General features: G+C 45.2%; 6 protein-coding genes and 1 long non-coding RNA gene across 8 annotated transcripts; 3 read left to right on the top strand and 4 right to left on the bottom strand.

Annotated features, from left to right (window-relative positions):
- Positions 1 to 5,643: 5,643 nt before the first annotated feature.
- Positions 5,644 to 13,238, top strand: LOC129198820 (scavenger receptor cysteine-rich domain-containing group B protein-like). 2 transcript variants are annotated; one of them, XM_054808442.1, is made up of 7 exons: positions 5,644 to 5,788; positions 8,177 to 8,203; positions 9,319 to 9,645; positions 10,059 to 10,388; positions 10,801 to 11,130; positions 11,710 to 12,039; positions 12,936 to 13,238. In XM_054808442.1, the coding sequence occupies exons 1-7, from the start codon at positions 5,758 to 5,760 to the stop codon at positions 12,968 to 12,970; spliced, it is 1,410 nt and encodes a 469-aa protein (XP_054664417.1). In that variant the 5' UTR covers positions 5,644 to 5,757; the 3' UTR covers positions 12,971 to 13,238. The 2 variants fall into 2 exon arrangements, with proteins under 2 accessions (XP_054664417.1, XP_054664416.1); XM_054808441.1 differs by having other exon boundaries at positions 9,316 to 9,645.
- Positions 13,239 to 14,832: 1,594 nt separating this feature from the next.
- Positions 14,833 to 40,234, bottom strand: LOC129198805 (deleted in malignant brain tumors 1 protein-like). Its single transcript, XM_054808408.1, has 13 exons — positions 39,090 to 40,234; positions 38,358 to 38,670; positions 37,907 to 37,945; positions 26,991 to 27,341; positions 25,238 to 25,546; positions 23,740 to 24,063; positions 22,717 to 23,040; positions 21,553 to 21,876; positions 20,763 to 21,095; positions 18,470 to 18,793; positions 17,350 to 17,688; positions 15,153 to 15,467; positions 14,833 to 14,843 (listed from the first exon to the last, which is right to left on the bottom strand). Exons 1-13 carry the CDS (start codon positions 39,417 to 39,419, stop codon positions 14,833 to 14,835), a joined length of 3,636 nt encoding a protein of 1,211 aa, XP_054664383.1. The 5' UTR covers positions 39,420 to 40,234.
- Positions 40,235 to 48,434: 8,200 nt separating this feature from the next.
- LOC129198804 (butyrophilin subfamily 3 member A1-like) lies at positions 48,435 to 63,994 on the top strand. The gene is given in 12 exon segments (XM_054808407.1): positions 48,435 to 48,507; positions 49,258 to 49,530; positions 51,061 to 51,159; positions 51,845 to 51,871; positions 53,916 to 53,942; positions 55,778 to 55,804; positions 56,239 to 56,265; positions 61,891 to 61,917; positions 62,680 to 62,700; positions 62,819 to 62,845; positions 63,431 to 63,942; positions 63,944 to 63,994. Coding segments are annotated over 12 exon segments (1,191 nt in total).
- A 7,640-nt stretch (positions 63,995 to 71,634) lies between these two features.
- LOC129198831 (uncharacterized) lies at positions 71,635 to 74,240 on the top strand. Its single transcript, XR_008574542.1, has 3 exons — positions 71,635 to 71,673; positions 72,271 to 72,349; positions 74,209 to 74,240. It is a non-coding gene; the product is annotated as an uncharacterized LOC129198831 (long non-coding RNA).
- A 14,388-nt stretch (positions 74,241 to 88,628) lies between these two features.
- On the bottom strand, positions 88,629 to 101,778 carry LOC129198803 (butyrophilin subfamily 1 member A1-like). Its single transcript, XM_054808406.1, is given in 10 exon segments — positions 88,629 to 88,968; positions 88,970 to 89,210; positions 91,080 to 91,218; positions 91,549 to 91,566; positions 93,965 to 94,018; positions 95,752 to 96,012; positions 96,666 to 96,929; positions 98,910 to 99,251; positions 99,911 to 100,064; positions 101,764 to 101,778. Coding segments are annotated over 9 exon segments (1,734 nt in total). The 5' UTR covers positions 100,017 to 100,064; positions 101,764 to 101,778; the 3' UTR covers positions 88,629 to 88,659.
- Positions 101,779 to 103,483: 1,705 nt separating this feature from the next.
- Positions 103,484 to 110,584, bottom strand: LOC129198827 (butyrophilin subfamily 2 member A1-like). The gene is made up of 8 exons (XM_054808452.1): positions 110,497 to 110,584; positions 109,703 to 109,729; positions 108,691 to 108,717; positions 108,183 to 108,209; positions 107,523 to 107,549; positions 107,244 to 107,264; positions 105,634 to 105,660; positions 103,484 to 105,113 (listed from the first exon to the last, which is right to left on the bottom strand). The coding sequence occupies exons 2-8, from the start codon at positions 109,716 to 109,718 to the stop codon at positions 104,572 to 104,574; spliced, it is 687 nt and encodes a 228-aa protein (XP_054664427.1). The 5' UTR covers positions 109,719 to 109,729; positions 110,497 to 110,584; the 3' UTR covers positions 103,484 to 104,571.
- Positions 110,585 to 111,691: 1,107 nt separating this feature from the next.
- LOC129198825 (butyrophilin subfamily 3 member A2-like) lies at positions 111,692 to 117,316 on the bottom strand. The gene is made up of 4 exons (XM_054808449.1): positions 117,012 to 117,316; positions 116,004 to 116,155; positions 113,722 to 114,072; positions 111,692 to 112,541 (listed from the first exon to the last, which is right to left on the bottom strand). Exons 2-4 carry the CDS (start codon positions 116,080 to 116,082, stop codon positions 112,249 to 112,251), a joined length of 723 nt encoding a protein of 240 aa, XP_054664424.1. The 5' UTR covers positions 116,083 to 116,155; positions 117,012 to 117,316; the 3' UTR covers positions 111,692 to 112,248.
- Positions 117,317 to 123,287: the final 5,971 nt, after the last annotated feature.

Below are 123,287 nucleotides of genomic sequence, written 5' to 3'. Positions count from 1 at the left end.
CTTAAGAGGAAGCCTTCTAGCCCTGTTGGCAATGAAGACTGGGCCACTTCTATTACACACCCACTCGTGGCCAACACATTCTGCCCAATGACTACCAGGTCAGAAGTTGAGAAATAATGAGAAAGAGTGTGTAATAGAGCGTTGGAAGGTGCCCCCCAAAACCACAGTCAGAATTGTTTCCTCCTGTATAAAGTACAGTCAAATGACCCCATTCATGTATTATGCTCCAGATGTCCAAGTGCCTTATTGAAATGTTTACCTTCAGGCTACATGTGGCTCATTCTACACCCAGCATGACATTGCTCTCCCCTCCTCATCCTGTTAAAATTTGAGGTTTGGGTCAATGCCTCAGCAAGGCTTTGTAAGAGCAAATACCATGGAGCCTAGGTGCAACAGCCCTCGCCCCAACCCAAGGTATGGGAAGGAGAAAAAGTCAAGGTAAAAGAAGAGTGGGATGTGGGAATGGACATGGAGAGCTGTCAGGTCCCCAAGGACCCTGGCTCAGGACTTTTTGATAAAGGGCTGGGCCGTGTTAAGTTGTCTTTGGGAAACAATGTGCCTTGTACATCCAGAGTTACTCAAACTCCTTTTCAGCAGGAGAAGAGCCCAAAGAAAATACAGCAAGTACAGCTGTTCTAGCAAAAAACAGGTTCAGTTCATGATTATCCTTTCTCCTCCTAACTCGCTCTTAAATGCAGAGCCCTTGTTAAGCCATAGAAAATAATCACTGTGCTCAGGGAACATGTTTTTATGGCCTCCCGAGAGAGAATGCAAACAGAGCATGCTTCAATTCTCTTTGGATGCATCTTCTCAGATACATGGAGAGCATCCTTCCCATCTCTACACACTTACACCTTCTCACCTCAGATCAACCAGCTGCAGTTGTAAATTTTACCTTGGCCACAGGGCACAGACATCAAGTCCCAGACACAATATGTTTTCGTCAACTTGTTTCTTGATCTTTCCTTCTGTGTTTACACGTCACACATGCTAATCCTATCCAACCCTGTCTTCTAGACCAAAGCACGTATTTTCCCCAGAGAAAGCCCAAGCCCAGCTGAGGGACAGTTCACACCAGAGCTCACCCCAGACAAGCTGTGTAGAGAGGTATCAGACTGCTTTTGCCTCTCTCAGCTCTGGCTCTGTTGTAGACAGCTCTGCTCTCCCCGTGCATACACTTCCCTGCCACTCTGCAGTGTACCCAACATGTCTTGTCTTCATTCTGTAGAAAAAACTCTCTGGCAGGCTTAAAAGATGTAATTCCTACTACTTCAACCTTTTTGAGCTGAAAAACAATGCAAATATATCCCCAGGCGTGGAACAAAGAACCCATCCAAACCAAGCACCATGAAGAATGAGCATAGCTAGTCCACTTTGTGTGGTGCTAACCCTCAGCGGTGTGAATGTGAGCTGGTTCATGCCTTGCCTGCATGGAGTGGTGCACAGAGGCACATTCGACACAGCAGGTCCAATGACGAAACTCAACAAATGGTTGAGTTTTCACCCCAAGAATGCAAGGGATATTAAAGCTTGATGAACATAGCAGGTCTGATGATGAAACTCAACAAATGCTTGAATTTTTACCCTCAAAATGCCAGTGATATTAAAGCTTGATCACAGCCTGCTTGAGGAAGTGATGATGTTATTAAAGACACTGCTTCCCTTGGAAGAGATGGAGTGCCTGGTTAAATAAACAGGCAGGTCTTTGCTGCTCCATGTTGCAAACTGGCCGACAGCAATGATGCTATAAAGCAGCCAAAATCACTGCCCTGGTGTGCATGCACAGGACATGGGTGAAGGAAAAGCAGGGAATTCAGGTTATCTTCACAGTGTCCTGAGGGGAGGTATCAGGGCTGGGCAGGACTGTGTTTTCAACAGTTCAGCAGGGAGAAAAGAGGAATTTCTTTTTGAATTTTTGGCTACTCCAAGTAAAAGATACTGGGCAAGTCCAGAACATTTCAGGAAAGCCACGTCAGATGTCAAGACTTGTCATACAGTACAAGGTATAACACTCCACGCAAGGACCCTCATGCAGTCAGTTGCTCCAAGCCTCCCTACATGGTCAAAATTACACTTTGATCCACTTGGATCTTAAGAGAAATGAATGAATGAATAAATGAATGAACGAGGAAAAGAGAAGGAGGGAGAGGAAGAGAAGAATAAAGGAGGGAAGGAAAGAAAAGAGAAAAGAAGAGATGAAGGAAAAGGGAATGAGGGAGGGAGGTAGGGGAGAAGGAAAGAACTCCAGCGAATTTTAGAAGATTCAGTCTAAATACATTTCCTGGAAAAACATTAAACACAAAGCCAGTACTTCTATTTGTAGCCCCCTAAAAGATAACACACAAAATGTTATCAACAAATACAGATTTGTTGGGATTAACTATCAAGTGAGTAATCAACTGTACAAATACGAACCAGGAATTACTGGCCAGACTTCCCACAAGCAGGAAGAACCCAAGAGTCAGTATCAAAGCACAACAGGCTGTGGTGCAACAACCTATGGGTATTGCAAAAAAAGCAAACTTCACCTGAGACTTGTGGAACAGGGGGTCCACCTTATCATGGTTTCTCTGGGCCAGCAGCTAAAACAACTGCACAGCCACTCACTCACCGCCCCCTCCCAGTGGGGTGGGGGAGAGAAGCAAAAATGAAAAAAAAAAGGTAAAACTCATGGGTTGAGATAAAGATGGTTTAATAGGACAGAAGAGGAAGATGATAATAATAATAATATTCTAAATAAGTGATGAACAGCACAATTTCTCACCACCTGAAGTTGATGCTCAGCTAGTTCCTGAGCTGCCCTGCCTCCTGGCCAACCCCCCTGTTATATACGGAGCATGATGTCATATGGTATGGAATATCCCTTTGGCCAGTTTGGGTCAGCTGTCCTGGCTGTGTCCCCTCCAGCTTCTTGGGTGCCCCCCGCCTTCTTGTTGGCATGGCAGGATGAGAAGCTGCAAAGTTCTTGACTGCTTGGCAGCAACTAAAAACATCGGTGCGTTATCAACATTATTCTCATCCTAAATCCAAAACACAACACTAACCAGCTGCTAGGAAGAAAATTAACTCTATCCCTGCTGAAACCCGGACACTTCTGTTTATGAGATGTCTGCGTGACCATCATCTTTCCCAGGAGTGCTGAGAAGGCTCTGGGGAGACCTTATTGCAGCCTTTCAATACTTAAAGGGGGCTTTTAAGAAAGATGGGGACAGACATTTTAGGAGGGCCTGTTGCATTAGGACAAGGGTAGATTGAGACTAGATATAAGGAAGAAATTTTTTGTGAGGAGGGAGATGAAACACTGGCACAGATTGCTCAGATGCCCCATCCCTGGAAACATTCAAGGTCAGGTTGGACAGGGCTTTGAGCAACCTGATCTAGTTGAAGATGTCCCTGCTCATTGCAGGGGGCTTGGACTAGATGACCTTTAAAGGTCCCTTCCAGCCCACACTATTCTATGTTTCCATGATTCATTTGTGCTCAGCTGGATGCAATGGTCTCCACCACACACAGCTTTGATACTGAATTTAATATGCACCTGACTTAAACTTGGACTGATACATGTCTCTGAGAAGGCCATGATCCTCTGTAGCCTGAGATTTGTATTTATTCAGGCCTGCGTTTCTGGCCCATCACCTTCACCTGCTGGACTGTCTTTTGCAAAGAAAAGACTTGCTACCCTGACCCTCATTCACCTTCCCTGTGAGTTGTCACCCACTCCCACCCTCCATTTCTGCCAGGGATGTTGTCTCCTTGTCTGTCATCTCCCGAGGGTATCTTCACACTCTTCCTTGGCATGGGGAAGACAAAGAGGTGGCCTATAGTCTCTGGGTTGTACAGTCTAAGCAGAGGAATACCTCAGAGCTGTACACACTCTTGTCTGTCCAACACACTCCCTGGACAAGAGATTTTCACAGATTGGTAGGGGTTGGAAGGGACCTCTGGAGATCATCTAGTCCAATCCCTCTGCTAGAACAGGATCACCTAGAACATGTTACACAGGATTGTATCCAGGCGGGTTTTGAATATCTCCAGAGAAGGAGACTCCACAGCCTCTCTGGGCAGCCTGTTCCAGTGCTCTGTCACCCTCAAAGTGAAGAAGTTTTTCCTCATATGCAGATGGAACTTCCTGTGTTCCAGGTTGTGCCCATTGCCCCTTGTCCTGTCACTGGGCACCACTGAGTAAAGTCTGGCCCCTTCATCTAGACATCTGCCCTGTAGACATTTATAAGCATTAATAAGATCCTCTCTCAGTCTTCTCTTCTCCAGGCTAAAAACCCCCAGCTCTCTCAGCCTTTCCTCAGAAGAGAGATGCTCAAGTTCCTTAATCACCTTTGTAGCCCTCAGCTGGACTCTCTCCAGTAGTTCCCTGTCTGTCTCGAACTGGGGAGCCCAGAACTGGACACAGAACTCCAGATATGGCCTCACCAGGGCAGAGTAGAGGTGGGGGGAGAACCTCCCTTGACCTGCTGGCCACACTCTTCTTAATCCACCCCAGGACACTATTGGCCTTCTTGGCCACAAGGGCACACTGCTGGCTCATGGAGAGCTTGTTGTCGACCAGGACTCCCTGGTCCTTCTGTGTGTCTTCAGCGGTAAAGCATATTTTCTGTGTGTTCAGCACCTGCCTCTGAGCATCCTAGAGATGATGTTGCACAACGGTCCTGTGGATCCACCTTGCCCAGATAGTTAGTGCAATTGCAAAGATGGGTTCGAGGATTTTGCCGAGTGGTGGAGGGTGTGGTACAATCCTCCTAGCACCACATCACCTTCCCTTCAGGATATCTGCCACCTCAGTCAGCCCTGGGGCATCTTCCTCCTTAGACATCTCCAGTACGGGTGTCTGAGTCTGACACCTGACTCCAGCCCCCTCCTAGGAGTGCTTGATGGTCTCTGCTGAGCATACACAGTATCTAAATGCATTTTCCAGATAGAGAAATTGGCACAAGGTAGATCCCACCCATGATAGCAGCTGCATCGTAACCCTGCTCAGCCGTGTGACTATCTGGGTGTTTCAGTCTCGTAGGGGACCAGGGAGCCTGGCTGTCCTGTCCGTAGACAAAGCACCCTGCCGCTTGAACATGTGGCTTTGTCAAGACTGGGAGGAGGTCTCGCGCCAACTGAAAACATAATTAATTTAATTAAAACTAACTAGAATTTAATTAAAATTATTTAAAATTAAATTAATTAATGCAACCAAATTTCACAAAGACTTTCCACCTCTTGGGACAAACGTGGGAGAAAAACTGGAAAGATCTTCCACTTTTGGAAGACACTGCTTTCAGCAGTGGGAAAAGGTTTCCTACGTCTTCTCACGCTGTGTTAGCCACATGGGATATACCCATTTTCCCAGCTATGCCTGGGCACCAATGCACTATTCCTGCAGCTGCCTGAAGCCAGTCCTGGAAGGCAACTTGCAAAACCCTGTCTCTCCCACTGGACCTACCACTGATGGTCCAGAACTGGCTGTCCTGAGACGACTTGTTTGTTCAGCAGATTCCCGAAACAGGCCAGTTTCGCAATCCTGCAGCTTACGTGATGCTGATGGCCCAAGAGTCGCTTCCTGGCAGAGGCTTGGCTTTCCATACTTTGCTGAGCACCTGCCACGGGGGCACTGAGGGAGGTTTTTGGGGTGGAGGGGAGGAGCCATGACAAGAGAGACTTCTCAAATAGCCGGTCCCTTGGGTGCATGTCCTGCCTCTGCCCTGCCCTGCTCTCCTGTGGAGACAACAAGCGCACAGTATCTTTGCTACCAAGATGAGGCTTGTCCTCCTGGCATGTCTCTGGGGTAAGTGAAGTGGGATTTTTTTTCTCTTTGCTTTTGGCTTGGCATCTCTTTGCCAATGGTTCTCGTCTTCAGCCCACAGCACAAAGCAAACGGGACATTGCAAGGAACTGAAATGCAATCAGTGGTATCCAATCCATATCTGATAACTGAGTGTGGACACTCAGATCCCCTCAGATGTCACTAGACAGCCACAGGTGGACAGCTGGATGCTACCCCGCATTGGCACCAATACAGATTCACAGATTCACAGATTGGTAGGGGTTGGAAGGGACCTCTGGAGATCATCTAGTCCAATCCCTCTGCTAGAACAGGATCACCTAGAACATGTTACACAGGATTGTATCCAGGCAGGTTCTGAATATCTCCAGAGAAGAAGACTCCACAGCCTCTCTGGGCAGCCTGTTCCAGTGCTCTGCCACCCTCAAAGTGAAGAAGTTTTTCCTCATATGCAGATGGAACTTCCTGTGTTCCAGGTTGTGCCCATTGCCCCTTGTCCTGTCACTGGGCACCACTGAGTAAAGTCTGGCCCCTTCATCTAGACATCTGCCCTGTAGACATTTATAAGCATTAATAAGATCCCCTCTCAGTCTTCTCTTCTCCAGGCTAAAAACCCCCAGCTCTCTCAGCCTTTCCTCAGAAGAGAGATGCTCAAGTTCCTTAATCACCTTTGTAGCCCTTGGCTGGACTCTCTCCAGTAGTTCCCTGTCTGTCTTGAACTGGGGAGCCCAGAACTGGACACAGAACTCCAGATGTGGCCTCACCAGGACAGGGTAGAGGTGGGGGGAGAACCTCCCTTGACCTGCTGGCCACACTCTTCTTAATACACCGTAGGATACCTAGACACCTTGAGCAGTGTCTCATTCAGGAACTGAATCCCAGGCCTCGTGAGCAAAGACAGCAGCACACAAGGGTGGGGTTCCCTTCCCCTGCTTCTCTGCTGTGGATTCCTAATCTGTGTGGATTCACAGAATCATGGAATAGTTTGGGTTGACCTTTAAAGGTCATCTAGTCCAAGCCCCCTGCAATGAGCAGGGACATCTTCCACTGGATCAGGTTGCTCAAAGCCCTGTCCAACCTGACCTTGAATGTTTCCAGGGATGGGGCATCTACCACCTCTCTGGGCAACCTGTGCCAGTGTTTCACTGTCCTCATGGTAAAAAATTTACAGAGAAGGGGGATAACCATTAGACATCTCAGTCCATATATGTTAAAAGTAGCTAAAAAAAAAAAAAAGGCGGATGGAAAAAAGACTTATACGGGCAATAATGCTAATGCTTGTCCTGGTGCCAGCAGTGCTGCCCTTGCCCAAAACTGTTGGTCAGTGCTTGGGATCTTGCCAGACTGCTGCATTTAGGAGCAGAAATGATTGTTTGTGTTGAGCTTTTCTTTGCTGTTGACCTTCTACAGTGGGCACAAAGTCCCCTTCTCCTGAGTTTCCAGGAAAAACAGATCCTGGCAAGCTTTTCCTCAGGCTTTCCCTCCCAGGGTTTGCTTCAACCTCTAGTTAATCCTCAGGGAACAAGTCTCTTTGCACAAGCCTCCAGATGCATTCCACCTTGAAGACACCTCTTTGCACAACCCCGTTAGCAGGCCCATAGCTCTTCCAGTTGCATTTCATTGCATTAATGTCTGCAGGACTGACATCAGTCCTGGGGTTAATTTTGTCTGGTGCCTGCCTGAAGTTCAGAGAGGGCAATGCTTCTTCATGGTCTGGCCCTGACAGAGAAAAAAACAACGTCATGCTGCTTGCAACTCATCACATTTTCAGCAGTTTCATTCCACGGTGTACCTCTTGCCTGGCTGTTGATAAGAGCTGGGTGTCACGTCCAGAGTGTCTAGGGAGAGACAAGCACCTCCAGCCCCAATTTGACCCTCTGCTCTGGACACCAACCCTAGGATGAGATTGCTATGCCTCAGCCATGATTCAACTCTTGCCACTGGCTGTCACAGGAGCCTAGATAGTCTAGTCTAGTCTAGTCTAGTCTATTATATAAATAATATAATATAATATAATATAATATAATATAATATAATATAATATGCCTGGACACTGACTTTCAGGTGATTGAATCCGGACAAGAGGAATCCCATCTGCTCTGTTGCAGTATTTTCACATTATCTGCCCAAACAATTTTTTTTTTTTTCAGTAGACTTTTCTTTTTTACATTTTCTCTCCTTGTCTGATCTCTTTATCAAGAAAGTCCCATGGACATGCACTAGGATAAGCAAAGCCCATTGACAGCTGGGTTTGGGAGATGGAGAGCAATGGTGAGCTCTAACAGAGCGCACAGAGTCTTGTCTCTTGCCTGGTGTTTTGCTGTCCTGAATCTCCATGCTTTGCAGAGCTCATGAGACTCAGACTAACATCCTCTATTTCTTCTATTTCAGCTTCCCTTGCAGGAGTCCTGCTGGCAGGTCAGTATTTGCAGTAGAGAGTGGTGCATAAGTCAGCACACACAGCTATCCTAAAATGTCATGCAGAATGATGCTATGTCTGATCCGGAGATTTAAATATGCTGCTCGGGGCCAAGAGACCTTGGTCTGAAACCTGTTTCTGTGGCCAATGATCTTCTCTCTGTAAAACACATTCTCCTGATTAGCTGATGGAGAAGACTTGACTCTACCTCCTGCATGCTCTGTGAGGTGCAGCTGGTACCTGCTGGAGATCTCTATCTGAAAGGAGGAGTAACTGATCCAAACCATTGGTGAAACAGCTGCTCATTTTAGCAACGTTAAACCAGAAGTCAGGATATCCTTGATGCTGGGATCTGATCTCCATGAGGTGGAGGAATGCCCGGTGTCCCCTTGGCTCCATGAGCCAGTGTGGAGGTGCTTCAGGGTTTCAGACCCTGGCACTTTTCAGTCCGTGAGTTTCTTGCACTACAGCACCCCAGATCCCTGCAAAGGGAATACGGTATCCAGAGAGATTTGGTTCTTCGTACTAGGGTGGCAAACAGCGTTGTGATTGGAGGTTTGGCAGCTGGAGCCAAGTTTGGAGAGAGATGGCGTGTCCTGGTGGGTTCAGCAGCAGGAGCAGGACTCAGTAGGTCCCTTCCACTCCCGAGTGCTGACTATCTGTAGGTCCACAACAGCACCCAGCAGTCACCGCCAAGAGCTGAGCAAACCCAGCCCTTCCCTTGGGGAATGGGTAGAAATGTCTCAGTTCTCTCCTCCCTGCTTCCAGGCCTTGTAGCAGCATTTGCTGGGAGACACTGGCCTTAAGTATGGGGAAACTTACCCAGAACATGAATGCTGGGGTAGGTTTTTTTGGGGGGCTACACCTCTCCCTCTCTGTCTGAAAATGAACCCTGTGATTTGTATCTCAAAACAGCCTTCTGGTCCCACGAACACCTATGACTTTTGGCCGTTCCCAGTTCAAAACCCAGCTCCCAACCACCAAAGACTTGGGACGCTAGAATACCCCGGGCTTTTCTTCCTCCTCGTTTGGCAATAAAGAAAGCCTCACTGGGGAAGAAGAGCCCTCTTTCTCATTCCCTGCCTTTACCTGGGGTGTCTGCTCTCTCCAGAAGATGTAGACATGACCAAACTTGAGATTCGCCTGGTGGATGGTTCCAATCCGTGCTCTGGGAGAGTCGAGGTGCTTCACAAGGACGTCTGGGGGACCGTCTGTGATGACCAGTGGGATTTACGGGAGGCGAGGGTTGTGTGCAGACAGCTCGGCTGTGGGACAGCACTATCAGCCCCTCGGGAGTCAAAATATGGAGAAGGGAAAGGCCAAATCTGGCTGAGCGACGTGAACTGCAAAGGGACAGAAGCGTCCCTTGCTGAATGTGAGGCGAAGCCATGGGGAGAGAACATCTGCAACCATGTGGAAGATGCCAGCGTAGAGTGCTCAGGTAACCCCCAGGTGTTTTCTACTTCATGCCACGTTGGCCCTTCTGCCTCAGATAAACCAGGGTGCAATTTCTGTCCCATCCTGTGAGGAGGTCTGGCATGCAGAATGACTTTGTTCAGCTCCAGCTTCCTACCCCACTTGACCCAGAGAAGTTGCATCTTAACTCCTGCACCTGGAACAACCTGCATAGCTGGGAGTGGACACGGATGTTCCCCTCCTCCTCCGGCAGCCTCCATGCTGATATTATTTTCCCTTCAACTTTTCTTCTCGAGCCAGAAGTTAGGAAGGGGCCTTTGACACGTGTTTGTGATGAGCAGAAGCAGTTTTGGTGCATCATGGGAGATTCTGCTTTCTCCAGGTGATCAGGGGCACGGAGCCTTGTCCCAAAACTTCTCCCTTGTTTGTTTTTGGCAGGAACAGACATACCTGAGCCAGGGCCAATCCGGCTGGTGGGAGGCCCAAACCGATGTGCCGGGAGGGTTGAGGTGCTTCATGAAGAACAGTGGGGCAGTGTGTGCCATGATGACTGGGATCTAAATGATGCCCAAGTCGTGTGCAAGCAACTGGACTGTGGAGATGCGGTGCTGGCCCCCATTGCAGCCAAGTTTGGAAGAGGATTGGGCACCATCTGGCTGGATGATGTGAACTGCACAGGGGCGGAAGCTGCTCTCTCTGAGTGCCTAGCGAGGCCATGGGGGGACCACAACTGTTACCATGGGGAAGATGCCAGTGCCATTTGTTCAGGTAATCCTTCTATTCTCCTGCTTTTGCCAGGCATACTTTAGGGTGTCCTCACAGTCAACATGGGCACAACCTTGTACAGGAACAAGGGCTTCCTGCGGAGCACTCTCCTACCAAGTTGGAGCTAAGCTAATAGACCTGCTGGTGGCCTGGGGTCCTTACACCATGGAAGAGGGCTTCAGTCTGACAGATTCTCTCCTCCCTGCTCACTGGGGTGCTCTGCGGTCATTTTTCTCCAGCTCAGGCTTGAGGTTAAGACTGCTGTTGTGCTTCTTGATTGAACAGTTGCATGTTGTACGTGGAGAAAGCTATGAAGGAGAAGCCGTTATGTGCAGGGCGTGAATACTCAGGGAGGTGAGGGACACACACCCCCCAATGCACAGTCTGAGCATGCCCTCTCTGAATGTGTCTGCAGACTCGGGGATCACTGTATCCACTTCGGTCCGCCTGGTGGGTGGCCCCAACCGCTGCTCTGGGAGAGTCGAGGTGCTCCACAAGGACGTCTGGGGGACCGTCTGTGATGACCAGTGGGATTTGCGGGAGGCAAAGGTTGTGTGCAGGCAGCTGGGCTGTGGGACAGCGCTATCAGCTCCTCGGGAGTCAAAATACGGAGAAGGGAAAGGCCAAATCTGGCTGAGCGACGTGAACTGCACAGGGACAGAAGCGTCCCTCACCGAATGCGAAGCGAAGCCATGGGGAGACAACATCTGCAACCATGTGGAAGACGCTAGTGTGGAGTGCTCAGGTAACACCCCCCTCCATCTCCCATCCTGCAGATGCTAGGCAGTAGGAAGGGCAGATCCCACCACACAGATGCCCCCTGCCTAAATCAGGGCTGGTCCTAAGCCCCACTGCGGTTCTATGGATGTCTGCTGGTGGGAAGAGGGGGATGCAGCTGAATAACTCATCCCATTGCCGGGTGCCAGCCCTGTGAAGCAGTGCAGTGGTCACCCATTGTCCCGGGGGGGACACGTGGATGTACCTGACCCAGGGGCAACATTAAATCCTCTCCTACCTGAGACTGCTCTGGTCCCTTGTCCCACCTCTGGCCTGCAGGATGACTATCATCAGCCGACTCCTTGAACGAGGCACACAGTAGAGCCTGCAGCCACCCATGGAGACCAAGATAGCTTCCTCCTGCTCTTTCCCACAGCCCCTCTGCCTGGGTTTTGTGTCTTCCTTCCCACCCCAGAGAAGCCCATCCCTTGCCACATCTCCGATGTGCTCAGAGACCCCAGAGCCTTTACTGAGCAGGCAAGCTTTCCACAGGCAGCGGGGTGTGTAGGATGCTCCCCTAACCTTTATTTTCTGGGCATTGGTGCAGAAGTGGACATTCCTGAGGAAGGACCTGTCCGGCTCGTGGATGGCCCAAACAAGTGTGCTGGGAGAGTTGAGGTGCTCCATGAGAACCGGTGGGGCAGTGTGTGTGACGACAACTGGGACATGAAGGACGCCAAGGTGGTGTGCAAGCAGGTGGGCTGCGGGTCACCGCTGTCAGCTCTGGGAGGCGCCCGCTATGGACGAGGGTCGGACATCATCTGGCTGGATGATGTCGAATGCAATGGGACGGAAGAGAGCATCTTTGACTGTCAGGCCAGGCCATGGGGTGAACACAACTGCTATCACGGAGAAGACGCTGATGTTGTTTGTGCAGGTAACTACCCATCACCGTGGCATCTGAGGTGATGTGGGGACAGGGTCAAACACTTCTAGCAGAGTCAGCAGGCTGGGCTGCAGGGGATGGAAGGGAGGAGGGCTCCCCCCAGCTCAGGATAGTGCTGGTGGAGGCAGGGAAATGGATACAGCAGAGAGCCGTAAGGAATATAGAGCGTCTGGTGAGGATGGATGTGGTGGGACCAGCTGGTGGGAGAGGGGCATCAGAGAGTGGGGGGAAACACACCGGTGACAGTCTGACTATGGGATGGATCCTGCTTGGGGAGATGCTGACAAGGGACTTTTGTGTAGGGCAAGGCTCCTAAAGGGCAGAAAGAGGGAAGGTAGGGCAGCTTCTGGGGCTGGAGGTAATGACGAGCATCTGTGGGGGCAACGGTTTCTGGGGCGAGATGCCTCTGTATCGGTACATCATCAATACTCAGTAAATGTCTGAGCTGGACTCTCTGGAGCTCTTGGGAGCTGACTTCTCGTGCCCTGATTCTTGGGAGAGAAGCTCGGACAAGCCCTGCATGGGTGAAGGGAGGAATCCCTGGGGGTCTTTGGCTGGTGTCATTATGGATGAGCAGGGCTGTAAGGACTTGGATTTCACCTGGGTGCTGCACCGGGTCATGCCTTCAGGACCACGTGCTGCAGTCCTCTGGATGAGGCAGTGCGTCGTGCATCAGGGTCAGAGTCTGCTCTTTATGCAGCCCTGTCCTTGCTGCCACAGGGCCCTGTCCAAAGCTCAGGTGTTGGGTTCCCGACAGCCCCGGGTTCTACAACCCAACCCAGCGACTCCCTTTGGGAGCAGAGTCCTTGTCACTTCTGGGAGGGAATTCTGGTGTCAGGCAGTTCCTGGGAGCAGATTTTGCTTTACCTTGTTCCCTTTCTCTGCAGTTAACAAGAACCTGGAGGAGCCAGAAGCGCCGTGATTGCCAGACTGGCCCCACTGGGTCGTGCTCATCTTGCTGCAGGAAGATGGGCCAGCAAGATTCGGCTGAGAAGGCAAAGGGCAGGGATGTTGCAGAGCCATCAGTGTGCCATAACGGGATCCAGGGTTTGGCAAAACCATTCTCTCTCATCCTTTGAAGGATCTACAAACTTGGTTATAACTGCACTGATGGAAAACCCAGCTCAACACATTATTCCCACTGAAAAGCAAACATCTCAAAGGATCAATAAAGTTCCCCTCAAACCGAACACATGGCTGTCTCATAAATTGCTCATGGACCTCTGCTGCCTGAGCACATATCTGGCAGGGAGCTGTTGCTCCAACACCATGACTATCTATGTGATGAATGAATGCGATGAATATTTATACCAGTGGTATGGCAGCATGCCATTTCTCAGCTCTGCAGAGAAGCATTTGCCTCCGCTGACATTCAGATGGGTAACAAGGGCAGCCATAAGAGCCTTGGGATGTGAACATTGCACAACACAAGCTTATCTACGAAGGTTTGTCTGTCCCTCCTTGGAACGGACCAAGGGGAATTGCCCTCCATGGGGAACAATTCACCTTGTCCTCCTTCAGTTTTCCCACAGACCAAAGCTGGCACTTGACAAGTGGACAGTTTCCCGTTTCAGTGATGTCCAATCAAGACTTAGCCTCCAACAGAGATTTTTTTTTGCGATTCATTGCTTTTCAAAAAGCAACGTGCTTTGTGCCCATCGGCACAGCGCAAATGCTTTACCCCCAGCAAAGAGCAAAGTTCTTCAGCTCAATATCGACACCTCCAAGTTAGTTGACCAACTCAAGCTAGTTTTACGGGAAGGACAGATGACTGGGTCCTCTCCCCCACCTACCCCCAGAGCAGTTCATCCCATTCCAAAGCAGGTCTAAAGCAGCTCATATCATCATGCTTGTGGGAGGTGCCCTAGTTCAGTGTGGCTCTGGGGAGGAGAGAAATGAGGTGAAGCTGATGGTGATCTGACCATGACACTGAGCATCACACAGACTCACAGAACAGGAAGTTCAGGTACATGTCTACTTTTTTTTTTTTTTTTCCCCCCCCCTTAAACAGACGGTGAGAAGAGGCACAGAAATGGTTTAAGGCTTGGAGGGCCACAAGGTTCAGTCGGTCTTATGAGAGGGCAAGCTACGTGAGGACTTCACTGCAGTAACTGAACACTTCAGGGGGGAGGGTACTGGCTACTCAGGGCTGTCCAAACCCATAGAGCAAGAGCCAAATGTTTATATACTGTATCCATAGAATCAGCACAAGACGACTTTTGTGGATTAGAGGCAATATCAGCGGGAGAGGATGAACTGGCATGGGAACTGCATGACCTATTGGGCAGGGAAGGCATGCTAATGTAAGATGCTTTGAGGATTCCGGGTGACTGCAGGTGGTCAACAGCATTCTCCAAATTCTCCACCCCTCTCCATCCCTGAGAGAAGATGCCTGAAAACTTGTCTTGTGGCAGGAACTGTGGCCAGTGGGACCACGTGCAGGCATCCAGAGGGGTACCCAAATTAGATACATCATCACGCAAAGCTCCTTCTACAGCCAGGGGAGTGAGAGTCATCTGAGGTGATTCAGAGGGCAGCTGGGCTGTCTTGCCCCATGCAAATGCCTCTCTCTCCATTAGCTGAATAGGTTCCCAAGGCAAAGATGCCCCTGATTTGGGCACGTCAGTTGGGTGCTTGCATTTCAGTGTGATAGATCTGAGTCTCAGTTGTTTGCTTCTTGCCCTTTGGACTTCAGAAATCACTTTCATTTGGGTTAAATGAACGTTGTACTCGTGTTGGCTGGCAATACCATCTCTCTTCTCCACTCTGGAACATCAGTGAGGTTTAGATCCCACCTGGAAGGAAACGTATGCGATCGAGACCTGTAAAAGCAGCTTGCTTTAGCCTGACAAGCTCCTGAAAGTTACTAGTGTTCATATAATATTTACTGATATTTAAAAAATGCACATAGGGAGAATGTCACGTGGAGGGATGGGAATCATCCCTAAAAACACCAAGCTCTGACTCCACACCTCCAATGTCACCCCAGAGTACTTGTCTAAGTCAAGAAAGGTAGACTGAGAAAGGACAACCAGCCCCAACTTCCATCCTAGGAGCTTAGTATCGACTAATGCCTTGTAGGGAGGGACATGGATGAAGGTTACCTGAGCATACAATGCCTGCATCTTCGCCGTGATTACAGTTATGGACTCCCCAAGGCCTTGCCCCACACTCAGAGAGGGCTGCTTCTTTACCAGAGCATTTCACATCATCCAACCAGATACGGCCAAAACCTTTTCCAAAATAAGCTGAACCTGGGGCGGCCATGGCTGTCCCACAGCCCAGCTGCTTGCACACCACTGCAGCATCACTCAAGTCCCAGCTGTCGTCACAGATTGTCCCCCAGTGCTGGCTATGAAGCACCTCAACTCTCCCGGCACAACGAGTAGGACCATTCACCAGCCGGAGAGGAGGCACTGCTGGAGTATCTGCACAAAAAGCAAGCGAAAAAAGATAAGTGCACACAAATACACTGCACCTGAACCCTGCTGACACACTGTAGGGGACAAGTGCCGAGCAGGGTGTCCCACGGATGAAAATAGATGGCTAAAGAGAATATTCTGGGTGTCCATTCAGGGTTAGCCCAAACTCTGTGTGGCTCTGCACGGCCCACAGACTGGCAGAAATGTCCCAGTTAGAACCAGGACTGGTATTTCAATCTCCCAGGCAGGAAGACATGCTAATGCATCCCTTCCAAGCAGGCATGTTTCAGATGGTTTGTTTGAATTGCTACTGACACTACGATGGCACAGGACCCTGTGCCTGCTCCGTATCACTAGCAATCTGCTGGGCTGAGCTCTGAAATCAAAATCTAATGTTATCTGCAGACAAAGCTTGTGCAAAGGGAGCCATTCAGGAGCCGCCAATTAGGTGTCTTCTCCCATTTGAGATGCACTGGCGCACCCTTGCCATCCTCCAGCAATCATGGGTCTCATAGCTCCAGGGTCGTATCATCTAGCCCCATGTAGATGTCTGCATACTGCTAGGTGTCTTATATAGCATTAGGTACCTATGTCCAGGAACATGATGCATGCTCAAATAAACTGGGTCACATATGTGAAGCTTCGCAATGTCCATCAGCGAACAGACTGTCCAATGCCCACATTTCCTGAAACTTTCTTTTGGCCTTACACATTTTACTTCAGTTACTGCAACATTCACCATATGTGTTCTGGATAATTTGCTAGGAGAAAGCAGATTATGGTAATCTATATTAATAGACACATAATCTTCCTTGAAAACTCTCATGTCTGCTAAAAATGACCATGTCATTGGACAATAAATGGTCTTAAAAAGCACCTGCCAACCCTTTCCTGCACTGAAGCAGTGTGCCAAAGAAAATCAGTCAGAAGAGGAGGTTAAAATTATGTTTTTAACAAAGGGTCTGTCCTGCCCATAGCTGAGAACCCAGCACTGGGTGACAGCATTTCAACCGGCTCTGCTGCAGGCATGTACTTTGCTATGTTCATGGTAGGGGAGATGACTCCTCTTGAAAGAGTGTTGAGTTCTCCTAAAGTTTCCCAAAGCATTTCATGGAAGGAAGGAGGGACTCCAGGAAAGCTCTGCTAGCTTCTCAATCTGACATGCCAGAAATGTCTAAAAGAATGGCTAAAAGTTGAGAAAACAGGATGCCTGATTTTAAAGAAAACATTGGGATTGTTTAGGATTGCTCTGAAAGAGTATTAGATGAGGTTTGTGAGCCTGGAAAAGGTCTGCTGGTCTGATCTCATAGCTGTCCTTGTCTGAGCAGGAGAGAAAACGGAAGAAGTACTTAGATACTGTGTTGTAAAGACAGACACATTCTCAGGTTTCTAAAATTGTCTGTGAATCTTGGGACATTTTATTGCTTCTCATGATGGAACGGAACGGACTTCCCAATCAGCCAGAGACCAAGACTTGCTGACAACACTGCTTAGTTTTACCTGTGATCTTGCTGTAAAAGTGTAGACTCAGAGGTGACTCTGCCTATGTGACACCACAAGCCTGGACCTCAGCAGGAACGGGATATTTTTGGGAACCTGTCCAGCCCTGGAAAAGTCTTAGAGCCTTCAGGAGAAGGGATACAAACCTTGATACTGGTGTCAGAATGGGTCTTGCTGGTGGTAACTCTGCAATTCTGGATCAGTGGTGACTTCTGACAATGGCCCTGGCCATGCATGTTGTATAAATCACACAAGAATGTGTTTATACACCACGGTGATTAATAGCACACAATAGGACCATCATGAGCTCAGAGAAGACGTTCCATTGAGGGTGAAAACCTTTCCCCTGCACATTTCCCAACACCATCAAGATTGAGACACAGAGAGGGGTTACCTGAGCACACCACACCAGCGTCTTCTCCATGCTTGCAGTTATGGGACCCCCAAGGCTGGGCCTTACACTCAGAGAGGGCAGCTTCATTCCCTGAACAATTCACATTGTCCAGCCAGATGGGGTCAGACCCTTGCCCAAAATGAGCCAAACCCAGGGCTGATAGCACTGCCCCGCAGCCCAGCTGCCTGCACACGATGCTGGCTTCAGCTGTACCCCAGCCATCATCACACACGGTTCCCCACTGCTGCTCATGAAACACCTCAACTCTCCCAGCGCAACGATTCGGACCATTCATGAGCCGGACGGGAGCTGGTTCTGCAACACCTGGACCAAAACACAATTGCAAAATGTTCGAGGAGCTTTGCGTGCCTCAGAGCTCTGAGGTCCCCTCTTTGCAGGGGTCTTGTGCCAAAAAAAGTTGTGGACATGGATGTTGATCAGCAGAACACATGAGCTTTGCTATCTGGATGAGATGGCACTGTCTCAGACCTCATTCGTATCCGCAGCAGCTTCCTACTGGAGAGAGCTTCAAGGAGCTGAACTCTTGGCTCAGAGCCGCATGGGTAAGCTGCAGGTGCTGCCAGTGCCATCACTGGATACACAGCACTCCCATTTTCTGCAGAGGTCAAGGATGGCCAGGGCAGCCTGTCCCCCTTGTTTTTCCTCCCCAAATCACCTTCCCAGGAATTTTTCCCAGCCACTGTGGCACAGGTCTCTCTGTCGCAATGTTGTGCTGCTGTGATTTAGAGTGGAGAGTGCCCTTCAGCTGACAACACCCCGCAGCACCTGGGCCTGCCTTCTCCCCACTTGGCCCATACTGCAGATGGGATTTCAGCTACCTAAATACACACGTCCATTTTGGGAGCCAATTTATGCTGCCCGGTTTCCAGCTGCTGCTCCAGAGGAGCACCAGGTCCTCTGTCATATTCCCCAGCACCATGCAGGTGTCTTGGATCCCCTAAGAAATCTAAAATAGCACTGGATTCACTCATTCCATGTCTCATCTGAGAGCAACATCGTGGTAAAACGTGTCCCACAGGGACACAGGCAACTATTCCTGTAACATAGCCCCCATTGCACCCCAAATTTCATGGCATAACAGTACCTGAGCACTCCACACCAGCATCTTCTCTGTGGTTACAGTTGTGGTCTCCCCAAGACCGTGCTCGGCAATTAGAGAGGGCAGTTTCACCCCCCGCGCAGTTCACATCGTCCAGCCAAATTGTGCCAGTTCCTTCTCCAAACCGAGCAGAGCTGGTGGCTGAGACCGCTACCCCACAGCCCAGCTGCCTGCACACCACTTGAGCATCTGTCAAATCCCAGCTGTCGTCGCAGACGGTTCCCCACTTCTGATCATGAAACACCTCGACTCTCCCAGAGCAGCTGCTCGAACCACTCACCAGTTGGATCGGGGTTGGTTCTGGAACACCTGAACCAAAAAGGTAAGACCAGCTAAGTTTTATTCTGGCAAACAAGTTCCTGCTAGACACATCAGCAAATGCAGTGGTAACCCATTGGCTTAGTACAATCTACAGGGACAAGCAGCATGGAGAAAGAAAGGTTCAGCGCTGTTGTTTTCCCTCCTCTTGCCCCAAAGTCAAGGAAAGGTGCTGTCCAAAACTGAAGAAAGGAGATGTATTGATGGCTCTCACCCCCCAAAACCTGAAGTGCTTAAAGCCTGTCTTCGTGCAAAAAACCCCACTGACTATGGGAAAGGACATAAGCAAGAAAGACCTTCATAGAGAACACTGCAAGAAAAGTAGGATATGATTCACCTCAGCTAGACTTGGAGCCCTTAAGCACAAACTTCCAGGGGCTGATTGGCTTTCCTGAGCATTGGCACCTGGTGCCATCTGAGCTGCCTAGGGAATGCCAGACATCCCAACGGAGACAGCAGACTTGATGCAGGATGCAAGGGAGATTGGTGCCCTGCTGGATCTGCAGTAAGAGACTGGGTGGGATATAGTGGGATGTCTCAGATGACACTAGACACCTATTGTTAGGCAGCTGAACCTCACGTTTTCAACTCTGCTGAGGACTCTTGGCACCCTTTATAGTCAGTGGAAGGAAATGAGCACTGCTGGGTTGCAACTTCTTTAATCTGCTTTGGGCATCTGCATCAGGATAGGCCAATTCCTGCCATTGACTGCACCCACTCAGTCCTTGCTGGCTGCCAAGGGACAGCAGGATGTTTAATTCAGCGAGAAGCATCTGTGTTTAGTCAGTGAATCCACAGGGTGTTCTCAAGATGTGGGCAAGTAACCAGAGGAAAGCAGTTTATCTCCTGCAAGGGCAAGGCAAAAGTCCAGCACTTCTGGGGGGTAAAATGGTCATACAGAGGATGAAGAAGGATGAATTAAGCAATGAATCTTGTCAAAGGGATTTAAGGGATATAAAGGACTGAGAGTGACACTCTACCATGTCAAGCTGTTCTGGGAAAGACATGGGCATGTACAAAGGGGAGTGCTGACTACAAGTTATGCAAACCAAGCCTTCAGAGCTACTCAGCACTGGCAAAGCCTCAGCTGGCATAACAAACTAAAAGAAATATGCCCAACGGTTAAGAAGAAACCAGAGAAGAATGACATGAATGAGAAGAAGCTTAAAGATGTGTCTCAAGAGGGAAATGGGAAGAGGCAGAGGAAACGGAAAAAGGACAGTCTTAGCGAAAGTTAGATGCAAATGATGAATGGTAGTAATGTGCATTGCAAAGAGGCACGAGGCTGTCGAATAAATTCCAGGTTATGACAGTGAGCTCAGGGTTTCCATCTAGTGGCAACAAAGTGTAGTGCTGCAACATTTTGAGGAAATTTGTCTCAACTGTGGAGGGTTCAGAGAAGACACTCGAAAAATGCTGGTGAAAAAAGGTCTCGTGAAGGTGGATGTACCAAGTGAGGGAGGAGGAGAGGTAGGTTAAGTTGGTTTCTGCAAGTTTTTTTAATATTCTTGTCTGGAAGAGGAAAGAGAGAGAAAATGGGCAGTGTATCTTGATTTTTCAAGTGTGATACATTCATTGGGGTTGTCACTGGCAGCAGTAGAAGAGTCCAAGTGACTCTACACCCTCTGTAACAGAGCAAATCACACCAGTTTGCAATGCCACCAGGTTTACTGGTAACTCACGAGGGAATGAGACCCAAATTTAAATTCTTCTGCACAGCCAGCAGCAAGGTGGACTGCACCATCACAGAGTCATCATTAGCTTTTGAATGGGAAGGAGAGCACAGATGGATTTACCCACATCCCTGTTTGAAGCAATTTCTGTGTACAGTACTATGGTTTTAGAGTCCTAAGACAGAAAGAGGGTACCCTATGGCATTTCAAGCATCCCGCCTTATGGGTCCCTTCCAACCTGACATATTCTATGATGCCCCAAGAGCTGAGCAGATGGTGACACTGACGAGACTTACCAAAGCACACTACACCAGCGTCTTCTCCATGCTTACAATTATGGACTCCCCATAGAGTGGTCTCACATTTGGAGAGGGCAGTTTCAGTCCCTGTGCAGTTCACATCATCCAGCCAGATAGGGCCAGATCCTTCTCCAAAATAAGCAGAGACCGGAGTGGATAGTGCTCTCCCACAGCCCAGCTGTTGGCAAACAGCTTCAGCATCTCTTATATCCCAGCTGTCATCACATACTGTTCCCCATTGCTGGCCATAAAAAACTTCAACTCTCCCACTGCAACGATTTGGTCCATTCATTAACCTCAGTGGAGCTATTCTTGGTATATCTGAAGAAAAAAACCAAACACAAAAAACAAGGGCAGGGATAGATATTGATTAAGTTCCCATTTGCCTGATTAAAAAATAAGATAAGATTTATGTGAGCCTAATGACACCCAGGATGCATTTTTCCAGTTCCCTGATGTTGGGATATTATCTCTAGTTCTTGTATTCAGAGCTCAGTAGGCAATAGTCCGTGTACTGTATTCTGCAGAATGTAAATTAGAAATCCAGGTCAATGAAAGCACACAGCTTCTGTGTACAGGAACAGCTACACACATGCCAAAAAAAAAAAAAAAAAAAAAAGGCAAAATTTATAACAGATCTCCACTATGGTGAAAGAGAGCTCACAACCCAGATTCAGAACACTTCAAGATAGAGCCTGCTGCTGGAGTGGTACATAATTACCCTTCTTGGTAATAGAAAACCTTCCCCATCATGCAGATGGATACAGAGAGGGGTTACCTGAGCACACCACACCAGCGTCTTCTCCATGCTTGCAGTTATGGGACCCCCAAGGCTGGGCCTTACACTCAGAGAGGGCAGCTTCATTCCCTGAACAATTCACATTGTCCAGCCAGATGGGGTCAGACCCTTGCCCAAAATGAGCCAAACCCAGGGCTGATAGCACTGCCCCGCAGCCCAGCTGCCTGCACACGATGCTGGCTTCAGCTGTACCCCAGCCATCATCACACACGGTTCCCCACTGCTGCTCATGAAACACCTCGACTCTCCCAGCGCAACGATTCGGACCGTTCACGAGCCGGACGGGAGCTGGTTCTGCAACACCTGGACCAAAACACAATTGCAAAATGTTTGAGGAGCTTTGGGTGCCTCAGAGCTCTGTGGAGAGGGCAAACCCCCCTCTTTGCAGGGGTCTGGAATCACAGAATCACAGAATCACAAAACATTAGAGGTTGGAAGGGACCTCTGGAGATCATCTAGTCCATCTCCCCTGCTAAAGCAGGATCACCCAGAGCAGGTTACACGGGATCATGTCCAGGTGGGTTTTGAATCTCTCCAGAGAAGGAGACTCCACAACATCTCTGGGCAGCCTGTCCAGGTGCTCGGTCACCTTCAAAGTGAAAAAGTTGTTCTTCATATGCAGATGGAACTTCCTGTGTTCCAGTTTGTGCCCACTGCCCCTTGTCCTGTCACTGGGCACCATTGAGAGGAGTCTGCCCCTTTCCTCTAGACACCCACCCTTTAGATATTGATAAGCGTTGATAAGAGTCCCTCTCAGTCTTCTCTTCTCCAGGCTAAACAGACCCAGCTCTCTCCGCCTTTCCTCATACGAGAGATGCTCCAGTCCCCTCATCATTTTTGAACCCCCTTTGGAAGCCAACACGGCTTGGGCCCTTGATGTGTAAAGTAGCGCTAGATGCCTATGGCTTCACAGCTTGGTCCCACATCCTTGGCTGGAGCTTTTCAATAAATCCCTCACCTGCAGAGTGATCATAACTGAGCACCCAGGTTACTTTGCTGTCAGCGGAGTGCTGAAAAGGGGAGGAGGGAATAGAGCACTGGTGCATTTGAGAGTGCTGAGACCCCCCTCATGAGCCTCTGCAAATTCCTAAAACTACAGACCATCCCTCGTACCCCACATTTCATGACATGCTTTAGTGGTACCTGAGCACTCCACACCAGCATCCTCTCCATGATTACAGTTGTGGTCTCCCCAAGGCCTGGCCCGACACTCGGTGAGGATGGTTTCATCCCCTGCACAGTTCACATCGTCCAGCCAAATTGTGCCAGTTCCTTCTCCAAACCGAGCAGAGCTGGTGGCTGAGACCGCTACCCCACAGCCCAGCTGCCTGCACACCACTTGAGCATCTGTCAAATCCCAGCTGTCGTCGCAGACGGTTCCCCACTTCTGATCATGAAACACCTCGACTCTCCCAGAGCAGCTGCTCGAACCATTCACCAGCCGGACTGGAAGCAGCTCAGCAAATCCTGTGTGGACAAATAATGAAGACCTCAATTCTGTGTTGTATTTTGAGCTGTGCTGAAGGGTAGACCACTGTGCTGCTCACTCCTGGGTTGCATCAGTCTGGCATATATTAGCTCATCAGACCCTTGCAGCAATTTCAGTCCCTTAGAGCGGTGGTCTCCAGTGGAACTCTCTTGTTGACTAGTCCCTGCTAAACTCAGCCAGCTCTGAGTCTTTATCTCATTAGAAGATGACAGTTATGCCTGCAACCTGTTGTTATGGTGGACCAGACTAGGGGGAGTAGCACTGTGCTGGCTAGCAGAGCTGGGAAGGCACAGGGACCTGTGGACTGACATTGGTCCAGGAGCACCAGGTTGCCTTGTGGTCTTATGGCTGTGTTAAGGCCTCTTAGCATCTGGGATCAGAATTTTGGAAAAGCAGAAAGAATTGATTGAGGACTGCTAATATCAGATGCTGAAGTTGTCTAGCTCTGGTGTTCATGAACATCAGATATCTGGTGCTGGGGACTATGAGACAGGCCAGTCAAATCTCAGTGGAGGTGCCTGTTTCCTTCACAGATGTGAAGACAACCTACTTTTGAAGCATTCTGTGTCACTTTCTGTGGCAGATCTGTTTGTGCTGAAGGACAGGCCCTTCAGGGTGTGTCTGAAAGGGTCACCCACAAACAGCTTCCCCCTTGACATGCCTTGAGTGATGGGTACCTGTGCAAACCACACCAGCATCTTCTCCGTGCCCACAGTTATGGCTTCCCCAAGGAGTGGCTCTGCATTGGGAGAGACCAGCTTCTGTCCCTGTGCAGCTGACATCATCAAGCCAAATGAGGCCAGATCCTTGCCCAAAGTAAGCCCCACGGGTAGCCAACAAGGCCTTCCCACAGCCCAGCTGCCTGCACACCACTTCTGCCTCGACCAAGTCCCAGTCATCATCACACACAGTTCCCCAGCGCTGGCTATAAAACACCTCGACTCTCCCAGAGCAGTGGGTCAATCCATCCACTAATCGAAGTGGGGCAGGTTCTGCAAAGCCTACAGGGGAAAAAAAGAAAAAGAAATCAGGAAAGTATCTGGTGCAGAGTCTGGTGTATCTGTCCTCCACTTGGCAACAAACTTAGCATCTCTCACATTTTTGCATGGGAAAACATTGCATAAAGAGGCAACACAAGCACTTCCTCCACCATCACAGAAGCTCAGCAATGGATTTTACAAACTAAAATATACTTGGGGTGGCAGAGGACAAGCCTCAGACTTCTGTAAATATGGATGCCCAGTGCTTTTAAGATACTCCAGCCTCTGTCTGCCATTGCCAGGGGTTTCAGGTCTGCTGTGTGTCTTGCTGACAGCCCCTTATAGATGACCCAGGTCCCTTAACACACACCAGAAGATGCGAGATACCTAGAGGTGCCAGAATCACTCTCGTATTGTCTATCTCTATCTGCCTCTCAGGCTCACGTTAATGCTGTTTTCTCGACATACTAAGACCCTACAAACTTTGCAAAACTCTGTAGGTGGCTACAGAGGAAAGACACTTATTAGAACCTCATTGCAGGAAATGTAGGTGGAAACCAACTCTTCTTCTTCCAGTGTTGTCCAAGCAACCAGCATTTTGGTAATAACTGCCCACCAGCAAATGCCTAATGGTAAACAAGCTGTGACATATGCTGCCTCTTGCTTGAGCAGACAGCTGGTGAACTGGGAAGGAGTGGGTGCCTCTGGGAATCACGAAAGGAGACTTGGAGGTGTAACCTTGGGGCTCCAGTTACATGGGAGGACCTGACACTAATACACTGGGTGGGACAGTACAGGCAAAGGGAAGAACCTCACTTAAGGCAAGAGGCTTTGGGGAACTTCAGAAGGAACTACGTCTACCAGCATGAGGGTGGGATGGTGGGGCTGCCAAAGCCACTGCTCCCTGCAGTGAGAGAGGATGCTCTACCAAGGCATCTACCGGCCATGTGCTATAACGTGGAGAGCCCTACAAATAATTCCTGCAGCACCACTATCTTTTACCGGTGGCTCATGTGGTGGTGGGGGAAGAGGCAAGACCACTTTATGTCTTAACAGTATGAATCTCTTTTTATCTTACTGTTCTCTTGGTTGTTGGGGTCAGTGCTGCTCTAAAGGGAGCAGGGCCTCCTACAGCACCTCCAGCATGACTCCACACCCCACAAAACCCACTCATGTCATGCAGAGTGGGATTTACCTGAGCACACCACACCAGCATCTTCTCCATGCACACAGTTATGGCTTCCCCAAGGTTTTGCACTGCATTCAGAGAGGGCACCTTCAGCTCCATTGCAAGACACATCATCAAGCCAAATGGGGTCAGGCCCTGCCCCAAAGTAAGCTGAGGAAGGAGCAGATAGAGCCGTCCCGCAGCCCAGCTGCCGGCATACAACTTCAGCATCAATTATATCCCAGTTGTCATCACAGACAGTTCCCCATTGCTGGCCATAAAGCACCTCCACTCTTCCAGCACAGCGACTTGAACCATTCACTAATTGTAGCTTAACTGTTTTTTTCATTTCTGCATTAAAAAAGAAAGAGCAAACAAACAAACACACTCACAACAAAAACAGGATCAGGGATTGCACATGGAAAGATTGCCTAGAGATCAAAGGCAAGGAAAGATGTCCACTAGCACTGCCCAGGACTTGGCAACATGAAGGCTGATGAGTATCAAGTTCTGTATCTTCCTCTGTGGTTTCAGAGCTTAGAATTAGAGAAATAAAGAGCAGAGACTGGCAATCCCTTATGAAACAGGACTCTGCAATTCCCCCTGTGATGTTACTCTAGGGGTGGGGACTGGCTACAGATCAAGACACCCATATGTCTTCTAGGCTTGTTGGTGCCTTCGTGTGAGGTGGGTGTTGAAATTCTAGTTACTCAGTGATGTCTGTGGAGCTGCTCAGCTGGCCAAATACTGGCATTTGATTCAATTGTCCAAATAAGCATTTGGCAGCAAGTGTGACGCCATAGGTATTATCCCAGACTCCTGCCCTGTAGGGTCTAGCTTAGGGCCTGTATCTCATCTGCCAGGTTGTGTCAAATGCCCCAGGGCATCCCTAATTACACTTGGCAACTGTGTAGGGACCTGACTCCTCCCTAGATCTCCATTGCTTGCAACAGGAAGACCGGGAGCCCAAGTGGTGACACCTGCATTTAGGCATATATATGCCCGGGTCTTAACATGGAGCTGAATCCCATTCCAGATCCAACTAGGAGGATGTACGTTTGGAAATGTGGTTCGCTGTTCAGTGCTGAGTGGAGCAGTGTTTGGGAAATACTGACCTGAAGGAGGGCAATGGGCAGTCTGTCAACATCCCAATCCCCTTTCTACTTCCTGGTGTCCATGGCCCACTTCATGAAGATTTACTCCTCAGTTAACCATGATGTAGAGTGGTAGGGCACACCTTCAAGCCTTCCCCAACCAGTTCCTGGAGCTCAGCAGTCATTAGCATAATGCTGTGATGTCCAGGTTAGGGCTGGCTCACAGACAAGTGAGCCACAATTGAATTTCTCATCCCGGTCTCAGTCTAGAGAATAAACATATCCACCAGGAGAGAGTATTGCCACAAAATACAAACGGAAGGAGGCCATGTAAATGCTTCCCTGGCATACTTCAGCCATGAAATATGTACATGGAAAGTACGTGCATCCCGTTGGGGATCCTTCAGTCTCCCTGGCCATTGACTTCATGGTGATGGCACAAGAGGCAAGAACAATGTGGATCAGGGAAAAAAAACCAGTCTCTGTTCTGCCCCAGTATAGAAAGAGCACAAACACCACCACCCCACACACACGCTGTTTAACTGATAGAACTAAGCTGAGTAACTTTGTCCTTGGCATGGTACAGGTCAGTATCCTGAGCCCTAAGACTAGCACTGACAGAGAAATAAAATTTTGCAAAGAGGCTTAAAAACCTCCCTCTACACAGCACAGCCTCTTGGGGTCACACAGGGAGGGGTGTGAACGTGAGTTACCTGAGCACACAACACCTGCATCTTCTCCATGATTGCAGTTATGCTCTCCCCAGGGTCTGGTCCTGCAGGCAGAAAGGTCAGCTTCTGTACCGGTGCAGTTCATGTCATCCAGCCAGATACGACCAGTTCCTTGACCAAAGTGAGCCGAGCCAGGGGCTGACAGTGCTTCCCCACAGTCCAACTGCCTGCATACGACCACGGCATCGGACAGATCCCAGCTATCATCACACACGGTTCCCCAGTGCTGTTTCCAAAGCACCTCAAGCCGCCCAGCACAGCGGTTGGGGCCACTCACAAGTCTGATGGGAGCTGAGTTGGCAACACCTGAATCCCAAAACAAGCCAAAGTGGAAAATGGGCATGAGACAAGTTTTGGCTGATAGTGGAGAACGTAACATCTTGCTCTTGCAGGAATAATGCCATTTGGGGTCTGTCTGGGGAAGGATTGCCAAAATGCTCACCACTTTTTTTCCATCAGGAACATGATAAGAAAAGCTTGTGGGCTAATTAATGGTGTCAATTTCTTGCACAGATGGTGTTAGGACGTCTAACACATCTCTGCATCTTTATAAGCAGCTGCAAGCTCTTAGTCATTTAGTTCTGACCATGGGATTCCTACTAATATGTCCCTCCCAGACACATTCCAGATATTCAAAACCTTGGATGAGAACCAATCATTTCCAGCCATGGAACAGTCCCAAAACATGACATGGTATGTGACAGCTCCACACCACAGAAACCCTAGACTATACCATGCACGCAGTCAGGGAGGTGAGAGGAAAACCTCACATTATGGTCCTTAGAGAGATGGAGGTCCCAGAGTAAGTGCCTCCACACAACTTGGGCTGCTGTAGCACCATGGGTCTCAGATCTTCCTTCCCCATCCTCATTGTGCAGCTCCCTGCTCCATGCACAAGACCGTGGAAGTTTGTCCTGAGGTCTACCACTCTCCCTGTCTTGTGCAAGTCATTGAAGGAAGTTTTCAGGTCACTTCTCTGGGTAGAAATTAGGATTTCCATGTCCTTGTCCAAAAAGTTTGTCAGAACTTTGCTATCCAGAGCTTGCTTACCTGGTGCCATGCGGAGCACAGTTTGTTCGCCTAAGTGTAGGTTTCTAGTGCCATTTGTAGACCTGCAGCCTCCAGAGCAGTAGTTGGAGTCCAGGATCGAGAAACTGGGGCAACTCAAATGGCTCTAGGCACCCACACTCAGGTAACAGCCTGCAGTGCATGGGGTGGGATTCACCTCCCAGCTGCTGATGGTTGCAGTGTTGTCTGTGCTAAACAACTGGACTCCCCATACAATGGGGAAAAGAAAGTATTTCCAATCAATATCCATCTTATAATAAGGGAGGAAGACTTGAGGTACAGAATGGCCTCTTTCTCTTTATGAGTCTAAGGAAAATCTAGGCTACTGTTGGGATCTAAGCCTGGCAGAGGATGCCAAAGATCCCTCCTTATTCAGAAAGGCCCTGTCTGATGCTTAAACTATGTCTACACGTTTGGTCCTGGGTGCTGCTCCCCACAGCCTTTATACACTTATATCAGAGGCTTTAGAGCAAGGGCTGCCACCTAAGACTTGCCAGGTCCGGTCTTCTATGCTGTTGGAAAGCACAGATATTCTTCTAACAAGCTTTAAATTCCCAGATCATCCTCCTTGATCACCTGCAAATCGGGCACAGCCTTTACTTCATTCTACCCCCTGAAACAGCCTTAACTTGTACCAAGTTTTGTTAAAAAACAACAGCACTGTCTCAGGATAATCCTTATCCAATTCTTTTACTACTTTTTGGTTTAAGTTTTTGGATTATGCTGATTTGCAGGCTATAAATGCAGCTGCACTGACTCTGACAGGGAGGCAATGGAGGTCTGCTGTGCTTACTTACTCCAAGGTCCTGGCTCCAACACAGACTGTGACTCGGGTGGAGGAAAAAAAACAGGACTACATTCTGGATTACACAGATCAATCAAAGGAAGATCTGTCATGCTTGCATTTGTTTGTTCCCTGGGTTTGTCTCTGTATGTTTGCATTGTTAATGCCTCTAAATCTCTAGGTGACCTTTGGAAGCCAAATGACCATCTCTACTACTGTCTTCTCTTGTCTCAGAAACATCAAGCCCTTTTCCAGTGCCAGGAGTTAAAACCCAAGCTTCCTGGATCTTCAGTCCTTTATTCCAGCCATGAAGCCCATTTCCTTGCTAAGTCTGGGAATACGAGAGAGGTCAATCCATGACGAGTCCCATTTATCAGGCTGAATCTAGAACCCTCTTCTCCAGGAGCAAAGGAGAAAACTTACCCCAAAGCCATGCCAAGAGGAAGAGCACAGTTTCCATCCTGGTTCCAGTGAAAGCAGCCAGGCTCCCACTGTGGGCATCCCTGGGTAGGAGATTTCCTGGTGGTCCCATGGTAGCAGCAGAGACCTTATACAATCCAGCTCCTGAAGGCTTGGTTGACAGGTAGGGCAGGAAGATAGTCCTTGTAGGAGAGACAAAGAGTCAGTGACTGGCTGGGGTGGCAGTAGAGGAGACAGTAAGGACCAAAAGAGGAGGTAGATGACAAATATTCCTTACCCTGACTCCTCCCCTTAATTGGCCTCTCCCCCTTCACCCTCCAGTGCTGGCCCCCTCCCTCCTGTTCCTTGGATCTCCCCATGCTACTTCCCTCCTCCCATGCTCTTCTGTTCATCAACATATTAAGGGAAAATAACCCATGCGAGAAAGCACCGAATCTTTTCTCCTCTGTTGTTGTCTTGGCAAAAACCAAACTGTTTCTGGCATTTCTAAAGCTGCCATTCTCCTGGCAGGACTAGCTCGTTAACAGAAAATGGCCTAGGAAGACTTCTTGGAGAAGGCGGGAATGATCTCTGTGTCTGCCTGTTCCTCTGACTCTTAAATGCTGTCTAGGAACAGGATGCCTATGGAAAACAAGAAAACACTTTTTTTTTTTTTTTTTGCTATGAGGGTGGTCAAACACAGGAACGGGCTGCCCACAGAGGTTGTAGAGTCTCTATCCTTGGAGATATCCAAACTTGACTTGATATTGTCCTTCACAACCTGCTCTAGCTGACCCTACTTGAGCAGGGGGCTGGACTAGATGAAGAAGAAGTCCCTTCCTACCTCAACGACTCTGTGAATTAACTCCCCCCTGAACTGAGGGACAGTGAAACACAGTCTCCCTATAGTGGTGGTGGGGAAGGATCTCTTAGGAACCAGATGGGGCCACATTAATGAAGTCACTGTAAACCACTTGCAATGAGGAGAACTTCAGAATCAAAGAGTGCAACATGAGACATTGTCCCAGGCAGGGACACAACATGTGCAAGTAAGAGGTTGAAGTAGGGAGCAGAAGATAAACACAGCCTCTGGAGAGATATGGCTTGCAAGGAATCTGTTCAACATCAGCTTCGATAAATAACACTGGTGAACCTACATTTATGGTATTTAATAAGTTAGCCTGCAGTTCATTTATTTTCGGGACTTAGCCTTCCCTTAGAGATGTGTTTTTCACTTGCACACTCCTGGAGAAAAGCAGGCTTTCTGAGACCTACAGGGCCAAACTCACAGTCATCAGTTCAGATTCATTCTGTGGAAGATGCTTTCAATGCCATAGACCAGTTGTTTTCATGGACACTGATTATGGATGAATTTTTGGACATCTGTGATGGTATGATGTCCAAGAGGAGCATTTGGAGGCATGAGAAACAATATGAGGTAAAGGGCCTGTCTGATTGCCTTGTTATCTATCCTGTCCCTGTCCAGAAGCTTTTGGCTTTGTCATCGTTACTGATGACCTGCAAGTGATCTTACCTTTGACTTTTACCTTTGAGCCAAACCATGGCACAGACCAAGGCTGAGTGCAGAAACCCTTTGGATCATAACAGATGTTCAGGTCATTCAATTTATTTGATCTTTCCTATTTTTCTATCTCTGCATTATAGGAGCGTGGAAGATTCCTAGATGGAAGCGGAAGCACATTTTCAGTCATATTTGCACAGAAAAAATGTCAAGAGTCATGAATCACATGCCATGAAGAAAACTGAGCAGACGAGCTGGCAACTGGAAAGAAAGGCTTGGAACAGAGCAGGCTGCAAGAGGGACAGAGACCATAAGCCAAGAGGAGAGATCCCATGAGTTATTGGAGCACAATGAACAAATCTTATCTGCTGTGGACGAAGTATCAGCAATACCTATGTCTCTGAAGGGAGCCACCGAGTCCTCATGCCCAGATCTTTGTGAGAGCTGCCAATTAGTCTTCCTGCTCTGCCTTAGTATTTCACATTTTCAGTCAAGATATGTCTTTGTCAAGTAGCCATTGTTCCTTCAGCTTGAGTTCTGAGCCTACTATTTACTATTTGCTTCAACTTCAATTGGCTTTGTAGTTCCTTGTTTACACTTCAGTCCTATTCCTATTGACCTTTAATATAACCGTATATATCTTTTTGTACCCACTTACTGGAAACAATAGGCCTTTGGCCATGTCACAGAGCAGCTCTGCATTCCTCTGCTCCTACATCTGCCTCTCCTTCTGAAAGCATCCTGCCTTGGCATATCTACCCTCCCCGTATTTGGAGGAGGACAGTCTGCTGCATTTCTCTTTCCTAAATTCTTCTCAGGAGCATGTAACATAATTTGTTTGTGCAAAGCCATGCTGAAGCATTAATGTAAATCTGCAGTGTTAACAGGATGGGAAGTAAAGGAACATTGTGCTAGGCATAGAATGAGCCACATGTGGCTTGAATGCAAGTGTTTGAACAGGGCACAGAGACACTTGGAGCACAGCACGTGAGTGAAGGCATTTGACTATAGGATATAAGGACAGAACTGTTCTCTAAAGGAAGAAAAGACAGGAGCTGAGGGCAGCCACCACACAGGCAAACCAATGACCTCACCCACAGGGAACAATCCCACAGCACCAGAAGAGCAGAGCAGGATAATGATAGCAATGGGACCTACCAACAGTACAATGATCATCAGGTAACAAGCCAGGACCAAGGTCAATCCAGGAAATGCAAGTAACAACTCAGCAACAAGGCTGGGGACAGGCACACGTATATCAGAGCTCCAGTAAGGATTGAATTTCCAACCCTGAGTTTAAATACACCAATATACACACAGAGCAGAAGTATTTTACTGCATATTTGCACAGATGTGGGTGTCTGTCCAAAGACGGCACGCCAAAGGTCCAAATCAGAGGTTATTTATACATACAACATTAATACATCCATCTTTCTAATACATATGCATTGTTATTCTATTAAATGATTGGTTTAGATTTCTTTGTCTAGCATGCAAACTAGAACACATGCTCAGTTCTTTTCTCTGCCTTTCTCTTTTGAGTAGGTGGGATAATTGGGGCAGGTGGTCCATGGGCTGGTGGTCACAATTCCCCGTGACGGAATTACCTTTCCCCTAGTTTCCCGGTACCATTGGCAAGTCCAAATGGTTCTTCAAGGCTTGTTGGTCAAACTAGTAATTTATCAGTTACGCTTCTACTTCTTGACAATCACATCTTCATTAGTACATTGTTTGGATAAACATTAACTAACACAGGGGTAGGACTATACAATGGTCGTCCTTAGCAGCAATAGTCTGGGTTACATTTGATTTTGTTGTAACAGGTGTAGACTCCAGGCTCATCGCAATTAAGGCCTATTAATACACTCAGCATCCTGACAATAAAAGAGGAAAAAAAATTGGTCCTGATTTTGGTGGGTTTACCTTGCAGTTTTATAGCTCTCTTAGCTTCTGACATGGTGGTGATCATCAGGCAGAATGTATTGTCCATGAGTGAGTGTGCAATAAAGGTGACACAACCTTCACAGCTAACAGGGCTAGGAGACTTTCTTTAAGTCAGGTTGTCAGGCTGTGACATTGCTCAAGACTTCAACATGGATGTGTCAACCCCACTGACAATGAGGGAAGGCACTGCTGCCTGCCCCAGGACAACTTTCCTTCTCTGGACAGTGTCTTGCCAAGCCTGGAGCCATCCCTGGTGTCTCTGGCTGCCTGTATCAGGAAGTTAGGCTGTCATTAATTACAAGCAGAACTTTGGCAGCTGCACCACTGCAAGGAGCTGGGCTTCCCTGTGGGGTCTGTGGAGGCTCAGGGGTACACAAACCACAGAGTTGCCTCTTGGCCAAGGTCCACAAAGGTCCTTCCCCTTCTTTGATTCCCCAAAGCCCCTCTGTGGGGATAATCATCTAAATCTTGTAGAAGTCTGATTACCTGGGATGCTTTTGTCTGTGGTCCCCAGGGAGATGCCATCCTGCACCTACACCTCTTTCTGCACAGGGATAAAGCTGTGCTTCTAAATCCCACCGTGTGTTGCACACCTGGCCTTACTTCATTGAAACACATCACCTGGCTCGACCAGGCTGGATCAAGAGAGGTGCGATGGCACATGGTCTTGTCTGCACAGCCTTTCCTAAACTCTTGTACAGCACACCTGGCCCTAGAGCTGACCGTGCATGTCTGTCTTGGACATATCCTATGCATTTGAAGAGTTCCCATTCTTGGCTTGGAAAGTGGAGGGGATATTCTAGTAGAACTAGTAGTCATACCAGTGTGTATTTGTGTTTTGCAGGGTGGAGTCAGGGGGGTTTTTGTAGCTTTCTCTCTCTTTTTTTTTTTTTTTTAAATATAGTATTCTACATCATCAAAGGAGAGAATATCTTTCTTATTTTTATAAAAAATAAAGACACCTAGACAATTGACCTTGGAGATATTGCACCATTAATTTTTATTATCAGAGCATCAGAGCTCTCCTATCTGCTACTTTTCTCTTCTGTGGAATCTGTACAACTGAGAACTGCTGTTCCTACAGGTCCATGTTCTCTTCTGCTTGTTCTGATGGTCTGGGGTCATTTGCTCCCACCTGGGAGTGCTGTCAAGGTTGCCTGAGACCTCTTCTGCCTCTCCTCTAAAGCCCTGTAGCTAGACAAGCTCCTAGACTGTCCCTCCATGCATGGCTACTTGTGGCACAGCTCAGGTTGATCTGAGCATTTAGAAACCATTTAGGGTGGTGAGGCACTGGCACAGGTTGCCCAGAGAAGCTGTGGATACCCCCTCCCTGGAAGTGTTCAAGGTCAGGTTGGATGAGGTTTGGGGCAATCTGGTCTAGTGCAGATTATCCCTGCCCATGGCAGGGGGGTTGGAACTAGATGGACTTTAAGGTCCCTTTACATTCAAATGGTTCTATGATTCTATGATAAACCCTTGCCCAAACCTTCCCATTTTAGCTGTCCCTCCTGGCTCCTTGGAGTCCCAGACTTTCAGTGCAGGTGTTACTTTTCCTCACCTTTTCTGTCTTGGATTCCTGCTTGTGCCTTTTGCTTTCCAACTTTTCGGCCAAAACTTGAGGTGGCTGCTCAGGTTTGGCTTAGCCTGCTTTTCTCTTGCTGAGGCCACCCTGACCTTTCACTGAAATACTTTTTGTTTGCATGAATTCAACCTCTTTGTGACTTTTGCTGTTTTAATGCATAGCTTTATGGCCACAGGGGCGTTTGTCAGTGGGACGCTATGGTAGGCAGGGCTCAGCCTGCCTGGTCTCGCTGGCTCACCCAAGAGCCAGGGCTCTGCAAGAAGCTCAACATCTGCAGCACGGAGACTGGAAACACCCACTGTGTCTATATGGTTCACCCAGCTGTGATATTTGCATGCTGCAGTCTTGTAGATCCGTATATAGAGCCTTGCACTTGCTAGTGAATAACATAGGGTTTGTGTTAATACAACAATGTAGGGCATAGGATTTGCCTTGATACGAGCAGATTTGAGCTGCTTTTAGCTGTGAAAATGATTGTCTAATGCTTACTTAACTTAGAATCACAGAATCATAGAATGGATTGGGTTGGAAGGGACCTCAAAGATCATCTAGTTCCAACCCCCCTGCCATGGGCAGGGACACCCTCCACTAGACCAGGTTGCCCAAAGCCCCATCCAACCTGGCCTTGAACACTTCCAGGGATGGGGCATCCACAGCTTCTCTGCGTAACCTGTGCCAGGGCTTCACCACCCTCACAGTAAATAATTTCTTCCTAATATCTCATCTAAATCTACCCTCTTTTCGGTTAAACCCATTAACCCTTGTCCTGTCACTACATGTAAACAGTCCCTCTCCATATTTCCTGTAGCCGCCCTTTAGGTACTGGAAGGCCGCAATAAAGTCTCCCCAGAGCCTTCTCTTTTCCAAGCTGAACAAGTACTCTGGGGTGACATTGGAGGTGTGGAGTCAGAGCTTGGTGTTTTTAGGGATGATTCCCATCCCTCCACGTGACATTCTCCCTATGTGCATTTTTTAAATATCAGTAAATATTATATGAACACTAGTAACTTTCAGGAGCTTGTCAGGCTAAAGCAAGCTGCTTTTACAGGTCTCGATCGCATACGTTTCCTTCCAGGTGGGATCTAAACCTCACTGATGTTCCAGAGTGGAGAAGAGAGATGGTATTGCCAGCCAACACGAGTACAACGTTCATTTAACCCAAATGAAAGTGATTTCTGAAGTCCAAAGGGCAAGAAGCAAACAACTGAGACTCAGATCTATCACACTGAAATGCAAGCACCCAACTGACGTGCCCAAATCAGGGGCATCTTTGCCTTGGGAACCTATTCAGCTAATGGAGAGAGAGGCATTTGCATGGGGCAAGACAGCCCAGCTGCCCTCTGAATCACCTCAGATGACTCTCACTCCCCTGGCTGTAGAAGGAGCTTTGCGTGATGATGTATCTAATTTGGGTACCCCTCTGGATGCCTGCACGTGGTCCCACTGGCCACAGTTCCTGCCACAAGACAAGTTTTCAGGCATCTTCTCTCAGGGATGGAGAGGGGTGGAGAATTTGGAGAATGCTGTTGACCACCTGCAGTCACCCGGAATCCTCAAAGCATCTTACATTAGCATGCCTTCCCTGCCCAATAGGTCATGCAGTTCCCATGCCAGTTCATCCTCTCCCGCTGATATTGCCTCTAATCCACAAAAGTCGTCTTGTGCTGATTCTATGGATACAGTATATAAACATTTGGCTCTTGCTCTATGGGTTTGGACAGCCCTGAGTAGCCAGTACCCTCCCCCCTGAAGTGTTCAGTTACTGCAGTGAAGTCCTCACGTAGCTTGCCCTCTCATAAGACCGACTGAACCTTGTGGCCCTCCAAGCCTTAAACCATTTCTGTGCCTCTTCTCACCGTCTGTTTAAGGGGGGGGGAAAAAAAAAAAAAAAAGTAGACATGTACCTGAACTTCCTGTTCTGTGAGTCTGTGTGATGCTCAGTGTCATGGTCAGATCACCATCAGCTTCACCTCATTTCTCTCCTCCCCAGAGCCACACTGAACTAGGGCACCTCCCACAAGCATGATGATATGAGCTGCTTTAGACCTGCTTTGGAATGGGATGAACTGCTCTGGGGGTAGGTGGGGGAGAGGACCCAGTCATCTGTCCTTCCCGTAAAACTAGCTTGAGTTGGTCAACTAACTTGGAGGTGTCGATATTGAGCTGAAGAACTTTGCTCTTTGCTGGGGGTAAAGCATTTGCGCTGTGCCGATGGGCACAAAGCACGTTGCTTTTTGAAAAGCAATGAATCGCAAAAAAAAATCTCTGTTGGAGGCTAAGTCTTGATTGGACATCACTGAAACGGGAAACTGTCCACTTGTCAAGTGCCAGCTTTGGTCTGTGGGAAAACTGAAGGAGGACAAGGTGAATTGTTCCCCATGGAGGGCAATTCCCCTTGGTCCGTTCCAAGGAGGGACAGACAAACCTTCGTAGATAAGCTTGTGTTGTGCAATGTTCACATCCCAAGGCTCTTATGGCTGCCCTTGTTACCCATCTGAATGTCAGCGGAGGCAAATGCTTCTCTGCAGAGCTGAGAAATGGCATGCTGCCATACCACTGGTATAAATATTCATCGCATTCATTCATCACATAGATAGTCATGGTGTTGGAGCAACAGCTCCCTGCCAGATATGTGCTCAGGCAGCAGAGGTCCATGAGCAATTTATGAGACAGCCATGTGTTCGGTTTGAGGGGAACTTTATTGATCCTTTGAGATGTTTGCTTTTCAGTGGGAATAATGTGTTGAGCTGGGTTTTCCATCAGTGCAGTTATAACCAAGTTTGTAGATCCTTCAAAGGATGAGAGAGAATGGTTTTGCCAAACCCTGGATCCCGTTATGGCACACTGATGGCTCTGCAACATCCCTGCCCTTTGCCTTCTCAGCCGAATCTTGCTGGCCCATCTTCCTGCAGCAAGATGAGCACGACCCAGTGGGGCCAGTCTGGCAATCACGGCGCTTCTGGCTCCTCCAGGTTCTTGTTAACTGCAGAGAAAGGGAACAAGGTAAAGCAAAATCTGCTCCCAGGAACTGCCTGACACCAGAATTCCCTCCCAGAAGTGACAAGGACTCTGCTCCCAAAGGGAGTCGCTGGGTTGGGTTGTAGAACCCGGGGCTGTCGGGAACCCAACACCTGAGCTTTGGACAGGGCCCTGTGGCAGCAAGGACAGGGCTGCATAAAGAGCAGACTCTGACCCTGATGCACGACGCACTGCCTCATCCAGAGGACTGCAGCACGTGGTCCTGAAGGCATGACCCGGTGCAGCACCCAGGTGAAATCCAAGTCCTTACAGCCCTGCTCATCCATAATGACACCAGCCAAAGACCCCCAGGGATTCCTCCCTTCACCCATGCAGGGCTTGTCCGAGCTTCTCTCCCAAGAATCAGGGCACGAGAAGTCAGCTCCCAAGAGCTCCAGAGAGTCCAGCTCAGACATTTACTGAGTATTGATGATGTACCGATACAGAGGCATCTCGCCCCAGAAACCGTTGCCCCCACAGATGCTCGTCATTATCACCAGCCCCAGAAGCTGCCCTACCTTCCCTCTTTCTGCCTTTTAGGAGCCTTGCCCTACCCACCAGGCGGACCGAAGTGGATACAGTGATCCCCGAGTCTGCAGACACATTCAGAGAGGGCATGCTCAGACTGTGCATTGGGGGGTGTGTGTCCCTCACCTCCCTGAGTATTCACGCCCTGCACATAACGGCTTCTCCTTCATAGCTTTCTCCACGTACAACATGCAACTGTTCAATCAAGAAGCACAACAGCAGTCTTAACCTCAAGCCTGAGCTGGAGAAAAATGACCGCAGAGCACCCCAGTGAGCAGGGAGGAGAGAATCTGTCAGACTGAAGCCCTCTTCCATGGTGTAAGGACCCCAGGCCACCAGCAGGTCTATTAGCTTAGCTCCAACTTGGTAGGAGAGTGCTCCGCAGGAAGCCCTTGTTCCTGTACAAGGTTGTGCCCATGTTGACTGTGAGGACACCCTAAAGTATGCCTGGCAAAAGCAGGAGAATAGAAGGATTACCTGAACAAATGGCACTGGCATCTTCCCCATGGTAACAGTTGTGGTCCCCCCATGGCCTCGCTAGGCACTCAGAGAGAGCAGCTTCCGCCCCTGTGCAGTTCACATCATCCAGCCAGATGGTGCCCAATCCTCTTCCAAACTTGGCTGCAATGGGGGCCAGCACCGCATCTCCACAGTCCAGTTGCTTGCACACGACTTGGGCATCATTTAGATCCCAGTCATCATGGCACACACTGCCCCACTGTTCTTCATGAAGCACCTCAACCCTCCCGGCACATCGGTTTGGGCCTCCCACCAGCCGGATTGGCCCTGGCTCAGGTATGTCTGTTCCTGCCAAAAACAAACAAGGGAGAAGTTTTGGGACAAGGCTCCGTGCCCCTGATCACCTGGAGAAAGCAGAATCTCCCATGATGCACCAAAACTGCTTCTGCTCATCACAAACACGTGTCAAAGGCCCCTTCCTAACTTCTGGCTCGAGAAGAAAAGTTGAAGGGAAAATAATATCAGCATGGAGGCTGCCGGAGGAGGAGGGGAACATCCGTGTCCACTCCCAGCTATGCAGGTTGTTCCAGGTGCAGGAGTTAAGATGCAACTTCTCTGGGTCAAGTGGGGTAGGAAGCTGGAGCTGAACAAAGTCATTCTGCATGCCAGACCTCCTCACAGGATGGGACAGAAATTGCACCCTGGTTTATCTGAGGCAGAAGGGCCAACGTGGCATGAAGTAGAAAACACCTGGGGGTTACCTGAGCACTCTACGCTGGCATCTTCCACATGGTTGCAGATGTTCTCTCCCCATGGCTTCGCCTCACATTCAGCAAGGGACGCTTCTGTCCCTTTGCAGTTCACGTCGCTCAGCCAGATTTGGCCTTTCCCTTCTCCATATTTTGACTCCCGAGGGGCTGATAGTGCTGTCCCACAGCCGAGCTGTCTGCACACAACCCTCGCCTCCCGTAAATCCCACTGGTCATCACAGACGGTCCCCCAGACGTCCTTGTGAAGCACCTCGACTCTCCCAGAGCACGGATTGGAACCATCCACCAGGCGAATCTCAAGTTTGGTCATGTCTACATCTTCTGGAGAGAGCAGACACCCCAGGTAAAGGCAGGGAATGAGAAAGAGGGCTCTTCTTCCCCAGTGAGGCTTTCTTTATTGCCAAACGAGGAGGAAGAAAAGCCCGGGGTATTCTAGCGTCCCAAGTCTTTGGTGGTTGGGAGCTGGGTTTTGAACTGGGAACGGCCAAAAGTCATAGGTGTTCGTGGGACCAGAAGGCTGTTTTGAGATACAAATCACAGGGTTCATTTTCAGACAGAGAGGGAGAGGTGTAGCCCCCCAAAAAACCTACCCCAGCATTCATGTTCTGGGTAAGTTTCCCCATACTTAAGGCCAGTGTCTCCCAGCAAATGCTGCTACAAGGCCTGGAAGCAGGGAGGAGAGAACTGAGACATTTCTACCCATTCCCCAAGGGAAGGGCTGGGTTTGCTCAGCTCTTGGCGGTGACTGCTGGGTGCTGTTGTGGACCTACAGATAGTCAGCACTCGGGAGTGGAAGGGACCTACTGAGTCCTGCTCCTGCTGCTGAACCCACCAGGACACGCCATCTCTCTCCAAACTTGGCTCCAGCTGCCAAACCTCCAATCACAACGCTGTTTGCCACCCTAGTACGAAGAACCAAATCTCTCTGGATACCGTATTCCCTTTGCAGGGATCTGGGGTGCTGTAGTGCAAGAAACTCACGGACTGAAAAGTGCCAGGGTCTGAAACCCTGAAGCACCTCCACACTGGCTCATGGAGCCAAGGGGACACCGGGCATTCCTCCACCTCATGGAGATCAGATCCCAGCATCAAGGATATCCTGACTTCTGGTTTAACGTTGCTAAAATGAGCAGCTGTTTCACCAATGGTTTGGATCAGTTACTCCTCCTTTCAGATAGAGATCTCCAGCAGGTACCAGCTGCACCTCACAGAGCATGCAGGAGGTAGAGCATGCCATGGTCAGAGACACCCTCCACTAGACCAGATTGCCCGAAGACCCATCCAACTCTCTCAGCCTGTCCTCACAGGAGAGGTGCTCCAGCCCCCTGATTAGCTTCGTGGCCTCCTCTGGACTCACTCCAACAGCTCCATGTCCTTCTTGTCCTGGAGACCCCAGAGCTGGATGCAGTACTCCTCCAGGTGGGGTCTCCCCAGAGCACAGTAGAGGGGCAGAATCCCCTCCCTCGACCTGCTGGTCATGCTGCTTTTGATGCAGCCCAGGACACGGTTGGCTTTCTGGGCTGCAGGTGCACATTGCTGGCTCAGGTTGAACTTTTCATCAATCAACAACCCCAAGTCCTTCTTTCTCCTGGGGGCTGCTTTCTGGCTGTAGTTGTGCTTGTGAATTTTGCCTAGTGGTATTTGTACAACTAAGCTAGAAACAAACAGGAAATGCACCCCCCACCCCCCACCCAATCGCCAACCAGACACCAACTATTTAGCATTTGAGAAATATTAACACCGTATGTTCATTGAGGCTGAGGCACCACTGTGTAAGTTATTGGTGCTGCACATGTACATGTGTTGGGAAGTTCATTAGGAACAAATGGCTGTAAATTTGTTTCACTGAAGTCTTTAGCTATCTTAAATTGGGCGTGCCGTGTGATAGTGAAGACTTCTACTTGTTCGGCACCTTTGAGAGTTTGAGGCATCAAACAGTTCATGAAAGAGTTAAGTTCTATAGTGTAATTGCCGAAGTAGCTTTAAGTAGACACTAATTCGTTTACAAAACTTGGCTTTGCACACAGAAAGGGGGTTTGATTAGTGCAGAATGTTTGATCCTTCATATTAAAACATCATGTTCTAACGCATGCACATTTTTGTTTGACATCAGTCATTGCAAACGTTATATCCCTCCGGCAAAGTAGGAAAGGATTTTCTCTATAAACATCAGTTTGTAAGGGTGATGAAAGGCACAGGAACTGACCGTTAAAAGTTATGGCTGTTGGAGGTATGTGCTGTTTGCTGATCACTAGATGAGGCTGTCTGCTGACTGAGATAAGGCAACTGCACAATTTTGCCAAGGGCTAACAATGGCCCAACTCTTATGACTTGTTTAAGTTTGCTATCAAGAGTTATAACTTTCTTTTTTTTTTTTTTTTTTTTTTTTTAGGGCTATAAAGCTCATTTGCTTTTTCAGTTGTAAACATTTGTTGAGTGATATTTTTCAGCCAGATTTTGATGACTGACATCTTCTAAGTTCAGGTGCAGTCATCTTCTTGTGTAAAAAAAAAAAGTGATAGATTACTACGCAGGCAAAAAGTATTGTGTTAATATTTGATCTTCTCTTCCACTTGAGGAAGATACCTATTGAACAAATTACTCATCTTTTTTAAAAAGGTCTCTAGTGTAAGTTGTACATTTCAGTTAAGGAATTTAGTTTTCACTTCAAATACATAACTTTTAATTTCTTCAAATGTTAACTCCATTTCCTGAAGCATTAACATCTCTTAGTGTGTTCTTTCGTTTGAAGCTCATTTTGTCACTGTTTCTGCTACTGAATTTGCTTTAAATGTCTCTACCTCACCTATGTTCCCTTTAAAGAAATGCTCACACATTTACCCACAAGCTCATCATTCTTTTGGATGAGGCGGCCTTTCCTCTTCTTGATGTGCTTGAGGTATCTTCCTGTGGCCTTAAGTTCCTGAGAGTAGAACTGCAATGGAGAGGGTCATTTCAGGTGCTCTCAGAAGTAAATGTTTTCTTTGTCAAGGTAAATAGCATGTAAATTCCTCCCTATTCTCCCAGCATCACTCTGGTGAGGTTCCTCAGGCTTTCTCTGGGACAACAGACCTGTCATTATTCATTACAGCTCTCGGAAAGCTTGCAACTAACCAGTAAAACAAAGCAAATCTTTGTCAAGTACACAACAGCTCTGCAGAAACAAGATGGGTTCCTCATTCTTGAAGCATATCTTGGGAGAAATCAAGTGCCACATCTTTTTCCATAAGCACCTTGCTTTGGCTGAGGTTCTGGCACTCCTCTTGCTTAGGCCTCCAGCAGTGATAGCAAAAACCCTCTCCCATTCTGCTCACAGAAGTTTAATGCTCAAAGGAATAGCTAGTGCACACTTATAGTCAGCCTCTTCCTGAGAGTGTGCTTGGATGACAGCGAATAAGGGCCAAAACTAAATTGGAGCATGAAGCAGAAAGTTGCCAGTAAGGAGCTGCTCAAGGACATAACTGTACCCATGCAATCTGGGTTTGTTTTGTTTTGTTTTGTTTTTTTCCTCTGAGCACCTGGAGGGCCATCCTGACCAGCATGGCGTCACTCCCATCTCTGCTGTCCCTCACTAGACCAGCAATGACATGCTCTGTGTTGTAGCTGCTATGCCATGTTATGCCTCATGGATGACATCTGTGTGTAGATGGAGACAGCGAGGACTCACCTGTGAGATCTGCAAGCTGGAAAAGGGATGGCGGAGGAGAGATCCATTAAACTCTTGCGAAACCTTCAGAAACACTTCTCTGCAAACAACAGCCCATTCTTAATCGGTGATGAGGATGATACCAAGAAGGTACATGGGTACTGGGGTGTGGTGAAACATTTATCAGCTCTGAAGAAAGGCCCTGGACAAACAGCAAGGGCTAATGTTTGGCTGGGGTGTGTCCGGATCATCCATCCCATCAACACTGTGCTTTTGTTACCCACCAACTCATTAATTCCCAGACTCGGTTAGTAGGTCTCTGCCTCTTTTTCTACATCAACTCGTGATCCTTCTCTGAGTGACACAACTGAACTGACATCCAGAAACAGTCATGGAAGGGGGTCACAGCAGGCACACAAGAGGTTAATTTGTAGGATAGTGGAGATGGAGGGCAGGGTTCTCCAACTCTTGGCTGATGCATCACCCGAAGGCAAGGTCTTTGGTATGCATATGCATATCTAGCCTGGTCGTGGATGAGGTGAGCTTTCCTGAAGCTGCAGAGACTTTCTAGGTCTCTGTGTCTTGACTGACCCTTTTCTGTATGAATGGGAGTCTGCTGTTAGGCTGTCTTGTATGCAGAATGGATGGAGTCCTTCACATTGAAGTTTTGCCCGGAAAAGAAGCCAAAGAGTTTCTTCCATCTGAAGAGCAAGAAGCTCCTCGGATGCTCATCCACCCTCTTCCAGAAAAAATCCTGCTTGCAGATAGCCCACCACAGACTAGAAGTACCAGGGCAGAAACCCAGGGATGAGTGGCTACAGACACAATCTCCAAATCCTGCCAGAGCAGAGGTGTGGAGATGTTCAAGCTCTGGACCTTCACTTCACTGCGCATCATCACCACGTATTGACAGGTGTCCAGGTACAACTCATTTTTCCAGGTTGTCTTGTCAGCGTATTTACACATGTATGTGTTTTGTAGCATTCAAATAAAAAAAGAAATTAATGGTGAGACATGTAATAGTGTGAGCATTTTTGGTACTAAGGGGTTTTGGGGGGGCAGGGAACTTAATTCCAAGAGCACATTTCATCACAAAGCAATAGACAATAATACAAAATTCATGCTTTATAGAGAATAGTATCTACTGCCCTGGTCATCAGAGACATGCAGTTGTGGCGACTGGCGGATGAAAATGAACACTTCATAAAGGGAACTGCACATCTCTAGGGAAAGCATGCCATTTGCCAGAGATAATGCAGCTTCCCGTGACCTGCAGAAGAAAGGGGAGGCTCTTCTTGGCTTCCAAATCCGCAAACAGCAGAAGTGTTGACAGAAGCAGAGCTTGCTTTTTGGCTCACACCACGCTCGATGCAGCTCGGCTGAGGTTGCAACTCCCTCTGGTGGGATGACGCTGTCTTTGCATGGAACATTTTGTCAGACACAACAGCAGGAGTTTCCGTTTAACTGCCCTTCCCCATGCCTTTTCCCTTGCTAAAACTTCCCCTCTGCAGTGTGTGCACGTTTTTAATGAAGGGATTTTTTTTTTTTTTTTTTTAGTCCATCGAAATAGCCTCAGAAGAAAGCAATGCTTACCAGAGTGGGGAGGTTTTACACAAAACATTTAACATTGATTTATACACAGACAGAGACTGCTATCAGTTTGGGGAGGATACATATTTTATCTTCTAATATCAAATCAAGTGAGGACATAGATGCCAGAATGTGAGTAGGAAGGCTTTTTTTCTCCCCAAAGAGATCTCCTCCAGCCCATGCAACATCAAGCTCACATTGTCACCTAGCAGAACCACTGTTCCCCTGTCCCCTTTCCCCCTCCTTCCTCACCCTGGTTCTTCCTTTGATTAAAAGGAGTTCAGGATGGGAGACAGTTCACCCCCTTGCTTTACCTCCATGTCTTCTAAACCTGTTCCTGCACAAGGAACCTGGTCGATCGTGCCAGTAGCATATGCTTGTCTCAGAGCTTAAGCCATGCATGTCTAAGTACACACAGGTGGTACAGTGAAACTCCAAATGGCTTATTAAATCAGTTATGGTTCCTTTTGTCCCTCCTCTCCCGCTCTTTGGATAGCTGTGGTAATTCTAGAGCTAATACATGCCGACAAGCATCAGCCTCCAGGGACGTGCATTTATCTCACCTCTGACCTTGGTGCTGGGGAAGGTTATGGAGCAGATCATCATGAGTGCCATCACACAGCACACAGAGGACAACCAGGTGATTAGGCCCAGTCAGCATGGGTTTATGAATCACAGGTCCTGCTTGACTAGCCTGATCTTCTTCTATGACAGGGTGACCCACTTAGTGGATGAGGGAAAGGCTGTGGATGTTGTCTACCTGGACTTCAGTAAAGTCTTTGACACCATTTCTCACAACATTCTCATGGAGATACTGACTGCTTACGGCTTGTTCAGGTGTATTCTTTGCTGGGTAAAAAACTGGCTGCATAGTTAGGCCCAAAGAGATGTGGTGAATGGAGATAAATCCAGTTGGTGGCCACTCACAAGTGGTGTTCCCCAGGGATCAGTACTGGGGCCAGTTCTCTTTAATAACTTTATCAATGATCTGGACGAGGGGATCAAGTGCACCCTCAATAAGTTTTCAGATGACACCAAGTTGTGTGGGAATGTTGATCTGCTTGAGAGTAGGGAGGCTCTACAGAGGGATCTGGACAGGCTGGATAGATGGGCCAAGGTCAGTTGTATGAGGCTGAACAAGACTCAGTGCTGGGTCCTGCACTTGGGTCACAACAACCACAGGCAATGTTTATAGGCTTGGGGCAGAGTGGCTGAAAAGCTGCCTGGCAGAAAAGGACCTGGGGGTGCTCATTGACAGCCAACTGAACATGAGCCAGCAGTGTGCCCAGGTGGCCAAGGAGGCCAACGGCATCCTGGCTTGTATCAGGAACAGTGTGGCCAGAGTAGGGATGTGATTGTGCCCCTGTACTCAGCTCTGGTGAGGTCGCACCTCGAATACTGTGTTCAGTTTTGGGCCCCTCAGTACACACTCCAGGTGCTGGAGCATGTCCAAAGAAGGACAATGCAGCTGGTGAAGGGTCTAGAATACAAGTCTGATGAGGTGCGGCTGAGGGAACCCCGGGGTGTGTAGCTGAGGGGAGACCTTATTGCTCTCTACGACTACCAGAAGGGAAGTTGTAGCCAGGTGGATGTTGGTCTCTTCTCCCAAGTAGTAGGAGATATGACAAGAGGACATAGCCTCAAGTTGTGCCAGGGGAGGTTTCGATTGGATATAAGGAAAAATTTCTTCACTCAAAGGATTATCAATCGCTGGAACAGGCTGCCCAGGGATGTGGTGGAGTGACCATCCACGAAGGTATTTAAAAGTCCTGTAGATGTGGTGCTTAGGGATATGGTTTAGTGATTGGACGTGGCAGTACTGGGTTAATGGTTGGACTTGATAATCTTCAAGGTCTTTTCCAACCAAAATGATTCTATGATTCTAAGACTTTTGGAGCATGGCTAAGGCAAACATCAGATAACTACTAGGATGGTAAACCAATGCATTTTTTACAGCACAGTTAATAACAGTCATTACTTGTTCCAGTGATTATTCTGCTTTTAGATTAACTGCAATTAATCACCTGGACATGATCTTGTGCAACATGCTCTAGGTGATCCTGCTTTAGCAGGGGGGTTAGAGTAGATGATCTCCAGAGGTCCCTTACAACCCCTACCATTTTGCAATTCTGCAATTCTGTAATTTATTGGCCAGCCCTACTAGTTTCTTGGGATCCATTTTCCACAGCATTATAGAAAGCTTCCACTGTCTGAAGTTTTCTAAGGGCTCTTTATACTCCTTTTTACTTATTATAGAGTATTTCACCAGAAATATTAAAAATCCCCAGCCTCACCCATTTTTATTTTCTTTCACTCTCACTGTACTGCATTGCAAAGGTTAATAGATAACCTTTGGAAATAAGAGAGTTAGTTTTATGGTCAGGATTGCAGAAGCTGACAGGGTCCAAAGGTACCAGCAGCCTTCTGAGCATCACCGGCAGATGCAAGGACCTGCATGTGGATTTCTTTAAGGTGCAGCTGCGTTTCTGGAAATCCAGGTTTGTGGTTTTATCTCTTGAAGCAATGATTTATTTGGCTGCTTCTGCAGGGAAGAGCTCTGAATGTTCTCTTAGCCCTCTGTTTACTGGGAGGCATTGTGTTGTGTCGTGATGGTTGACAGACATTTGGGGTGTTATTCTGAAAGATCTGGGAATTATCTTTGCTGAGCTCTGCTTTGTGTGTATTTTTGCATGGTGAACTGCTGCTTGGGAGAGAGAGAAAAACACCACACATACCTTTATATCGATCTACCCTAAAGCCATGCTTACTGTTAGATTTGGCTTTGGGGTCAAACTGGGTCAGATTTGGTGGAGTGACATCCATGCTCTGACAGTGAGATGTGGATGTACAGACCCTTTGGAAAGCCTCAGACAAGCATTAATACCATGTAATGGGCACAGATCCCTTACTGCACTTTTTTTTTTTCTTTTTTGCTTGTGGTTTTGTGGGTTTTTTTCCCCCTATGGCATTACTTTCATTTGTTTTGCTCATCCTTCTTTTTGCCCCTGCTTGTAGCTGCTGTGCTCAGTGTGTAGTGTTATTCTTCCTATTCACAGTGTTCGTTGCAGTCTTTGCATTTGCTACGGTGCTGGCATTGCAGTCTCAACAGAGCACCCGGCAGCCACTTTAAGCCTTTTTTGTTAGTTTTCATGGCTTTTTTTTTCCCCCCCCCTACATGTTTTGCAATATGTTGCACTTTTCCTTGCCTTGCCTTGCCTTGCCTTGCCTTGCCTTGCCTTCCCTTCCCGATTCCATTTTGTATTACAAAAAAGACTGTGTTGGGGAGGAGAGAAGTAAATCCATGACCTACCTGCACATCTGGTGCTCTTAAAAGCAGAGCTTATTATGTTGTGCTAGGTCGAAGTCAAATGAAGATCTTCTTTTTGTTGTTGTTTTTGTTTTTTTTCTCTTTGAGTTATATTTATTAGAGTATAATATATATATTTATACATGAGTTGATATCTATACATGTAGAGACAGAGACAAAGAGTGGGTTTAGTTATATGAATCTTGAAAACTTCTGCTTGAAACTCCTGGTTAATTTAGAAACTTTTATTTCTGCTTTCATTAAAAATATTTGAGGAAAAAAATTTGTTATAGTATTACCAAAGTGAAACATTTAATTTAGAAAATATCAGTGTGTCCTTATTTTAGGGTTTTTGGTTTTGTTTTTTGTTTATTTGGTTGGTTTAGTTTGTGGGTTTTGGTGTTTTTTTAAGGCAGAATTTGTGTTCTGGGCTTTTGTATCCTCATTGTCTTTGCCTTTAACTCCAAGGAGCCATCCCAACTCCTGTTACTAGTATTACTATCGAGACATATGTCTGCCCAGCTCAGGAACTGCTCACTTCATAACCATTGACTGTTATCAGTGTTGGAGTGTCTCCATACAGACCATAAGAAAAATCATAGGACTTCTCTGGCTACTGAATCACTCCCCAGGTTCATCTGGGTGCAGCTAAGCATTTGGGTATTGCACATAAGCAGACAACAAGATGTTGGAATTAATCTGGGAATGATGTAACTCAACTGTGCAGCACCCCACATCACTTATTTTGCATTCAAACACAGACTGTTGTCTTTCTTATAGGTATGCGGCTCTCAGTCCAGCTGACAGCAGTCATCTTCGTCTTGATACTGGTATCTACACACCACCCCGCTGCAGGTAATTTTGCTCTGTAATGGATTAATTTCCCTCTCTACTAAATCCATTTCAGAGACTATGAATGGATTTGAACTGACGCGCCCTATGACTTTCTTCTCTACTGAAGGAGGACCAGATTTAGATGATTTCTTTGCATTTCATGTGAACACAGATGTATGTTCTGGGATTCAGTCTGCTCAACTGTAGGCATTAAAGTTAACATCTGTGAGCTATTTGTCTAAAGTATGTGTACAGTCAGTAGGAGAAGATGGGCCCTCCCAGAGCGTAACATAACTCATCTCACAGTCCCATCTTCCCAGGGAATGAATCACTCTCTAGGGAATGCAGTTTCTCCATGCTTTCTCTACAAGATGATTGCCTCAGTGAGATACTTATCTTTCAGGTGGCTAAAATTTGATGAGATGAACATACCTAGATAACCTAATGTTGTCAACATTACAAAGGGAGGTGATAGGTAATTTTGACTTGCGTGATGTGTTTGATGCTGGTCATTTGAAATGGGGATGGCTTTTAGTGACTTGTGTTTCAAATGCGTCTATATGGTTTTCTTCATCCTCAAATTTGCAGCTGCTGCTCCTGGTCAGAGCTGTGAGAGGATGTGCTAATGCCACAGGATAAGGGCTGCAACATCACTGGAGAAAGCACTTATAGGGCATCATAAATGCAAAACTTCTCACAGACTTCTTCCCCTTTATTGTTTAAAACCACTGTGATTGCTAAGCACAGCTCATCCATTTGTCTCTCCTGTAGGTGGTGGCCATGATCCATTGCTTGTCTTGGATGGTTATGAGGATGATGGTATTCGAGTCAAATGCTTCTCTGAGAGGTTATTTTCTGAAGTTCAGGTATGGTGGACAGATGGTAGAGGAGATAATGTCACTGGGACTCCTCTCACCACTGGCACCACCACTGCAAATGCCAGCAGCTCCATCATTGTAAAACCAGGATCTGGAAACTCTGTGTCCTGCAAAATAATTGATAAATTGCTGAAAACATCAACAGAATCTTCAGTTGTCATTGCGGGTAAGTACGAGCTTGTGTCCTTGTGGCCTGGGAGGAAAAATAGTGAGCTGATGCATACAGATCAGATTGCCCCAGAACCTTAGATTTCTAGACAAATAGAATAAACAGTTTTCAAAAAAGTTTTCTTCTGTAATACTTCCTGGTCTTTGCACTGAACCACCATGGGCAACTCCCAAACATTGTCAAAATATTAATAATAAAAATAACTCTCCATGGGTGTGAAGCCATCTGCGGGAAATGAAATCTTCAATGTCCAGATGGAGATCAGTGACGAGTGGTGACCCTCAGGGGTCCCTATTGGAACCAGTACTGTTTAATATCTCCATCAGTGACATAGACAGTGGGATTGAGTTCACTCTCAGCAAGTTTGCAGACAACACCAATCTGAGTGGTGCAGGGGACAGGATGCTGTCCAGAGGGGCCTGGATGAAACTCACGTGGGCCCATGTGAACCTCATGAGTTTCAACAAGGCCAACTGCAGGATCGTGCACCTGGGTTGGGGCAAACTGTGGTATCAATACAGGATGGGGGATGAAAGGATTGAGAGCAGCCCTGCGGAGAAGGACTTGAGGGGGTACTGGTGGATGAAAAGCTGGACATGAGCTGACAATTTGTGCTCGCAGCCCAGAAAGTCAACTGTGTTCTGCATCAAAAGCAGTGTGACCAGCAGGTCAAGGGAGGGGATTCTTCCTCTCTACTCCGTTCTTGTGATACCCCACCTGGAGTACTGCATCCAGCTCTGGGGTCCCCAGGACAAGAAAGACACGGAGCTGTTGAGCGAGTGCGGAGGAGGCCATGAAGATGCTCAGAGGGCTGGAGCACCTTTGCTATGAAGACAGGCTGAGAGTGTTGGGATCGTTCAGCCTGGAAAAGAGAAGGCTTTGGGGTGATCTTATTGCATCCTTTCAATACTTAAAGGGGGCTTTTAAGAAAGATGGGGACAGACTTCTTAGTAGGGCCTGTAGTGATAGAACGAGGGGTAATGGGTTTAAACTAAAAGAGGGAAGATTCAGACTAGATATAAGGAAGACATTTTTTATGCTTGGGGTGGTGAAACACTGGCACAGGTTGCCTAGAGTGGTGGTAGATGCTCCATCCCTGGAAAGATTCAAGGTCAGGTTGGAGAGAGCTTTGAGCAACCTGATCTAGCTGAAGTCGTCCCTGCTCATTGCAGGGGGGTTAGACTAGATGATCTTTAAAGGTCCCTTCCAACCCAAACTATTCTATGATTCTATGAAATCTTATTATTGGGTCGTGCCTATTCTCACTCGCAAGGATGGAGGATGCTGTCCATTTTCTTCCACTTCTGTTTCTATTGCTATGACATCCAATGCAGTGGTTTACACAAATCACTGATGGTGCTTTGTAAAATAGTCTAGGGATGCAAAAGTCCCAGTGAACTTCTCCCACAGGTGTGTAGGAATGAAATTTAGATCCAAACTTGTTTTGTTTCACTTTAGGCATGTGATCAAAATATAAAGTTGATAGTTCAAGGAAAGTTATAACTGATCACCTGAAATAATTTGTAGATGTCTTCTTTCCTGCCACCTCCCCTTGGCTGGCGGCTTTTGTCGTAATCCTGCTCTTGAGTGTCTTCCTGGTTATCGCTGCAGCCTATAAACTCAGAAGTAAGTTCCACTAAGTTCATGCTAAAGTGATGAATGCTTCATACAACCCAGTTGAAAGACATCATCACCATGTCTGGAATTTTCTGGGGAGGAGGGTACAGGATTATGAACAATCACCCTCATGATTCTTCAGCCGTGGCTTTTTACTGTATTTTTGCTTTCCTTGCATATTTACTTTTTAGCATCTCTTAACTACTCCAACATCTTGGGGTATAAACCTGTACAATCACATTTGCTGATATGAATTGACATATCACTATAGTGAAATTATTGTTGCAACTTAATCTCATTGTTGAAATAAGCATTTCTTGCAAATAACTGAAATACGTTCATGTACCCAAATATATCCACTAGCTCAATTAATTTGCAAGTCATTTTATTGCTTTATAAGCTATGTTCTAAGACAGTTCTACATCACAACTCTGTTGCCAAGACAGCATGCCAAATCTGCATTTTTTCTGCTTTCAACATCACTAGTTTTATTCATTAAGTTCTGTATGATTTCTCATTATTTTAATGGAAGATATAAGTATATGCAAATCAAGATATTTTGAAAATAAATTGCTTTTGTACCAAGCATAACAACAAAATATGAAAAGTTTCATTTGAAAACCTACAAGCAAGAAGAAAATGAGATAACGTTTTCATTCTCCCTGCCTCTCTCTTCTCTCTCTCTCTCTCTCAGAGAACAATAAGACAACTACTCGTGAAAGTAAGTCATATTAATACCATATTTAAAAGTCATATTTGTACTATATTTCATCAAAAACATCTCAAAAGATATGTGCAACAGTAGAAATGATGGCCAGTGGTATAAACTATTGGGCTAATTAGTTGTATTCCTAAAGTTGTTTCATGACAGACACTTCAAAAGATTGGGACTTTGGTTGACCCTATCTACCTCCAGCTAGGGTGTCTCTGAGCAGTAAGTCACCTTACATTCAGCCAACAAAGACTGTCCCACTGCTGATTCCTGCTCCTGACAAGGAAATTCTTGCATCCCATTTACTTTGGCTTTTCTGCCTGCAGGTGTCGAAAGAAGTGGTAAAAAACTTTTGCTAAGGGTCACCTTTTGTGCAAAAATTTTCACAGGTTTTCTTCCCCCTGACCCAACTTCTATCTAAAAGTTTACCATTTCCAGAAAAATGACTTTTTGACAGTTCCCCAAGCTGTCATGTCTAGACTTTTTAAAGCAGTAGAACATTTTCTAGTGTCATTATGCAAAACTGTGATAGAAAGACCCCTCAAATACCCCAAATAACATACTGGAGTGAGGTTAAAGCTGCCACATTGATGTGATTGAGCAGGGCATAGAAGTGGCAGCATGTTCTGGCCAGAAGGTGTATCCACAGACCAGTTTTTCCCTGCCAAGACCCACTCCACCTTTCAATAGATGCAATATTTTCAATACAAAATTTTGCCTCATTTGAAAAGTGGAGATACTTATAAAACATTTTTTCTAGAAATATTTTTGTATTAAAAAAAAAAAAGTTCTAGGAAAAAGAGAAAACTATATAGATTCTTTTAGACAGCTTGCATCTGTCCCCAGCAATGAAGGAAATCAGGATGCAGTTCAGAGGAGGAACCCAACTTATTCCTCTGAATTGTAACTGGAGTTTTTTGACTCTCTACCGACTGCATAAACAATTTTAAAAAACCAAGCTTCCTGGCCTTTGTAAACTTCAGGAGAATCCAACATATTCTACTTGAAAAATACAACATACTAGGAAGTTATTTTCATTTTTTAAAATGAAAAACTAATTGTCTGAATATTTACTTCAATTTCTGAACAGTTTAATCTTCAGGATGAGTTTTGTTGGGTTTTTTGTTGTTGTTGTTGTTTGGGGGTTTTTTTAGAAGAAAAGCAGAATATATTTAGTGGCTATTTTATACTGATGGTAACTCTAAAGGAAAGAAAATATCTCTCTGCCATAATTGAGGGAGTGAACTGCTGCCCAGGAACTAATCTCAGAAATTTAGATACAAACAAAAATATTTTGGAATAAAAAAAAAAAAAGGGTATATGGGAACAAATCTATGGAGACTTTTTTTAAAATTCACACCCTGTCATCCTTGAAACACTTCTCATCCATTTTGCACAATTTTGCCACCTGTCAGATCATGAGTCAATATGAAATAAAACTGAGTATATATTAAATTACCAGAGAACAGAAAAAAATCTTTTTACTGTTAAGATTTCTGAATACTGGCACAGGTTGCCCTGGAGAGGTTGCAGGGTGTCCGTTCTTGGAGGCATTCAAAATCCAACTGGACACAGCCCTGGGCCAACTTGAGCAGGGTGGGTGGACTAGATGGATCTCCAGAGGACCTCTTCCAACCCCAACTCTCCTGTGACTCTGTAAAACGTGGCCTTAGCTGCAGATTCCTGAATGGCTGCAAGTCTGAAACAGCAGAGAAAACAAGGCTAGATGTCACAAATGTGTTTTGTGCTTGATCTCTAGTATTTGTTTCAAATATTGCAACAAACTGGCTTAACCTGAGGAAACAGTTTTTATTTTTGTTTCAGTCAATGCCTGTACTGTTCGTGTTTAAACTGAGTCTATTAAAAATTTACTTTTGAAGTCTAGTCACCTAGCATTCAGTAATTTATGTGTATGTATATATACACATGCAAATATATACGTGTAACTATACATGCAAAGCGTTATGGATTAATCACTTCTGTACAGTCTTTAAAACTGAATAAGTGCTTGAAGAATTATTCTCAGGATACAAAAATATTTCTCTGTTCACAGAAAATGCAGAAAAGGAAATTCAAAAAGGTAAGCATAACAGCTTTTTCCAGTGATTTCTATGTATTAATCTCTCTGGGTTTTTTTAGAACCAGATAAAAGCTGAGCTCAGGAAATATTAGTGACTGTTTTGCTTTTGCATAATAAAATTTAAAAAAATTGTTGCAATACCTTTTATATTGACTATTTAAAGATAATTGGTGCCTACTGCAAAGAAAAGGACTAATTCCATGGGGATGTTTGATCTATGGCTGGTATTTTTTGCTCAGTATTTGAGCTTGCAAATTCTTCTGTTGATTAATTCGGGTAAGTTAATGTGTTCTTAATTTGGGAACACAGAATCATAGAATCATAGAATGGTTTGGGTTGGAAGGGACCTTAAAGATCATCTAGTTCCAACCCCCCTGCTGCAGACAGGGACACCCTCCACTAGACCAGGTTGCCCAAAGCCTCATCCAGTGTGGCCTTAAACACTTCCAGGGATGGGGCATCCACAACCTCTCTGGGCAACCTGTTCCAGTACCTCACCACTCTCACAGTAAAAAATTTCTTTCTAACATCTAATCTAAATTGACCCTCCTTCAGCTTAAACCCATTACCCCTTGTCCTGTCACTACACTCCCTAATAAACAGGCCCTCACCATCTTTCCTGTAGGCCCCTTCAGGTACTGGTAAGCCACAATTAGATCTCGCCAGAGCCTTCTCTTCTCCAGGCTGAACAATCCCAACTCTCTCAGCCTGTCCTCATAGCAGAGGTGCTCCAGCCCTCTGATCAGCTTCGTCGCCCTCCTCTGTAATCTCTCCAACAGCTCCATGTCTCTCCTGTACTGGGGACCCCAGAGCTGGATGCAGTACTCCAGGTGGGGTCTCACCAGAGCAGAGTAGAGGGACAGAATCATCTCCCTCGACCTGCTGGTCACACCTCTTTTGATGCAACCCAGGACACGATTGGCTTTCTTGGCTGCTAGTGCACACTGCCGGCTCATGTTGAGCTTCTCATCAATCAACACCCCCAAGTCCCTCTCCTCAGGGCTGCTTTCAATCCATTCCTCACCCAACCTATAGTGGTGCTTGGGATTGCACCGACCCATATGCAGGACCTTGCCCTTGGCCTTGTTGAACTTCATGCCGTTCGTACGGGCCCACCTCTCCATCAAACATGGTTCATGCTGACTTTCAGTCTGTAAGAAAAGAAAACTTTGAGGTCTAGAGTTTGAAAAATTAAAAAAAAAAATTTTTTTTTCTCATCTTTGTATAAAGACTGGTTAGGACTGCATTGTACAAAAGTAGAACAAGAAGATTGCTTTTACTGTGAAGACCAAGTGAGCTGGGTATGCAAAGTATGCCAGAGATGTAGTAAATCCAGTAAACCTTTTTAAAACTTTTTAGAAGTCCTTATGGTACCATGGAGAAACATCAACTATAGCTTTTATAAAGCCATGTTAAAGATTATCTGTACACAGTACAGTTGTTTCAACATAAGTACTAAGAACTATCTGCAGATGAGTGTGCTAACGCCGTTCAACCCCAAGCTAATGCCATTCAGTCACACCTTCATTAAAATATTAGTCTTGGGGTTTCCCCTTATTTCAGTCATCTGAAGTACTTCATTTTACCAAGGTGAATTTCTTGACCAGTCTTTTTGTTCCCACCTTAAGGGAAGGTACCAGCATAATGAAGACAATAACTCTGGTTGCCTTATAGCAGGGCAACATCTGGTCATTTTTATGAAGCTCGGATTATTTCATTTTGTCTTAGCTCTTGCTATACAGAACACAGTGGAACAGATAGAAATTTAAATGCATTTGTGATTAAGGAAAAAAAAAGGGAATGGTGTTTTAATATTTAAACATAATCTCTTTCAGAAATAGATGAACTCCAAGTTGAACTAGGTAAGAAAGTATTTTAACTTCTTTGCTATGTTGGGTTTGAGTATCCCTTGGTTAAAAGAGTCCTCTCTATTTAAAAAGGTTATAAAATCATGAAAGAAGGCCCATATTGAAAATACCTTTCTATTCTAAAACTAGGGGTTTCAATTAAATTAATGATAGCTGGTATTATTATCATCAATATCACCTGGTTTTAGCCAGTCAATTTTATGTATCCAGTCTAAGCTAATAATCCAGACTCCTGGAGGATGGGTATCTTCAGAGGACAATTTATCCCCCACCTACTTTGAAATTATATTCTGAGCTTCATGCCGAGCCTCGGTTCCCTAAATGAGAACATTCTTTAACACTGAAATTCTTATTCACATTTTGTGTGCTTTTGTCTTGAAAAATGTGGCATTCTCTGCTATTTCTGGGTTTGTTTCTTTGTTTTTCAGATGAGGAAAACGCCAGATTTAAGAACGGTAAAATAACATTTTTCTTCCTATTTGGCATTTAGTATGACACGCTACTCTTTTAACCATATCCTGAAAGATGCTTTGTAGGCAACCATTCTAATAAAATAGTGGTGATTTATGCAATTTTGAATATTATAGTTGGGAAACGCTCTCGTAACTTCACATTTGCAAAGATAACTCCCCTGTTCCAACCAAAAAGATAATTGAAAAGTTGTGTTATGTGTATAGAATCATAGAATCATAGAATGGTTTGGGTTGGAAGGGACCTCAAAGATCATCTGGTTCCAACCCCCCTGCCATGGGCAGGGACACCCTCCACTAGACCACATTGCCCAAAGCCCCATCCAACCTCGCCTTGAACACTTCCAGGGATGGGGCAGCCACAACCTCTCTGGGCAACCTGTTCCAGTGCCTCACCACTCTCACAGTAATGAATTCCTTCCTAACATCTAATCTAAATCGACCCTCCTTCAGCTTAAACCCATTACCCCTTGTCCTGTCACTACACTCCCTCATAAACAGGCCCTCACCATCTTTCCTGTAGGCCCCTTTCAGAAACTGGAAGGCCACAATTAGATCTCGCCAGAGCCTTCTCTTCTCCAGGCTGAACAATCCCAACTCTCTCAGCCTGTCCTCATAGCAGAGGTGCTCCAGCCCTCTGATCAGCTTCGTCGCCCTCCTCTGGAATCGCTCCAACAGCTCCATGTCTCCCCTGTACTGGGGCCCCCAGAGCTGGATGCAGTACACCAGCTGGGGTCTCACCAGAGCAGAGTAGAGGGACAGAATCACCTCCCTCGACCTGCTGGTCACACCTCTTTTGATGCAGCCCAGGACACGGTTGGCTTTCTTGGCTGCTAGCGCACATTGATGGCTCATGTTGAGCTTTTCATCAATCAACACCCCCAAGTCCCTCTCCTCAGGGCTGCTTTCAATCCATTCCTCACCCAGCCTATAGTGGTGCTTGGGATTGCACCGACCCATATGCAGGACCTTGCCCTTGGCCTTGTTGAACTTCATGCGGTTCGCACGGGCCCACCTCTCCAGCCTGTCAAGGTCCCTCTGGATGGCATCCCTTCTCTCTAGCGTGTCGACCACACCACACAGCTTGGTGTCGTTGACAAACTTGCTGAGGGTGCACTCCATCCCACTGGCCATGTCGCCGACAAAGATGTTGAACAGTGCCAGTCCCAGTACCGACCCCTGAGGAACACCACTTGTCACTGTTCTCCACTTGGACATTGAGCTGTTGACCACAACTCTTTGAGTGCGACCATCCAGCCAATTCCTTATCCACTGTGTGGTCCATCCATCGAATCCATGTCTCTCCAATTTAGAGACAAGGATGTCATGTGGGACAGTGTCAAATGCCTTGCACAAGTCCAGGTAGATGATATCAGTTGCCCTTCCCTTATCCACGGACTCTGTAACCCCATCATAGAAGGCCACCAAATTTGTCAGGCACGATTTGCCCCTAGTGAAGCCGTGTTGGCTGTCACCAATCAACTCCTTATTTTCCATGTGCCTGAGCATAGTCTCCAGGAAAGTCTGCTCCATAATCTTGCCAGGCACAGAGGTGAGACTGACCGGCCTGTAGTTCCCTGGGTCTTCCTTTTTACCCTTCTTAAAAATGGGGGTTATATTCCCCCTCTTCCAGTCGGCAGGAACTTCACTGGACTGCCAGGACTTCTCAAATATGATGGAGAGTGGCCTGGCCACATCATCCGCCAGCTCCCTCAAGACCCGCGGATGCAACTCATCAGGTCCCATGGACTTGTGCACCTCCAGGTTCCTTAGATATTCTCAAACCTGATTTTCTCCTACAGTGGGCGGTTCTGCATTCTCCCAGTCCCTGCCTTCTGTGACCTGGGCAGTGCGGCTCAAGGATTTGCCAGTGAAGACTGAGGCAAAGATGTCATTGAGTACCTCAGCCTTCTCCATATCCTGGGTAACCAGGTCACCTGTTTCATTCCGGAAGGGACCCGCATTTTTCCTCGTCCTCCTCTTATCGCTGACATACCTGTAGAAGCTTTTCTTGTTGTCCTTGACATCCCTGGCCAGACTAATCTCTATCAGGGCTTTGGCTTTCCTAACCTGATCCCTGGCTGCTTGGACAGTTTCTCTGTATTCTTCCGAGGCTACCTGCCCTTGCTTCCACCCTCTGTAGGCTTCCTTTTTGTGTTTGGCTTTGCCCAGGAGCTCCTTGTTCATCCACGGGGGCCTCTTGGTGTTTTTGCCTGACTTCCTCTTTGTTGGGATGCATCGCTCCTGAGCTTGGAGGAGGTGACCCTTGAATAGTAGCCAGCTGTCTTGGGCCCCTTTTCCTTCCAGGGCTTTGTCCCATGGTATTCTACCAAGCAGATCCCTGAAGAGGCCAAAGTCTGCTCTCCTGAAGTCCAGGGTAGTGAGCTTGCTGTGTGCCCTCCTCACTGCCCTGAGGATCCTGAATTCCACCATTTCGTGGTCACTGCAGCCAAGGCTGCCCTTGAGCTTCACATCCCCTACCAGGCCCTCCTTGTTGGTGAGAATAAGGTCCAGCATGGCACCTCTTCTCGTGGGCTCCTCTATCACTTGGAGGAGAAAGTTGTCATCAGCACATTCCAGGAACTTCCTGGATTGCTTGTGCTCTGCTGCGTTGTCCCTCCAACAGATGTCGGGGTGGTTGAAGTCCCCCATAAGGACCAGGGCTTGTGAATGTGAGGCTGCTTCTATCTGCCTATAGAGGGCTTCATCTGCTCGGTGTCCCTGGTCAGGTGGCCTGTAGCAGACCTCCGCTATGATGTCCCCTGCCACAGCCCTGCCTTTAATCCTGACCCATAGGCTCTCGGTGGGCTCCTCATCCATCCCCAGGTGGAGCTCCATGCACTACAGCTGGTCATTGACATAGAGGGCGACGCCCCCTCCTCGTCTGCCCAGCCTGTCCTTCCTAAAGAGCCTCTATCCTTCCATCCCAACACTCCAGTCATAGGAGCCATCCCACCACGTCTCTGTAATGCCAATAATGTCATAGCCTTGCAGGCACACACACGTCTCCAGCTCCTCTTGTTTGTTCCCCATGCTCCGTGCATTCGCGTAGAGGCATTTCAGTTGTGCCCCCAATGAGGCTGACTTATTGGCTGGGGTGGCTGGGATTCTTTTGATGTATCTTCCCAGTGTTATCCTGTTGGCATCCGGAGCCCCTGGCTCGTCTCCTCTAGGCTTCGAGCGTGCTGTAGTGCATCCAGCACGTCTCTGAGCAGTAGGCCGAGGGCCCTCGCCAGCACTCCGTCCCTCCAACCTGGGCACATCGTCCCACAGCATGTCGCTGGCAAGCCTGATGTTATCCCATTCCCCCTTCGAGCCTAGTTTAAAGCTCTATTGATGAGCCCTGCTAGTTCCTGGGCAAAGATCCTCTTCCCCCTTTGAGAGAGATGAATCCCATCAGGGTTCATCAGGCCCGGTGTCGTGTAGGCCGCCCCATTGTCAAAGAACCCAACGTTGTGGTGCTGACACCAGCCACGGAGCCATGCATTTATAGACTGCATCCGCCTGTTCTACCCGCCATTGCTGCCCTCAACTGGAAGGAGGGAGGAGAATGTTACCTGTGCTCCTGAATCCTTCAGTGACTGCCCTAAGAGCCTGAAGTCCCTTTTGATTGCTTGCATAGTGCGTGTCTCTGCTTCATCCCCACTCACATGGAGGAGCAGCAGTGGGTAATAGTCAGAAGGCTGTACCAGGCTGGGGAGTTTCCTAGCGATGTCCTTGACACGGGCCCTGGGGAGGCAGCACACTTCTCTGAGAGGAGGGTCTGCCCTGCATATCAGGCCCTCTGTACCCTTCAGAAGGAAGCCCCCTACGACTATAAGTCTCCTATTCTTCTTTGTTGGGGTGGTCACGACCCGAGGCATGGGCCTTTTGGGCCTAGGTGCTACCGCTGGAGTAGCTTGACTGTCATCCATATCCTCGCTCACGTGGCCTTCCACAGCCAGAACCTCGTACCTATTGCACAGGGGTACGTGGGATGGCGAGGTGGGTGAGGAACAGAAGGTTCACTGCCTGCCACGCCGCGCATGGACTTGTTTCCACTCGTTCCCCTCTTTGAGGCTGCTGCCTTCTGCCTGGCGAGGGGAGGATACAGGGTCCCCTTCACTTTGGCTTTGGTCCGTTGGCTGTCCCTGTTTCTGCTTCAGGGAGGGCAGAGCTTGGCTCCACCAGTCTCTCTCTCTCTCATCCTCTCTTCTGCTCCTTAACCTCTCTACTGCCTCACGGAGTTCTGCCACCAGGCTGAGCAGGTCATCCACCTTGTCACACCTCAGGCAGCCAATCTCACTAGTGCCTTCCCCTGCCAGTGCCAAGCTCAGGCACTCCCGGCAGCCTGAGATCTGGGTGGCTGCATGCTTCTGCGGCAACTCTGTCTGTGTTGCCACATGCTTCCTGGTGAGCACAGAGCTTAGGGCTTTCTGCCTGGTGGGCGCCATGGCTGAACTCCTTCTATGAGAGAGTGATGACCACCAGTGGATGCTCCTCTTGAGCAGGTAGAATGACTAGGCCCTGCCCGCTCGCCCTGACTGAGTGAACTGCCGCGCAAACTGCCGCACCACGCCCTGGCTGACACGCCATGCTATGTTTGCCCGCTCTGTTTGCCACGCTCCGGGTCGCTAGCGCTCCCTAGGCTGCTTCTTATTGGAGTCAGGGGGTGGGCGCCGTTGCTTTGGCAATGCCCAGGTCTTGTCAGCAGCTCCCACGAGAGCAGCCGGCTCATGGTGGGTCTCTTCTGCATCCCTGGTGTTTCCCTGCCTCTGGAAAGTCAGGAAAAACCCGCTGTGCACCTAGATCTGTCGCTCCGCTGCAGGTCAGGCCAGCACTGGAGCTTCAGTCTTCGGTGACTGACTGCTGGGGTCTGATTACCATGACTGTGTATACACAGTCTCCCTCTTCTTACTGATAAGTATATATCTATATATCTATAGCTAAAGAGTATTTCTAGTTATTTATATCTATCGTCTCTGTATATAAAGTTATTTTTCCACTGGTAGAAAATATTTAAGTGGAACATTTTATTTATTGTGTCTCAGAACAAAATAATGACTAAAGCATCTAATTGCAGCAGTAAGAAGAATATAAAAGGAAAAATCCCAGAGCAATTCCTATTGAATATTCTCAAAAAGTTCTCAAAAAACAACTGTGACAAACTGTCCCCAGGTGAAGCTAAGAACCATAAGAAGGATAACATTGGGTGTTATTTGTGTGCAAGAGACAAATATAATCCCAAGATTTGTTTTATTGAGAGAGATTTTACTCTCCTTATGATCCTCTATGAACTGTAAATATCCTTGGGAGCTATTTGTTCTGAATCACTCCCTAATTGTTTCTTATATTTTGCTTTATATATTTTGTCATGTTTTGTGCTCAGGAATATTTGTGCAACACAGTATTTAATACCAGAGAAAACTTACAAAATGCATGTCTATTATTCTACAAAGATAAACAGATTAATCCTATATATATAAATATATATAAACAGATTAATAATCAGATTAATCCTATAGAGAGAGAGATAATCTATATATCAGTATTCCAAAATGCATAGTGAATGTACCATAACTCGCCTGATTTAGTCATCCAAACTTTTAACTTAATTTTGTTTCTTTGTAGAAAATCAGGATTTGTTGTCCAGAATTGGTAAGGATATTAAGTTAACTTTGGTCCTTAAAAATAAATTATTTGTGATCAGAAATACCATTTTGGAACTGAACTGTCCTAACTTGAGGGCCATGGCAGCACTTCATTCTCTTCCACACTTAGACTTAGTTGTCCCTAAAAACCAGTGGTTATCTGACGCAACCTTGGACTCCAGAATGTCTATTTCCATAACAAGGGAACAACATTTCAGTTCTTTATGGGTTTAATTTTTACTGTAGCTGAGTAGAAAACAGATTTTCCTTCCTACTAATAAACTAATATTTTTGAAAGAAAGAAAAATACCCTGTTTATATGCATTTTAACTGTTGGCCATAAGAAGCTCCTGTTTGTCATCTGACACGGTCTGGAAGCATGACCACAGGTCCTGTATGCACGTGCAGGTGGTTCAGCTCACCTAACTCATTATCTAAATTTTGGGCATTGAGGCTAAGGCAGTATTCTTGGCTCCCTCGTTGAGACATGAAGGCATTCAAGAGTAGTTTCAGATAGGTGGTTGAAACAGCAGTAAAGAAACACTTTCTGATGTGCCATTCACCTTCTCCTGACTCTACACAGAGTCCAGGTGGCTAGCTTGGATTTAGACAACCTCTAGCCCTCCAAAGATAAGCTAGCATTCTTTCCCGAGTCCTAGACCAGGTCATAGTTAAGTAAAGTAGTATTGGAAATACTCATATTAGCACAAAAACCCTACAGAAGAGCCTTGCCATGCATGAGGATAATATGACTTTCTGTCCTTTTCAGAAAAAGTCCAGAATGAACTGGGTGAGTTGAAAGCTGAAAACTAATTTTATCAAATCTACACCCCTCTAACCTATACTAAAATTAGGTATATTAACATTCTACAGTAATTTTAATCAATCATTCATTTCTTTTCTTGCAGAGTTCAGGAGAGCTCATAGCAATGCAGGTAAGCCAAATCTTGCCTGCCATTAGCCTCATGTTCTTTCATTCACAACCAGAGTCTATCTCTGGTCTTATGAAAAACTCTCAGGCTGTCAGAATTTGGAAAATTTTGAAGCCTGTTGATTGAAACAGGCACCTAGGGTTTTTTAAGCATCTCCCATCTACGCGGTTCTTGATATCACAAGTTGGGATGAATCGTTTCTGTACCAACTAGGATCTTTTTATATGTTGTATGGCTTTGAGAGATTCAGCTTTTTGCTTCATTCCAAAAAATCTGGCTGCCAGATGGGCCTGACCAGAGAGCCTGGATCCCCTCAGTCAGAGTAAAGATGAATTAATAAAGGCACAGTGAAGCCAGAAAACGGGCATGGAATTCTGGATATTATTTCTGCTATTGAGTTTTTGACTGACAAAAGTGTGCTGTTTATTACTGGGGTATGTAAGTGGGGGTTTTGGAGTGTTTTTTTCTGTTTTGTTTTGTTTTTAATCATTTCTCTCCTTTGTTCATTTCCTTTGAGATTACTGTTTCTTTTCCTGAAAATCAGGAATAACTTTGTGCTTTGTATTTTTTTTTTCTTCCTTTCTCAAGTTAATATCACTCTGGATGAGAACTGCAAACATCCCAGCCTCATCATTAAGGGGAAAAACAGGGTCAAGTCCTCCACCCAGGAAGAGATACTGCCCAAAGCGGTGGTGGTAGCTACTGAAGGGTTTTCAGGAAAGAAACATTACTGGGAAGTGGAGGTGGGGGACAAATCAGAGTGGGAGCTGGGTGTGGTACATGAGGAAATTAGAAATACACTGAGTAGCAACATGATGAACAGTTTCCAAAAGGGGAATTTACTCAGTCTGCAGTTTTCTCAAGGAAAATACATCCTAACTGGTGAGGAGAGTTTACAAAATTGCAAGCCCTGCAGCGTGGTAGGTGTTTTCCTGGATCAGGAATTTGACAGGCTTTCATTCTTTGATGTTGAAGAAAAGCACCTTCTCAAGTCTCTCTCTCTTGAGTTTTCTGGGAATCTGTACCCATTCTTCAGTCCAGGCTCTGATGGCAAATGGTTGGGAGTACGTCCTGTATGCATTGAAAACACATTACACTCACTGTGACATCCTTCCACAGGGCCAAGAGGAGATTAATAAATTAATAATGTAGTCAATCGCAGAGGATGTGAAAGCATGAAGAAGGGGAAAAAAGTACTATCAGCTTTTAAAACCATGGTCAAGAAAGAAATAGCTTCTGAAGTTCTTCTTAGGGATTCATGTTGTACAAAGAAGTAATTTTGTAAAAAAGCCAGATCTGTCAAATATTGCAATTTTGTTTCATTTTTACCTGGACTAAAGAAACATGGATTTCTTTCAGTATTTGTTGCATTTGTTGTGTTTTCTTATTTGACTGAAACCCATTTGCACAGTTGTCCTGGTTCTGGCAAGGATAGAGTTAATTTCACCAGGAGCCAGGACAGGTGACCCAAGCTGGCCAGGGGGCTATTCCATACCATGTGACATCATGCTCACCATAAAAGGGGGCTAGTCGGGCAGGGGACGGGGCGGCAGGGTTTCCACGCAGGTCGGGTTGGTCGTTGGATTGGTAAATTGTTCTCTGTTATCACCCATCGTGAACATTCTGTTATCAGTACTGTTGTTGATTGTTTCCCTCTCCCTTGCTGTCCCAGTAAACTGCCCTTATCCCAACCCTCGAGGCTTTGCCTTTGTTTTTCCCATTCTCCTCCCCGTCCTGCCGGACTGAGCGACTGGCCGCGTACTGCTCAGCTGCCGGCTGGGGCTAAACCACGTCAGTCCTTTTGGCGCCCAATGTGGGGCTCGAGGGGTTGTGATAACGACAAGTCTGACCCAACTGTGTTAAAGCAAAATTGTTACAAGCATTTATAATGTTATTGAAACAGTCGCTGGTCATAATGATGTTCTGTTTGGTCACATGGCTCTGGTTTGTAAACCCGTGTTTACTCTATGTAATCCCTGCGGCGCTGTTTATCACCTCTGGGAGAGGGGTTCCTGTTCTCATGTTGTTGTATTGTGTGATAATGACTTACGATAAGATATCATCGACGGTCATGAGTCTGAGCTGGTACTTGTACGTAGCATTTCTGTCATGCCTGTACCTCGGTCAATATCTTTCAGAATTGATTAATAATTGCACCCAATCTATGGGGAAGACAGGGGGGGATACCTTCTCTCACTCTTTCACCTCCCCTTTTCCCTTTTGGTTGGTTACAACAATTTTTAAGATTTTTGAATACCATTGGAATGTTCAGGCCAGTATATTCCTATTGCTAGGTCTCCTGCATGCTTTCCAAGTCCTGTTCAGGGCTAGCAAAAACTGTTTTAAGAATACCACCCAGGGGTCTTCCCCAAGGCTGAATGGTCAGGGCTGGCATGGCATGTGGGAGAGTATGGGTGGGTATCTAGAGACCTTTTCACCCCCAATGGTTTGGAGATTCACTCCCAAACAACTGCAAGACCCTGATAAAGTGGTAGAATATTTGAAAGGAAAATGCTGTGGGGATTCTAAGGAGACACAACTTATTGCGCTGTGCTGGGCCCTGGCCACAATCTATCAAACACTGCTTGATAGTAGACAGCACAATCAGGGGGAAGAGAGAGAGAGAGCAGACCCACAGGCCCTGCAGCTGCCCAAGCCCCCGCAACAGGCACTGTAGCCGAGCCAAAAGATCAACCCATACCAGTATCAATCGCCCCTATACACAAAAAGAAATACACAAGGAAATTGGTTCACTTAGAGAAGGAGGATGATGAACCGGGACCATCACGAGAGCAGGAAGAAGAGCCAGAACCAGAAGTGATCACTCGGCCCCTGTCCCTGAGTGAGCTGCGAGATATGCAGAAAGATTTTGGCCACCTTCCAAGGGAGCACATTCTTACCTGGCTGCTCCGCTGCTGGGATAACAGGGCCAGTAGCCTGGAAGTGGAGGGCAGGGAGGCCAAGCAGCTGGGATCCTTGTCTAGGGAAGGGGACATTGACAAGGCAATTGGGAAGAAGGCACAGGCCCTCAGCCTCTGGAGGCGACTCCTGTCAAGCATGAGGGAAAGGTATCCTTTCAGTGAAGATGTCGTATGTCAGCCAGGCAAGTGGACCACCATGGAGAGAAGTATCCAATATCTGAGGGAATTAGCTGTGCAGGAAATGGTTTATTATGATCCGGACAATGCACATTTGCCCACAGACCCCGATGAAGTCCAATGTACCCGACCCATGCGGCAAAAATTTGTGCGAAGTGCACCATCATCGTACGCCAACTAACTGGCAGTAATCGACTGGAAAAGTGAAGAGGTGCCCACAGTGGACGAAGTGGCTGGCCGACTCCGGCAATATGAAGAGAGCCTTTCTTCCTCCCTCGTCTCGACTGCAGAGAAGCTGTCCCAGGACATCCAGCAACTCAAAGAGGATATATCGTACTCCCCACCTGCACAGACCCGTATTTCAGCTGTTAGGAATAAGCATTTTTCTGCTCCGGAGAGGGGATATGGAGCATACACACCACGAGGTAACCTGTGGTTTTATCTGCGTGACTACAGAGAAGACATGAGGAAATGGGATGGGAAGCCTACCTCAACCCTGCGGGCACGAGTACATGAGCTACAAGGCAAGACAGCTGTACAAAGGGACTCTTCCAGAAAGAATGCTGCTCCAGTTTCCACTGGGCAGCCCCCCAGACCAAGTGGAAGGCCTGATCGCACTTATGATCCTCTTGAAGGGACTTCTAAGTCCTTTTTGCAAGAGATGAGTAGTGAATACGATGAGTAGTGAATACGATGAGCAGGATTTGAGGGGCCCTGCATCCAGCCAGGTGGAGGAAAGGGACAATAGAGTGTATTGGACTGTGTGGATCCGATGGCCCGGCACATCAGACCCACAGGAGTACAAGGCCCTAGTGGACACCGGTGCACTGCGTACCCTAATGCCATCAAACTATGAAGGTGTGGAACCAATATCTATTTCTGGTGTGACGGGGGGATCCCAACAGTTGACTCTGTTGGAGGCTGAAGTCTAACTGGGAATGAGTGGCAAAAGCACCCCATTGTGACCGGGCCAGAGGCTCCGTGCATCCTGGGCATAAACTACCTCCGGAAAGGGTATTTCAAAGATCCAAAAGGCTACCGGTGGGCTTTTGGAATAGCCGCCTTGGAAGCGGAGGAAATTGAACCATTGTCTAGTTTGACTGGTCTCTCGGAGGACCCTTCTGTTGTAGGGTTGCTGAGGGTTGAAGAGCAACAGGTGCCGATTGCTACCACAACTGTGCACCGGCGGCAATACCGCACCAACAGAGACTCCCTGGTTCCCATCCACAAGCTAATTCGTCAACTGGAGGGTCAGGGAGTGATCAGCAGAACCCACTCACCCTTTAACAGTCCCATATGGCCAGTGCGGAAGTCCAATGGAGAGTGGAGGCTGACGGTAGACTATCGTGGCCTGAATGAAGTCACACCACCGATGAGTGCTGCCGTGCCAGACATGCTGGAGCTTCAATATGAACTGGAGTCAAAGGCAGCCAAATGGTATGCCACAATTGATATAGCTAATGCATTTTTCTCGATCCCTTTGGCAGCAGAGTGCAGGCCACAGTTTGCCTTCACTTGGAGGGGCGTCCAGTACAGCTGGAATCAGCTACCCCAGGGGTGGAAACACAGCCCCACCATTTGCCATGGACTGATCCAGACTGCACTGGAAAAGGGTGAAGCCCCAGAGCACCTGCAATACATTGATGACATCATTGTATGGGGCAACTCAGCAGAGGAAGTTTCTGAGAAAGGGAAGAAAATAATCCAAATCCTGCTGCAGGCTGGCTTCACCATAAAATGAAGTAAGGTGAAGGGGCTTGTGCAGGAAATCCAATTTTTAGGAATAAGGTGGTATGATGGGCGGCGTCAGATCCCAGTGGATATTATCAACAAAATAGCAGCCATGTCTCCACCAACCAACAAAAAGGAGACACAGGCCTTCTTAGGTGTTGTGGGTTTCTGGAGAATGCACATTCCGAATTACAGTCTAATAGTAAGCCCTCTCTACCACGTAACCTGGAAGAAGAATGATTTCAAATGGGGCCCTAAGCAATGACAAGCTTTTGAACAAATTAAACAGGAAATAGTTCATGCTGTAGCTCTTGGGCCAGTCCGGGCAGGAGCAGATGTAAAAAATGTGCTGTATACTGCAGCCGGGGAGAATGGCCCTACCTGGAGTCTCTGGCAGAAAGCACTAGGGGAGACTCGAGGTCGACCCCTGGGGTTTTGGAGTCGGGGATACAGAGGATCTGAGGCCCGCTACACTCCAACGGAAAAGGAGATATTGGCAGCATATGAAGGGGTTCGAGCTGCTTCAGAGGTGATTGGCACTGAAGCACAGCTCCTCTTGGCACCCCGACTGCCAGTGCTCGGTGGGCCCATGACACCTCAGGCCATCAAGGAAGAGATGTGACATATAGATGGGCCCGTGATCGAGGGGTGGACTTGAGCATGGACGCCATCTCACAGGTCATCCATCAATGTGAAACATGCGCTGTAATCAAGCAAGCCAAGCGGGTAAAGCCTCTGTGGTATGGAGGACGATGGCTGAAATATAAATATGGGGAAGCATGGCAAATAGACTACATCACGCTCCCACAGAGCCGCCAAGGCAAGCGTTATATTCTTACAATGGTGGAAGCAACCACTGGATGGCTGGAAACATATCCTGTGCCCCATGCCACTGCCCGGAACACTATTCTGGGTCTTGAAAAGCAAGTCCTGTGGTGACATGGCACCCCAGGGAGAATTGAGTCAGACAATGGGACTCATTTTCGGAACAACCTCATAGACACCTGGGCCAAAGAGCATGGTATTGAGTGAGTGTATCACATCCCCTACCATGCACCAGCCTCTGGGAAAATTGAAAGGTACAATGGACTGCTAAAAACTACCCTGAGAGCAATGGGTGGTGGGACCCTCAAACACTGGGACACACATTTAGCAAAGGCCACCTGGTTAGTTAACACTAGGGGATCTGCCAATCGAGCTGGCCCTGCCCAATCAAAATTTCCACGCCCAGTAGAAGGGGATAAAGTTCCTGTAGTGCACATGAAAAATATGTTGGGTAAAACAGTTTGGGTTATCCCTGCTTCAGGCAAAGGCAAGCCCATCTGCGGGACTGCTTTTGCTCAGGGACCAGGGTGCACTTGGTGGGTGATGAGAAAGGATGGGGAAGTCCGGTGTGTACCACAAGAAGATTTGATTTGGGGTGAAAATAGGCAATAAATTAAATTATATGATGTTAATAGCTATATACTGTATCAATGGTATGACCATAAGAATCACCCAAAACTAATGAAGGATGGACTTTGGAACTAGAACTGACTTCAACTGGTGCCCAGGAACTTCATCGAAAAATCACATCTTTGACATCCAGACTGTGATCATGGACCACACCAGATACACCAGCCGTGAAAAAACTGTGGATGCAGCGTGCAACAATCCAGCAGCACGCACCATTGCTCCTGCTCTGAGAGACTGTAATGGCAGATGGAACCCAAAGCCATGGACTAAATGAACTCGATGGACACTTTAGAATGATGGCCCAAGGAGTAAGAGAATGGTGTCTATGAAATAATCTGGGCATGACGTAGATGGTATGGAATAAGGGGTGGATAATGTCCTGGTTCTGGCAAGGATAGAGTTAATTTCACCAGGAGCCAGGACAGATGACCCAAGCTGGCCGGGGGCTATTCCATACCATGTGACATCATGGTCACCATAAAAGGGGGCTAGTCAGGTAGTGGGGGAGCGGCGCAGTTTCGGTGTGGTTCTGGGACGGCTGAGCATCCCGTTGGCCAGTCGTTGGATCGGTAAATTGTTCTCTGTTATCACCCATTGTGAATATCTGTTATCAGTACTGTTGTTGATTGTTTCCCTCTCCCTTGCTGTCCCAGTAAACTGTCCGTATCCCAACCCTGGAGGCTTTGCCGTTGTTTTTCCGTTCTCCTCCCCATCCCACCGGGGGAGGGGTGAGCGAGCAGCTGCCGGCTGGGCCTAAACCACATCATCCAGTTTCCCTGATTTTTTTTATAAAAGTGAATTTCTGTGGAGAAATCATGAGTGGACTGCATTAGTCAATTAACTACACCCATAGCAAGTTTTCTCTAAAAATCTTCCAGTTAAAAGCTGATTCACAAACCTGTTCCTATGGGCAGAAAGCATTGTTAATTGAATGATCTTCCTCTTTATACAAAGGAGATTGATCTGAGAAGTGGAGGTGGAAAATCTCAAAAGAATTTATTGAGATTATTTCTTATTGCCCTAGCTCAAAGGGGAGAGACAGCAACTCACCCTGGAAAGTTGTTTAGAGGAAAATTCAGCTTTGGATTATGACCCTTTAGCAGCTGTCTGTGAGGGCACCTCTATTTGAGTGAGGTGTTTACCCTGTCACTGGAGTCAGTACAGATATGATAAGAATCCACCACAAAAAAAAAAAAAAAAAACAAACAAAACAAACCCAAACAAACCTGCAGAAGTCTGATGAACAGGACCCAGTTGGAGAAGTGCTATCCTGTGAGCTACTATGAACCACAAAGCAACTAGATTTCACATTATAGTTGAAAAACAAGTCAGGTAAGTTCAGCACACAGATAATACATTTGAAGGAAGGGAGATATGTAAAAGTGAGTCTAATTTCTTGAACAAAACCCAAGCTAATAAACCATTAAAGGTACAGCGCAGAAAGGAAGGAAGCTCTCATAAAGTGTGCACCTCGACTCAGACAGAAAGAAACCTTGTCTAAAAAAAGTCCCTGATTTACTAGGAAATTAAAAGTATGTCATACAGAAAGATCAGCATAAAATAAATGGAAATTCAGAATAAGAGGGAAGTCTATAAGGTCAAATATATATTAAAAAATTGAGCTGCAAAAAAGCAGCAATATCAAGATAATCTTGCAAAGGATGTTCAAGACTATAGTGAAAATTACATCAGCTAGGAATGGACTGGGACAAATAAGATATCAATAAGTCACTAGAATTACATGGTGTCACATCCAAGTCCTGAAAGAACTCAGAAGTGAAACTGCAGAACTGCACACCTGCCAGGCAAGTGTTTACTTGACGACCATACACTGTAGGACTGGTGGGCTGTTTATGATTATACAGACAAATATATTCTGTTTACAAATAAAGTTCTGGATAGAGTATTGGAAACTATGGAGCCATCTGACTCTCACCTCAATGAGGTTCAAGAAGCTATTTTAAAAACAAGAACTCTTGGCATAGGGACAAACGCAATCAGTTGGAAAACAGTTGCTCAGTTTGTTTAAAGAGAAGTCCTGACGCTCTGCTGCCTGGAGTTTCCTGAAGCTGTCAACGAGCATGTGGATAAAAGGAATCCAGTGGGTAGAATGCACTTTGATTTCAAAAATATAAACACCACACCCAATCTTTGACAAGGTTCACTCCAGAGTCTGGCATAGAATATCACAGAACTGGAGAAAAGGTCCCTTTAGAGCCTGAAAATTTCCCACCCCTTTTGGCAGTGATCCTACATCTTTCTGAGTCTTCCTTTTGCTGCCAAGGTAACTTGTTCTTCACCAGTTTTAACTTCAGGTGAATTCTGACCTTCCTAATTCTATCTGTGCAATGCCAGACAATGCTTCTTCATTCTTCCTGGTTTGCCCAACCATTCTCCACCTGCCGGACACTTCTTCCTTGTGTTCCAACTGAGTCAGAAGTTCCCTGTTCAGCCTGCTGGGATGAATTGTGCTCTGGAGATCCCTGTCTTTCTCCATCATGTCCAGAGGGAAACAAGACAGCTAGCTCTTCCACACAACACTTCACAGTAAGTAAGCAATAAAGGCAAGGTCCTGGTGAAATTATGCTTGTAGCTTTGGCACAGAAAGAAGGGGATATAAAATCCATCCTCCTTTATCAGTGTCTTTTGCCCTTTGCTTCAAAGAACCAAGAAAAGTTCTTTCTGCTATTTGAAAATCATCAGAAAGATGGGTGTGAGTGCATGATGACAGACTTTTAGGTAGATAGTAGCTCAACAGTCAAGATATACACTGTGGACAGGGGAGATGAAATTCAGTTCTCCCTCCAGCCAGCAAATTCAAAGTTGTATTTTTGTGTTTGCCTTTCATAACATGCCTTTTACACAAAGTGTGGTATTTTTATCTCTGGCTGAAGCCACATGTTCATGCAGAAAATAATCCATGCCTTGAGGTACTGGGGAAGACCATCATATGAAAGGATGCAATTGTTTTACCTTGTAGCTTGAGATTTCAACAGGGATGAACAGAGCTCTCTGTCATGGTTGTGACAATAAAGAAATTGCTTTTATTGGAGTAATATCTGTTTACTCAAGTCCGTGGTTAATAAACTACTCTATGACTCTGCAAGATATGAAAGTAAAATAAGCAAATTGTAATAATGTCAGTCTATTTCTCAGTACAAAAGTCCAGTTCTCCCAAACCCAAGGAAAGCTTGTGACGGCTGTTTTCCTTCCTGCTGTCCGGGTAAGAAACAACTTTCAAGCAAAGAAATTAAAACAATCATATTGCCAGCAATATATGAACAAATATCTGGTCTGCAAGTATGATAATTTTATAGGATTCTGCCTTATCTGAAACAGAACAAGGGAGAATTCCATCTTCCTTTGTTCTGCTATACCAATGTTGCCTTGAAACTGTTTTGAGTTTATAGCACATAGAAGGAGATGTTATCTTCTCTCAAAAGCCTACACCTTCAGTAGAAAAGTGAAAAAATTATGTTTTCCTCTAGCTGAGAGTGTGTTTTGTACTAACTGTTTTCTTTAAACATCCAAAAGTCATAGCTACACATATTTGCTCATTAGGAACACTAGTGGCGTTATGCCTATTTAATGCACTGGCTGGAGTTGAATTGTTCCTGTTTCATCAATAATATTGACAATTTAAAAAAAATGCTTACAGAATGAATTCTTTTTTTGTAGAAAAGGGAAAATGTTCACTATAATGCAAGAGTAAGATATGAAAATGCTTCTCCACTATGTTAAGGTATCAGTTTCAGTCTCCAGAAATAGACAGATCCATCTCATGCATGCTACAAGTTCGTAATGTAACTTTCCGGTCTGAAGATTCTGAAGTTTAAGTGGGGCTTGAGAATCAGTATGGCTGGAAACCACAGACCATGGAGATAAATATGAACCCAGTTATGAGCTGCAGAGATATTTTGTCTCCTTGTAAGCTGTTATAGCAGCAGAGCTGGTGTAGAGAACAACCTCTGGCAAGGCTTTGCAATGTCGATGGAGACTTTTTGATTTTGGAGAAGTTATCTGCTCATCATCGTCAGGAAATCAGAGCTGGTTTTGCACTTAGCAGAACTCTGGAGAGAAGTTAAACCACAAGTTGTTTCCTGACACCAGTGCCCATCAGTGCCCAGGGATGAAGGATTCATCTTCCCTAATCTTAGACATGCACAATGATGGGGAGTAATTTTGCTTTTCTTTACAGTGAATGGCAAGAAAAAAACCAGCAAGATGTAGCTAACAGCTTTGTTGGGTAACACACAATTTTCTCATTCAAAAGACTCAGGGCATCTGAAATAATTGGGAGGGGGGGGTGTGTGTTCTTTTTTTATTATTCTCTTTTTTCCATCTGCCAATAATTTGGGGAATGTAAGTATTAGGAATACATATTCCATTTTATTCTTACTGTTTCACTGCTATCTGGTAGTTTGAATGCCATAAATAGCCGTTTAATTACTTGTAAGAATAAAGGTCTCAGTGATAGTCATTCCTCTGTTTCTTCCTCACTGTGATGTATTTATGCATATGACCTTATAACCTTATATAAAATGGAAAAACAGCCTTCTGCAGAATCTCAATAAATCCTAGGAAAGGCTTTAATACACACATGGCTGAAAGAGCTGAGCTTCTGGTTAAACATCCTGTTACATAACACTGTGTCCTGAATTAATGCCATTGTACTTTGAACAAATCACTTCCCTTCCCCCCATCGTTCTCTCCCTCGAAAATTATTTGTAAGTCTCCCTAGTGAACATTAGATAAAAGCAAATGTATGTAAAGATTTTCAAAAGGACAAGACTTCAGACGAAAAGAAGAATCTTGCAACATCAAGATTCATTTGCAAGTAATATAACTCACTGAATGGGTTCATACCCCAGGCATTTAGGTGGTTTACGTAGCGTTAATGCTCATTGACTGGAAGTTAGCTCTGCTACACATTGTGAGTAGTCCTGTAAAGACATAGTTTGTTTCTGGTCTCTGGTGTTGTAACATTTCAGATAACCCTTTTTGGAATTTACCTTTGTGTTCTTTCTAATACGCTAATCTAATATCTAAACTTCCTGCTTTCACCTTCTGCTTTTTGTTTAGGAAAGTCCTTTGAGGGCTTTGCCTGGATGTTGTGTAGTTATCCGGAGAGTCTGAACTTCTGCCACTCCTGAGCAATGGCTTTCCTCTTCATGTGGCATGCAATGATACATGTCCTGATTGTTCTGCAAACACTTCAGAAGACCAGTGGTAAGCAGACTTTACGCCATACAGTTATAAAAAACAAATAATCAGCAAAGATTTTTGAGTTTTGATATGCATATAGATACGTATAAATATACATAGCAAAAATTGTTGACTTCCAAATTCTGGAAAATACAGCTTACTCTATGGGAAGTTACTCGCCTCATTAAGCTCAGAAGTAAGTTTATTGCTGAAGTCTGTGTGGAAGACATATACTATATTATACTACATTCCATATTCTATATTTCTTACCATAGAGTGAGATGTGTCACTTGAAGTACTTGCATTGATTAGGTGGTCTTGATAAAGGTACCTAACTAGACACTGTTTCTGTTTGAGAAAGCCTAGGAAATTTCATGCATCACCAGAGGATGGGCATATACAACCCTGAGGAAGACCATTGGAATCCTCTGAAAGGAAGTATGCCCTAGGTTAGCTCACATTGTACTGGCTGCAACTAAATTTACTCAAGTAAGCATCTAAGGTATCTAAGCTTCCTGACTCCTCTTGGTATGCTCCCATTACAGGAAAAAAAGAAGGGATTTACTTCCTAATGTTGTTATGTAGAGCCACCTCAGATGTCTCAGAAGATCATAACTGGCCTCCAGCTGCCTTTTCATAATGGGAAGGATATTCCATAGGTCTTGTTGCTGGCCCCCTATGGACATCTCACATTCCCTTGGACATCTTGAATATCAGGCGGCTTCTGTGGTACATCTACTGAATTGTACTCCACATCTCCAGTGTTTATAATTTTAACTTAGCCAAACCAATTAGTTCAGATGAAAACATTTGCATATAAGCACCTATAGGTAGGGATCTTAATCTTTGAGTTACATCTCTGCTGAAGTGGCAGAGGACACTTTTCCTGAGGACATATGTCTGGCATCATTTGAGTGAGATGCTCTGGGCTATGTAAGGCATCCATGTGGAAATATTCATATAGATTTATACATGTACATCGATGTATTTGTTAAAAGTTGTTACTTATTTGTCATGAAATTACCAACAGAGACATATCCCTTTTTCTAGACAAACCCAAATCAAAACCAAAAAGCCCTGAATCTGACTTTTAGTATATCCACGAGTTGAGCACACATGGCCAAATGGGAGGTGTCCACAGCTTGTAAGCACAGACCACGCTGGGTTTCCTATGCATCTGCGACAAGAATGACAAGAGTGTATGCAATAAGCTTTACACAGTTTCACTCTGCTCCAGCTTAAAACACCTAAGTACAGATGCCTATATGTGCCTAGGTATAGAACAGACTAGAATAGATGAGATGAGACGAGATGTGGTCGGTTGACCTTGGCTAGATGTCAGGTGCCCACCAAAGCTGCTCTATCACTCCTCCTCCTCAGCAACTGGACAAGGAGGGAGAATGTTATAAGTGAGACCATACAAATATCTTGGTCTAGCCAAATATTTTATTAATCAAGTAAGCAGGCACAAGCAAAACAGCGCTGGGCGGCTGGGGAGTCTCCGCTCCGCCACAGCCCGCAACTCCCCTTTCCAGAGTCTCTGTTTTATAGCATTCAAATTCCGGCTTGTTGGGGCTTGTTAAGTCGTCTGAGGCTGCGCAGTCCGTTGCTGAGGAGGGGGTCGTTACCTCTTCTGGTGATCATGCGTTGTGCTCGTGTTCAGGTGGGGGGAGTGAAGCGCGAGACAGGATGTCTTGTGGTGGGGTATTTCTCAGGGTCTTTTGTTTTAACAAGGATGTTTACCCGACACCCCCTTCCCCACTATCTACTTGCTTAATCCTCCCTCCATGACAAGGCCGTAAGTTGCGAAACCTTATCTCCTTAGCTGATTATTTATTTTACAGACAATGAACAAATCCTCTGTAATTCATCACAGAGAAGAATATAACAGAAGGCTTGTGAGTTGAGATAAGGACAGGGAGATCACTCAGCACTTACCATCATGGGTAAAACAGACTTGACTTGCAGAATTAATTTAATTTATTGCCAATCAAATCAGAGTAGGATAATGAGAAATAAAACCAAATCTTAAACCACCTTCCTTGCACCCCTCCCTTCTTCCCAGGCTCCACTTCACTCCTTCACTTCTCTACCTCCTCTCCCGGAGTGACGCAGGGGAACAGGAGAATAAGGGTTGCAGTCAATTCATCACACGTTTTCTCTGCTGCTCCTTCCTCCTTGCACTCTTCCCCTGCTCCATCATGGGGTCCCACCCATGGGAGACAGTCCTCCACTAGGTTCTCCAACGTGGGTCCTTCTCCTTCTCATGGGCCTGTAAACCCCAGCTACCAAAACCTTGCCACACAAACCCAATAGCATAGCATAGCATAGCATAGGAGATAGGGTAGGGTAGAGTAGATTAGTTCTATTTGGAAAGGACCTACAACAATGATCATCTAGTCCAACTGCCTGACCACTTCAGGGCTGACCAAAAGTTAAAGCATACTTTTAAGGGCCTTGTCCAAATGCCTCTTAAACATTGACAGGCATGGGGCATTGACCACCTCTCCAGGAAGCCTCTTCCAGTGTTTGCCACCTCTCGGTAAAGAAATGCTTCCTCATGTCAAGTCTGAACTGCCCCTGATGCAGCCTTGAACCATTCCCATGTGTCCTGTAACTCTATACCAAGGAGAAGAGATCAGCACCTCCCTCTCCACTTCCCTTCCTCAGGAAGCTGTAGAGATCAATGAGTTTGCCCCTCAGCCTCCTTGTCTCCAAACTAGACAAACCCAGCTTCCCCATCCACTCCTCACAGGAACACTATGTCATTGGAGATCTTGTGAACAAAGATTCATTTACATTATGCTAATGTAAACATTTAGGGTCTTATTCAGTTATCCAAAGATAGATATCGGGTGCCACTTAAGATAACATAAGTGTCATAGTTTAACCTGGCAGACAACTAAAACAACCACAGCTGTTTGCTCACTATCCCCCTCCAATTCGGATGAGGGGGGGAATTGAAAATGGAAAAAAATACAAAAACCAACCTTGTGGGTTGACATAAAGATAGTTTATAGGACAGAAAAGGAAGACAATAATAATAATAATAATAGTAATAATAATAATAATAAAAGAAGAAGATACAAAACAAACGATGAACAGCACAATTTCTCACCACCTGAGGTCAATGCTCTGCAAGACCCTGAGCTGCCTCACCTCCCGGCCCACCCCTCAGCTATATATGGAGCATGATGTCATATGGTATGGAATATCCCTTTGGTCAGTTTGGGTCAGCTATCCTGGCTGTTTCCCCTCCCAGCTTCTTGGGTGCCCCCCGCCTTCTTGTTGGCAGGCCAGTCTGAGAAGCTGAAAAGTCCTTGACTGCTTGGCAACAACTAAAACCATCAGTGTGTTATCAACATTATTCTCATCCTAAATCCAAAACACAGCACCATACCAGCTGCTAGGAAGATAATTATCCATGCCGAAACCAGGACAATAAGGTATCCAGTCTGGTCTCCATGTAGTTCTTTGAAAGGTGTCCCATTTGTGCTGTCTCATGTCCTTCAGCTCCATGTGGATCTTATAACAGGTTCTACTAGGATGCCTCCAGTGATACCAAATGCCTAAGCTTAGGAAATCTGCTCTAGTTCCCACTACATAAGCAGCCCCCTACATACAAAGACATACAAAGACATACAAAGAGCCAAGCTTAGGTGTCTGAATTTGGCGTTAAATCTTACCCTTGCATGCATTTACCTGGTGAACAGTTCATGTGACAATATCCTGGATATATATATATCCAGGGGTCTGCTGCAGGCCACCTGACCAGGGACACCGAGCAGATGAAGCCCTCTATAGGCAGATAGAAGCAGCCTCACGTTCACAAGCCCTGGTCCTTATGGGAGACTTCAACCACCCATCATATTTGAGAAGTCCTGGCAGTCCAGTGAAGTTCCTGCCGACTGGAAAAGGGGAAACATAACCCCCATTTTTAAGAAGGGTAAAAAGGAAGACCCAGGGAACTACAGGCCGGTCAGTCTCACCTCTGTGCCTGGCAAGATTATGGAGCAGACTTTCCTGGAGACTATGCTCAGGCACATGGAAAATAAGGAGTTGATTGGTGACAGCCAACACGGCTTCACTAGGGGCAAATCGTGCCTGACAAATTTGGTGGCCTTCTATGATGGGGTTACAGAGTCCGTGGATAAGGGAAGGGCAACTGATATCATCTACCTGGACTTGTGCAAGGCATTTGACACTGTCCCACATGACATCCTTGTCTCTAAATTGGAGAGACATGGATTCGATGGATGGACCACACAGTGGATAAGGAATTGGCTGGATGGTCGCACTCAAAGAGTTGTGGTCAACAGCTCAATGTCCAAGTGGAGAACAGTGACAAGTGGTGTTCCTCAGGGGTCGGTACTGGGACTGGCACTGTTCAACATCTTTGTCGGCGACATGGCCAGTGGGATGGAGTGCACCCTCAGCAAGTTTGTCAATGACACCAAGCTGTGTGGTGTGGTCGACACGCTGGAGAGAAGGGATGCCATCCAGAGGGACCTTGACAGGCTGGAGAGGTGGGCCCGTGAGAACTGCATGAAGTTCAACAAGGCCAAGGGCAAGGTCCTGCATATGGGTCGGTGCAATCCCAAGCACCACTATAGGCTGGGTGAGGAATGGATTGAAAGCAGCCCTGAGGAGAGGGACTTGGGGGTGTTGATTGATGAAAAGCTCAACATGAGCCATCAATGTGCGCTAGCAGCCAAGAAAGCCAACCGTGTCCTGGGCTGCATCAAAAGAGGTGTGACCAGCAGGTCGAGGGAGATGATTCTGTCCCTCTACTCTGCTCTGGTGAGACCCCAGCTGGTGTACTGCATCCAGCTCTGGGGGCCCCAGTACAGGAGAAACATGGAGCTGTTGGAGAGAGTCCAGAGGAGGGCGACGAAGCTGATCAGAGGGCTGGAGCACCTCTGTTATGAGGACAGGCTGAGAGAGTTGGGATTGTTCAGCCTGGAGAAGAGAAGGCTCCGGGGAGATCTAATTGTGGCCTTCCAGTACCTAAAGGGGCCTACAGGAAAGATGGTGAGGGCCTGTTTATTTGGGACTGTAGTGATAGGACAAAGGATAATGGGTTTAAGCTGAAGGAGGGTCGATTTAGATTAGATGTTAGGAAGGAATTCATTACTGTGAGAGTGGTGAGGCACTGGAACAGGTTGCCCAGAGAAGTTGTGGCTGCCCCATCCCTGGAAGTGTTCAAGGCGAGGTTGGATGGGGCTTTGGGCAATGTGGTCTAGTGGAGGGTGTCCCTGCCCATGGCAGGGGGGTTGGAACTAGATGATCTTTGAGGTCCCTTCCAACCCAAACCATTCTGTGATTCTATATATCACAAAGTACATGCTCTGGCCTCTTGTCTAAGGTATTCACTGCAGAAATTATTGAAGCTCTGTTAACAAATGCTTCTCTTTTGAAATCAATTCCCACACTGAATCAGCACTAACTCATAATATGTGGATATTTGTTTTTCTCAGGTCAGTTTACAGTCCATTCCCCTAAGAATGTTGTCATCCAAGTTGCTGGAGAAGATGCCGTCCTACCTTGCTACATCTCTGCCCCTAGCATCCCCGTCAGCCTCACTGTCCAATGGATCCTTGTTAGAGCTCTGAAGAGAATAGAAATTGCTTCCTTCAATGGAAGAAGTGAGGTGGAAAGGCAAGGAAAGAGCTACAAGGGTCGAACTGCATTTTTCACATCCCAAGTGAGGAGGGGAAACCTCTCCTTGAAGCTTCGAAACATCCAAGTCTCTGACAAAGGGAAATATCTCTGCAAGGTTGCCTATTCCAATTGGTACAGGGAGACCTATGTGGAACTGGATGTGACAGGTCAGTGCCTGGATATCATTGCTTGTAAGCAAGATGAAAGTAGTCTCTCCATGCCATGCTAAGGTGAATTCCAGAAAGATCTGTTATCTTTCAAGATGCTTCTTTTAATTCCAACAGGGATGGGAAAATGGGTTGACTGGAACATTAGTTCAAGTTGTAGGCTGAGTGCTCCTGTGAAATGCAACCGGATTTTGAAAACCGATCAAACAAATATGATGAAGGAAATATTCTAGGCAGGAAGTCTGAGCAGCTAAACTATGAACCAGGTTATTCCCAGCTGCTTGTATTTCCTTCTTAGGAGTGCACATAGAAAACAATACACACAAAGAATACTTTGTTCCTAAGAAAGGGCAAAGCTAGATGGGGTTTATGGGCATCAGCACCTGAGTGAGCTGTCCGGTGGAGGATTCATCTGACATTTAAATACAGTTTCACACTTTAAGATCAGTGGAGATGTAACCAATAAAATCAGCGGAGACAAAGAAGGATTTCTCTTATTGTAGAATCAAAGAATAGTTTTAGTTGGAAAAGACCTTTAAGATCATCAAGCCCAACTGTTATCCTAAACAAGGGTGAGATTTGGCTACAATTACTACATCTAAATTTAAGCAGTGTCCAGGCTCCCATGGTAGCTGACAGAAATCTAGTCAATACATACCATTGAGCCTCAAGTGCTGTTCAGAGCACACCTAAGAGTCATTGCAGTTGCCTACAGATAAATGTCTACCTCTAAGGCCAGTTCAGGTGTTCTATGGGATGCAGACTTGTTCAGGGGCTGGACTTGATATGCTCCATAAAAGTGCTTATCTCTCTCTTTCCACTGAATCCTGATCTCTTAAATACATTTTCTCTGTGTCTTGACAGCTCCATACAGAAGCCTGCCTTTGAAATCTTCTGTTACTGGAGTAATTGGAAAAGATATTCTCTTGCCCTGCCTGTTCTTCACTAATCTTACTGGAAATTTTGTAGTGCAGTGGAGGTTGCTTCACTCTTCCAAATTAATCCACAAGGTTTTCCATAATGGAAGAATCACATCAGAAATAAGAGGTAGGAGGTATAAGGGCCGAACAGAACTGTCTTTTGTTGAACTAAATCACGGGAACTTGTCTCTAGTGCTGAAAAACGTCACGTACACTGACAAAGGAGAATACGTCTGCAGCCTGGAGTCTGAGAGCTGGCGTGATGAAACTGTGGTGGAGCTGGATGTGACAGGTCAGTGAAATGTTTTCTGAATTCATGTGAACTGTGTCTTTCCTGAGTGTGGGGCCCTTGAAGGACCAGACACAAGGCAAACACCAGAACCTCTGGGAGCAGAACAGTTAGAAAAATGAATTAATTTTGTACTGGTCTGGGACATAAACACCTTCAGCTACCCAACACCTACAAGGCATAGACAAAGGCTGATTTGCAGAGTAAGTTTACATGTCATTGTTGCATTCACCTGCTACTCACTACTGAACTGTTTTCGGTCTGGTCAGCCTTGTCTCACTGCATAGCTCAGTGGATCATGCTCAGTGTTTCTGCACTTACTCCATTGCACAGTATAGACATGCCTTGTGTCAGTTTTTTGAGCCCACTCACTGTCCCTATCTTGTCAAATTCAGACATCACTAAGGTCTGCAGCCCAGAAGCCTCCAGCTTTTAGAGGTCACTTAGGGAAGAAAGTCCTCTCCCCAGACTGAGTGACTCAAATGCCCTCCCCAGCCTTCTTGAACAGCTCCTCTAAATGTTGCTGTCTTCAAACAGGCCAGTTCTACATCCTTCCTCCGAACAACCCAATCATCAGCTTCATTGGGGAAGATGTCATTCTGCCTTGCCAGTTGTCACTCACTGTTTTTCCCAGGAGCATCACGGCTCAGTGGGTTGCTTTACAGCCTTTCAGGACACCAAAGGAGATCTCCTATAATGAAGCAGTCAGAGATAGCTGGCTAGAGGAGAGAAGTTGGGGAGGCACAGAGCTCTTCCTCAGCCAGTGGAGCACAGGCAACTTGTCCCTAAAACTGAAGAATGTCCAGGTCCCTGACAAAGGGAAATACATTTGCAGTGTAACAGCAGGAAAATGGCATGATCAGATGGCCATTGAACTGGAAGTGACAGGTCAGTATCATCTCTTCTTTCATCAGGAGTGCAAGGGTTGATAGAGAGGCCCACAGCTGATGGACTGGAAGTGGGAGGGGATTTTGAGGGGGAAAAGGTGTCTCACAAAGAAGCTGCTTATGGAGTTAGACAAGGTCCTACACATGGGTCGGCACAATCCCAAGCACAACTACAGGCTGGGTGGAGAATGGATTGAGAACAGCCCCCAGGAGAAGGACTTGGGGGTGCTGATTGATGAAAAGCTCAACATGAGCCATCAATGTGCGCTTGCAGCCAAGAAAGCCAACTGTGTCCTGGGTTGCGTCAAAAGCAACATGGCCAGCAGGTCAAGGGAGGTGATCCTGCCCCTCTACTCTGCTCTGGTGAGACCCCACCTGGAGTACTGCATCCAGCTCTGGGGGCCCCCAGGACAAGAGAGACATGGAGCTGTTGGAGCAAGTCCAGAGGAGGGCGACGAAGCTGATCAGAGGGCTGGAGCACCTCTGCTATGAGGACAGGCTGAGAGAGTTGGGATTGTTCAGCCTGGAGAAGAGAAGGCTCTGGGGAGATCTAGTTGCAGCCTTCCAGTACCTAAAGGGGCCTACAGGAAAAATGGAAAGGGACTGTTTATTTGGGACTGTAGTGATAGGACAAAGGATAATGAGTTTAAGCTGAAAGAGGGTCGATTTAGACTAGAAGTTCAGCAGAAATTCTTTACTGTGAGGGTGGTGAGGCACTGGAACAGGTTGCTTAGAGAGGTTGTGGATGCCCCATCCCTGAAAGTGTTTAAGACCAGGTTGGATGGGGCTTTGGGCAATGTGGTCCAGTGGAGGGTGTCCCTGCCCATGGCAGGGGGGTTGGAACTAGATGATCTTTGAGGTCCCTTCCAACCCAAACCATTCTATGATTCTATGATTCTATGATTTTAAGGCCAGTGTGTTGCTATGACATGGCTGGGGAGAACAATTATCTCTGCTCATTCAGAGCTACATTGCTCTTGGTTGCACATTGGTTAAGAATGATAGCTGCAAATAGGATGAGGATACCAACATGGAGGAGTAGGAAAGCCAGGTTACTTAACTATCTGTACTATACCAGTCTTGTAGTAAGAGTATGCCTATAGGCAGTTTCCATGAACCAGCTGTCAGGAAGCACAGATTTAAACAACTTAATTACCTGAAAGTTTATATACTTTCTAAAGAGGAATTTAACTACAAGGTATTGGCCAATATACAAACACATATATCAGATTGGCAAGGGAGAAGGACAACTGAGATCTCTTTAACTAGAATCCAAGTATTTACAATAACCAAAACCCTACAAGGTGACTTTGTCACTTCTCTTATGGCAATGTGTTTGTACTTTCAGAACCTGAGACTTTTCTAAGCATGAAATGAATTAATTCCCCATAGAGCTTCACGCATTCCTCAGGATCACTGTGGCTTGACATGTCTCATTTTATATTTTGTGTGCAGTGGCTATTCCAAGTAGTCTCACTTCCACATATGTTGTTGGAGCTGTTGGAAATGATGTGCTCTTGGACTGCAGGCTGCCAGCCACTGGCATTCTGGCAAATATTTCTACTGAATGGTTTCTTTCCAGACCATCAGAACTGATACAGATCATCTCCTACAATGGAAGCACTGGGGAAAAGATTCAAAACAAAAGGTACTGGGGTCAAAAAGAGCTTCTTCAATGGGTACCAAGCAGAGGGATCTTTCCTCTACTGCTAAAAGACATCCAAGTCTCTGATGCTGGAATTTATATCTGTCTGGTGTCTTCTGGGAAAAGACAGCATGAGGAAGCCTTTGAACTAGATGTGATATGAAATTGTCTTCTTTAGTTCTCATTGCTTAGTTCATCCATCTCAAATAAACTCTCATGTTCCTCATCTGCAGAAAATAGAAGATGTAAAGGCTGTTGCTTGCTTCTGCCTGACCTCTAGCTAGCCACAGAAGTAACAGCTACATTCTTGCTTGTTTTCCATGGATGCTATTATTACGTTCTTTGAAATACCAAGTTACTTGCTATAGCTTAATACCTTCAGAAGCAGCTCAGCTAAGATCAGCACCTTGCTGTTCTAAGTGCTGATTTCAGCTTGGTGCATCCCGTTTTTCTTTTCCAAGCAGATACCACTTTATCCCTGCCCATGGCAGGTGGCGTTGGAACTAGATGGTCTTTAAAGTCCCTTCCACCTCAAACCGTTCTATGTTCTGTGTTCTGTGTTCTATGTTCTAAGACTAGATATCTCCAGCTTTCCTAGATTCGAATGTACAAGATAAGCACTCCCAAGTTAGGGTAATGTGACTAAATCAGTTTTGAGCATCGTTGCCATCTTCCTGACAGTTACAGGAAAATGACCATTGAACAGTAAAAAAACCTCTGAAAAGTAGAGAAGAGCCAAGACCACAAGTAAATATCCACCAAGAGAAGAAGAGTGTCAAGGAAGAGGAAATAAGGTTTTCTTTGGGGATGCCTGCAAGGTGAATCAAACTATAAATTCTCTGCACAAGCTCATCTGTTTATACCCTGAGCTGAATAAAATGTGTCCATATCAACACTAAACAATATCTGAGCACAGTCAACATGACAGATCACTGAAAGTCTGTTTAGATTAACTTTGTGGGTGACAACTGCATTAAGTCATTAATTATTTTGCTTACATATGATTGGGACAATGGACAGAGCTGAAGTGGTCTGCAAAGTCATGGGAACCCATGTTAATAGCGCTATGTAGCTCTTGTACACAGCTATGATTTGTGGCGTCTCCCTTTCCAGTGTCTCTGTTCACTCAGTGTCTTTGTTTTGGCTGGGATAGATTTGAATTTCTTCATAGTAGCCTGTATGGGGCTGTGGTTTGGATTTGTGATGGAAACAGGGTTGATAACGCAGGCATGTTTTAGTTATTGCTGAGCAGTGCTTACTCAGCATCAAGGGTTTTTCTCCTTCTCACACCACCCCACCAGCGAGTAGGCTGAGGGTGCACAAGAAGTTGGGAGTGGACACAGCTGGGACAGCTGACCCCAACTAACCAAAGGGATATTCCATACCCTATGACATCGTGCTCAACAGCAAAAGCTGGGGGAAGAAGAAGGGAGGGAGGGACATTCAGAGTTACGGCATTTGTCTTCCCAAGTTACCGTTTACACGTGATGGAGCCCTGCTTTCCTGGGGATGGCTGAACACCTGCCTGCTGATGGGAAACAGTGAATGAATTCCTTATTTTGCTTTGCTTGTGTGTGTGGCTTTTGCTTTACCTATTAAACTGTCTTTGTCTAAACCCGTGAGTTTCCATACTTTTACCCTTCCAATTCCCTCCCCCATCCCACCGTGGAGGAATGAGTGAGCTGCTGTGCAGTGCTGAGCTGCCTACTGGGGTTAAATCACAACACTTAGCCATCTCATTAATATTTTTCATTAAAACATCTGGGAGTTGTAACAGAGGGGGACAGAATGTTTTTTTATATGTTTCTGAAGAGAAAGAGGCCTTTCCAAGAGACAATTGATGGTGTTAGGCTGTTCTGAATGACCCTTTGGACACATCTATGTGTAGACTTCAGGAACACTTATCATGAAGGAGCTGAGGAAGATGGGGTGTATCTGGCTATGATGAGGCTGCTATCTCCCTCTGTTATCTCAGGCTGCTGTGTCCCTCCTTTGGATGAGATAAGGCACTGTATGTGATCTCAAACACAAGAATTTGGTGTCTCAGTTTAGGCAGATATAGACAGGAATCACTCCCTACTCTCAGTTGACTGTGTTGAGCATGAGCAAAATTTAGCTGCCTAACCATAGATACCTACAGGCATTTCAGATGTCCCAGAGAGCTGGAAATTCCTATTCAGGCCTGACATATGATACAGGACCAATGGAGACCTCTCCACTTCTGGTTTGGCAGCTGGAGGCCAGCCAGACGTACAGCATCACCTACAAAATCACCAAATAGTTCATGGGGGCTGACTAAAAGGGCAGTTCAGAGGACTCAGATTCACTGCTAGCTCAGTACAGTCCCTGAGCAATCTGGTCTTTCTTTGTGTGGGGGAACTAGATTAGAGAGCTCCAGAGATCGCTTCTAAGCTAATTTACTCTCTGACTCCATGGATTAGGTAGCTTTGTTTTTACCAGAATCTAGCCCGCTGTCTGTGCTGTTTCTGAGGTGGATTAAGATACACTGCCATGGGAAGAAGAGCAGTGTAACCTGTCACTACAAAGAACTACATCGCTGGAGAAGTGACAGGCTGCCATTGTAAATCTTATTTGTCAGCAAGATTCTAGAAAGGATTTTGGAAACTACATTGCTGTCTGATTCCCATCCCTAATCATGTATCGAGTTTATGACAAAGAAAAAAGAAATTGGAGGTATTCTCATAACTAGAGAGTTGAATGAAAACTCAGCCTAGCTGGGCTATCAGGTTGCTTTTCCTCTGTTATGTCATGGGTTTCCAGTGGTTTGTCTATTGGTTCAAGGGCATTAGCATGTTCTGTGTTCCTTAGATAACAGTCTGCTCATTGATCGTCTGGATTTTATGCCCAATGGGTATTTTGTGTGTCAAAGCTCAGTTCTATTCCATAGGATCAAAGCTACAAACTTCAGCTAAAAACAGATTTGCAAGAAATAACGCCAGAGGCACCCAAAAGGACATGGGTCTTCCATGAGTCTTGCTTCACCTCTGCTAGTCTCAGACATATTGATAGGTCTGAACTGGCACTAGACATCTATGTTCAGGCAACGTAATCACAACTTAGAACTCCATTAACTATAAACAGAGAGACCGAGTTCATATGTGGACACCTACATTTACATCTTTGTCTCAGACTGAATCTCACCTTATTACTTTGGAATTGTATCATAAGACATTTGTGTAAAGAGACAGTGGAGATGTAGTATTAATGCAAGTCAAATCCCGGTTAAAAATTGACTTAGAATTTACCAGTGATGCTCATTAAAAAACAAGCTGGGTATTGAATCAGGCTGAGGGGTGACCTCATTGCAGTCTACAGCTGGGCAGTGGATGGGGAGGTGCTGAACTCCTCTCTCTGGTGACCAGCAATAGGACATGAGGAAACGGAATGAAGCTGCATCAGGGGAAGTTCAGATTGGACATGAGGAAAAGGTTCTTCGCTGAGAGGATGATCGGTCACTGGAACAAGTTCCCCAGGGAAGTGGTCATAGCACCAAGCCTGTCTGAGTTCAAGGAGCATCTGGACAATGCTGTTAGTCATATGGTTTAGTTTTAGGTGGTCCTTTGAGAAGCAAGAAGTTGGACTCGATGATCCTTATGGGTCTAACATAAGATATTCTATGATTCTGTGATTCCACCACAGTCTACACTCCCTTTATGAATGTAGCTATAACCCTGAGATCACTGATGGAAAACCGAAGGAATAGATTATCTTCCACCTTCATGATGCACAGGACAAAAGCTGGTAAGCTTAAATTCCACAGAAGAAAGGACTGTTCACAGAAAATAACCATGACAGCCTGGAACCAAAGATCCTTCAGCATCCACTGTCTCAGGAGGTCTCCAGATGTCACTTCAGAAAGACGCGGGTCTCCCACAAACCTTGTGCTGTATAAGCAGCCCCATGTAGGTGTGTTGGATGCCCTAAAGAATCTTACAGAGCAATGGGTGTCTATGTTTAGGCAACTAAATTGCATTGCACCTGGTGAAGAGTTAGGATTCAGAAGACCATGTGGAACAGAGAGCTCTGTCAGAGCTACTTATGCACTAGAAGGGCGTATTACTCTGCTACAGAGATCAAAGCATGACGGAGAGCTGTAGCACTGCATTAAGTTGATTTACATTGCCTCTCAGACTCTTCTTCAAGCATAGATGGCATGTTCTCCACCCAAAAAGTGAAGTGTAGACACATTACTATGTTTTAAATTACTGTGGTTTAAAACTTACTCTTTCTTTTCATCCAAAATTCTGAGAAATCCATCCAGAAGAGTGATGGAGAGAGGTTACCTTTATGGGGTGCTGTGGATTTGTTGGGGTTGGGGTGTGTGTATTTGAATTCATGATGTGAAGCTGGGCTTTGTACATAAGTACAAAGTACACAACGCAGCAGTCTAGAACAAAACCTCAGAGAATGATGATCACTAAAATGCTTTGTAAGGACTGATTTTTTTTTTTTTCCCAGAAAAAAAGACTCTGCAGAAATTGTTCTTGGGATAAACATATGATATATCAAATCATGGCATGCAACAGCTCACTTCTTCATGCGTGCTGCAAGTATTGGACAAAATGTATACAGAAAAGGGTGGGGGAAAGGAAAATGTTTTAAGCTAAGGTATTAAACTATGCATAATACAGAATGTGAACAAGAATGTGTAATACATAAATTGTAATTAAGCATTTAATTTGTCTAAGAAAATGACATAATCTTCCATTGCACAACAAAATTACCATATTAAAGAAAATTATTCCTCTTTAACAGAACAGATTCTCATGGTTGATTCTTTGTGTGAGTTTTTAAAGAAGGGATACAATTCTTCTGAGAATGCACAGTCTGTAAATGTGAACATCACACATGTGTCAGTAACATTGAAAAAAGTCAAAGTTTTCTCATCGCAATTAAGGTAAAATCCAACTTTCCTGGGATTTTTCTGCACCGCTAGCCATGTCCATGGATCAGTTCTTGCCCAGTAATCTTTAGAACACAAGCCCAGAGCCCAGAATCCTTCTTTAGGTGACAGAGAAATTATTCCTTTCCTTGGAGCGGATTTTTTTGGCTACTCCAATGTCCCAGTCATTGCTTTTTTCAATATCCACCTCCCAGTAATGCTTCCCAGAGGAGAAACCTTCTGAGCCCAGCACACAGACAGATGAATAAAAACTCTCTTCATTTTGAGTCACTTTCTGGACCTGTGATTTATGCGTAAAATTCTTCTTGTCCACAGCATTAGACAAGTTGGGATGGGCTGTGTCCCCATCAACCTTGATGTCATCTCCAATGAATAGATATTTGGGGCTTTATTAACGTCCTCTAAAGCAAATATGCAAGAAGAGAAGGAAACTGGACTGTACTGCATTATATTCTGAAAATCTCCCTACAATTGGTCTAGAAAAACCTCTAAGCCTGGAAAGAAGGAGGTCTGCATTCAGACATATAAATTACATTTTAACTTTCAAGTATTTCACTTGACAGTGAAATATCTCCATATCACTGGAATAAAAGGCATTTGTAGACTCACAATCCAGTCCATGCTCAGCACTGCTTCTGTAGTATTCACAAATTGACTCCAAGTTGGGAAATCTCAGACTGAGTCTAAGGTTAAACCATGCAGGTCATCCTTGGTCAGCACCCCAGCATTTGCAGGGACACAGAAAGTGTCCCTTTGTGACACTCAGGGAAATAAATTTCAGCCTCATTGAATGAATTTCTCAGGCAGGGATGGATACAAATGAACAGGTTGGGTGAATTTTCCCTAATCCTCCGAAGGGAGGACAGAATGCACTTTCTGGTGAATTTCTGGGTCCGTACAACCGTGGCAGCTTTGTTCAACAGTGGCTGGGCAGAAAAGGATAGTGAAGAAGATGTGTCAGGCAGAGAGTCTACTATACAAGCCAAACTTCTGAGAAGTCAAATCAGATGAGTAAATATTAAATATTTGCCAGGGCAGACTCAGCTGAACTTGTTTTTATGTATGAGAGATGAAAAGACGACCCAGCAGAGTAGGATCATGAAGTCCTGAGATGTGAGCTTAAAGGATTAGCTCAAAGATAGGCATCTGTATGTGAAAAACATAAAGTTTTGGATGAATGTCTGAGCATGTGAACAGAGATGTGAGATGTGCACCTGGAACTGAGTGCAGGAAAGGCTTTGAAGCTCCAGGAGTTCAAGTTAGAAGCTCTAAATTCATTGTTCTGTCAAACAAGAACCATTCCTTCCTATCTTTAGACTTTCCTTTTAACTAGTTTTAGGGGACTTAAGAGACAATAATGACTTACCAATTTCTTTCCTCTGATTCACTGCAAACGAGATAAAAGCACAGAAAGAAAACATTACGATGGATTAGACATCAGTACTTGTTAGCACTACAGGATGACTCTGGATACAGATAACTCTATTAATACCAAAGTTCAGCCATATCCTGAAATGCCATATTTTAACCCCCTATTTCTGGAGTCACCATAGGTTTCCATGCAGGCAGAGCTACATGACATTCACAGCCATTCCTAAATGGGGTCTTGTTCTTCTTATGTATACACGGAGGACCTTTTCCAACTAGAAAGGCTGGGAGGCACAAGTGATAAGAGGCAATCTTTTACACATCAGAGGGCAAGAGACATAAAAATATAGCCACGTGATTAAAGCTGGAGGTAACTAAAGGACGTGGGAAGAATACAGCATCTATATACAGGACCATTTGAGCTACTGTGAGTTATTCCCATGGATTAGGTTTGGCTTCATAATGGAAAAAGCTTTCTGAAGATTCAGGTGACATATTTCCAAGGAACATGGAGAGCAAAGTATATACAACTTCCAGTGACAATAAACATGAAGGCATGTAGACAACCAGAAAGAATCATCATCCTCTGAATGAAGTTTCTCTGCCAAATCACCATGGGCAGCAAGAGAAGAAGACACCAAGTCAGAGCAAGAACCACAACTTACAAAGAGTTCACTCTGGGACATTCTGCCCGAGGAAGCAACAAAAAAACCTGGCACGGTGGATGATTTGGAGCTGCATCTCACAAGCCTCTGACTCTGGCAGGGATCTCTTCAATACCCCATCATCAACCACTTTCCCACCAGGCTCCAGAGATGCTTGGTGGCCCAGGATTTCCAGCCCCATCAGCACCATCATGGCCTTCCCTCAACATACCCTTCCCTTACTCTCCTGCCAGCAACAAGGCCTCCACCAGCCAGAAGACCACAAGCAACATTCTGTGAAGACCCCCAAACCTCACAATTAGCTGGCTCACATGGCCTCCAGAAAGACAGCAACACTCACCAATCTCCTTCTTCAGGTTCTCTGAAAGAAGAAGGGAGAAAGGGAGGACATCTTGCTTAGCACTCCATCTCAAGTCCAAAAAAGACAAGGGAAAAGTATGGGTCTTATTTGGAAAGGCAGAATTGGCCTCTGCTAACACTTGTCCCCAACCAGGACACCCCGAAAGCAGAGGCATGGTGCAGCGCACTGCACACAGTAACCCTTCTCTACAAGAGCATGACATCACTCATGCTCACACTGCAGGCTCTCCCGGCTATCTCGTGGGGTGACTTGCTCTCCACTGTCCCACCCTGACACTACACCCCACGATCTGCTTGCAGACACGGACCCCAGGGACTCAGCAACACTCACCAGTCTCCTTCTGGTTTTCTGTAAGAAAAGAGGGGGAAGAATGAACACCTTGCTTAGCACGCCAGCTCCAAGAAAGAGAGGGAGAAAATCATTCACCGGGGACCATGGGAGTGGCAGGAGTAGCAAAGCCCTTGTGTCTCATAGCACCGTTGCCATTGGGATCTGCAAGGAGGTCTTGCCCCAGGAGTTCTCAACCAGGAACAACGGAGGACAGGAGTGCAGCACATCCCTCTGTCAGAGAGCATGCGTACTGGCCTCCTGGCACTCTTTGGAGACAGAGACAGCCCACGCTCCCTGCTTGGCTGCCCGTGCTGCACCACTCCCACTGTGGCCGTTCTCGGCACAGCATAGGAAGTCTTCAGCAAGGCACACTTGACCTCTGCAAACAGCCACCCCCAGCCAGGGCTCCCCTGGGCACTGAGCCGTGGTGGCAGTGCGCTGCTTGTACTCACCCTTCTCTGCAATACGTGCTGTCATGTGTTGCAAATGGATCTCTTCTGTAAATGAGGGGTAGGAAGAAAGGAGAGCAATCAGCACTGAACGGGCAGAAGATGCTGCCAGCAGGGAGGACCGGGGATCCCTCAGCTCTGGGAACAGCAACATGCAGTCCCCATACTTGTTGAGACCCGGTGCCCTCCCACACACTCCCTACACCTTACAGCCATGCCCCTGCCTGGCACAGACTCCCTGCATGGCTGCCCCCTCTGCCAGCGTCACAGCCACAAGCCCTTGTTGGCATGTCCAATGCTGAGGGACACAGCACCACCCCTTGGCCAGCATCCAGCAAGCCAGAAGCTGGAGTTCCCCCACCACAGCCTCCCTGCAACTTCTCTGTGGCTCACACAGGGCATTCAACCCAGCAGCTTCCTGCTTTCCAGGGGACAGTGTTCCCTTTACCCAGGGATGGATTCTGTCTCTTGGGCCACCACTTCTGACTGTGGGGCCCACATCTGACTGTGGGGCACTGCCTCAGCAAAGCCCAAGCCAGGGAGTACCTGCTGCCATTTTGAGCCTTGGGCACTGGCAGGGTCACTCGACAGGGCACTTGGGTAGCACTTGGCATTGCTGGAGCATCCATCCTCAACCACCCCAAGACTTCTATCCCAGTGGGGAAGACATGTGGGCAAGCAGAAAGACTCACCATTCCTTGCACGCAGTTCCTCTGCCGAGTCACCATGGTCACAGGAGAAGAAGACATCAAGTCAGAGCAAGACCCACAAGGTCCTTGCAAGCCAGTCCATTCTGGGACTGCCCACCCCAGGCAGGGATGAAAAACCCCTCTGCCATAGTAGATGGTTCACGCTCCTTGGAGTCAAGCCTCACACGCCTCCACTTGGGATTATTGCCACCGAGCACAAACAGCCACATCCCTACCATGACTGAGGGCTGGTCAGGGACGCAGGCTCTCCACCCCATCAGCCACAACGTGGCATTGCCTCAACATATCTTTCCCTCATGCTCCTGCCTCCACCAAAGCCTCCACCAGCTGGGACACCACCAACCACCTTCCATGGCAACTCCAAATCTCACTCAGTGCAATGGCCATGGCTGCCACTAGAGTTCCTTTCCCCAGGGACCTTTGGTGGAAGAAATCAGAGGGAAAGCAGGGAGAGGTTGCCTCCAACCCAGCTGTCTCTCAGCATTCCCGACACCACTCATGCTCACACTGCAGGCTCTCCCGGCTATCTCATGGGGCCAGGGGTGACTTGCTCTCCACTGTCCCACCCTGATACCACACCTGACGATCTGCTTGCAGACATGGACTGCAGGGACTCAGTGACACTCACCAATCACAGCCACATGCCCTTGTTGGCATGTCCAGTGCTGAGGGACACAGCGCCACCCCTTGGCCAGCATCCAGCAAGCCAGAAGCTGGAGTTCCCCCACCACAGCCTCCCTGAAACTTCTTTGTGGCTCACACAGGGCATTCAACCTGGCAGCTTCCTGCTTTCCAGGGGACAGTGTTCCCTTTACCCAGGGATGGATTCTGTCTCTTGGGCGACCACTTCTCCACTTGACTCAGCAGCAAGGACTCAGAGCCTTCACAATGGAGTCCGGTAAGCAACAGGGCCCCCCCAGCCATGAGAACATCTCGCCAGCCCTGCCGAATGCACGCTCAGCCGGGGGAACAGCCACGGACCTCAGGAACAGAACAACCATTGCACTGTCAGCTCTCCACTAATGAGCTTGCACCATGGGCAGGCAAGGAGACTAAACCCCAAATATCCACATTTATTAATCTGATTCCGAGAGTGTGCTGAATGGCAAAGACGCCATAAGTAGTAACTCCACAGAAGCTATTGGGCAATCCCTCAAAAAAGGAAAGATTAAAAGCCAGCCCACAAGTGGCTGTGGGACTGATTCTTCAATGCCAAGAACTGTGTAATGGGATCTCTGGCATGGAGAAATAGCTTACCTCCTAAAATATTGAGAACAAGGAGGCAGACAATCCAGGACAAGTTACTGTTTCCTGTAAAATGGAGAAAAAGCAATTAAAAAACCTGACATCAATTTTCTTGCTCTGTAGCACACACATACACAGAGTGGCCACTGAGTCACATAATCTGCACTATTTGGACATGGTCAGCAGAAGAACACTATCAGCAAAATAATTGTTCTGGAAATAAGATGAGGAACTCAAGAAGTCCTAAAGAAAGTTGAAATGTAACAGTGATAGCTGCATTTTAAATTCACTTCCTTGTGTCCAAAAATTATCCACATATAGACACTGAAAACCGCATTTGACATAAACTGAGAAGTATGATTTTTTTTTTTCTTCCTTGTGATTTTTTTTATTATTTTTGGTCTTCACAATTCGTCTCCATTTTTATTCAAGAGGCCACTATCTCTGAAGTGAGCAATATTGTTCTAAGTGATACCATTAAAATACTTTAGCTTAAGACAAGTTACCCAGAGAGATTGTGGAGTCTTGCTCTCTGGAGATATTCAAAACCTGCCTGGATGTGATCGTGTGCAATCTGCTCTGGGTGAACCTGCTTTATCAGAGGGGCTGGACTAGATGATCTCCAGAGATGCCTTCCAACCTCTAATGTTCTGTGATTCTGTGACCTTCAAAGCTTACACAGAGAAGCAATTTCAGAGCAAAGCTCCTTAGCCTTGCTGCTCAACACCACCTTTAAGGCATAATAACCCTCTAATAGCCTAATGCCAAAGTCTTTCCTTACTGGTACAAATCTCAGCAGCTGACAGTCAGAGACCTGCCAGAAAAACTTGTCTGCCAGCATCGAGAAATAGATGTTCATGCTGAGAAACAAGCTACTATGCACTTAGCTCAGGAGTCCACTGTGTTCCTGGCTTCCTGGGGTCAGCAGATGCTCTTCCCATTTCAGCCACAGTCCTAATAGTGAGCTGCTGTGACTGCAGATTCATTGGCTTCCTGAAAGTATTGCGCATAGACTCCTCTTAGGCAAAAATCTCATTCCCTAACTATTGTACCTGTTAGTCTTTATAGTATGAAATTGTATCAACTTTCTTTAGATACATGCAGTTTACACTGTAAGCTGAATAGTCAAGCTTTAGTAAGCATGACTGAAGGGGCCCAGCTCATTGCAAGGAGGACAGCCCCACTGGGAGAGAAGGACCTTTGTTTCTCAGAATCTTAAAGCTGTCAACGAAGGATAAAGGATACCCCTGGACTACCAAGATAATGTGAGCATCCCAGCCCCTCTAACATCTCTGTGAAAACCTCTGGTGTTGTAGATAAGTAACTGTAGCAAGACCAACTCCAGGGACATCTAGATCAATAAAGAAGCAGATGGATGATGACACCATGGAATTACCATTGCTTTGCAGACAGTAGCGTGTGTGTGTTAAGTAGCAATTAGTCAAATCATGTTGTAACTGAACACTTGAAAGGTATAAGAACCATGTGTAAAACCACATTTGTGTCTCCCAATTTATCTGGGACGCCTCATGGACATGAATAAAAGAATTACACTTCCAGTTCTATACTTTGCGTCCTAGCCTCTCTCCTCAATTGGCATGGGCCAGTTGTGAATTTTCATGACACTCCCAAATGGATTCAACTATTGAGTGTTGCAGAAAACTAAGTGAAATAATTCACAGCATTAGGCCTAGCCTTCTCATTAGTGGAGGATGATGCATTACCCGAGTGAAAAGAGAGTAGCTTTGCTTGCTCAGTGAATGCCAAAATATATCATATAAATCTCAGTTGCTGCATACCTGACTGTTGAGCAATTTGTGGACTGCGTTCCCTATCAGTGGTCACAAAAGAAGGTGGCGGTTGTCCACAGGGTATCTCAATGGAGCTCTCTATTGCAAAAATATTGTCCATCTCCTGTAGAATGCTCGTCTGGGCCAGTGAGGATAGATCTTCTCCTTCGTGATTAACCCACATCACTTTGGGCTTTTCATAGGAACCTCTTATTCTGCCCTTGTATGTACAAGTGCTTGAGTGTGGCACAATGATTTCATTCATGGAACCTGTAACAGAGGCAATTTAACACCACCACATCTGGCACAGGACAGAAATACCAAGTATGCCATGAAAGAGATCTCAGAGAACAACTGCACCTTTGTTGTTGTTTCATCTGTAATCAAAACCATCTGGGTTTTGAGCATTTCTTTTTTAATAATTCCACACTTGAAAGAGTTGTATGAGTTTTCTGTGTATAAGAGTGAAACTGCTGAAATAAATGAAAACAGACAGGACTGTGTACAAGAAGCTCTCCTAAACTGTAAGTGATACAGCCTGTCACTTCAGGTGAGAAGGTAAAAGACCGAAGTGATGCTAAAGAGATAACAATACTCAGGTTCAGACTGTTAAAAATAAGGGAAAGCTATGAGCTCCTTAAGCTATGGCTGAACTCAGCCCAAAGAGGCAGAGCACTGAGAAGATCACTCTCAGCACTTTTCTGGATCATCATTTCATGGTGTTCTCCTGGAGATGCCACAAGGGCAACCCAAACCTCCATCGCCCAACAGCAAAGATTTGTCCTGAAGGGTAAGATTCTGCAGGTTGCTTGGGGTTCAGGGAAGGTGCTGAGATCTGTACAATTTCAGCCAATTCTAGCAATAGCAGAGAGGTCTGAGGGGTCCCTCAACAAAGTAAGTGCAGGTGCAAAACTGTGACCTACCTGATCGGCTTATCTTGGCTTTGATGAGTTCGACTACACACACTACATCTACATTATCACAAGGCACCATGATGGTGCTTTGCACTGTGAAATGGTCTCTCTCACTCCAGGTTATATTGGTCTTGGCCTCCACATTTACTGTGTCTCCTCCATAGTTCATCCAAATTACTTCAGGCTTTGGGTACCATTGTTTTGACTTACATGTGTAGCGACACATACTCTCCTCTTGCAGATCCCTGTCCAAAGTTGGCTTATACCCAATTGCTGTAACAGAGTAAGTCAATGAATATGAAAAAGAGTTAGAGTTATGGCAAAGCAACAACAACAAAATAAACCAACAAAACTCAGAAAGCCTCAGTATCTTTCTCTAAAAATTCATACCTCGCACACCTGGTCAGATCAGAGGGACCATTTACCTGGACTCCAACAATGGTGAGCACTAGAGCATCTTACCACAGAGATAAAGTGAACCCCAGTGAGCCTGGATGATCAAAGGTCAGGAAGACCATCTGGGAGTTTGCAAAATAGATGATCACTTTCCACATGACTGAGAGGGATATGATACAGGTCCATAAAAAAGGAATGGTGTAGAGAGGAAGAAGAGCAAGGATTTGTTCCCTGTCTTGTCCAATATCAAAACAGGAGGCATCAAGTCAGCCTAGCACATCATAGGTTCAAAAGAAAAGAAATTAAAAGGGCCTTCAGACATGCCATTGATCTGTGGAATAGACTGATGCCAGATTTGTGGATACTAGATGTTTCCATGCACTCAGACTAAGCTTCAGATTGTGACTTGTCCAACAGGAGGTCGGATCTGATAAGGTGCCTTTGGGAAGTACTTTCAGGTTTGCATTTGGGATAGGTCTTCTGAGAGGGGGAGATTTCTAATGAGGAGAGTAAAGGGGTCTTTATCATATCATTATGTGTACTGCACATCAGTGACAACCCTCCCTAAGAGCTCTGAGTAATTACAGAATCATAGAATGGTTTGAATTGGAAGGGACCTTAAAGACCACCTAGTGCCAACCCCCCTGCCATGGGCAGGAGCACCCTCCACTAGACCACGTTGCCCAAAGCCCCATCCAAACACTTCCAGGAATGGGGCATCCAAAACCTCTCTGGGCAACCTGTTCCAATGCCTCACCAACCTCACAGGGAAGAATTTCTTCCTAATATCTAATCTCCATGTACCCTCCTTCATCTTAAAACCATTACCCCTTGTCCTGTCACTACTTGCCCTTGTAAACAGTCCCTCTCCAGCTTTCCTGTAGGCCCCCTTCAGGTACTGGAAGACTGCAATAAGGTCTCCCTGGAGCCTTCTCTTCTCCAAAGTGGTAAGTGGTTGAGTCACCATCCCTGGAGGTATTTAAAACATGCGTAAATATGATGCTTAGGGACATGGTTTAGTGGTTGGACTTGGCAGTGCTGGGTTAACGGTTGGACTTGATGATCTTAAAGGTCTTCTCCAACCAAAACAATCCTATGATTCTATGATTCACATTTTTTAAATTTCTAATACTTTTCTGGGATCTGAATGTTTTCTTCTTTTTTATCTGAATGTTTTCTTCTCTTTCCACTTTGGACTTCTAGTTGTTTTTTTCATTACAGAAGGCAAAACATCCCTAACTGTAGAGGCAGAACATTCATAATCCCAGAAGAGAAAACAACTATAAGTTCTTTATACAGGCATATTCAGCACCTATATAGGGATTTATATAGGGATATTCAGCATCTTAATGCAGTTCCCCATTGCACTGTTTCCCACATGGTAAGCTACGTGCCCTGTTCCCCTCAGTTCCCACCCTTCAGCTATTCAGGATTGAAGCAAGACTTTCCGTGTACTTCCTGCGTCTTTGTTTATTTCCCCATTTCTCCAAGTGACCCTTAAGTGTTATGGAGTCCTGCTTTCCTGGAGATGGCTAAACACTTGCCCCTCAGGGGGAATTAGTGAATGAATTCTTCATTTTGCTTTGATTGCATGCACAGCTTTTGCTTTACCTATTAAACTGTCTTTATCTCAACCCACAATTTTTTGTACTTTTACCCTTCCAGTTGTCTCCTCCATCCCACTGGGGCAGGAAGTGAACAAGCAGCTGTGTGATGCTTAGCTGCTTGCTGCGGTTAAACCATAACAAGGTCTCAGCTGTCCAGCAAGGAATAGGCAGAGCCGTACAGTCACAATGGGAAGTGAACTCAGCACGGTCATAGCAGGTTGCATTTCACTCTGAAAATCTCCCTGCTTACCTGTAACATTAAGGTGAGTCATAGCCTCCTGTGTGATGACGCTGCTGTTCACAGCACAAACATATGCACCCTCATCAGCTACTTGCACTTGACGGATAACCAGAAGAAATGCTCTTCTCTGCCAGTGTCCTGCAACCCTCCGCTGTTCTGCATCCTGGCGCTGCTCCACCACCCCCCCCAGGCTGGAGGAAGAGCACAGTGGAGCATCCCTCCCCTTTTCCAATTTGTACCAAAGCACGCTCACGTTAGAGGGGACATTGTCTGACAGCTGGCAGGACAGAGTCACTTGCTCTCCAACAAGGACAACTGATGGTTCTATGCTGATGGTGATAGGCACTTCATCTGCAAAGAAGAGGTGGGAGCAAATGCATTGGTTTTCCCCATGAGTGTAATCTTTCCATAGAGGGAAGAAAGTCACATGTGTTAGCTGAGCTCTGGGTTAAAGTCTCATAGTCCCTCCTCCAGGCACAGACATGCTTTAATTACCAATTTTCCTGGTTTTATATATACAGTTGCATTACATACTCATGAAACATAGTCATGGGTATTGTGGGCAGTGATTTATTCAGGAAGACAATAGGCACACTTGTGCAAGGACTGCAAAACAACTCTTCCCGAGCTAGGAGCAAGTTACCACACATGAAGCGCAAAGATCTGTGTGATGTTCTATGCACTCTGCAAATTTACAACCTGCAAAGCAATCTGCACAGGCCCTGGCTCCGTGACCCAGGAGAGACTGAAAATGCCTCCCTCATGTGTTGTAAGTGAATACACCTACGCTGCTTCCCTGAAATAGCTGACGCTCCAGAGCAGGACTGGGATGTCTCACATCACTAAGATGGCTGATGTTATCCCAAACTTGGGCTTGGAGATGTCAGACACCACATACATATATATATATACACATACAATGCATTTGTTCGTTTAGCAACTATGAACTGAAGTGCAGGCATGATATCTTAGGATAACTGGCTAACTGGATATAGTAGGGAGTTTCTTACCTGTAAGCCACTTTCCAATTAAAATACATGTTGGAAGAACAAAGAACAGGACTAGTAAAAGCTTCCTTTCTGAGCGCTTATTCCATATATCCTCTAAAAATGTCATGTGGGTCAAGTCAAATTCCTTCTATTTCCCTGGGAAATGGATAATGCACTGTGAAAATGAGAAAGAATTTCTGAGAGGAATGAAAAAGAAGAGAATGAATCATGCTAAAGACAGAAATACAAAGGCAGCACCTGGCTCTGCCTGCTGTGTTCAGGTCCTGTGGGACTGTGTCATGTTGGTGGGGTCACCCACAGCTTCTGGCTCCTTTCTCTGAGGGAAAAGCTGCCCATTTCTGTTCCCTGACAGTCCCTGTTCTTGGGCACAGGAATATCTGACTTCAAACTGATTTGAGTGTCAAACCAGAAGTCCAGGATGCCCACTGCCAGCCCTGTATGCATATCACTAGGCTCTCATGCAATGAATCTTTTTGGATGTTTATAGGAAACTGGGCTGTGCTTCATACTTCCCAGCCTACTTTGATTCTGTGTGTCACTTGGGTAAGAACACTATCCTGGACAAGGATGTGACAATCACAGAAAATCCTGCTTTTGCTTCATTACAGACAAGCAGGTGTGGTCCTCATGCATAAATGAGAGAGAATGGAAGTGACTGCCTGGTCTGGTTCTCACGCGGTCTCCTTGGAAACTTTTTCAGGGTCTCATCTTGGAAGGCTTGAGAAAAGCAATGTATTCCACAGAAGTGCAACACTGCAGCTCATCTGTGCCCAGTCAATTGTGACTTTACTGCCACCAGCCATTGTCTTCTGTCTTTTACAGTTCCTCACACAGCCTGGCTAAATCAATCAGCACACCCCATTCCTTATCTCTATGGCTGCATTATCTTAAGTCCCAACAAGTTTGTACTCTTGCCCTCTTAGCAGACAACATTGCTGAACTGCTGAAGGGCAGAAAAAGTGTTGGTCGGTAGGGCGATAAAACTGGAGGAACTATTAATGCTCTAAGAAAGCACCTGGGGAACACACCATGACTTGCAAGGGTCTAGAATTTACTCTAAATGCACAGACTTTAAGAGGGAGGCACTGCAAGCACAGTCCCAGAAAACACCACACATCATACTAATCACCTGAAAGGCAGGTTAGAGGACTATGAGGCATCCCCAGGGATGTCCCCTCCCTTTGCTTTACTGAATTCAAGAGTCACGCTGAGCTGCTTGGTACAAAAGCTGAACTACATATCAAAATGTACAATTACCAACAATCTGATTATCAACTGGCATTTATCTTTTATCTTTTTATTTATCTTTTCATAATAGTGTATTTGAAGGACAGAGAATTAACATCCATGTCTAAAGAATTCAACATTTTGAATGAATGAAAACAGCAAAACGTATATCTGGCTGTCACTGTTCCATGCATTTGCATTCTTCTTCTACAACCCTTAATTCCCTGCTATGCTAAATATTTATACCTATATAACAAAGATAATTTTAATAGATATTTACCATTCTAAAGGAGAGGATGTTACATTTTCAATCAATCACATCAGAAGAAGATTATATATATCAACAAAGTATTAGTTCAATGATATAAAGTAACTAAAACTACAGTACAAATCTCAAAACAGTACCTGATTAACTAACACAAATATTCATAGGCTTAGTTATTAAAGTAGTCCTTCCTTACTAACTCTAAGATATCCTCCACCTTATTCTTTCTCATTCATTAATCCTCAGATATAACTTGTGAAGTAGCAAATGGAATATAACTGCCCCAAAGACATCTAGAATATATTATTTTGCTGTTTTCATTGTGCATCCTTTCTAGCATAAAAAAGTCTTGTGCCCTTACCTTTTGGAAGGAGTGTCTTGGCTAGAGATTTTAAAAAATACAGGAAGGAACAAGATGACTCAAGTTACCACTGAAGTAGGAGGAGCAATTCTGCACTACCGGGAAAATGATAAGAAATGGCTTTCACGTGTTGGTGAACTCCAGAAGTCTGATAGAAGATCATAAGTAAATATAAGAGACTTGTTTTCTGGGTGTATTGGGTGTCTGCAGCCAGGTTGGTAGCAAGGTGGCTGCAAGGGTGGTCTGTGTGGTAAAATGTGAGGGGCTGCTCCCATGTTAAACACAGCTGATTCAAGGTGGCTGCAAAATTTACCTTCCCCAGGCCAAAGCTGAGCCAATCAATGAAGTTGGTGACATCTCTGAGAAGACATGTTTATGACATGTTTTATGACAAGACCAAATCTTTAAACACCTCCTCCCACCCCTCCCTCCTTCCTGGGCTCAACCTTACTCCCAATTTTTACCTACTCCCCCTCCAGCAGCACAGGGGGACAAGTCATAGGGGTTGTGGTCAGTTCATCACACATCGTTTCTGCTGCTCCTTCATCCTCACGGGGAGGACTCCTCACACTCTTCCCCTGCTCCAGCATGGGGTCCCTCTCATGTGAAACAGTCCTCCACCAGCTTCTCCAATATGACTCCTTCCCACGGGCTGCAGTTCTTCACCAACTGCTCCAGTGTGAGTCTTTCCCATGGGATGCAGACCTTCGGGAGCAAACTGCTCCAGCATGGGTCCCCCACGGGGTCACAAGTCCTGCCAGCAAACCTGCTCCAGCGTAGGCTCCTCTCTCCATGGGTCCACAGGTCCTGCCAGGAACTTGCTCCAGCACAGGCTTCCCATGGCATCACGGCCTCCTTCAGGTGCCTCCACCTGCTCCGGCGTGGGGTCCTCTATGGGCTGCAGGTGGAATCTCTACACCCCCTCATCCTTCCTCCATGGGCTGCAGGGGGACAGCCTGCCTCACCATGGCCTTCACCATGGGCTGCAGGTGGAATCTCTACACCCCCTCATCCTTCCTCCATGGGCTGCAGGGGGACAGCCTGCCTCACCATGGCCTTCACCACGGGCTGCAGGTGGAATCTCTACACCCCCTCATCCTTCCTCCATGGGCTGCAGGGGGACAGCCTGCCTCACCATGGCCTTCACCACGGGCTGCAGGGGGATCTCTGCTCTGGCGCCTGGAGCACCTCCTGCCCCTCCTTCTTCACTGACCTTGGTGTCTGCAGAGTTTCTTACATCTTCTCACTCCTCTCTCTGGCTGCAAAAGCTTCCACTATTTTTTTTTCCCTTCTTAAATATGTTATCACAGAGGCACTACCACCGTTGCTAATGGGCTTGGCCTTGGTCAGCGCTGGGTCCGTCTTGGAGCCATCTGGCATTGGCTCTGTCAGACACAGGAAGCTTCTAGCAGCTTCTTGCAGAAGCCACCCCTGTAGCCCCCCCCACTACTAAAACTTTGCCATGCAAACCCAAACCAAAACCAAATACATTTTGTAACTGGAATTTGACCATTTTGACACAAAGAGCTTTGAACATTTTTCACAACATAGAGTTCAGAGAAAGATTTACTCTCCCCTCAGACTGCCAAAATTTAGCCGACAGGTGTGAAAACATGAAATAAAATGAAAAGAAAGTGCAGATGATATTAAGATCAATTTAAATACAATTTATTATAAAGGTTTTGTGTAACATTTTCATGTATGATGAAATCTTCAGGCATTTAGTCACATATTTTTTCTCCATTCTCCATGGCAGATTTTTTCCACAGACACTTAACATAGCTCCTTTAGATTCATCAAGTCTCTAAATCAGCTGGAGTTGATATGGAAAACATATGAAACTCAAAGTAAAGAACTGTAGGTTTCTTTTAGAACCAGCTTTGAGTGTTTCTTCTGCCAGGACCTACTGGCAGCAAAAAGGGTCATGTTCAAATTCAAGGTGGATAGCAATCCAGCAAAGCCCTTTAGTTTAACCTCCACTCAGAAAGTTAAATTACACTTTCACGCTCTTGGAGAACAGAAAACACTCTTAACAAATAGTGTTTAAATATAAACACAGAAATCTAATAGCTTAGAGGGGGAAGCCATAACTCCTTTTTTAACTATACCAGTAACAATTGATAATCTTTCCTTGGGGTGGCACCAACTGGACTGGGGGGTTGCTATCTCCATCTGGCTGTCACAAATGTTCAAGGTTGCATTGATGAGGAATAAAAACCATATTGAAATGGGAAAAAGATCCTTGTCACCCAACTATGTTCTAATTAAAGAGACAACAGAAAATGTATTGGGGACTCTACAAAGGCAAAAGACTAAGTTCCCTAATAATCATAATGATTTGAATTATGGATTAACTAAATAGTCAAAATTCCTTTTTTACTTCAAGCACTGATTTTCTTCATATGCCTTCTTAGATCATTCAGAAAGAAGAGTTAAGGAAATTTTCTTTGTTCTGGACTTACTTGCAAGACTGCTTTTTTCTAAGATGGTTTATACACAACTTGGAATTCACATACAGCTTGGAGAATATTCTCCACTAAAAAGCAATCATCAGAGGCTTTCTCTGTTCTCTTAGTTGAGAACAAATAATATTCTTTTGCTTCATAGTATCTTTTTTTCTATTTTGAGATTTCTATTTTTCTATTTTGCAATTCTCTCTCATTACTTCTCCCTTTTTTTCAGGTTTTCCTGTTTTGTTCCCCAGTCCTACTCTCTTTATTTTATAATTACTGATGTCCTAAGCCATTCTAGTCTCTCCTCCTCTCAACCCTGACCTCTTGGCAGAGAACTTTGATTCAAAATTTCCTTTTACAGTGTCTCCAAAGGCACAGGGATTAAGACCGTGTGGATAAGAGGCCTAAGTGTCCCTTCCCTTTTGGACAGAAATGGGTAAAACTTTTCTGCAGATTCCTTTCCGAGCCTTAGGGGCATTCTCACCATGATGTCCATCTGCTTTGCTTCATAAAAGTTCACTTGCCCTTCCTCCAAGTCGAGAAGCACACCAATCACTGAATTACTCATCTGCTGCTTCTCAATCCTGCGGTCTCCTTCGCTAGAGAAAATCTCTCCCTGGGACCTGTGCAGAGCCCAGTAGTCCTCCCCAGGAAGGGTCCCGTCCTCCTCCTGTCTCCCTTTCTCCCTCACCACCCCCACCACCCAGTCCGGCTGCTGGCCCACCTCCACCTCCCAGTAGTGTTTCCCAGCTGCAAACCCTTCCTTCCCCACCAGGACAGGGACTGTGGAGGGAGCGTTCGGGCCAGCAGGTTCAGACACGTTGCTCTCCACGTTTGGGGATGCCCCTGGCACCTGGAGCTCCAGGACTCGGCAGTCAGCATTCACAGTAATAGGAACTGGAGGGGAAAGCAAGAATCATCCAATGAGTCGAGTCACTCAGCGACCTCTCTCCACATGCCGCTACGGGTTGAAACATTCAAGGGTCTGAGCGGTCCTGGTGCAATTCAACAAAGAATTGAAACATTCCCCACAACAGGGCATGCAATCCCTGATGAACCCAGAGGCACCTTGGACCTGTCACAGCCATGTCCTCTCTGGAGGTGCAAGGCCACACGATTTACAATAAATCTCTCTCTCTCTCTCTTCCATAAGGCCATCCATCCTGTTCAGAACTGTGTCCACATCCCACCCCAGACTTTGACACCTTTCAGCAACGCCTTTTCTCAATCTTCCCAACAGCCACATCCCAGCCTCATTTCCTGTTAACGCAGCCAGGCATATTCCTGTGACTCCAGCTCAGTCAGTGTATCTCTTAACATCATGGCATTGTCATTTCAGGGTGACTGCCATTGTCGTTTCAGGGTAGCTTGAACAGATGGCCTCTCCATTTTCACACCTTTCCTCCTGCCAGCTTACCTGCGTGGCTTCTGGCTTCCCAGAAATCTACAGAAAGAAAATGGACATTACTATATTATGTTTTTATAGGACAGTTAGCTACTTCTCAGACTGGGAATACTAATATGCAATTCCTATTGTCACTGTGATTTTGCATCAGTTTTGGCCTTTCTCCTCTTAACTCACAGATTCACAGATTGGTAGGGGTTGCAAGTCACCTCTAGAGATCACCTAGTGCCACCCCCCTGCAGGATCACCTAAACCAGGTTGCACAGGATTGCATCCAGGCAGGTTTTGAATCTCTCCAGGGAAGGAGACTCCACAGCCTCTCTGGGCAGCCTGTCCCAGGGCTCTGTCACCCTCAAAGTGAAGAAGTTTTTCCTCATGTTGACATGGAACTTCCTGTGTTCCAGGTTATGCCCATTGCCCCTTGTCCTGTCACTGGGCACCATTGAGAAGAGTCTTTCCCCTTCCTCTAGACACCCACCCTTTAGATATTTATAAGCATTAATAAGATCCCCTCTCAATCTTCTCTTCTCCATGTGAAACAGCCCCAGCTCTCTCAGGCTTTCCTCAGAAGAGAGATGCTCCATTCCCCTCATCATAGCCCTCAGCTGGACTCTGTCCAGTAGTTCCCTGTCTGTCTTGAACTGGGGACACCAGAACTGGACACAATATTCCAGATGTGGCCTCAGCAGGGCAGAGTAGAGGGGGGGATAACCTCCCTCAACCTGCTGGCCACACTCTTCTAAATACACCGCAGGACACCATTGGCCGCCTTGGCCACGAGGGCACACTGCTGGCTCCTGGAGAGCTTGTTGTCCACCAGGAGTCCCAGGTCCTTCTCCGCAGTGCTGCTTCCCAGCGGGTCAACCCCTAACCTGTACTGGTGCCTGGGGTTGTTCTTCCCTAGGTGCAGGACCCTACACTTGCCCTGACTGAATTTCATATGGTTCCTCTTTGCCCAGTTCTCTAGTCTGTCCAGGTCTTGCCGAATGGCAGCGCAGCCTTCCGGTGTGTAAGCCACTCCTCCCAGTTTAGTATCATCAGCGGATGTGCTGAGGGTACACTCTGTCCCCTCGTCCAGGTCATTGATGAATATGTTGAATAAGACGGGAGCAAGCACTGACCCTTGGGGCACCACCACTAGATACCAGCCTCCAACTAGACTCTGCACCGCTTATCACAACCCTCTGGGCTCTGCCATTCAGCCAGTTCTCTACCCAACTCACTGACCACTAATCCAACCCACGCTTCCTAAGCTTGCTAACGAGGATGTTATGAGAGACAGTATCAAAAGCCTTGCTGAAGTCAAGGTAGACAACATCCACTGCTCTCCCTTCATCCACCCAGCTGGTCATGCCATCATAGAAGGCTATCAGATTGGTCAGGCATGATTTCCCCTTGGTGAAGCCATGTTGACCACTCCCAATAACCTTCTTTTCCTCCACATGCTTATTGATAACCCCCAAAATAAGTTGTTCCATCATCTTTTCAGGGATGGAGGTAAGGTTGACTGTCCTGTAGTTGCCTGGGTCCTCCTTCTTGCCGTTTTTGAATACTGGAGTGACATTGGCTTTCTCACCAATACTAGCATTCTGCATAATCACTAACATTTTTAAGCCACTTACCCAGCTCTGCTTTCAGTCGACCTGAAAGGGAAAGATATTCCAGTCACTAACACTTGTTTGCTTTTCCTTTTTTGTTCCAGTTTTTCAAAATAGGACAACCACAAAGCATAGAATAGTAGAGTATTCCTCCTCCATAGGTTGATATTTCACCATATTACTTGAAATATTACTTACCATATTCAAATCCAGGGATATCATAGACATACTCACCTGAAGGCTTGTCTTTTTGTTTCTAAACTTGCCAAGAATGTCAAATTTACATAAAATGTTTTTTCTTACCAAAGCGTTTTTTGAGTTTGGACTTTGCTGAAAAGGAATAGGATAACTGAGTGATGTAAAAACTCAAGGCAAAAATGAAAAAAACATTTGTGAGAAAGACATTAGAATTACATCCCGTTATTCATTATGGGAACAGTGTGCACATTTATGTGGAAGATATCTGACACTAAATTTGCAGGATAAAAGCAGTTACTTTTTTTTTTTTCTTAGTAATGCAAGAAGAGGGGAAGGAGAGAATGAGAAAGCTAAGCTGAGAGTTTGGGTTCTATGAAATATGCAATTGTGTCCAGGTGTAATATGGTGCTTAGTGGTATGGTTTAGTGATGGTCTTGGTAGTGTTAGGTTAACGGTTGGAGTCAACCATTAGGTCGGAGTCAATGGTTAGGGCTTTTCAAACCTGAATGATTCTATGAAAGCACAAGGGAGAGAAAAAACCTAATGCAGAGCCCTGAGTGATGTAACTGGACCATCAGCGGGGTTTAAGGCACAATGTATCCTGCACGTGTAGGTGGAGAAGTCATTGGCCTCTTTGCCACGTAATCACCTCTAACATTTCTGAGAAGTAATTTGAAATAAAAGTAAGCTAATTAAACAGAGTAGCTTATTTTCACTGAGGCTGGAGAGCATCCATTCTAAATATTTTAGGAAAATGAGATTTACCTGCTCGATTTTTGGTTTTCTCTCCTTCTGAAAAGTTCAGCATACAGAATAATAGAAATAATATTAGCAGAGTGCTTATTGGCTATAAATTGGAAGTTAAAAGTCACTTAGTGGACTTTAATACTACATTCCATAAAGCCTTAAAGTTTTTTAAAGCCCAAAAGTCATTTCTATGGGAAACACATCCTTCTAACGGACTTTCTACTAGATTGTTTTACAGCTAAGCACACATACAAAAAATCTACAATAGTTAAAACCTTTATTTTCTGAAAAATAAAAAAGAAAAGTAAGTATCTCAGACTATGCCTGGAGTTTTTCTTGTGAAAATGATTCAATTCAGCTGAGCCTTGCATTTCATTTTAAATGCTTAACCACATGAAACAGTGTCGTCAAACCCAGTAATCAGACCAGAACAAACAAACAAACAAACCAACTCAGAAAAAAAGCAATGTGGACATAACTTTAGTACAAAGACAATTAAACATGATGAATAACAAAAGCATCTTACCTAACGTTGTCTTCAGTTGGTTTTTTTCTAGAAAAGACAGTACACAGATATCAGCGTAAGCTCTTTGACAGAGTGGCTTAATGCACTCAACAATACCAATATACGAACCACATAACCATATAGCAAGTACATCCTTGGAATACACAGTCAATTTAAATACATGTAAATCCAATTCAACAATTTAACCCATGAATTTATCACACTATTTCAATTTTATTATATTTAACTCATTAAGTTGTTATTTAAAACCTCATTAAGCAGGGTGGGAGCAAGACTCATTTGCATTACTAGTAGAGGTCGTCTTTCAAAGCCTGTTTTTGACTGACCACATTTGAGAGGGATATTCACATGCATTGGCATGTAGTGCATTTGAGCTGCCCTGGGGTACCTCAGGTGGCATGTAGGTGTCTCTCTAAAAGATCTCTGGTTTCCTAGAGAAGCTCTGTTAGATCACATTGTATCTGTCAGATACAATCAAAGATCAATGAGGTACCTGCTTCCTTCCAGGATGGCAGCTAGGAGAAAATTGGGATAACCAAGGACATGACAAATGATCCAGGCCACCTATATGTACACAAGTGGATTGAGCCATAGGCACCCAAGCTCCCAGTGGAGATCCATAGATAAAGTTCAGAAGGTTACAGGGTCACTCAGCTGAATAAAGGTAGTTCTGAATAATCTTGAAAAAGGCAGAAGAGTGGTCACCAGGAAGAGAAGGAGTGCTAGATGCTTGCTAAGGGCTTTCTGTCCAAGAACAGAGATTTGGGTTGAGTTTTCAAAAAGGTCACTGCTGGCCCAACTTACTTCCCTGTAAACATCTTCAGTCTTCACTAGAGAATAGACCTCATGTGGGATATGATGTGTGGTTGTCACTGTTTCCTTAATATTGAAAAGGGCTGCCACTGCTGTAATTACTATATTAATAATCAACATTTGAAGATTGTTTCCCTGAATTTATGTCTTTGAGATCTCTCAACATCTCAGCATCATTTCAAATGCAAAGGACTTTTACCTTCTTCAATTTCCATCTTCACTTTTACTGAAAAATAAAGAAAATTAATCATGTTAATTATTCTTGTAAACTCCCCTTGTCATACAACAGTGTACTTTATGTACAAACAGAAATAAGTGGGGTTAAAACTTTAATTTAATTTAACCTAATACATTTCCCAAGGCTTTTTGTTAGTCCAAAGAATTCTTATTTTTTTATACCAAGACATGTCTCATTTCTAATGGAGTTCACAAAAAAATAGGCAGCATTCTGAGATACCCAGTCCTTCCTAGGCAAGTCGTGTCCCAACCATAGCCTAACTGAGGTTCAGAAACCAGGAATAAATCCCTTCCGGCCCCATGGACATGTGTATCCTCCACTGCCAAACCTGGTCAGGGAACAGAACTAGATGTGCCTCAGGGAATAAAATTATTCATGCAATTAATTTGTTACAATAATCTCTGCCATGGTTATGGCATGGGTCAATTAGTACTCTCCAAAACAATACACAGGTATTATCTAGGTGACAACATGAGCCAAGGGCCATTGCCAGTAGATGGTTTGATTGTGGGTACTCTGTTCTGGTGAGTGGGAATGTTCAGCACAATCCACATGAGCTATGCCATGCCCACCACCCCATGGCAGTGGGGTTGGCCTAGATGATCTTTGAAGGTCCTTTCCAACATGGACCATTCTATGATTCTATGCCAACTGGATGCAACTAGAACTGCTAATTAGTTCTGTAATTTAATATAAATAAACCTTCCAACTTACAAATTGTCATAATCTTCATATTCATCTTCCTCATTACTTACCTGAGCTAACTGTTTTCTTGTGATTACCTGGTTAAAAAAAGAGCAAAATCTCCCTTTTTACATGTTTTTGTAGAGTAATACTGACAGAAATCAGTTCTCTGATTTGACATTTAAATTCTAGTGTCATTAGCAACACTCTGGAGTCATCTCCCCAGTCTGAGGTAAGGGCACGTGATTTGCATTCCTTGTTGTTCAGATTGTGTACTTTCCCACCCCTTTTTTGTACCATTTCCTGAATTTGATCATTAAACAATCACTGGTGATTTTGCTTGTGAGCTTTTGTTACAGTCATGGATTTCAATATGAACTATTGTGATATTTCTATATGTTGACTGACATAACATACAATAAAATACTTACTTCTCAGCTTAGAAAATACAGTGGAAATTAGGACCATACTAAGACATAAAATTACCAGGAAGATAATCAGCCATTTTGAAATGGAGGGAAAGAAAATATCTGTAAAAATGACCAAAAGGAGTTATAGTTTATTAATGATTAAACATAAAGACAATTATAACTTAGGATGCAGTCAATACCTCTGAAGAGACGGTGAATTTGTATTTTATTTGAATTTTGCTAGTAATGTTGCTGAAGAAAAGATCTAGCCCTCCCCAGCAGTACGAATCTAGGAAGACTCTTTCTCTGGGTATCAGATTCAGAATTATGAAAGAGATGTCTGACATAAGCAGACAGGTTTCCACAGTGCACGAGTCACAAAAAAGGCAGCAATACTGGCTCTCAGTTTTTTTCATGGATGTGTTGCATTTCATACTAAACTGAGCGTGTGATGGAATGAAGGAAGAAGCCATCACCACTGGACAAGAGAGATACATTCACTCTTGTTTAATTTGATTCAATCAATGTATGATTCATCCTGGCAAGTATAGTGCATAAGCCAAAAGGGGAATAAGATTTAAGACATTCCCCACGTTGGCTGTTTCCTATTTTCTCTTTCCAGGTACATCCACACTAAATGTTCTCAGATTATTTGATGCCATCCCTAAAGGGACTTCCCTCACACACTTCAAGAGCTTTACGCTGCACTCTAGTTCCCATTCCAGACCTAGACATTGGCTTTGTGGTGCTGAAGTTCTTTTCGGGGTCCAGCGCTATGAGGCTTCAGACTACTTGATGCTTGTCGATACACCCAGCAAACAGAAATGTGTGAAGTTCTACAGAGTGTGGGGAAGCATGACATTATTCACACTATGATTACACATAATGCATGCATTAAAAAGAGGAAAGATAAAAGCAGACTAAAAACATTTGTGAGATGTCAAAATTATCACTTTAACTCTTGTGACCTTAACTATTTTCAGCTACGCTGTGTGAAACCCACCAGTGCACATCTTATTAAATGACCTGGTAACCTGGTTCTGGATGGCGAAAGCTTTTAGACTGCTTAACCATCACTAAGGAAATATGTCATTTTTGTATGTGCATACAGTTGTATTCTTAATCTGTTTTAATTCATCTCCAACAGGTTGACTGCCTTAAATTTGAACAAAGGAACACAGAAAGTCTTGATACTACCTGACCCCTTTTTAGGAGGAAACTGATTTACTGGGTGTTGTCCAAGGCTGTGCAGTCAGCTAGAAATAAAGATGGAAGAAGACTGCAGCTCTCATGAACTTTCTTCCCACATTGATTCTGGGAATACATCTTCAGGCCAGCTCGTGACATAAAAATGGGACTCACGCCATTTAGCCAGTCTGACTTGTTAATCTTACAAGCAGGTGACTACAGACCTCACCCACCTGAGATCAGGACTCGGGACTCGCTCGTCGTATTTAGCAGATTGTTGACTATCCTGCAGGAGACTTCCATGTCAGAGCCCGGTTTTAGGTTCATGGAAGTTATGACACTGTATAGGCCTGCAGGCATCATTGTCATCTTTGTGGTTGATAGCTCTTTCCGGACTTGTCCTTGGCCATCCAGCCAAATCACCTCAGGTTTAGGAAACCAGCCAGTTGCATGGCAGGTGAGGCCAATGCCCTGCTTCATGTGACTCCTCAGGAAAATGGAAGGCACACCACCTTTAGCTAAGAGAAAGAATATGTATTCTCCATTTCAACCAGTGTTGAGAATGGGAAATCGTCTGGTTTATCTTGAATTCAACAATTCTTTTTATATATATATATATTTGTATGGAAGTACATAGAAAGACTTTTCTGAATTTAAGCTGTGACAGAGACTCGGGCCCTAAAGTATCTTAATGGTCAGCAATTTAGAGTCTATCAGATTGAGAATAAGGACCAATTTAACAGAGATTACAGCAAACAGAGCTAGCGGGGGATGGCTATTCCGAAATAAAATAATTTTAAAAATCCATATAATTACAATGATTAATGGATTACAGGAAGCCTGTGAACAACAAGTGAAACCTGTCCATGAAAACATAATATATTACTGTCTCAGGCTAATTATTTCAAGTAAAACTGTTACTGACATGGTACAGATCAGGTCTACAGTTTAAAAAATGTGTTGTTTATACTCAGGATCTCAGAAGATTCAATTACAGTGTTACTTAGATGTTAAACCTTTGCTTCGTCTGCAGTTTTAAAGCTAAGACGACATCTTCAGAAGAATCTGGCTGCAATACGAGATTGCAATATACCTATCTAGTGGAAACTGGTTCCTGTGTAAGGGAAAGAATGGAGGAACACATGCCCACTTGCAAGCCCACTACATTAACTGAAGCTACCCGTGAAGATGTTATCTATTAATGTACTGAAATAGAAATAGAAGCAATGAAGGCCTACCCACTGCTTTGTTCTCCCACTGTGGGCAAGCAGCAAGGTAAGCAGTGAGGTATTGGGATGAGATTGATTATGCTGGCCATAGAGAAACTCTGGAATTTCATCTCAGTAATGGCTGATTGCACCGAAGAAATCTAAATTTAACTTTATATAGACTAGCTGAACTTCCTGACTGAGCTTTCATTGAGTATGAAGGGAGATTGTACCCTCAAGTCTCATACAGCTGCATGTGTTTGGGTACCTTAATAAAGATGTCTCAAACTAGAACTAAAACTTACCTCGAATATTGGTTATAGCCATTAATATAGAGAAAACTAACTCAAGTCAAAAACATTCCCTCATGAACATATTTTCTGTGTCAAATCATATTAAATTTATACTATAATTCCATCAGTCAGTGATGGATATACAGGTTTCTGCTCAGCTCCATCTTTGAATAAAAAGAGAGAGAATTGCCACTGACCTGCCACTTGCAGTTCAATCAGCACATCATGGTACGTGTCATTGAAAGAGACCACACAAGTGTATGATCCTTTGTCAGAGCTCCCAACATTCTTCAAGCGCAGAGACATGTTGCCAGCTCTAAATTCACTGTAGAAGAATTCTGTTCTCCCTTTATATCTCTCATCTTGTTTCTCCTTTTTATTCTTTCCATCATATCTGCTCACAGTTATTTTTTCAGACTGTTCATGAAATATCCACTGGACAGAGAATACCTCAGGAATGTTACCTGCTACCACGTGGCAGGGTAGAACAACCTCTTCTCCAATGACTCCAATGATGGAACTATTAGGAGGAGAGCTAATGAATTGACCTGTGTGAAGATAAAATGGCACTCATTTCTGTTTGTCCATGTCACACTTTTCATGGTGTTACATCAGGTAACCAGTAGAACCAATATCACTGTCAACAGGAGAGGAATCCAGGAGAAAACTAAAAAGTAACATGGCAGATTACTTAGATGAGCAATATTCACGTTATGTGAGACTCATGGGGTTTATCCTTCTGTACTTTGAACACTAACTTAAGCAAGTTTGTGTCCATTAAGTGATGGTTATTGAGAAATCATGGAAAATGGGTGAACACTGAGCAGTCTGCAAAAGATCAAATACCAGATGCAGGATCTATCTAACAAGAATGTAAAGGTGTGATTCAATTGCCCAGATGCTGGTATCTAGTATGATTTGAAACATTGTAGGGTATGCAAGACATCCTTATGATGCTGGCAGATGTGGCATACAATCTGCAGCAAATCTGCACTCATGTGAAGAAGCAGCTGGAGAAGGACACTAGACATTTACGTATTAGCACCTGAATCACATGTACAATGATTTGGTCATCTATATCTGAGCTAGACGTCCTAGGTTCCCTTTGCAATGAATAGGGAGAAACAAGCAGCTTCAGAGATCAGCCTTTGTTAAAGGGCCAATAGCTCTCTGTTCCAGATCTTTTCTTTGAATGGTGAACTCTAGGGTTACTATACTGAAGTTACATGTGCAGCTTTCATATTTCTAAGATACCTGAGATGAATCCCACCCACAATATATATATATTTGAAAGAGAGAAAAAGGGAAAACCAGGATGTTTTATAGCAGTCATTTTCATTTCAGTTCTAAGGAAGATATCAAAATGGAAGAAAGGCTCTTGAAAATAACAAAATAAATAGCAACCAACATAGATTTGAAAGAAGTCATATCACAGCAACTTGACTTAATTCTATGGCAAGTTAAAAATCTACCATGAAACACTGAGGAAGTCTTTCCAGTATCTTTTCATAAACATATAATGTCATTTCATATGCTGTACGGTATTGCATCTCACCAAGTCCTAAGGACCTCAGTCTCTGCTGATCTTCTGTTGTGTCTGCCAGCTCCATTTAACAGGAAATCTCAGATATACCAGAGCATTTACAATGGCACTAGGCCTGTGTGGTTAGGCACCTGAATAACTCACAGAGTGGGATTAAGCTCCAGAACTGGGACCATAAAAACAGATGTCCAGGCCTCCCAATCATCAAGAGGACTAAAACTAAAATTTCCATCTTTGAATAAACTGAGAGACTTGCCACTGACCTAGCACTTCCAGTTCAATCATTGACTTGACTACATTCCTACTATAATCAATGGAGATCTAGCCAATCGTCTGTTCAGTTAATTCTACAGTAGGCAGTGAGTCTGTTCATTGGGTAGGATAGAGTTCCTTGAACATCCATCTTTGATGTCCTGAGATACTCTAGGCACAGGACTGGCAAATGTTGCACAGGCTACATGGTAGATCTGTTCTATTTTGGAACATCATGAAGCAAGAAGACACTACAGCATCTAAAATACCAATAGAAGTCAATGCGTGAGGAGCAACTGAGTCTTACTCTAGACGCTGAGCTTGCATGCAGCCATCTTCTTCTAGGAAGCTAAACATAGGCAGATAAATCTGTCAGCCATTTCCAAAACCTTGGGCACAATTCAGTTGGCTACACCTAGCTGTCTAGTGCTGAGTTACCCTGGAGCTTTCCAGGGTAACTCCTGCAGCCCTATCGTATCTTCCAGCCTACACAGATACCTCAGGTACCTTAACACACATCAGCCTGCATGAGGGTCTTATTTGGTGTTTTAACTTGGTGGTTTATGTCATCTAAGGTAAAAGAAGAAAGATGTGTATTCATTATTTTTGACTTTTACATTTCTGTGAACCTAATAAAAAATAAGCCATGTCATTAAAATATATTCAAATTGGAACTATCTTTACCTGTAATCAGGCATGATCTGCACTGAAAAGTCAGTATGTGAATAGCTGTCAGCCACCAAAAGGGGGTACCCATCAACATCCAGGTTTCCTAATCATCCACAGGACCAAAAGCAAAGCTTCCAGATGAAACTCCTGTGTGACTCCTTCAGTCTCTTCACATGTTCAATGAAAAATAAAACCATAATTGCAGAGATAAAATAATAGGAAAAAATATGAATGAACTTACAGATAATGGATTTGATGCTATCAAAGGCAAAGAGGATTGCAGGACATCTTTTCTTTCCTCATCTCCCTGTCAAATTTAACTACATAAATGCTGCAAAAGAAATATACTCTTTGCCTTCTCTATTAGCTGTCCGTATTTACCTTTGTCTTCCGGAAAATCTTTATTACATTCACTGGCAATTTTTTCCTTTCGGTGAGGAGATTAAAGCATTTCATCTTCTATTTTGTTATTAGCAGACTACTCTTTCTCTTTTCCATTCTTAAAGTAAAAAAAAAAAAACCCAAACAACCTCTCAGGTAAATTTCCAGGAAAAATGTTGTTACTGTATCGATCTCTCTGTTGACTTACACCACCATTTTAAAGAGAAACTTGTGATTTAACAAATGTGACTCTCTCCAACTTCCTCCCAAGATCTTTGCTTTCAACTCACTGTTGAACTAATCCATACTCACAGCATACTCACAGTAAAGACATGTAACTCAAACTGACTAGTGAGCTGAAAGGGCACAACACAATTATAGACTTAACAGCTCCTGCTTTCCCCTGCTTTTCTGTTTTGGTTGGGGGTTTTTTGTTTGTTTTTTTCTCACATCTCCAATCACTGATAAAATCAAATGCTGTCAGAGAGAAGTATTCCCATCTGAAAAAGGCAATAATGCATCTACAGCAGGCAGGTTCATTCCTGTCAGTGCAAATGATTAAATCCACACCAGTTAATTCAAGTATCATAGTAAATTCAATGGGGTTTTTTTCACAGATTTAGCAAAAGTATAATTTCTTACCTGAATTGTAAGAACCTTAGGACTTCTCTATGGGATATGGTTGTGGAGAACCTTTGTCCTCATATCTTTATGATATGAGGAACTTGTGTTTGCATTTTCCACATCCAATAGGGCTAGAGACGATCAGGCACTATGACTGGGCAAAAGGTAGCTGCCAAGAGTCATATTGCAAGACCAAAATAGCTTCTTGCTTCCAATTCATCTCTCTGTAGTCCTAGCTGGAACAAGGTAAGATGCTCCTCCTTATCCTCCTGCACAAAACTATTGTCTGTTCAACCAGCATTAAGCCAGAGAGCACCACGGTAAGACTTATGTCATGAATAACTTAGCAGGGTACTTCTTTTCTATCACATGGTCAAGCATTTCCCTCTGCAAATATGTCTGGATCTTGGTAGTGTTGGGGTTTTTTTTCTTCATATTGTTCTTTTTATATCTGTTGAAGATCAGAAAACCATTTCAGTCAACTTTCCTCTCATTTTTATCCTTCAGTTTTTCGGACTCCTGGCCAGCCTGTGAACAAGCATTTAGTGCTCTCAGGAGACTGCTATCTCTCTTTCTATATCCAGTTTGTACTGAAAATTCTTGGAAAAGGGATATTCCAGATCTTTTATATGTGGCAGTATAATAGTATGCTTTGGTTTTGGGGTTTTTTTTAACCTTTTTTTGGTTTTGTTTTTGTTTGAGGTTTTTTTGGGGGGGTTGGGTTTGGTTTGGTGTTTTGTTTGTTTGTTTGTTTGTTTTTGGGGGGGGTGTCTTTTGCCCTGTTTTTCCTTCTTTTTGCCATGGAAATACAAAACCTGCTGTTGACTAAAAATTCCAGCCAAAATGCTGATTATATGTTTAGACAGATTATTTTTATTTATTTCTTGAAATAAAGGCATGACTGTGGAAGCAAAGACTACAAAGGCAAACCATACCCATCCCTTTCATACTTCTAACTTTTGAGGCTCATTTGATCAATTTTATCCAAATGTGATTGAGAAGTGGAGTTTCTCAGAGCTATGAAGTTTCTGTAAGGTCTGTGAAAACAGTTGCGTATTTGTCTAGGGAAAGTCAAGTATTTGTGCTGTTCCAAGGGAGTGGTAGGGCGACAGTCATAATCTATTTTCCTGCAGTAACTGCATAGCTGGAGTTCTTGAGCTAGCAGAAGTGCTATCTGGGAAAATAAAATAAAATAAAATAAAATAAAATAAAATAAAATAACCTCCCAAGAACCTCCACTGGTGCATTTGATACAAAGAGAAAGAGTCTCCCCATCACTGAAGGCTGGGTTTTGCACAACGCTTAGTTGGACCTACTCTCAAATACCCTCCAAGATAACTACTTTTTGTTTTTCTTTTCTCTTTACACCAGGACATCTGGTACTGGTGCATTTGTGTTGAATCCTACAATCACATAGCAAAGGAGACTTTTGGAGGAGCATGAAACACTTTTGCAAGATGGTCTTTCCAGAGACAAAACTGAAGAGAGCATGGAGGAGATTACTTGAAAATGAACCTGCTGAATCATGGAGCCTACAATGACATCAGGAATGCAAAATGTGATGCTTTCTCATGTGAATCTTGACATTTGCTAGATGGAGTCATCACTGATGAGGTGAATTCCACAGGTCCATCTTGCAATCTCATCAGTGATGACCCCAGATAGAAAATAGGCACATGGAAAGCATGAATGAACTTCTTTAGGGGTGCAGGTGGAGGAAGGGTTGTCTGAGACCACCATAGTAGTTAGGGTTGAATTTCTCAAGTGGACTCCCCATATCATCCGGGTTTGGATGGTGACACCAATGCCCAGGCATGTCGTATTCTACCTGGAAGATTTTTAATGACCCAGACCAAAGTCTGAACACCTTTTAGGCACAACTTCTTGGTTCTGCTGAATTTAATTCAGCTTTGATGAAATTAAGGCAGGTATATTTTAGGTCCGACAAATTGTCCTGATGTATATTACTTGCATTATGAGAAATGTGATAAATGAAAGGAAACCTGTTGAACAGAAAGCTTTTAGTTACTTTGTTTGTTGATCAGGAAAAGAAAATTTAAAAAGATATGCTTCCTAAAGACATAAATTGGGAATGTCTGGGCTCTCTGCTAGAATTTGTTTAGCTGAATAGCAGAGAACAAACTGAAGCTGCAATAATGTAAATGCTTCAATATAATAAGTCATAGATTTTGAGAAAATTAACCAGTTTATTTCTAACTGTAATACTTCTGCACTCTCTATTGTCATTACAAATTATTAGAATACAAGTCTAAAAATTTGCAAACAAAACGAAACATCACCAAAGCAAACTCAGGTTTGGACTTAGCAGGGAGAAGTATTGACAGCAGGTCTTTTCTGCCTAACTAACATGTAACCTCCTGAGAAGGTTTTCATGTCACTCATCAGAAGCTATCCGGCATAGATAACAAAGTGCTATTTTGGTATCATCTAATATGAGCCTAATCTAGCAGTGCTTCTGATAATATGAGCTGTCTGGTTTTATAAGAGAACTGCAGTAGCACACTGGAGGCACAATTAGCAAATAATCAAGCTCTTCAGTTAAAAAGGCAGTAAGACAATACTTTCATTTCCACAACAGAGGAGTTACTCTTTAGGAAAAAAAAAGTTACCATTTACAGGTTTGGGGTTTTTTACACTACATCCAATGAAAGTTTTACCTCTTTCTAAGTTCCCATCTCTCTATTGCATAGCAATGGTGTACATGTAACTTTAAAAATATTTTTGGCAGATTTTCAAGGATGTAGAGTGTGAAGGAAAAAATACAAATAATCAGAAAACTGCAGGTTTGGGTCAAAAGTTTGACAATGAGAGCCCACCTCCATGTGTCAAGATTTAGCTTTCCATTAATTTATCAGGATGGTCCTCGATGCCATGTCTATGGAGAGAGGCGCCTGCATTTTCAGAGATAATCTTCATGTGAAGCAAACACTTCTGTTCCTGTGATTTTGAAAGACAGTGGAGTTTGAGTTATGATTCATCTCATGATATGATAAACCACCATATTTGATTAAAGGAATCACAGTTCTGGATTCCCCGGGTGCAATTAAGCTGCTGTGACCGTGTCTGTTTGAAGATGAGGTTTCCAGTCTCAGCTGGATGTTTATTCTCCCTCTACAAAGGAGGGACAGGCAGGTCTACAACATGAAAAACATAAAAAAACCCCAGAGTTTTAAATCTAGGTGTAGCCCCACACCTGCAACACTTTTGTATGCAGAATCCATCCCACCTTTAAGTGAAGGGGAATTGAGCCCCATTTCGATGTTCATTAGTCTTTTCCTTTGTGAAGGGTCTGAGTCTTGTCAATCAAGTTACTTTCCTGCTCACTTCAGATCTTAAATTCCTCTCCCTCTGTAATACATAAATAAAGCTGATGTAATTGAATTATAAGGTCTTGCACTTTAAAGTTCTATATTGTGCAATTTCTGAATTGCTATGGTTTCCTAGCTGGTCTCTGTCTTGTATACTCATACTTCTAACTTCAAATCACCCTAGTGGGTAATGGGCTCATGCAGCATCCCATTTTGGTTTCGCTGCCTCCCATTCATACTGTTTACTCAGTTTTATTTAATTGTTGGGAAGCCATACTAGAAAATGAGTTGCACTGCACAGGTACAAAAGGATTTGGAACATAATCCTCTTCCTGTACTTTGGATCTAGGTGTGTAAGCAAATCAAGCCTCTGGATATCTCCTACTATAGGTTGTTGGTATCTGCAGGTATTTGCTGGAATATTGCACCCAAGGGCAAAAAATTACTTGTGGTGAAAGTTCAGGTTTTAATACTTGTAAGCTTTAGTGAGGAAATTAGTGAAGTCTATCTCCTCTATAGATATGGAAAAATAAAGTATGTATGTTCAGGTAATACAAGCCAAAGGTTCCTAACTTCCATAATCCATGCTGAATTTAAAATGGATACTTTGGATCTTGCTATTCAGGTAAGGAATTAAAGTCTGGCTGAAAAAAAAAAATGTGTATGATTAGGTTTTTGAAGGGGATTGCATTAACATTGAGCTGGCAGTTTGCTATTTACAGCCCCCAGGAAATGATTCCAATATGAAATTGAAAAGGCTTCTTTAATGCCTGGATCAGTGGGAATACTTTACTGTCATTTGTTGGTGCCATTTTAATGAACTTGTTAAAGATGATTTAAGTCTCTTTATTTACTGCTTTAATGTAATGAATAAAACAGTCCACTTGCTTAAGAGTGGATAATGCTTAAATCTGATTGATGATATTGATTTTAAATCAAGATGCTACCTGCTATCAACCTGTCTTAAAGAGATTAGTCACTGAAATGCTAATTGTTATTTGCTATGTTGCTCAAAAGAGTTTGCTGAAATTGTTATGATGAATCGGGTTAGTTTGAGCACTGCAATGTGATGATTCTGAAACAATTTTCCACTCATGAAAGCGAGTATATTTACTTTTTTTGTATCAGAAATATAGACTTGTTATGTGTTTGTCTGGTAGGTATATACCGAAATGGCTTATATATACCATGATGCATATAATCTTAATTAATGAAGTATGACTCAGGTATAAATTTATTCTGCAGATAATCAATATAAAGGATACAGATTTTTACATTCATGTATATGCATACAATAAAATCTTTGCTAAATTTTCCACCTGGTGAAAGGTGCAAATCTGTGGCATTTATTTTGTCTTCCATTTTTTAAAAATAATTTTTGGCCTGTGTCGGAGCTTTACTTAGAGGACTGTAAAACAGAAATAAATCGAAGGCAAGACAGACAAGGCTCTGTAGCTTTTCTGCAGTTTTTAATCCTTTTTATTCTTCCTTTTTTCTCTCTAGATCTTGGAAAAGCTAACTTTGCATTCAGGTGAATAGTTAATTGTTGAACAGAAATAGCAATGAATGAGTGCAAATTATGACAACTGGTTTGGCATTCTGCAGTCACAATCCCTAGCTTTCTTTTCAACTCTTTACTGCTTCATGTTTCTCCTTTGTTAGGAAAGCAAAGGTGCACAAGGAAGTGAGCACGAAGCATATTCTGCAGATCTTGCATATGAATAGAAATGCTTCTGGGCTCTAAGGAAACCAGTCCCTTCCCGTGTTGAGTTCAGTCATACAAGTAGTCTAGGTTGGTCTAATTTTTTTTCAGAGTTCACATGAAAAGCTTTGGGTGGAGGAAAGTACTTTTACATTTTATACTAAAAACCCTATTGAAACATTGGGTGAGATTCCGTGCACCTAAACTTGTACCCCAAGAATTTGCATGCCAGTGTATCCTCTCTGACTTTCTTTACAACAATTAATAGGTTGCCTCATCTTACTTACATATTTCTCTCCAAGTATCGAAACATACTAAATTAACTAAGATATAGGAGGTGAATTTCACCCATTGCTGCTTTTACTGACTGTATGGGCCAGGAATCATCTGACAGCCAATGGTTGTTACTTAGGTCAGGAATTTCCCAAGTTGAATCCATGGTTTCAAATTGTATATGCATCTGCTAATGTTAGAAGTGTGGAAGCATTTTAATCAAAACAGGAATGATGTAGAAATTTATTTTTTGTCTTCTGTAATTTTTGACAATCCTTTCTAGAAACCCTAGATTCTTCTTCCAACTAACGATGACAATGCATGTTTTGATCAAGCAAGTGTAAGAGAAACAACATATGGGGTTTCAGTGCACAGCAGATGCCGTCTAGCAGAACTTGGAAATGAATGCACTTTTTAAAGACTTCTGTCTGCCTCATGGTCTCACCTGCATGAAGTTAGACACATCCTATTTGGTTTAGATTTAACCTCATGTCATCTAGAAAAATGTTGCTATCCTGACCAGAAGTTTCCTCGACATTGAGTGTCTTATGGACGCTTGTGGACCAGGCCTGTGAAGCCACCTTAAAATGCAATATAGTGTTCTTCTAAGTCTCTCAAAAATACCTCTCTTCTCTGATGGCCAAGCGTAACTCTTAGAATCACAACTTAATTCATAGAATCACAGAATCATAGAATGGTTTGGGTTGGAAGGGACCTCAAAGATCATCTAGTTCCAACCCCCCTGCTGCAGGCAGGGACACCCTCCACTAGACCACATTGCCCAAAGCCCCATCCAACCTGGTCTTAAACACTTCCAGGTATGGGGCCTCCACAACCTCTCTGGGCAACCTGGGCCAGAGCCTCACCACTCTCACAGCAAAGAATTTCTTTCTAACATCTGATCTAAATTGACCGTCCTTCAGCTTAAACCCATTACCCCTTGTCCTGTCACTACACTCCCTCATAAACAGTCCCTGACCATCTTTCCTG

The sequence above is a fragment of the Grus americana genome, chromosome 36 (assembly GCF_028858705.1).
Source record: "Grus americana isolate bGruAme1 chromosome 36, bGruAme1.mat, whole genome shotgun sequence".
NCBI classification, from domain to species: domain Eukaryota; kingdom Metazoa; phylum Chordata; class Aves; order Gruiformes; family Gruidae; genus Grus; species Grus americana.
This window is presented reverse-complemented; position numbering and strand designations above follow the sequence as displayed.

Excerpts from the sequence above, each read along its gene's own strand:
- LOC129198805 (XM_054808408.1), bottom strand. The coding sequence starts at position 39,419 with ATGACCAAACTTGAGATTCGCCTGGTGGATGGTTCCAATCCGTGCTCT. Across the intron at positions 37,946-38,357 it reads TGCCAGTGCCATTTGTTCAG|ACTCGGGGATCACTGTATCC; the intron begins GTAATCCTTCTA and ends ATGTGTCTGCAG. Across the intron at positions 18,794-20,762 it reads AGTGTGCTTTGGTAAGTCTC|GTGTTCCAGAACCAACCCCG; the intron begins GTCAGTGTCACC and ends TTTTTGGTTCAG.
- LOC129198825 (XM_054808449.1), bottom strand. The coding sequence starts at position 116,082 with ATGTTGATGGGTACCCCCTTTTGGTGGCTGACAGCTATTCACATACTG. Across the intron at positions 114,073-116,003 it reads CAGATCATGCCTGATTACAG|GTCAATTCATTAGCTCTCCT; the intron begins GTAAAGATAGTT and ends ATCTTCACACAG. Across the intron at positions 112,542-113,721 it reads GATTGAACTGCAAGTGGCAG|CTAAAGGTGGTGTGCCTTCC; the intron begins GTCAGTGGCAAT and ends TCTTTCTCTTAG.
- LOC129198827 (XM_054808452.1), bottom strand. Across the intron at positions 108,210-108,690 it reads CCAACTGAAGACAACGTTAG|AAGGAGAGAAAACCAAAAAT; the intron begins GTAAGATGCTTT and ends TGAACTTTTCAG. Across the intron at positions 105,661-107,243 it reads TCGACTGAAAGCAGAGCTGG|ATTTCTGGGAAGCCAGAAGC; the intron begins GTAAGTGGCTTA and ends TTCTTTCTGTAG.
- LOC129198820 (XM_054808441.1), top strand. The coding sequence starts at position 5,758 with ATGAGGCTTGTCCTCCTGGCATGTCTCTGGG. Across the intron at positions 10,389-10,800 it reads TGCCAGTGCCATTTGTTCAG|ACTCGGGGATCACTGTATCC; the intron begins GTAATCCTTCTA and ends ATGTGTCTGCAG. Across the intron at positions 11,131-11,709 it reads CGCTAGTGTGGAGTGCTCAG|AAGTGGACATTCCTGAGGAA; the intron begins GTAACACCCCCC and ends GCATTGGTGCAG.